This window comes from Artibeus jamaicensis, unplaced genomic scaffold (genome assembly GCF_021234435.1).
Source record: "Artibeus jamaicensis isolate MK-2021 breed Jamaican fruit bat unplaced genomic scaffold, CSHL_Jam_final contig_335, whole genome shotgun sequence".
NCBI classification, from domain to species: Eukaryota; Metazoa; Chordata; class Mammalia; order Chiroptera; family Phyllostomidae; genus Artibeus; species Artibeus jamaicensis.
This window is the reverse complement of record NW_026521800.1, coordinates 8,036,445-8,167,925: the sequence shown is the minus strand read 5'-3', so window position 1 is coordinate 8,167,925 and position 131,481 is coordinate 8,036,445. Positions and strand designations below refer to the sequence as shown.

The 131,481-nt window shown below is 42.1% G+C and overlaps 3 protein-coding genes and 4 pseudogenes across 7 annotated transcripts; 3 read left to right on the top strand and 4 right to left on the bottom strand.

Annotated features, from left to right (window-relative positions):
- The first annotated feature begins 11,438 nt into the window (after positions 1-11,438).
- LOC128627220 (60S ribosomal protein L22-like) lies at positions 11,439-11,942 on the top strand (annotated as a pseudogene).
- Positions 11,943-26,788: 14,846 nt separating this feature from the next.
- LOC119035701 (ribosyldihydronicotinamide dehydrogenase [quinone]-like) lies at positions 26,789-31,022 on the top strand. The gene is made up of 3 exons (XM_053664109.1): positions 26,789-26,949; positions 27,735-27,836; positions 29,682-31,022. The coding sequence occupies exons 1-3, from the start codon at positions 26,881-26,883 to the stop codon at positions 29,856-29,858; spliced, it is 348 nt and encodes a 115-aa protein (XP_053520084.1). The 5' UTR covers positions 26,789-26,880; the 3' UTR covers positions 29,859-31,022.
- A 3,419-nt stretch (positions 31,023-34,441) lies between these two features.
- LOC128627219 (HIV Tat-specific factor 1-like) lies at positions 34,442-38,712 on the bottom strand (annotated as a pseudogene).
- A 3,956-nt stretch (positions 38,713-42,668) lies between these two features.
- Positions 42,669-80,466, bottom strand: LOC119042329 (serpin B6-like). 3 transcript variants are annotated; one of them, XM_053664081.1, is made up of 7 exons: positions 80,224-80,466; positions 60,841-61,015; positions 57,859-58,008; positions 47,202-47,319; positions 46,038-46,180; positions 43,426-43,581; positions 42,669-43,206 (listed from the first exon to the last, which is right to left on the bottom strand). In XM_053664081.1, exons 2-7 carry the CDS (start codon positions 61,003-61,005, stop codon positions 42,805-42,807), a joined length of 1,134 nt encoding a protein of 377 aa, XP_053520056.1. In that variant the 5' UTR covers positions 61,006-61,015; positions 80,224-80,466; the 3' UTR covers positions 42,669-42,804. The 3 variants fall into 3 exon arrangements, with proteins under 3 accessions (XP_053520056.1, XP_053520055.1, XP_053520054.1); XM_053664080.1 differs by lacking the exon at positions 80,224-80,466 and adding an exon at positions 80,052-80,200; XM_053664079.1 differs by lacking the exon at positions 80,224-80,466 and adding an exon at positions 70,424-70,543.
- Positions 80,439-111,980, top strand: NQO2 (N-ribosyldihydronicotinamide:quinone reductase 2). Of its 3 annotated transcripts, none has more exons than XM_053664084.1 (7): positions 80,439-80,529; positions 87,943-88,081; positions 89,622-89,786; positions 106,317-106,447; positions 108,465-108,578; positions 109,347-109,448; positions 111,294-111,980. In XM_053664084.1, the coding sequence occupies exons 2-7, from the start codon at positions 88,075-88,077 to the stop codon at positions 111,468-111,470; spliced, it is 696 nt and encodes a 231-aa protein (XP_053520059.1). In that variant the 5' UTR covers positions 80,439-80,529; positions 87,943-88,074; the 3' UTR covers positions 111,471-111,980. The 3 variants fall into 3 exon arrangements, with proteins under 3 accessions (XP_053520059.1, XP_053520060.1, XP_053520058.1); XM_053664083.1 differs by lacking the exons at positions 80,439-80,529; positions 87,943-88,081 and adding exons at positions 91,145-91,209; positions 105,369-105,457 and having other exon boundaries at positions 89,707-89,786; XM_053664085.1 differs by lacking the exon at positions 108,465-108,578.
- Positions 87,399-87,777, bottom strand: LOC119043159 (60S ribosomal protein L22-like; annotated as a pseudogene).
- Positions 111,981-118,797: 6,817 nt separating the features above from the next.
- On the bottom strand, positions 118,798-120,457 carry LOC128627218 (HIV Tat-specific factor 1-like; annotated as a pseudogene).
- Positions 120,458-131,481: the final 11,024 nt, after the last annotated feature.

The window sequence follows — 131,481 nt, the reverse complement described above, 5'->3', positions numbered from 1 at the left end:
TGCATTGTGCCAGGTCCTGCTTCATTCCAAGGTGGGAAGGAGGAGGGAGTGGAGAGGAGGGTGTGGCCAGGGGCGGGCTCAAGAGGGTGGGCAGAGGCTCACGTTTGAGCAGACAGTAGGCATGGAGAGGCCAGAGGCCTGGGAGGAGCGTCAACATGGAGGACACAGTGAATAGGGAGGGTGGAGCTCGGGAGAAGAGCCCAGCAGGCGCTGGAAATGGGCGTTCTGGGCCAGCCTGGTGGGCAACCAAAGTCCATCCCAACCCTGGGACTCTCAACTGGGCAGTCCGCCTGCCGCCTTGCCTCTGGGAGTCTACAGCAGACCCCTGGTGCGCACGTCCGCAGCTTCCCTTTCATCCGAGTTCTGGCTCTTCTTTCCTGCGCATCCACCTGCGTGCAGAAGGGCGAGTACATCTGTTATAGGAAAACGAAGCAAGCAGACACCGAGGGATTCTGGACTATGAGGTTTATTATTTAACATGCACGGGCCCAGAGGAGTCAATCTCCAAATTCTGAGCCCCGAACAAAGGATTCTTGAGGAATATATAGATTAGGGGTCTTCCTGTCTACGTGACAAATGTGGGATACAGAAGCATAATGTGAATATTGTTTTTTCAGCAGGGGTGCTAGTCCCAGCCCTACTGACTATCCGGCTATCAGCATTCCCAGCAGGGGTGCTAGGTGAGTCAAAGTCTCCTAGGACCTCTCCCTTCATTTCCAGTCCTCACTATCCGGCCACCTGCCCTCCCAGACCACCCCATCATTCTCCCTAGGGCCCCTGGGGCCTGGGCAAATAAAGGTTAAACAGAGGTTTTTCAAAGTTTCCAATATCATTCCCCCCTTTTATGCTAAATAGCACTAGTTGCTTGTTTAAGCATAATAAATTTTGTAGGAATAAACAAGTCCCCCCTTTTCTTAGATTCAGAGTATTAATAAGGTTTCTTTCCTCATTATTTTTCTCCTCCTGTGATCTACTATCAGGGAGGGGTTCTGAGGCCTATATTGCAACCAATCACTCATAGGCATAGGCAGGTCATAGGCATACGCCCTATGAAAACAGAAGAACACGCAGGTTAATTCACATAATAATCCTTAAACCAGTGTCTGTGCCTGTGAGACTGTCTTTTGGGAAGACATTCTATTGCATGGTATTTCTTACAATGACATTTAACAGTAACAATTTGACAAGTCCTTTGCACCTGTAAATTGTACATCTTTGGTGACATCACAAACCTGGTTTTAACTTTCAAATGAAAGCAAACTTTCAAGACAGTTAGCTGCGCCATTCTGATGTCTAATACTGAGCATTGTGATTTTCCTTGAACTACAATTTTTCTCCTCAAGATCACCCTCACTGTCATTACAGGGACTCTTTTGGGTCTCTCTTTTGATTTTTGATTGTTTGTTTGCATAAACACACTAAGAGCAGCCTGGATCACTTATGATCCTAAAGTCTGTCTTTGCTGGAACTCACTCAGGGAACCCTTAGATTGACTTTTCAGTCCGCCCCTCAGGGCACAGAAGCAGAACCACACACCTGCCATCAGGCTTCGCCTGTACCAATTGTTTCACTCAAATCCTTGAGCCTCTATTGGGCCTTCAGGTTCTTTTTTTAACCATCTTTCAGGAAAGCAACCTCCATTCCTTCCCTGGAAAGACTGGTACGAACCGCACAACCAACCAAAGTACCAGGCTTTTCTTGTGGGCTTTTGCTAGTTTCACAGGTCAATCCCAGTTCCTCTGAGCTTTCTGGTAATGACCAGAACCTATATATGCCTCCTTCAGGCGTGACGTTCCAGTCAAAGTCCTGGTTAACAAAACTACTATTAATGACTGGTCTTATTGGTTTTATGCAAAGAAACCTTACAGTGTCATTATTACTTCAGAATACCAAATTCTGGAGGGGTCAGGTAGGGAGAAAAATACAAAGCGTGATGTGATGGAAAATCCTTTTCCTTCTGATATCTACTAAGATTGCATCTACATGCCTTATACCTTCTTTACTAACTCTATATAATTCTTTTCCAAGACTTTTGCAAACTTCTATAATCTTTTACATACCCTTTCTATCTGCTAGCTTTCCACAGACTTTTAGCAACATCTAAATACTTTTACAGTCTTTTATGTACTTCTTTATTTACAAATCTTATACTTTCTATTGCTCATTTTCTTACAGAGTATGAAGTTTCAAACTTTTCCGGAATCCACAATTTCCTTTCTCAGAGTAGATACAGAGCAAAACCCGAAACACAAAGTTCTGAAACAATACACAGGTAGAGGCATTCTCTTGCACCAATGTGTCCGCTGGTGCCTGGCAGAGACGTGCTCCTTCAGGCCCGGTCTCATGGCAGAGACATGCTGCTTTGCCTCGGGCTGAAATACTTATCAGGCCCAAATGACCCTTCCTGGGCAGCAAAGATTAAACAGTAGATAACGTCTCAAAGAGGTCTGTGGGAGTGTCTGTCAGAAAGAGAGTCACAGAAAACCTGGGAGACACACCCATTCCCCCTCGGACCCTTATCATATCAATGAAAGCACTCCTAGCAGAGCAGATTTCACAGGTTTATCAGCAAGTCTTTGTGACGCCAGATTTTTCCTAACTCTAGTAAGGCACGGGAGCTGCACCTCTCCCCAGCAGGCATTCAGGCCTAAGGTGATGGAAGTCAGAAAGGGCTTCTCCCAGAATACATGGGGACTCAGGGCTTTGTCAAAGCTGGGGGGGTGTCCCACCCGCCACTGACTTCAGACCAAGCTCTGGGGGCAGGGAGAGGAACCCGAGGCAGCGCCTGCCACCAGGGAGTCACCTGCTGCCGGCATTCTAGAGGTTGTCTCTCACCCTTAGCCCCTAGAGGAAGAGGTACAATCCCTGAAATCAGGCAGAGCGGTCAGCAATATCTCTCTATTCTTGTTTATAAAATTAAATCAAAATAGGCCTGTGAAATCTGCTATTTGTTATTCTCGAATGCAATTACAAGGAACAACTTCTATATACATCATAGAGTACAAACAGGAATTAAAATAAGGCATTCCCGGGTTGTTATAAGTCAAACTCTTAAATTCAGTCAGTTGAAAAATGATATAAACACATGGGATAGACAAAAGTAACAGGTCTGGTTACATTTCAATTTTGGAAAGAATTAGCACAGACTTTACAAAGTTACTTTCAGCATGAAGAATCTGAAAAAACTCCTGCTTGGTTGCAGCATTAATTTAGTCTCTTTAAAAAGTCTCTCTTAGGTGACCACTCCAGGGGTGTTGGTTGGAATTCCACACAGCTTGGAGAAATCTGGATCAGGAGAATTTAATGTGTGGAGGTCTGTCACCCGTTGGGGAAGACCTTTTCTGTGACATGGCTTCACTCTCATCGCCTGCAGTTCTAAAGGTCATTCTGAAAAGCAAACAGCACACCCTCCTCTCCAAGCTAAGAGTTAAAATGGCCAATAAAATCAAACTTGGGGGAAAGGCTCAAGACTCTTTTAAAAGTATGATGAGCCCATCTCACAATTGCCAGACCAGTCGGATTACAAGGTCTTCACTGGCAAACATCCCAGAACTCAAAATTCCTCACACCGCAAGCTGAGGCACCAGAAAACCAGCTTCAATGCCACCAGCCCCACCCACTGGCTAAACCCCACCCGTTGCTAGGAAACAGCCAGCGGTGGGGGGTGGGGGGCCTTGGGCCCTGGTCAGCCTTCCAAATCTCACTGGCAGTAGCCTGCCGTGGGGCTGCGGCGGGCACACTGAAGTCGCGCCAGAACCCCGCGTGGCAGCGGGTCACCACCGGGGACACACATTTGCCAGAGCGCACCTGGGCTCGAGGCAGCACAGGAGGGGGCCACAGTGCAGCACTCCCAAAGAAGACGGAGGCCTCGCGCCAGCGGGGAAACCTCCCGCTCCAGGCCCGACAGTGCGAACAGCCCCTTGCGTACTGGGTACTGTCTGTCCTGCCCCCAGCTGCCGGGCCCCTGGCTCCCACCCTCTGACCCTGTCTCAGGGGCTGGGGAGGCGGTCGAGCGGGGAGGAGAGGCCAGGCACTCTGGTAATCCCGATTGTCCTGAGGGGATAGCCCCCTCCTCCCAGCCCGCCTGGCCACCTGGGTGCTGAAAGGGGGAAAGAGGTGGGGGGAGGGGGTCGCGCGCAGCCCCTGTTCCCGGCGCATGCGCTCCTCCAATCAAAGAAATTCTTTTCTGAGTTTCGGGTTTACTTATACAGCTGTGAGGGCTCAGAGCGCTGGATATGTGCTTACCCTCTGAGCCCCAAGATTGGGTGTACACACACAAAGGACAGGGGTACATTCACTCATACTTTCACTCTCAAGCACTCCGATTTTAAACAATCCCTCCCCGAGTGAGGGTCAAGTGGTCGGACCCAGCATGGATCTGACCCAAATTTCTGATTTGAGGTGATCAGCCTCTCTCCAGTCTCGGGTCAAGACTCCGGGGCAGTTACCGATTTTGGCGCCTCTGGTCTCGGGTCAAGCCGTAGTCCAAATTCCTCGCTTTCTGCCTGGAGTTTGGACTGGAGGCCGCCGCTCCAACTGGTTGGGGCCTGAGAAATCTCGGGGCATGTGCACCCCCGCTTCCCCAGTTGGACCTCCGGCCGCCTCCCGGCTTATCCAGTCGGTGGCAAGCGGACTGAATTTGTGTGAGGCCACGCTTCCTGGCCCATGCACCAAATGTTATATGAAAATGAAGCAACCAGACACCGAGGGATTCTGGAGTACGAGGTTTATTATTTAACATGCATGGGTCCAGAGGAGTCAGTCTCCAAATTCTGAGCCCCAAACAAAGGATTCTTGGGGAATATATAGATTAGGGGTCTTCCTGTCTACGTGACAAACGTGGGATACAGAAGCAGAATGTGACAATTGTTCTATCAGCGGGGGTGCTAGTTCCAGTCCTGCCTATTCAGCCACCTGCCCTCCCAGACGGCCCCATCATTCTCTCTGGGGCACCTGGGGCCTGGGAAAATAAAGGTTAAACAGAGGGTTTTCAAAGTTTCCCATATCACATCCACTTGCAGGGCACCCGCGGGCTTGGGAAATAGAGGTCCCAGAACGCCCCTGTCTCTCCGCGGGGACTGCAGGGCGGGAGAGGTTTCTGCAGATTTCACTTCCCAGCCAGAGTGGAAACACGTAGTTTCCGCTACCGTGGCCCATCGACCATTTCAAAATCAGCATTTTACTTCACTCTTCCTAAACCCTCCCGCATGTTAGGCCTGGTTGTAAGTGTTTAACAGACTGTCATTTAATCTGCTCTCAACCCTGTTGCAAAAGAGTTAGGTAATAGGGCATCATCCCAAAATCAGTTTGTAAAGGGGGTACCAAATTTGCCAGCTCCCCACATCAGCCTTTGTCACCTATTTTGTGGCAGTCTGTAACAGAACCTTCCAAAGTCAGCGCCTTTAGCCTTAACTTCCCTGAAAATATCAGCCAAAAATACATGAAGAAAAGGGAGTGTATTAAATAACACATTCTTCCAGCAGTGATTTTTATACTCGGGGGTGGGAAAAGGAAATAACCAAAGTGCCCAGGAATAGAGGAATGGTCACAAATGGGCACACAGACACTGGAATATCTACAGAGTGAAATGTTATCCATTCAGAGTGACAGGCACAGAGCCCATCCACATGTAACAGAGGCAAGGAGAAAACACAAAAGAGCATCTGCATGCTGAGTAAAAAGAAATAACCTACATCAGTAATATCAGCCCATTTCATATATATGTAATTATTAGTTTTTAATAACTTCGTGGTTCTTTTTTCCTATTGACCTGGGCAAGTGCATAATTCCTAACAAAGAAGAAAAGATTACTGTGGAGTGGGGCACTAAGGAAGGTAACTGAATAGGAATCGAAGAGCACCTGACAGCAAGTCAAAAGCCTGGCTTGAATACTTTATTTTGAGATAAGCAGCTTACTTATTAAGCCTTGGTTTCTTGCTCTATACAAGTGGGAGAGTTGTATAAGATGGGGAGTCACCAACTCAAGTGCCTCAAGGGCACAGGTATGTGATGTAAATATGTAACCTGGGACAAGCAAAAGGGTAGAGAATGGAGAGGCCTGGGGATACAGAAGAATACATGTCCTGCTCATCCTAGGAGTCTCAGGATAAGGTGTTATGCGAGTCTGAAGTGACCATAAAACCTTTCCTTTTTAAAATATATTTTATTGATTATACTATTACAGTTGTCCCATTTTCTCCCCTTTATTCCCCTCTGGCCTCTCCTCATACCATCATTCCCCCATCTTAGTTCATGTCCGTGGGTCATACATACAAGTTCTTTGTCTTCTCCATTTCCTATACTATTCTTAACCTCCCCCTGTCTATTTGGTACCTACCATTTTTGCTTCTTATTCCCAGTACATTTCCCCCCCTTCAACCCCCTCCACCTCCCTGCTGATACCCCTCCCAATGATCTCCATTTCTGTTAATCTGTTCCTTTTCTAGATGTTTGATTAGTTCACTTTTGGTTTATTGGGGTTTTTTTTAGGTTCAGTTGTTGATAGTTTTGAATTTGTTGTTATTTTACTGTTCATAGTTTTTGATCTTCTTTCTCTTAGATAAGTCCCTTTAACATTTCATGAAATAAGGGCTTGGTGATGTTGAACTTTTTAAATTTTTCCTTTCCTGGGCAGCACTTTATCTGCCTTTCCATTCTAAATGGTAGCTCTGCTGGATAGAGTAATCTTGGATGTTGGTCCTTGCCTTTTTTCACTTGGAATACTTCTTTCCAGTCCCTTCTTGCCTGCAAGGTCTCTTTTGAGGAATCAGCTGACAGTTGTATGGGAACTCCTTGGTAGGTAACACTCTGCTTTTCTCTTGCTTCTTTTAAGATTCCTTCCTTATCTTCAATCTTGGGTAATGTAATAATGATGTGCTTTGGTGTATGCTTCCTTGGGTCCAAATTTTTTGGAACTCTCTGAGCTTCCTGGACTTACTGAAAGTCTATTTTCTTTCCCGATGAAGGAAGTTCTTCATTACTTTTTCAAATAAGTTTTCAATTTCTTGCTGTTTCTCTTCTACTTTTGACACCCCTATGGTTTGGATGTTGGAACGTATAAAGTTGTCCTGCAGGTTCCTAAGCCTCTTCTCATTTTTTAAAATTCTTGTTTCTTCATTCTTTTCTGGTGGAATGTTTCTTTCTTCCTTCTGCCTCAAACTATTGATTTGAGTCCTAGTTTCCTTTCCTTCACTTTTGGTTCCCTGTACATTTTCCTTTATTTCACTCCACATAGCTTTCATTTTTTCTGCTATTGTGTGGCCATACTCAACCATTTCTGTGAGCATCCTGTTTACTACTGTTGGGATCTGTGCATCTGATAGGTTTGTTATGTCTTCATCGCTTAGTTCTCTTTTTTCTAGAGCTTTGATCTGTTCTTTCATTTGGGCCATTTTTTTGTGTGTGTTGGTGCACCTGTTATATAATAAGTTGTGGATCCTTAGGTATTAGCCTCGGTGGAGCAACCCTTTTTGCTTTACTGTGGCACTGTATGTGGGGCAGGAGTTGGGAAGGAACAATGCTGCTTGCTCAGCTCTCTGTCAACTTTCAGTCACTTCCTCTGCTACCCACAAGCAAATTGGGTCTTTCTGGTTCTGATTCCCAGGTGGGTGGGTTGTGTACATCCTAGGACCCTGTGGGTCTCTCTAATCAACTCTCCTGTGAGGTAGCGAGTTTCTCCCGCTTCCACAACCCCCACAAGTTTTCTCAGTCAGTGGTTTTGGGGCTTTATTTCCCTGCACTGGAACCCTGCATTGTGCAGTCTGTCTTGCTCCCAGTTTTTCCTGCTGGGTTATCTACACCAGCACAAATGTGGGACTGCCCACTCTACCAGCTTCTACTCTGCAAGGTCCTCCAGCTGCTGCCTTGCCACCCCTCCTCCCTGTCTGAATGAATATTTCTTCTTTAACTCCTTGGTTGTCAGACTTCGTACAGTTAAGAGTTTCTGGTAGTTCTGGTATGTTTTGTTTTAAAATTCCTTTTGTCCTTCTTTTGGTTGTGGGAGGAGGCAAAGTATATCTTCCTATACCTCCATCTTGGCTGGAAGTCTGATAACCTTTTAAAAAGCAATCAGTACATATCACATTCCTATTTAAGATGCTCCATTGGCTGTCTTGTTATGCTTCAAATAACATCCTCATCCCTGTACAGCAAACCACCCACCTCTCACTGCATTGTCCACCATAACTCCTTTTTGAACCATGAACCGAACAGGGTTTAGAATACTCCATGTTACTTCCTCCCTTATGCCTTTTACTTGCTATGCACCCAGATTTCTGCATGGCTTGGTCCATATCATTATTCATTCATGCTCAGAGATATCTTGCCTGGGCCTCTCATTTGCAAAATATCAAGTACACTCCCACCATTTTATCTGCTAAAGTACTTTATTTTCTTATCACTGTCACTATTAGCATTATTATTAGTACTTATCACTATCTAGAATTCTGTTGTTGCTTTGTCTGCTTGTTTTATCTGCCTCTCCAACCCCACAACCCGAGAGTAAACTTGCATCTTGCCTCTTTGGTTCACCACAGTAGCCTCAGCACCTAGTGCAGTACCTGACCAGAGGGTGGGTGAATCCTCAAGGCAGGGATCCAGCTGAATGAATGTATAGATCAGTTAGGAATTGTGTCCCACTCACTGCTAGTAATAGTCAACTGCAGCAGCTTAAACACAATTTAGAATTCGATCTCATGTAAAGCAGTCTGGAGGCTGGCAACCCAGAACCATCTCACAGCTCTAAGAAAGTATCAGGAATCCAGGTGCCTTTCAGGTTTCTGGTCTACCATCCTTAATCCATAGCCTCTACACTCAGGGTAACAAGGTGACTCATGGAGCCCTCACTATCATTCCACAGTTCAACTCAAAAGAAGGCCAATGGCAAGGGAACAGAATGGCACCTCCCTCTTTTCACTCCCCCCCAACAGAGTCAGATCCTTTAAGGATATGTTCACATCAATGGCCACACTTAAGTGCAAGAGGGGATGGGAAATATAGTCTAGTTGGGCACATTGATACATGAATAAATTCAGGGATTGTTAAAGAACAAGAAGGGATGTTGAGTAGCCAAAGAAGCAGGCTCCTAACTGTTTATTAGTCAACTTAAGGGACTGGGGAAAGACTTGAAATCACCTTTGAGACAGGAGGGCACTGTAGTTCCTCTCTTCTGACTGATCAGAACTGTTTGCTCTGTCTTCACTTCAAGTGCCCTGCCTTCCTCCAACACAGCTTCAGCCACAATTATTTAAGTCTCTCTTTACTACTGTCTCTAGGACAGGGAGCACATTCTCCTGTACCTTACCTTCACTTCCTGGCAATATTCTGCATATCCTAGCTTTTTATCTCCTGGCCAGTACCCCAAACCCTGGAAGGTGCTGATTCAGACTCTGCTCCAGATTCCAGTGTGGCAATGTATAAGCTCAATTCCTGTCTGTGTTTTGTCATTATTGTTGTTTTCCTGTAAAGATGCACTCATATTGAAATCGTCTTTTAGGCACAGAGATAAAAAATGGTGACAGTGCCGCCCTGCGTTCGCAGTTCATCCACAGCCACTTTCTTCAAGGATCCACTGAGAGACCTAGGTTCTTGGTGCACATAGATGATGAGCACTTTTTTCCCTAAGTCCAGAGAATAACTGATTTCTCTTAAAGAGCAGTTCCTCTTTGTCAAAATTGAATACGGACTAAGATAAAAATGAAATATGTAGGAGTATTACAGCAACTGAAGTAAGAAATACCAACATTTTAGTGAGTTTTTAATCCAGTCATATCATAGCTCATTGTCACTTCAGTTTACTGATATACACATATACAATGGGTCAAATTACGATTCCTCAAAATCATACAATGAAGTCTTTGAAAAGCCCAATCAATCTATTTTAGTTTTCCTTTATTAGAAGTTACAGCCCTACTCCTGAACATCAAAATAGAAAAGTACTGTAACTAATCTTTTGTGCTAACCCTGCGTTGGCAGGCACCAGCTCCTGACACAGTTCTGCTTCCCTTCCTTCAGCCCCATCGAAATTTCACACTTTAATAAGATATCAAAATTGGGCTCCTAGTTCTACTGCAGGGAAGGCAGGTGGAATAATGAGAGGAAATCTAAAAAGAGTCCAGTCTTCTAGGTGCTGATGTATCATTATTACCAACAGCTTCTGAAGTAGTATTTCCCTTGTTCATGTGAGATTATGTACTGATTTTGGGGGGGGAGGCAGCTCTGGTGACTTGTTTAAATTTTCCCAGGTAATGGCTAAGGCCAAAATGTTTAAACATTTGATTTGAAATTTTCAGTTTAGGTCCTTAAGGAAAAAATACAAAGGTTAGTCCAAAGCACACAAATTTGGGGCATTCAACTGAGGATGAAGGTGGAATTCCATGAGTTAGACTAATAATTAATATTTTTTATTTTAACTTCTCATACTCATGTTTAAATGAATGGATTCTGCTTGGGGGCTTTATAGGAAAATGGAGACAATGCAACATCTATGTCCATAATTCTCAATTAGAGGCAGTGTTGCCTCCCAGAAGATATTTCACCATATTTGGAGACTCGTTCAGTTTTCACCACTCAGGGTGGGGGGAGCTACTGGCTTCTGGTAGATAGAGCCCCACAGATGCTGCTAAACAACCGACAATGCATGAAGCACAGGCTTATCTGGCCCAAAATGTCATTAGTGCTGAGGTGGAGAATGTATAATATCACATTTAGAGTGGATTTTTATCTTCTGAAATGAAAGAACTTCCATGTTATATTGTTGAAAGAAAAAAAGATGTCACAGAATGGGGTGCTTGTCATGAGCAGGGACACAGGTGAAGATGGGGAGTCATACTGAATTTCTAACCATGGTTACTCCCAGGCCTCACTCACTCAACTATTTATTGAGCATCTACTATTCTCAGGGATCACTCCAGAGACTGGACAACATGGTCCTTACTTTTGAGGAAATTATATTGGTAGGATTTAAATACACAAGAAAACAAGAAAATACAAAATAAGGTAATTCAAGTTAGTGATCCACATTATAAAAGAGTGTTTGTTATACACTTCAGTATTGTATGGCTTTTCAAAACCATATAAGCAATTTTTAATTAAAATTTTAATTTAAAAAAGTTTAACTCTCCCATAGCTAATAGTCACCTGCCATATTCTAGGATGATGAATTTTTTTCTGTGACAGGCAGAAGGTAGTTTTGCTATTGATCCTGGGCACAGAATGATTCCATGTACCCGGCCCCAGGCTTTCGGATGCAGTTGCTTTCCTCAGTGACCTCAACAATCTAGAAGAGAAAAACAAACACTTGAGGGAGGTGGGGAGACAAGGTGGTGAGGCTGATGTAGGTTCTAAGGCTCACCATCATTTTGTGGAGGACATGCAAACATAGCAGGAAAAAGGATTTTCAAGAGAGGCAAGGAACCACCCCTTCTGCCTCCACCACCACTATGGTTCCTGTGAAAAAGCTTGTGGCAAAGGGGGGCAAAAATAAGGAGTCGGTTCTGAAGTTTATCCTCTACTGCACCCACCCAGTAGAAAATAGGGCCATGGATGCTGCCAATCTTGAAGAGTTTCTTCAAAAGAGAATCAACATGATTGGTAAAGATGGTAATCTTAGTGGAGGGCTATAACCACTGAAAAAAAAAGAGTAAGATCACTGTAACTTCTGAGGTGCCTTCTCTCAAAATGTATTGGAAATATCTCACCAAAAATATTTGAAGAATAATCTCCATGATTGTTTGCATGTGGCTGCTAATAGCAAAGAAAGTCACAAGTTGAGTTACTTCCACATTAACGAGGAGGAAGATGAAGATTTAAATACGTTTATATGGCACGTTTTCTATGATTACTTCAATAAAACTTGGGAATCAAAAAAAAAAAAAGAGGGAACTCTGGAGATTCAGTCCTCAAAGGACAGGTCATATGGGATGCCAAAACCAATATTTTTTTGAGAGGACTCAGAACCTTCTGAGAAGGCAGCCATAGAGGAAAGGTCCTGGGAACTGAGACATCTCATAGGAAGCAGCATTGTGCCTCTCAGTCCTTCCTCCCTCTCCCAAATGTTCCTTCCACATAATCAGTGAGGCTGAATAAAGGGCAGGAGTATTGGTAAGAAATGTGACAGCTACTATGACTACCATGTGTACAAAGTACAAGATGTCTGAGAAGAGCAAGACAGACAGTATATACGCATGGAGGCTGGCACATAATAAGGCTCTGAAAAAAATATTAGCTGTCCCTTGACTGCCTCACAGACATGAGGGAGGCCTAAATCTTCACTAACTGGCTTCTTTCTGGGAAAACAGGGTCCTCCAACACACCTTCTTTCTCTGCCAGAAGACAACCAGCTTATATACCTTGTGACTCAAGGCCAGTGTGTGGATGCTGCCTAAATGACAATTTTCTTGCTTTCTATTTTTTTAAAGATTACATTTATTTGTTTTTAGAGAGGGGACAGCAAGGAGAAAGATGGGGAAACATCAGTGCATCTTGCCTCTTGCACACCCTCCACTGGGGCCCTGGCCCAAAACCCAAGCATGTGCCCTAGACTGGGAATCGGACTGGCAACCCTGTGGTTTGCAGGCCAGAGCTCAATGCACTGAGCCACACTAGTCAAGGCAATTTCTCTTTTTTTTAACTAAAATAAGTTTTGGATAAAAAATCAGTAATTGTTGACATAATGTACAATTCTGAAGTCAAGAATTCCATGGTGCAAGTTTGTTTCCCATCCTTTGGACACTCAGTTTCACTGCCTTTCAGGTAATGTCCTTTCATATAGAGTCTGTGCTTATACAGCAATTGCAGGTATATTCTCCATTTTCTCTACACTTTGAAAATAATGGTAGTATACTATACATGTTATTTTGCATATTGCTTTCTTTTCTTTTACTTGTGCAAACTATTCCATTATATGAGGGAGCAAGGCCCTACTTTAGGGCCTGTCTCAAGTACTCCCTACTGAAGGGCAGTTTAGACTGTTTTTCCTCTTTGTTTGTTATAACCAGTGCTGCACTGAGTAATCATGTCTATATGTGTTTTCCCACATATGCTAGTGTATCTAGAAGTGAAATAGCTGGCATGAGGGAATGTGCAGTTTTAATTTTCATAGGTAATATTGAATCGCTTTCCATAAAGATTGTACCAGTTGACACTCCTACCACCAATGTTCGCAACTGCTCATTTACTCACTGTCACCACCAACAGTATTACCAATTTTTTTATAATTGCCAACCTTATAAGTGAAAAAAATGGTCTCCTGGTATAGTTCTAATTTGTATTTTTTTCACTATAAGTGAGCTTTATTATTGTGAAGAAAATTTCCTCTGCTTTTCTAGGTTCTTCTGGGTGGTCTAATGATCAAATAGACATAAGACACATCAATAAAAAAAGAAAATAACCAGCCCTGGCCAGATAGCTCAGGTGGGTAGAGCATCATCCTGATACACCAAGGTTGTGGGCTTGATCCCCAGTCAGGACACATACAAGAAGCAATCAGTGAGTGCATAAATAAGTGGAACAACAAATCTCTGTTTCTCTCACTTTCTCTTTCCCTCCCTCTCTCTCTCTCAAAATGTGAATACATTTTTTAAAAAGAGAAAATAACCAAATTTAATCATATATGTATTGGAACCCAATGTACATGAGACAGTCAGAGACCCCACATACATGAGAGGTTCAGAGACAGAAAGGGAAAATGAGGTATATATGACATTCTAGGCTAAAAATGAGGTAAAGTAAGTGGGGCTTCACGGGAGAGGAAAGTCATGCAGAGGAAGATAAACAGAGCAGATGTTCAGTAGTTAGAAGTTAACCCTACCATGTAGGTGGATCATCAGAAGTTATTTTGGCCAATAACATTTATTATTGGCAAGGTCTCTAACTCAAAGTCTTTACAGAAGAGGAAAAGTTTCTTATGAGCCAGCAGGGTTTAAGCTACCTTCAGCTCAAAATAATTCACGTGCCAGTGACACACTCCTTCCAGAGGCCTGTTCTGAAGCCCTTCAATCTCGCCTCTGAAACTTCCTGAGAAGTTTCACATTTCAGAAGTTGGGTTGACAGATTGTTCCAGATCTGATGACACCAGTCTCAGTCTTGAGGAAAGTTTAGTTTATTTAAACAGTTACATCTGATTTCAGGAGTTGGTGATGCAGGTGGTCCCCAAAGTTAGGCTTATGGTCTCAGCAATCGGGAATTTATTAAGAGACATCTCTGTAGAAACCAAAGAAAAACAATGGTTAATGACTGGAGCCGACTGTAATCCCAGTTTCTAAGTTCTGAAAGCAGCCAGTTGAGAAGATCCCTAGATATCTGGTTCAAAGTATTTTCCGATGGAGCGAAGTCAGGCAATGACAGTCTGACAGGTTCTCCTGCTTTTCAGTTTGAATACGTCTGGTGATCTCTCTGCAGCAGGCACAAAGATGGTCCACATATGAGCCGCTGTGGTAATTTCTCTGAAGTTTATGTCAGGTTGTCCCATTTTTACCTTGCTTGGCTTTATGAGAAGGGCAGTTTTAGTTCTCAGTGATTCTAAATCAAAGGACAGGAGAAAAATCGAATCAGTAGTTTGGAGAGTTATACCCAGATATGCAAGGAAGCTAGAAGACTTCTAGATTCAGTAGCTTATTGGTAGAAACAGAACCTCAAAAGACAATGAGTAACACTGAACTCTCACGTCCACAAAGGTGTGTTACTGAAACATAATATTTTTCTAAAGTCACCACCATTTTTACCAAAAATACTCAAATTAAGACGAATTTGTTTGCAAAATAGGTCTGGTTTCCATAAACTTGACTTGTTATTTACATAGGTACAACATTAATGTAATTTAAAAGATATACAGCTCTTTTAAATCTGTTTTGCTGGAATTTTTCATAAGGAATCTTCAGATTGAACTTTTAAAGCCCTCTTAAGGTTTTGAAAGCAAAGTGAAGGACTTGTCATTGTACTTTGCCAGCAATTCCTATATGTTTGGGTGAGTTCCTTTCTTCTTGAGGCCCCCAAAATATAGTGAGGTTCCTGCATCTTCCAGGAAGTGACCTTCCTTACTCACCAGGAACGGTTTCCCGGGAACCTGTAAACAAGGTGACAGGCCAGTATTTCTAAGGATTTTATTGTGTTCTCTAAGTGAGTCTTAATTCCTTAAAGCTCTGGTCATTTCTGCATCTTTGCATGTCTTCTCATATATGCATTCTAGTCAAAGCCTTGGTAATATAACCAGTTTATAATTGCATATTATTACAAGGAAAGATTCTTATTGAACTTGTCCAAGTGACAGTATTGCCATGAAAATAAGAATTCTCACTAGAGTGTCTGAATTCTGGAAAACTCAAGTAGTGAGAAAAAGATAAATGCTTCAACTCTGCTAACAAAGTTGTTAACACATTGTCCTAAGTCACAGGTAACTTAAGAGAAAAATATTTTATTAAATTCATTTAAATATGAAAGGACCAGCAATATTTCAAACAAAATGTCATAAAAGTTATAATTACCCTCACTTGTTCATTCAGTCATTTTTAATTAAGACTTACTCTGCTTGAATTCTGTTTCCCATTCATTCTGTCAATCTTGCCTGACGAATGAGGGTGATGAAATCAGTGATAATTCCAAGAAGTTTGCAAGGCTTTCTATGGAGGCTCATAGGACTTGCTCAGTGAAGTGGGTGCCTTGATCACTGGAGACTATGGAACGTGTACCACATAGGAAACACAAATGAACAGTTTCTGTGCCACTGTGAGGACATCAGCCTTGCAGCAGGGGAAGGCCTCAACTGATATGGAAAACATACATACAACAACAAGTGCATATTGATAAGCAAAACTAAACAGCAGTTGAATAAATGTACTATGGGGGAGGAAGGAATGCAAAAAACACAAAAGGGTTTGCCAAGGAGCAAGAAGAACCAAGGGGCCGTCTGGGATTTCCCATAGCCCCAACTATTTATTTAATTCATAGCCATTGTGAATCCATCTTAATTTCTCTGAGTCAGGAGCAGCCTCATGCCATGTTGCAAGGATATCAAGATGGCCAGAGTCTGGCAATGACAAGCCACTTTTGCAGAAGCAGAATAGACTTCATCTACATGTGCCCCAGTCTTTACAGATCTGCTGTGGCCATCACATGAAAGTTGGCTATGGCTTTTCAAATACAGAAGGGTAGTTCTTAACCATTGAGTAGATTCAGTTTTCTTAAGTCACGAAAGACCTCATTAAGACAACGTAAAGCACAATGTTATTTTGATAAAACACAGAATCTTTGCTTCCTCAGCAGAAAAGTTTTCACAGTATCTTTACAGGAGCAAACCAAGAGTCTAGGAAAACGAATCTTTTTAGCATATAAGAGAATATTAAGTTTTATTGTACTATTGATGTAAAGCTCATTTTTAAAACTCTTAATGAATTTATTCAATCTTATTTAGCTCAATCATATATGAAATTCCTTTCTCAAGATTTCTATTTCATAAATCTTCTACAACTTTCTGCACTTTTTTGGTTCATTTCTTTTTCTCTTACTCATTCTGAAACAACTAGAATAAAGTTACTTTCATTTTCATTAATAAAAACACATCTCTTGCCTTTTTTTAAAGCCAAAATGCATCCTGCTTTTCTTATATACACAGTTGCTTTTCATATTAGTTTTTAGTAGTTTTGATTACATATTGGAATTTTTCCCTCTTTTTCCTCAATTCCTCCTCTACCCTACCCTCCTTCCCCTTGGCTGTCTGTCATGCTTCTTTTTATCTATGAGTCTGTCTCTGTTTTACTTGTTAGTTCAGTTTGTTCATTTGATTCCACATATGAGTGACATCATGTGGGATTTGTCTTTCTTTGACTGGTTAATTTCATGTAGCATAATGTTCTCCAGGTCCATCCATCCTGGAATTCACAGCCACTATAAAGAAACCTTAATTTCTAGTGATAAGTAAGAAGCAAGCAATTGTGAATTGTACATTATTCCTTAGATTGATAAATTTACAAATATATTTTGTAATTTCTAGAAATATGTGATTATATTTATAGTATAGTCTTTCAGTATGGCACAAGATCAAAGTGTATTTTTTCATTTCTCTTTAATAACAAACCAAAGGTAGATAAATCTATGTTCAATAATTAATATTATATTCTTTTTTCTTATTTGGAAATGATGTGGATATTTACTGAAATTAAGTAGGCTCATCATTTAACTTAACTTGACCCTAAGTTTGAAGTTCTCAAAAGATAGGACACTGCCCTGACTGGTGAGACTCAATGGATTGAGTGCCCACTTGTGAACCAAAGGGTCATTGATTCAATTCCCAGTCAGGGTACATGTCTGGGTTGCAGGCCAGGTCCCTTGCTGGGGATGCACAAGAGGCAACCAACACTGATGTTTCACTCCCTATCTTTTTCCCTTCCTTTCCCTCACTCTAAATATAAATGAAATCTTTAAAAAACAGGTTTATAAAACCATTTTTAAGTACACATAAAATACAATTTTTACTGAAGAGTTTACCTAAAATAACCCTTTCTTCTGCTTATATTTACTTAATTTACTTGTTCTTAACAATTATGTTTAGGTTACTTATGAAAATTTCCTCATACTGAGTTATTTTTCTTGCTGACAGATTTTGCAGGAAAGATGACATGAACTTATTTGACTAAAAAAGACAGGTAGAACAAAAGTATTATATGCCAATAATTGTAGTTACATGACTATTTAAGCAAACCAAACTCAAACCAGCTTTAATATCAAATATTTTCCCCTAGATCACATGATCCTGAAAAGCATTTGGGTTAGTTCCTACAATATTTTTTAAATTTTCATTGTAAGAGCTTGTTTATTTAATCCAATTAGTAGATCTCTGTTCCCAATTAGTAATACCTCAGAGGCAGAAAATGCTTCACAACACTTGTGAATGTACAGATAGACACAGAGACCTTCTAGCCTTTGTTTTTAGATTTCTACCAGTAGAAGGGTATGATAATATATTATAAAATCCACTGCTTATAAAGCTTATCAGCTCATATGGGTGAAGCTTTTTTGAGTTAGTATTTGTGGGGAAGCCAATTAAGGTTTGTGTTTATAGTCAGGGCAGGAGTTTGTGCTTTCAAAAACCCCCCCTCTTTTCCTTTTTGTTTCTTCTCTTTAGTCTTAGCAATTGAGTATTATAAAGATAGATGGACTTGGAGCTGCTTCTAAAGCTGCATATCTTGTTTTGCAAAGGTTTGTAAGACAAGGATAGTAGCTCTCAATTCCCCCCAGAGTTGGTTTGTACCCTAAGTGACATCATAGGTTGATCTACCTACCCACCCAACTACATCATCCCTAATTTGTTTACTTCTGATCGTATTTTTTAAAGTGTATTGTCAAGTTTCAGCTGGGACAACGAGTAAATATTTCTGACAGCATTAAATAATTTCATGGACTCAAAAGGATACAGAAGTTATTAGCTTCCAGAATCCTCTCTGACAGACAAAAGAAAGAACTGACAGCCAACATGTCCCAGGCAGGAAGAAAGCCAAGCCACACCAGCAGTACCTATCTGTTCCTTAGAGAAAAGGATCAATAACAAATTGATCTGTTTTGGGGAAAGTCGGGACAATGCAAAATTTTATTTTCCTCTCTTACTGGGCTCAGGAGATAATCCATTTACAATATTTTTGATGATCCTCCCTGGGTTCATGAAATTCTTGGCTTCCAGTCAAGATGGCAGCATAGGTAAACATGCTACTTGCCTGCTTGCACAGCCACATCTAAATTGCCACATCTAAACTACAGAACATCATCATTTAGTACTGCCTAAAATCGAGCTGAATGGAAGTCCCACAACTATGGAATTAAAGAAGAAACCACACCAAGACTTCTGGAGGAGCAGAGATGTGGAATGGGCTGGTTCCACATACACATGTAGTGAATAAGTATTGGGAAAAATATCTTGGCTGTTCAGGTCAAGGATTGAGGAGGAGCAAGGGTCCCATATCCACACCAGGCACCCAAGCCCAAGGTTCTAGTGCCAGGAAGATAAGTCCTCATAACTGGCTATAGAATTCAGCAGGGATTGAGGCTGAGGAAGACACGAGAGAGTCTTCCTTCTGAAGTCCCAGGAAGTTCCTCTTAAAGGACCCATTCATGGATTTACTTGGACTCACTCCTTCTGGGCTCCATTGTGGGGTGGTGGCAGCAGCTTGAAAGGGACCAAGGACATACAGGGAAGAAATGAATTGTAAGACATCCAGGCAAGAGCTGTGGGGGCAGCTTTTTCCTAGACAGAAGTGCTGTCAGAAGGTCATTGTTCCTTTGCTGAGCCCTCACCTGCAGAGCCTGCAAGTGGGTGACATATCTGAGACTTCTTAAACCTATTACTGTTTTCCTTGCTCTGGTGGTTTCCCGAGACCCCACTCCAGACAACTTTTGGGCCCACCCAAGTTATTTCTAGTAACTCTCCCATATGAATTGCTTGTCTCAGTTCACACTTCAGATTTCCCTAAATTTTCTCAAACAACCAGCATCTGGCTTCAGCAAGCTCTGTACTTCTTTTTAAGTGACCAAAGGCTGGAACTAGCAGCAGCCAGCCTTACAATATTTTTTACCTTGCCTGGGTACCTCCAAGCTTGGCCTTGCCTGGGTACCTCTAAGCCCAACACAAGTGGCAGGCATCTGCAGGTTGCTTTATAGCTCATGCTGGGTAACAACAGGCAGTACACAGATGGGGGCTGACCTTGGCCTGCACCTCCTAGGGTGCCCCAGAGGTGGTGCACCCAGTGGACAGTTTCAGACCACATCAAATACTGCCCAACCACCTCCAGAAGTGACACACTCAAAGGGCAGACTCACCAGGCACCAGAGCCCTGCTGAAGTAAATCCTGCTCTGTGGGGTGGGACCTAGCACAGCTGATCTTCCACACTGGTCCAAGGTCAGTGGTCATAGCCAGTCCTTGCAGCTTATTAGCCTGAATAGATCCCTCCCATTGATGTGCCAAGAGAAATCAAGATTCAACTATAGCAGGAGATGTACACAGCCCACACAGGAGGTGAACCTCAAGTTACCCAACTTGGGTGACAGAGAAGACTGTGCCACTGATCCCTACAGGGCATCTACTATATTAGGCCTCTTTACCAAGCCTGTGAGACATAGAAGCTTTAACTAATACACAGAAACAAACACAGGGAGGCTACCAGAATGAGGAGACAAAGAAACATGGCCCAAATGGAAGAAGAGAATGAAACTCCAGACAAAGATTGAAACGAAATGGAGACAAGCAATCCACTAGTTGCAGAGTTCAAAACACTGGTTAGGAGGATGCTCAGTGAACTTAGTGAGAATCTCAACAGCATAAAAAAGAACCATTCAGAAATGAAGGGTACACTAATTGAAATGAAGAATAATTTACAGGGAATCAACAGTAGAGTGCATGAAGCTGAGAATCAACTCAGCAAAAAGAGAAAAGAATTTAAAAGAGTGAAGATAGTGTAAGGAGTCTCTGGCACAATGTCAAGTGTTCCAACATTTGTGTCATGGGGGTGCTGGAAGGAAAAAAGATCCAGAACTTGGAAACCTACTTGAAAAAATAATGAGAGAAAATGTGCCTAGCTTGGTGAAGGTAAAAGACATGTAAGCCAGGAAGTGCAGAAAATTTCAAGCAAGAAGAACTCAAAGAAGCCCTATCCAAGATACATAATCAAAATGCCAAAGGTTAAAGACAGAGAGAGAATCTTAAAAAGCAGCAAGAGAAAAGCAGTTAGTTACCTAGACGGAATCTCCCATAAGACTTTTAGTTGATTTCTTAAAAGAAATTTTGCAGGCCAGAAGGGATTGGCAAGAGCATTCAAAGTCATGAAAAGCAAGGACCAATTGGACAACAAAGATTGCTCTATCTAGCAAAGCTGTCATTTAGAATCGAAGGGCAGATGAAAAGCTTCCCAGACAAGAAAATGCTAAAGGACTTCATCACCACCAAACCAGAATTATATGACATATTAAAGAGTCTTCTTTAGAAAGAAAATAAAAATTATGAACAATATAATGGCAATAAATACATATCTATCAACAATTGACTCTGAAAAACAAACTAAATGAACATGAGGAATGGAACCAGAATCACAGATATGAAGAAGTTTTGACAATTGCAAGGAGGCACAGTGTATCTACCTCCATCTTGGCCAGAAGTCTACAGCATGATGTTTTAAAGGCATTTTAAAAATACTCTCTTTAGAAGCACCACGGAGGAAGGAACATGCTTTGACCACTCCACATTTGGGCCACAGTGCACTGGCTGGGGTCCTGGTTAGTCACTAGGACCCCCTTTCCTTGAGGCCAAAAGCTGCAGTAGTGGAGAAGGGGGGTCAGAGAACCAGCACTAAACTTTCACTTGGACGGCACCCTATGCCAGCGCGCCATTGCCCTGGTGATGTGACGTTTCTTCTCGGGGTAGTGTTCTCGTGGGACAGACGTGTGGCCGCCACTTTGTTGGCGTCCAGTCACTAGTGGTCTGACCAATAGACAGGAGTGTAGTGTAACTCCTACCACTTAGGGTGGGTCCTGCGACCTCCTTTACCCGCATCCGCATTTTGGCCATCAACACCCAACACACCAACGGTAATAAACGCTTTTAAATGTTACTCTAAACCTTGTACGTAGCTGCGAAGACTTGGAATTGCACAAACGTGCTCGCTATAGCCCCTTTTATTGAATTTTTCCCTCCTGAGTGAATTTGACTGCATATTTAAATGCAAGGCACCAAAATGCCCATTGTTGAAATATATTACTAAGGGATCTGTTTATTAATAAATTAAGGTAAAGTCCCTGTATTCCACTGGGGAAAAATATTCTCTTTGAAAAGTTAAATACTTATAGCTTATTTATATCAATATTTTATATTATATTTTTAAATATGTAACATTTTAGTACATTATTAAACATTTTTAATATTGTTTTACATGAATTACTTTATTGTAGCCCTTGCTCATTTTCCTGTTAGATCCTTTTTTTCTATCTTTTTTATTTAATTATTTTTCAAGTACAGTTTTCTATTTCTCCCATCCCAGCCGACCCTGCCCCGTGCTCCCCACCTCCCTCCTATTTCCACCCCCCTTAGTTATTGTCCATGTGTCCTTAATACTTGTTCCTCTAAATCCCTCCCCTTTTTTCCCCTTAAATTCCCTCCCCTCTCCCTTCTGGTCACTGTCCCCCTATTAGATCATTTTTTATTGATTTCAGAGTTCTTTATATATTAAAATGAGCCTTTAGTGTGAGATATAAATTGTAAATACTTTCTACTGATTTCTTTAGTTTTGACTTTGGTTATGGTATTTTTTTAATTCAGGGTTTTATTTATTTTTATTTAGTTGGCTTTTGATCATACATGAACTTCTGACATCTGATTTTGTGACATTTATATAATGCTTTTATTTTTGAAAATTTTATAGTTTTTTGCTTCTACTATTTAAATTTAAATACTTCATCCAAAATTTATTTTGTGGCATGATATGCAATATAGGTCCAATTTTCTTTCCAACTACCTACCCAGTTCTCGCATCACTGTTCATTGCATGATCCTGCTGTTTGCTCCTTACTTAAAATGCCACCTTCATTGTGATCTAAATTTCCACTTATATTTCACTCTATTGTACAGTTTTTTCCATGTATATTCATCGCTCAGTAACTGAGCTAACCAGGGCCTGTCCATGTGGTGCCTTGATGTGTGTCCCAACAAATAGTGATGAGGGAAATAGGTTTCTGTTTACAGGATTCCAAACTTGTGGGGGTGGAGCTGAGAGCACTCCTGCTCAGACACCTGTTCTACCACAAGACCCAGCACTTCTCTTGCTCCCCACCAGGCTATAATCCAAAAGCGTGCCCCAAAGTCCCCATATCCTTAGCTGTTCTTAAGCCAGCTGCACAAATGGGTCTCCATTCCTCTGCAAGATACACTCATGGATTCAGAATCGCCAACTTCTCACAGCGTCTCTCTCCCTTTCTGAATCTTTTGTAAATATATGTGGGGATCTCTGATTCTCTCATGTTGTGGAGATTCCATGTGTATGTGTGTATGAAATTTGGTTGTTTCCTATTGCTATTCTATCTCATGTCTGTTTGATTATAAAACCACCCCCAATGTCTGCTATAGGTTCACATACTGTGGGTGGCCAATCCCTACCTAGTACCCTCCCTGTGAGAACACATCCTCTTGCCTATAGCAGTTAGCCTCTTAGGGTTTTTGTCAATACTGAACCTCATGTATAGCTTTTAGCATGTGTTTCTTGAATGAAAATGAAATAAAGGTAGGTCAAAAAAGGAAGCAAAGAGCACTGAAATGTTTTGAAATTTTGAATGTATCAAAGACCTGTAGGTCCAATTCCCCTTTGGTTCTTCTCCAAGTGACCTGGAGTTTGCCTTCTCCTCCCCAGACCCCATACTCTACTCCACAGGTGTGCAGTGGTTCACACCTGTGCCTCCCTCCTCTCACCTTTGCTGCCACTTTAGGGCCCTGTGGCATTGAATTATTCCCTGCCTCTTAAATTTTAGTTTCCTCTTTGGCAGATTGGAAATTACAGCCATCTCATCAGTTGTTGTGAAGATAGAGAAGGTAGTGTGTAGAGGACAGTACCTGATATGGAAGAGCTCAAAAAAATGGTAACCTATTAATACTGATTAATGCCTCTCGATGAATCATTTACCTGACAAGAACCAATGAAATGTGTACATCAAGGCAACTTATCTTTCACTGTAGTTTCTGTAGGGTACTACTGTAAATTCTGGTCCAAAAAGCGTCTTCCCACCCACTGCTACCACCTGACTTCATCCCTTGCCCCAGGCTTGCTCTTGAATCACTGCTACTAGAATAAGCTCTTCTAAACCCAAATCAGAGAATCTATATTCTCTCTCTTAAACCATATGGCTCCCCATGTACCGGAAAAGTTTAATGTGCTTAGCAAAACTCACAGGAGCATAAGGCTCACCTCTGAAGTCCCCTTTCCACTCCAGCTCTTTAGATGTGCTCCTGGAGGCCCTTTTTGGGCTGGCCTGGTAGTTGGACACACTGCCCAGAAAGTCCTTCCCTTCCCTCTAGTGTTCCAGGCTGCCTGGTGAACTCCCACTCTATTTTCAAACCCCAGTTCACAAAGCTCATCCCCAGGGATGTGTTTGCTAAGTTACTGAAACAGAGCTGGTCATTGCCTTTCTAAGCCACCACGGTATTTAAAACACACTCCAGAGTTAGACCAAATGCATTAGACTGAGCTAGCTGAGCAATCCTGTCTTGTATGTTAATCATTTTTTAGTTACATATCTACTACTGGACTTGAGTCGCTTGAAGGTGAGGACAGTAGCTTTTTTTCTTTTTATTTCCATAGCCTGACCACCTGGTTGGATCTCAGGGAATGTCTGGTGACCTGCTTTGGGGAGTACAGGGTAAATGCCTCTAGTGGGATTGGCCTGGATGGGCCATGGACACTCCCCTGACACTGAAAATCTTTGGCCTTTTCCACTACAGGTGCTCTTCCTAATCTTGAGTTCTTCAGTTACAGGCTGGAAGCATATGAAGCCTACAAGAAGAGGTCTCTTACCAGTGACATGCTTGATGTGCAGAGAAAGGTTCACGAAGCTGATCTAGTAATATTTCATGTTTGTTGCCCTCTAATCATTACAAATGAATTAGATTCATTCTATATACAAACCCTTTCCAAATATTTAATGTCATACTCCTAGAGGTGGCAGTGGTGTTTTTAGCACATTTGCACACTCATTCATCTCTACTTGGATAAGAAGGTGCATGTACACAATATCAGTTATTCAAACTCCTGACCCCCAAGTACAAGGGAAATATTTAGCTATAGTTCAGTGGTTCAAGAAATGCCTGAATCATGCATTTCATGTTTCCTCATTCCCCTCTGACCCCCACCCCCAGATAGGCAGGGGCTGCATGAAAAGCAGCTTTGTCTATACCAAGTATAGCTTCTGCCTTAAATATCCTGATCATTGAAGAGGATCATCTTTAGTTTCCTTCCTCTCACTGGTTACCTCACCCGCCCACAATCCCTGTGTTCATTCACAAATTATTCCAGGGTCATGTGATTCACTATAGAAAGAACTGGCCCAGGACACTGCTGCTAGGGACTGTAACTCATCATGGCCACTCTATGCCACAGGCTTGCAGTCATGGATGTGTACCTTAGCCTGGCAGCAAAATAAACACATGCTTTTTGGGAGTCATTGGGTTGATGGAAATCAAAGTCAAACTGGAAAAAAAGGGGATGCAGAATTTATTCTAATGGCCCTGGTCACTTGGCTGTCCTGGAACCAAGACCAGACTGTGGCAGGGGAGAGTGGGAACAGAGGCTTGGACAGATTTGCTCTTTCTTTCCCCGAGTCTCGTTTCCTTCTCTCTGCCTGCTGGCTCTATCCTCTCGCTTCACACCAAGGACTGGAGTCTCTAGATCCAGAATCTCTCAGATGGAACTGACTGGTCCATATGGTCTGTTTCCAACCCTGACTGACTGCTGGAAGTGTCCAGGAAAACAAGATCACCCTTTTCCAGCACCAGGACAATGGAGTATCTCAGAGCTGGGCTCAGAACCACAGACAGCTCTCTAGCTCTTTTTCCGGTGTCCCTGGGATCAGCTGGCCACTCATGTAACTGGGTAGCTAAAGCAAGCCAAGCCCTGTTCTTTTTTTTAAATATTTTATTTATTTATCTTTAGAGGGGAGGGGAAGGAGAGAGGGAGAGAAACATCAATGTATGGTTGCCTTTTGTGCGTCCCCTGCTGGGAACTGGCCTGCAGGGAACTGGTCTGCAACCCAGGCATGTGCCCTGACTGGGAATCGAACCGCGATTGTCTGGTTCGCAGGCCTGTGCTCAATCCACTGATCTACACCAGCCAGGGCTCCAAGGCCTGTTCTTTTAATAATGTTTTTTTTTTAATCCGACCCCATGTCATATGTCATCTCCCACTCACCTCCCTTCTTTCTGACACTTTGCCCAGAAGGTGTATGATGCTAGCTTATTTCTTTCATTCAGCACCACTGCCACTGTCAGCACAGCTCACTCCTCACTGAATCAGTCTGCTCTGGGTCCTCATCACAATGCTGTGAGCTAGGAACTAGGAGTAGCTCTATTTGCAAACTAGGAAAGTGGGGCACAGAGTGCTTATATAACTTGCCAGTATCACAAAGCAGTAGGTTGTGAAGCTTGGATTTCAATGCCAAGTTCTGAGTTGGATTTATAGTGAAAGCACATGAAACGCAGGCTTCCTTTCCCCTGTAGTAACAGACTGTTGTCTGTGTCCAACTCTTTTCCTTGATGACAGTGCAGGATATGGTGTTAGGGCTTCCAAGGGAACTGAGAGAACTTCAGGGAGATCTTACTGCTGGTGTGTGGAAGCTGAGGGGAAGGGTTTAGTTTGTGTCAAAATTTGAAGCCTCCCAGAACCTAACTCGGTCTGACTCCCAGATGCCAGTTGTTCATCCCCAGGCACACACAGGGGCAGACTCTTTCTCTACACCCTTCCTCTCATTCTCTCCTTTGCATAGGTCACAGAGACTGCTGCCACAGAGCCAGTGTCTAGCAGAGGTTCCCAGTGCCTTTCTGTCTGCTCAGGAACCAGCATTCAGGGGCTGTCAGTGAGGAATGCACTGTCCCCTGTGATGACCTTGTCAACTCCTCCCCGCCCCACTCCACCAAAACACATCCACACTGCATGCCTCCCAGTGAAAGGGGAGAAATATCCTCAATGGTGATGCCCTGTGTGGGTTACACTTCACTGCTCAGTCACCCTGGAAGAGGACAGCAGGGTTCCTTTTGAGTCACCAGAGACTAAACTGTGAAACCTGAGACAACCACAGCATCTGTTTGTCCTTGGTGTTGTCCCTAGTTCCCGCTGTACTGGTTCAGTGTGCCGGCCATCCTGAAGGGCTGGATGGACAGGGTGCTGTGCCAGGGGTTTGCCTTTGACCTCCCAGGATTCTATGATTCCGGTTTTCTCAAGGTATGTTCTCTGGGATACGGATCACTACGGACCAAGGAAGGGATGGGATGCATCTCACCACGTTATACTTCTAGTTTGCTTTTTCAAAAACAAGTACTGATTGAGCACCTGCTATGTGCAAAGAAAGCCCTGTGTGCTGCCCTTGGGTGAAAAACACAATTGTTCCTGAAGTCTTGGAGATTTGTCTTTCAAGTAAGGGAAACAGGTGCACCCACACCTCTCTGGTGCATGACTAATGGCCTGGGCTGGTGTCAGGAGGGTGGACTGGCCCATAGGCTGGTCAGCCCTGGCTCTGAGAGGGCTGTCTGCTCTGCCCCTGGACTGAGTCTAGCCCTGGCCTCACCCAGTTCACATCTCAGAGCTTCACATGGAACCTGGTAGATACCCAATACATGGAGGCTGTGAATTTCTTACTAAAATACATGACTTTTAAAATGCTAAAGGGTTCGGAAAATAGTGCATGCAAGGAAAACACTGAGTCACAGATCCAGCTTGGACTAGATGTAATGCTACCATTTACTACGTGGGGCCATGCATGGGCACCGCCTGCCACCTCATTGTCCTCCCCGCTGCCCAGGGTGTGCCTGGGCCTCACCCACTTCTCACCCCACGGCACCGAACCCTGCTCTCTGCTGGAAGTAGGGGCAGGGCAGAGCTGGGTAGTGACCCAGTGTATTCCCTGTGACTGCTCCTGGTCATTGTAATGCTTGTGCTAAAGTCATGGTAGCATTTCTTTGTCTCCTCCTCTGGAGCTCACATAAGTGCATTTGCTTTCTCCACTGCAGGATAAATTGGCCCTCCTCTTGATAACCCTGGGAGGCACAGCTGCAATCTGCAGAAAAACTGGAGTCAGTGGAGATTTTAAATACTTCCTGTGGCCCCTCCAGGTAGCCACTGTACCTCACCCCGTCTCTCCTTCCCTCCAAGCTTTCCCTGGTTCAAAATGAGATGCACCTGAAGCCTGAAACCTAGACCATTTTGACTCCACCTGGATACAGGAAATTATAACATTCTACTTTTTAATTTTTTACTTAGTGGCAATGCAAAGGCTGGCCAATAGGGACAAACATGTATTATAATGATATGCTTCAATATAGTTTGAGGGGAATCTAAGCCAAACCTGGTTAGCTGAATCAACTCCACAGTAAGCAGGATTGTCCCACGTGGCCCTGTGGGGGCACTGAGGGCCACAGAGCTGTAGTGTCCTGCAGAGGCCATGCTCAAGCCCTGGCTAGAGGTGCCAGAGGAGCCCGGCATTCTGGACAGCCTCACCTGCTGTACAGGTGAGGCTCACAGAGCCAGGGGCTGTGCCTCCTCCCCACAGTGCCCCCACTCCAGGTTCCCAGCACTCGGGGCTCAGAGACCACTGTCCCAGGTGAATCCCAGCTGCCTACATGGGCACTGCTGGGCGCTGACCAAGAGGCAGCCACAGATGGCTGTCTGCAAAGGGGCAAGCAGTGGGCAAGACTTGTGGGAGAAGAAAGAGAGCTCTGCTCAGGCCACCAGATGGCAGTAAAGAATTCCACAGAGACCCAAAAACCTAAATGGGAACTGTCCTTCCAAGTTATGCAGGGAAGTAATGGTGACATTTTTACGTTTGTAAGCTCCCTTTCACTTTTTGTTTTAAGACTATTTTTAAAAAGAGAGAAGAGAGGGAGAGAAACATGAGTGTGTGGTTGCTTCTCACATACCCTCTACTGGGGATCTGGCCCTCACCCAGGCATGTGCCCAGACTGGGAATGGAACTGGCAACCTGTTGGTTTGCAGGCTGGTGCTCAGTCCACTGAGCTACACCAGCCAGGGCTGTGATCTTACTTTTAAAGTGTGACAGTGATGTGTGGGCCTCTTGACCGCCCACCACCCTGATGGGGCAGGCCTGGACAGGGCTGTGGGTTTTCAGGGAAGGAATGCAAAGAGAAGTGAGTGATATTTTGAGAGGAGGAGGAGGGGAGGGAAGTGGTCGTGTTTGAAAAAGATGACACAGTGATTTCATTTAGTGATGCTGTCCTTAAAGAAATGATCATTTACAAGCCTGAACCTTTTTCTCCATAGTCCATCTGGTCTTATATGCCATTAGCCCAGCTTAAATTTTTCTTCTTGTTTAGAAATTTTTATATTTTTTCAGTTTACAAAGGTATATAGTATAGAAAAAAGTGAGGCTATAAAATATAAAAGTCGAAAGTCCTCTTAATTTCACCTTAAATATAATCACTTCTAATAATATGGATTTCCTTATGGCTCATATATATTTTTACTTATATGATTTGTATTATTGATTCATTATTATTATTTTTACTTAAATGGTATATCATAATTGTTGCTTCAAACTCCTTATTGTTTTCATTTACCATATATCTTAACCTTCCAGGTGGCACATTATAGCTAGAAGAATCTCATTCTAGAATAATCCATCCTATGATTATATCATAATTTGCCTAATCAATCAAAATCATGACATTTAGTGCCTGAATCAGTAGCAAAGATTACATATTAATCTCAATTTTCATAACAGAATTTGGAACTTTCAGTTGCCTTGAGTTCGCCTCCCTGATACAGGCCAGCGTCCTAAGGTTATGGGACATTTAAATTATTTTTACTCACCCACTAGCATTAAAGTTGCTCAGTTGTTTTTTTGAAGTTTTGTTTCATACCATCTCTCTTAGATTATTTAACTGAATGATATGTAAAGGTTATAGCTTCTAATTAATTCCTTTCTTTCTCTGTGTCTATAGCATGGTGCATTGCACTTCTGTGGATTTAAAGTCCTTGCTCCTCAGATCAGTTTTGCTCCTGAGTTTGCATCAGAAGAAGAAAGAAAGGGGATGATGGCGTCTTGGGCCCAGAGGCTGAAAACCATCTGGAGGGAAGATCCCATCCCCTGCACGCCCTCTTGGTACTTTGGGCAGTAACGCTGTCTGTCATGTACACATCACTTGAGCAACACACTAGTAGGTGCGAGCACGTGCAAAGAGAAGATGATGCTGTAATAACATGAAATGACAACAAACTTAGCTGCATCTAATTGCTGATGTGCATGAATGAGTGTCTTCATGGTTTTATATGGCCAGACCCAAAAATCCAGTAATCAGCTGGTTGAATTGAATTCTAGTCTAATATCATTATTCACCCAGGCTTTCTTTTCTTTTCTTCTCTAACATCTTTCTGTCCCCCTATATTCAATCTTCATGGATAATGTTGTTTTCAGATATTTCTCTTGATATCAGGCTGCATCTGACAGTTTTGTGTTGTACTTCATAACTTCAGAGCTTCTATTTTTTTATAGGAAAGATTAATCTTCTCTTAGCTAGCATTATAGTGCTGTGGACTTATTTTTACATCTTTCTTTTAACTTGCATTATGACTATGGAGTTTTAAATGAACAGCCATTTAAAATATATTTAAAATCATTGAGTGCTGATTACAATGAAAAACAGTAGTCCAGTGGCAGCCTACAATATCATGATGCATGTGTTCATGTAACATTTCTAATAATTAGCCCACGGTGTTGGTGCAGGTAGGTGGATGTATCCCCCTAAAAACAAGTTGAAGTTACTAAATCTTCTCTTCCTCCTCCTCCTCCTCATAATCACTACTGAGGACAAAGCCACCACTTGTGGACAGGGGCCCTTCACCCACTGCAGGTTCCTTCACACCAGACACGGCATCTACTTCTCACTGGACTCTTCTCTTCAAACACCACCTTGTTGGAATCCTCATCTTCCACCACTTTTCACCTGCATCATCTCCCTCCTCCTAGGCATCATCAGCCCCTCCCCCTCTGCGTGTTCTTCCTCCTCTTTTCCATCTGGTGCATCATTGAATACTTTTCCACATTCGTCTTCTTCCTTTGCCTCTGAATTTTCACACTCTCAGAACTTTCCTCGTCACTCACTCAGACCCATCATCATCAAATTCTAATTTATCAGGGTCATTTCTCCTAACATTTTTTCAACACCACTATCTTCTAGTAATTTTTGGAACCATTTCAAACTGTTTTTCAACACAGTTTTCAGATTCTCTTCGCAAGACATCTTCTTCAGACCCTTTTTGGGGCCATTCTCTCTTCGGGTTCCTTTTCAGGGTCACCTTCAGGCCTCTCACAGAGCCTTTCTTGCCATCATCTCTTTTGAGCCTCTTCTTTTTAGGGCCTTCTTCCAGACCATTCTCTACTTGCTTTAGGAACTTCCTTAGTCACACTGTCTGTTAGGGCCATGTTCTTTAGCACCTTTTTTCAAAATCTCCCCCATCTTCTATCTTTTCAAATATCTTGTCATGTATAGTTTATTTTGAAAAGATTTAATCCAGTATTTATTCCACACTCATGATCATTTTCTAAAGTCAGAATATATCACAAAAGCAATCTGTCAAGTAACTTTCCAATCTTAAATAACACAGCATAGGATTACTTTTAATATGTCTCTGTTCTAGATTAATTTTTAAAAGTAATCTTCATTATCAATAAAAATGAGTGAATTTTTAGAAAAGAACACTACATCAAACTTCCATAAGTATTTTTTATTTATAAAAATGCTCTGGAACCTTGAGACATGCATCTAATCCCTGACTCTGCCCCTCTGCCCCGCCCTCTCAGTTCCCCGTGAGCACAGCATTGCTGCAAGAATGCTCAATGAGACATTCACCTTTCCCTTTCTTTTTTTTTTAACTATTTACTTTTTTTTATTGATTATGCTGTTACAGTTGTTCTATTCCCCCTTTATTCCCCTCCACCCTACCCCCCATCCCCACCATCACCCCCCCTTTAGTTTATGACCATGTGTCTCAAGTCGTTTAGATTCTATATTTCCCATACTATTCTTGCCCCCCCATCTATTTTCTATCTACTGTCTATGCTACTTATTTTCTGTACCTTCTCCCCCCTTCTCCTCCTCCCACTCCCCTGTTGCTAACCCTCCTTGAGATCTTCATCTCTGTGTTTCCACTCCTGATCTAGCTGTCCTTTAGTTTGCTTTCGTTTTAGGTGTGGTTGTTAATAGCTGTGAGTTTGTTGTCCTTTCACTGTTCATGTTTCTTTAACTTCTTTTTCTTAGATAAGTCCCTTTAACATTTCATATAATAAGGGCTTGGTGATGATGAACTCCTTGAATTTGATCTTATCTGAGAAGCACCTTATCTGTCCTTCCATTTTAAATGAAAGTTTTGCTGGATAGAGCAATCTTGGTTGTAGGTCTTTAGATTTCATGACTTGGAATACCTCTTTCCAGCCCCTTCTTGCCTGTAAGGTCTCTTTTGAGAAATCCGCTGACAGTCTGATGGGGACTCCTTTGTAGGTGACTGTCCGCTTAGCTCTTGCTGCTTCTAGGATTCTCTCCTTCATTTTAATCTTGGCTAATGTAATGATGATGTGCCTTGGTGTGTTCCTTCTTGGGTCCAACTTCTTTGGTACTCTCTGAGCTTCCTGGATTTCCTGGAAGTCTATTTCCTTTGCCAGATTGGGGAAATTCTCCCTTTATTATTTGTTCAAATAAGTTTTCCACTGGTGGCTGTGCCTTTCCCCCTTCTGGTACCCCTATAATTCGGATGTTGGAGCGTTTAAAGATGTCCTGGAGGTTCCTAAGACTCTCCTCATTTCTTTGAATTCTTGCTTCTTGACTCTTTTCTGTTTGGCCATTATTTGCTTTCTTCTGGTCCACTCCATTGATTTGAGTCCCAGTTTCCTTTTCATTGCTATTGGTGTCCTGTGCAATTCCATTCATTTCAATTAGTTTCACCTTCATATATTTGTCTAATTTGTCCGTATAATCAACCAGTTCTCTGAGGATCCTGATCACCAATTTTTTAAACTGTGTGTCTGTGAGTTTTGCTATTTCTTCATCGCTTAGATTTATTTCTGGGGCTCTGAGATCCTCCTGCGCCATTCTTGGTCTGTTCGGGCCCTTTAAGTGTGAGAAGCGGCGCCTTGGATTCCCAGGTCGCTGGGTTGTGACGCTGTATGTGGGGGCGTGGCCAGAGCGGGAAATGGCGACCCCCTCTGCCGCTTCTCACAGCTGGGTGGAGGAGCAGTGCCTTAGGTGGTTCACCTGGGCCTGGCCACTCAGAGTCGCTGGGTTATGACGCTGTATGTGGAGGTGGGGTCAGAGCAGGGAAATGGTGGCGCCCTCCACTGCCGCTTGCAGTGGGGACCTGCCGGCCTGGTCCAACCGCCCACTTCCTCGCCTGTCCACCCTCGCACAAATGTGCGACCTCAGTCAACATGCAGCCCCGGCCCGGCTGTCTCCCCCGAGGTCGCTCGCCTGGTTGCTCGCTGGGTCGCTCCCTAGGTCTGACCCTGCGTCTGGATTCCCCGGGCCTGAGTGTGTCTGGCCGAGTCCTCCTGTGCAACCCTGCTCCACCAGCCGCTGGTTTCGCCCCTTACCGGTCAGGCTGAAGAATTTGTTGTTAACGGACTTCTGAAAAGTTCAATTTTCCGTGTTCTGACTGTGTTTTCTGTTGCTAATATTTAATTTTCTCTAATCTTGGTTGTGGGAGAAGGCACGGCACATCCACCTATGCCTCCATCTTGGCGGAAGTCTCACCTTTCCCTTTCATACAGTACTTTAACATCTGAGAAATTCCAGAAAAACATTATATCGTGTATTTTTTCTTTTTTTCCATTTTAAAATCTTTTATTTTTCAATTACAGTTGACATGCATTATTATATTATTTTTGAGTGTACTGTCATGTATTTTTTTCAAATTAAAACTGAATTTTAGGCATTCTAACAGTGTCCCTTTGAGGTAAAATGCTAAAAGGCCTTTTGATCAACTCACAGCCTAATTTCAATCTCTGCATCAGAAACTAACTTTTAATAAAGTTGAATGTTAAAACTGGAGAATATGTAGTATAACACATTAATGAGCCTTCCAGGATAGTACAAGTGGACATGTATGTAATCTTAAAACTAATTGCTTCCTTCATGTATATTGAAAGCACATAACTCTCCTGTAATAGACACTCAATATCCATTCTCAAAGTCTTTGTCATTCTATTAAGAAAAGCACAGCCATGCTAACTTTGGTACATAAACCACAAACACACGTAAAATACAAAAACAGAACTAGTGCCTTATACAAATTTAACCAACATGGACACCATGCCAAAGTCATTAAAATACTTTTAGGACATGTACAAACTGTACATCTCCAAAACAATAAAATACAAGAGCTATCTGCATCATGTATCAAACTCAACAACTGGGTAGAAACATTAAGGCAATAAATGGAATTACAAAGGCACTTCCCTATACAATAGAAAGTGAAAATGCAGTTTGGAGACTGTGTACTACTGCAACAGTCTCAACTCTGAAGGGGTAAGAAAAGCAGATTTAATCAAATATTTATAGAATTCAACATGATCTACTTCCACATAACATTTTGTGAGTATGCTACTTTCCTTGTCTTTTTGGCTCCTTTGACAATCGTATTTGTCAGACTGGTCCTTTCTGCCATCTCTGTTGTGGGAATGGTCTTTGCTACTGACTAGTGTATAGTTTCTTTACACCATGTTAGTTGTGGCTTCTTGAACATTCATCCTCAATGTGCTAGGGTGCTCTGGAAACGTCCTAGTGCAGAAGACCCTGATCTTTAAAGCAGATGTGCAGTTTGAACACAGCACCTGCCTCTTTTGGGCTTGGGGCACTCAAGAAAGTTTCCCATTCTTTCAGCCTTTCTTTCCTTTCTCCTGGGGTATCCTCAGCCTGGTCATCTGTGCCCACCTCATGTTTGGACAGGGATTTGACAGCCATCCCACCAGCTTCAACTGAGTGTTTGAGTACAGTGATCAGCTTCCTCAAGGACACAGAGGTTACACCATCTGGGTGTCTGTCAAAGGGAAGGGGCTTTCTAATTGGCCCAAACAATTTTTAAAATTTATTTTTATTATATTTTTCCATTACCATTTCCCCCTTATACCCTCTTCCACCTCCACCCCACCCCCCAATCACCATACTGTTGTCCATGCTCTTGAATCCTTTCTCTTTTTTCCTTGGTCCCTCCACCCCATAATGCCCCAGCCCCAAGCTGTCAGCCTGCTCTCTATCTATGCACCTGTCTTTATTTTGCTTGTTCAGTTTGTTCACTAGATTCCACATGTAAATGAAAGCATATGGTATTTGTCTCTCTGGCTGGCTTATTTCACTTAGCATAATGTTCTCCAGGTCCATCCATGCTGTCACAAAGGATAAAAATTTTTTTTTTATGACCAAGTAGTGTTCCATTGTGTAAATGTATCATTGTTGTTTTATCCACTCATCTACTGATGGACACTTGGGCTGCTTCCAAATCTCAGCTCTTGTAATTGGCCTAAACTTTGAACATTCTCCTTACAAGTTTTCTCTGACCTCATTCAGCACCAATGGACCATCCTCAAAAGCCATAGGATGAGATATCTTTTTTGATGACAACTCTCTCATGGTGAGTTCAGGATGGTCCAGCAGTCCAGCTGCTTTCATTGCAGGGGAAGCTGCCTCCTGTGGTGCTTGCCCCTCTTCTTTTCTAAGCCTCATATTCCCCTTCAGTTGAAAGTTGATCCCCTCAACATGCACTTTCTAGCTTCTAATTTTACCTTCATTCAAAACTATTAATACAGGACTTCTGCCAAGATGGAGGTGTAGGTGGAAACACCTTGCATCCTCACACAACCAAATCTACAAACAACAAAGTTTTAACAATAATAAATGCAACCAAACCACACAGAAAATCGACAATACAGAGTCCAAAAACAATGAAATGGTCAGCTAAACTGGTAAGAGGGGCGAAGCCAGCAGTGGAGCAGGTTGGCCAAAAAGATCCCCAACCAGGGTGGTGCGCAGGCTGCCAAAGGCACGAATCCCAGGTGTGGGCTAGCTACGGGCAGACATAGGGAAGAGGCGTGGCTGTCTGTCTGCAGTCAGTCGAGCATTTGTGTGCAGATAAACCAGTGAAGAGGCGAGCATTGAGCCTGCATGGTGCAGGGTGGCGGGCTCACACATTTCTGCTCAGATAAACAGGTGGGGGTGAGCAGTGGGACAGACTGGGTGAGCCAAGAGGACCGCCATTGCTCCCTCTCTGACCCCTGCCCCACATGCAGTATAACAAACCAGTGACCTGGGTGGCCCCGCCCTGGTAAACAACTAAGGCTCCGCTCCTCATACCTAACAGGCACAAACAGATAAAAACATGGCTCAAGAACAACTCAGAGCCCCAGAGCCGATAAATCTAAGTGATGAAGAAATACCCAAACTTTCAGATGCACTGTTCAAAACACTGGTGATCAGGATCCTCACAGAACTGGTTGATTTTAGTCACAAATTAGAGGAACATATGAAGGCTAAACTAATTGAAATGAATGGTAATGCACAGGAAACCAATAGTAATGGAAAGGAAACTGAGACTGAAATCAAGGGGGTGGACAAGAAAGAAGAAAAAAATGACCAAACAGAAAAGGATGAAGAAACAAGAATTCAAAAAAATGAGGAGAGGCTTAGGAACCTCCAGGACATCTTTAAACGTTCTAATATTTGGATTATAGGGGTACCAGAAGGGGAAGAGGAACACTCACGAGTGGAAACTTTATTTCAACAAATAATAAAAGAGAACTTCCCCGTTCTGGCAAAGGAAATAGACTTCCAGGAAATCCAGGAAGCTCAGAGAATCCCAAAGAAGTTGGACCCAAGAAGGAACACACCAAGGCACATCATCAATATATTAGCCAAGAATAAAATGAAGTAGAGAATCCTAGAAGCAGCAAGAGATAAGGGGACAGTCACCTACAAAGGAGTTCCCATCAGACTGTCAGCAGATTTCTCAAAAGAGACTTTACAGGCAAGAAGGGGCTGGAAAGAGGTATTCCAAGTCATGAAATCCAAAGCCCTACAACCAAGATTGCTCTATCCAGCAAAGTTTTCATTTAGAATGGAAGGACAGATAAAGTGCTTCTCAGATAAGACCAAATTCAAGGAGTTCCTCATCACCAAGCCCTTATTATATGAAAAGTTAAAGGGACTTATCTAAGAAAAAGAAGATAAACAAGATGAACAGTGAAAGGACAGCAAACTCACAGTTATCAACAACCACACCTAAAACAAAAGCAAATTAAGAGGACAGCTAGATCAGGAGTGAACAACAGAAATGAAGGTCACGTGAAGGATTAGCAATGGGACTGGGAGGAGAAGGGGGGAGAAGGTACAGAAAATAAGTAGCATAGACAGTAGATAGAAAATAGATAGGGGGAGGGTAAGAATAGTAGGGGAAATACAGAATCTAAAGAACTTGAGACACGTGTTCATGAACTGAAGGGAGGGAATGGTGGGGGAGGGGTGTGCAGGGGGGAGGGAAATGGAGGGGGGGAAATAGAACAAATGTAATGGCATAATCAATTTTAAAAATATATTAATACAAAATCCAGATTCCCTATTAAAGTAACTCCAAAGTCCATCCCCTTTGAGCTTGCCTTGGTTATTTTTGTAAAGCTGGACCTTAAATTCAGTTTAAGGATCTCTCATCATCATGCCCAGTTTAAAGAGAAAGTATATAAATGCCTCCACTATAATATCTGGAGGCAAATCAGTCACATGTACATTTATGTTCCTGTCTTCAACATGAAGCCTTTCTTTTTTTCTACCCTGTTTTTGAGATCAGTGACTTTGGGGTGTTTTTTTATTCCTTTGTAGAGGTTTTTCAGGATTTCTAGCCCCATGTTGTATGTTTTCAGCAGAGTCAGACATGCCATCATTGAGAAACCATAATTAGCCTGACATTTAATGAAATCTTCAGTCATCATGGGCAAACCAAGCCTCCTTTGCCAGAGATGTCAGTCAGCTGCTGCCAGAAATATTGGTTTCTCTGCTTGGATTCTCTTGGGTGTCATCATCCTCAGTATCTCCATACAATTTGTGACTGATCATCAAACTCCTGGTTCCATCTGCATAGTTGCCATGTTTCCTACCTTGCCCTGGAGCATTCTAGGCAAACAAGGAGGCACCAGCTCACCAGCTCACTCTGGCCTTGCTCTTGCCATAAGGGTCCAAAGCCAGCCATCTTTTTTGTATTGTCACTTTGTCTGCTTTTTTTGGGGGCAGTATTTCTTAAATGTGCTCTGGGCTGCTGTGGCCCAATTAGATTCTGTCTCTGGATTCCCTCATAGTTTCCCTCCCTGGAGAATTCTACTAAACTATCTTCCAAGCACTTGAGACTCATCAACAGTTGGGTCCACCCTTCCCTCCCCACACCTCCATCAGCATCCCTCAGTCCAGGGGTGTCAAACTCATTTTCATCAGGGGCCACATCAGCCTCATGGTTGCTTTCAATGGGCCAAATGGAATTTCAACTCCTTAACAGTTAAGGAGTAGTTATATTTGTACAGTCCTATAATTTTTTCTCCCTTTGAAGGCAACCACAAGGCTGCTGTGGCCCCTGGTGAAAATGAGTTTGACACTTCTGTCTTAGTCACCAAATGGCAGGAATGTTCACTGGATCCTCAGGCCCAAAACCTGGGACTGACCACAACTCACATCCAACCTAGCTTCTCATCTCATTCAGTCTACTTCCTACCTATGTTTAATTTGCCCACCATTTCATCTAAAATTCTACTATTCTAGTCCAAAGTACCATCTCTTTTTTTCCTTGCATTATTGCAACAACCTTCTAAATAAAATTTTCCTCATGCCCTTTTGCCCCTTACAACCCATTTTCTACAAAATACTTAGAGTAATCTTTAGGTGTGCATGTGCACACACACACACACCTCACGGCACTCTTGAGGCTTATTAACTCTTCAAAGGCTCTCATGCTCTTAGGACATGTCTAGAATCCTTGAGCGGATCTGTGAGGTGCAGCATGTGGCCCTACCTCCTATCCAGGCTCTGGATGCTCTGTGCCTACATCCCAGCCATACCTGACTTCTTCCCACCCCTGCCAAGGACCCACACCCATCCTGGTGCAGGGCCCCTACTGGGCTGTGCGCTCTGGCAGGAGTGTTTGCCCCACTTCACTACCCTTTACATGCCACCTTCTCTGTCACTCAATGAAGGAAGCCCTCCGCAGGCCCTTGGGTGGAATTGGATGCCCTTTTCTGTGCCGTGCATTCCTCCTGGCTCTTAAAACATCTCTGTGGCATTTTATTCACACAAGAAACACACAGGGACATGCTTCTTGTGTATGTTTCAAGCACTAGGATCATCTGGGTAGAGTCTGGCTCCCTCACTAGACTGTTGCCTCCATGAAAGCAGGGACAGACCAGTCTTTTACAGTTGTCCTTTTTGGGGTAGTGTTCCCTTAATATTTGTTGGAGAGGTAAGGTCTGCACCCTTCCAACCTGGCCTGTATCTCAGCGAGACTCAGCAAGGCTGCAGTATACTTGTGCATGAGTATGTATCCCCATGGACACCTGATGGAAAGGAGGCATGGACATCTGACTGACTAGACCTTACTTCCCACTCCCTGGTTTCTCCTCTGCTTCTGTGCCTGCAGAATCCACGCCCCAAATCTTGATGAAGTTTGTGGTTTGGGAAGGACAGGCAGGAGGGACCGGCAGTACTGGAGAAATTCCCTAGACAGCCCTCTTCTCTCCACTGATGACTAGGGATGCCTTCAGGCAGCATGATCTCACTGTGTTCTCCCTTGTACCCAGTGGGCTGCAGCCACAGCGTGTGTAGCAGGCAGGAAGGGTGGAGTAGCAGAGTTTAGAGTCTCCTGTTCTGGTCCTTGTGGAGTTTAAAGTAGAGTGTCCCAATTAAGATGAACCCAAAGAGATTCATCCCAAGACATATCATATTTAAAATGGCAAAGTTTAGAGACAAAGAGAAAATCTTAAATACATCAAGAAACAGTTAAGTGCAAGGGACTTTCATAAGAATATCAGCTGATTCTCCACAGGAACACTACAGGCCAGAGGGATTGGCATGAACATTTAAAGTATTGAAAAAACAGATACCAGCAACGAAGACTATTCTATAAAGCAAGAGTATAATTTAAAATAGAAAATGAAATAAAGTGCTTCCCAGATCCCCCCAAAAAAGACAAAAGGAGATGATTACGACCAAACAAGGATTGCAATAGATGTTAAAATGCTGCCTTAAGGAGAAATAGGGAATTACGGTCAAGATGGAAGTGTAGGTAGATATGCTTTGCTTCCTTGTACAACCCAAAGAAATACAAAAAATTAAAAAACATTAAACAACCAGAGTTGTCAGAAAATTGAAGTGTATGGAAGCTAGAGAACCAAGGAGTTAGAAAAGAAACATTCATGGAGACAGGTAGGAGTGGCGGGGATGGGCAGCTGAGGTGGAGAAGACATGCAGCAAAGTGGCACCTGGAAGACTGGATGAGGTGGCCGCTGGGGGACAGAGCACTCCCACATTCGTGTACAGATAAGCCGAGAGGAACAGCTAGAGAGCAAGACAGACCACACAACCCAGGTTTGCAGTGTGAGACAGTAAAGCCTCAAAACCCCTGGCTACAAAAACGTGTGGAGATTGTGGCAGTGGGAGAAACTCCCAGCCTCACAGGACAGTTCACTGTAGAGACCCACAGGGTCCTACAACGTACACAAACCCACCCACCCAGGAATCAGCACCAGAAAGGCCCAACTTGCTTGTAGGTAGTGGAGGAAGTGACTGAAAGTGGGGCAAGAGCCAAGCAAGTGGCATTGTTCCCTCTCTGACCCCTCCCCCACATACAGCACCATAACACAGAAAAGTGGGTTGCCCATACATAAATATCAGTTGATTTCTCAAAAAAAACTTTGCAGGCCACAAGGGATTGGCAAGAAATATTCAAAGTGATGAAAATCAAGGCCCTACAACCAAGATTGCTTTACCCAGCAAAGTCATCATTAGAATGGAAAGAGAAATGAAGAGCTTCCTGGTCAAGAAAACAAACACTAAAGGACTTCATCACCACTGTACCAATATTATATAAAATGTTAAAGTGTCTTGTTTAGGAAGATTAAAAATATGAATAATAATGTGGCAATAAATACATACCTATCAACAACTGAATCCAAAATACAAAATGAAGAGGAACAGAAACAGACTCATAGAGACAGAGAACATTTTTGACAGTTACCAGACGGGCGGTGAGGGTGAAGGGATGGGCGAAAAGATTAGAGGATTAAATACAAAATAGTTGTTACAGAATAGGTATGGGGATATAAAGTAGAGCATAGACAATATGCTCAGTAATAGTCTAACAATGTATGGTGTGAGAGATTTATCAGGACAATCACTTATGAGTTATATAGTGTCTAATCACTAAAGCGCAACCTGAGACTAATATGATAATGTACATCAGTTATAATTAAAACTGAGAAATGCAGCCCTGGCTGGTGTAGCTCAGTGGGCTGAGTGCTGGCCTTTGAAGCAAAGGATCACCAGTCTGATTCCCAGTCAGGGCACATGCCTGGGTTGCAGGGCAGTTCCCCAGTAGGGGGTGCAAAAGAGAAATGTTTCTCTCCCTCCCTTCCCCTCTAAACATAAACAAATCAAATCTCTAAAAAGAAGATTTTTAAAAAGAGCCCCTTAGAGCACAATACATGTTTATTTTGTGTACATTATGACACTTTTCACAGCAAAGTTCTTACCTGTATTATATAGGTCTATAACAGAGCCACTGGCATTCATTTTCATAGCTCACTCCTGATGTGCCTGAAGGTTCTCATCCAAGAAAAGGGAAGACACCCCTGGACCTGAAAGGTTAGGGACTATTGGACAACACATGGCAAATCCACTCAGTGCTGCGCAGGAGGTGGTGACAAAACCCGCCACCCCTCCTAACCCTTTCCTCTTCTCGTCACACTCATAATATCAGTGTTTCCGCAGGCCCAGTCACTCCCCACAGCTAAGTTGCTCACTTGACTACACCTGGGAAAGGGCACCAGTGACAGAATGAAAACATCCATCACACCAGTTCATTTAGATGGCATCCGGGCTCTGGATGACTGCAAATAGGACAGTGAGTGGGCAGTCCTTCTGCTGTCCCCAAGAACACAGCACAGCTCTGCCTCTTAAACTTCACACTTCATTTGGGTCCCGTATCACTGAGCACAGTGATCACATTTCTAGAAAGTAACCCAAGTGGCTGCAGAAACCTAAGCCACCTCTTTTATTCTACTACTTGCAGTAAAATAGAAAATCATCTGGAGTGTACCATGAAGTTGTCTTAAATTACATTACTGTGAACAAACCTATCTCTGGCCCCTGTTAGCAATTTAACTTTTCAGGGGGAGGGGTGGTTGTGCATTTGTAGAGGTATGTGACAACAGATCACAAAAGCAAGCTACAATAAAAGCAGAAACACATGTGGGAAATGGGACTGATTGGGAACCTAAGGTAACTGCTCTCCCTGCTCCTGTGCTGGCTTCTGGAGAGCTCACCACAAGTTTTGCAATAGAGCTCCCTGCTGAGGGTCTCTGAGACCTGCTTCCCACCGTTCCTCATAGTCTCTGTTCCACACTAGTATCTCACTAATAGTGCCAATGTGTAGAGAAGAGAGAGAATGACCACCAATCCCCTTGAGCTGGAGAAAAGCTGCACAGCCCCCTGAGTACAGCACTCTGCCCACAAGTGAAGTCCCGAGGCCTTGCACAGGTGTGGGGATGGGGGGACCCCTCTCACAGCAGGGGGAGAGTACTTGCTAAGCAGCCAGTGCTGCTCTGCCAGTGTGACCACAGACATTCCTGAATGGTCATTTCAGATCCTGGAATGCACTGAAACGTGAATACACAGATACACAGAATTCTAAACATGGAAGTTCAAAATCAGGCCCTTTATTTTTTTATTGTTATCCAAGGTCACTTTGGGTTCAGGCACATTGTAAAGTGTGAGAGGAAAAGTGGGTCAGTAGGAGACAGAAGTAGAGATACAGGCAGTGCCAACCATTTCCTTAAGGGGAGGAGAATCGGCCACAGAACAGAATGCTGTTGGTTTTGCTGTGCTGAATAAAGAAAAGGAAGGGGTGGTCAGCACAGAAACTGGGGGTGAATCTCGATGATCCAAGCCCCATGATGGCAGTGGCAGCTGCAGCCTCGGTGCCTTCCTCATTGACCTCCACAAAGGACTTGTGCACAACCTTGGACAGAAACAGGTCTCTCCCAGGTGACATTCCAGAAAAGTCTGCTGTGGCTGGCTCAAAGGCATCAGTCATGCCCAGAGAGCGAAGTACATCCTCCATGTCGTAATTCTCCTCCAGTTTAAATCTAGGCAGGGACACATCCACCTTTTCTTCATCCATCATATCTGGCCTGGTCCATTGCATGAATTTCTCATAAGTAAGGTTTTTTTCCACCTGGAAGGGGAGGGTTGAACATTTTATGATCTACAACAGTGCTGCCCAAGAGAACCTATGCTATGAAGTGAGTGCTCTATGCTGTGCAGTACGAGAGGGCAGTAACGGGAAGTTACACTACTTTAGAAATATCACTGGGAAATGTGGAGAAATGCTAAGCAGAAGTGGAAGTGTAATCTCCTTGCCATGACAGCACCATTGTTCCTTAGCACTCATTACCGTTTCCAGATTGACGTTTTCATCCGGAAGCAGGATGATCATATTCAGCTCTTTGCCCACATAAGGCAGCACCAGAATTTTGGTGGATATTTCTCCTATGTAAGTCATATTAAAGGTAGCTCTCTTAAACATCATTTGCACAGGCTTCTCCTCATTCTATTAAAAAAATGAAAAAGATAAACAGTAAGTTGAAATAAGACCCAGTTTACATACTGAATGAACCAGCAAAGCTGGCTACTCCAGGCCCCTAGAAATACTCTCTTGGTTTCCACAACCCATCGGCCCCCACCTTGCTGGTGTGAATTCACTCCCTCAACCTCTGGTCACTCTGGTAACCAGGGTTCACTCCTTACACTGCTTCTGCCTTGGTGACATCATTCGTTCTTGTGACTTTAAGTAGCATTCCCAAACTTATGCTTCTAGCTGGGACCTGTCCCCTGTACTCAATATTCACATATTATACAGCCTACTTGACACCTGCATTTGGACATAAAAGAAAACTCCAACGCCACATGTCACACTGGCCTCCTCATATCACTTCCAAGTCTGCTCCATCCACAATTTCCCCATCTCAGTGGATGCCTATGCCACTCATTTTATTGTCAAAATCCCTGGCATATTTCTTTTTTATAAAATCAGTTTCTGCTTTATTTTTTAAATTTTATTTGATTTTATTGATTATGCCATTACAGTTGTTCTATTTCCCCCCTTCATTCCCCTCCACCCTGCAATCCCCGCCCCCACCATCCCCCCTCTAGTTTATGACCACGTGTCTCAAGTTCTTTAGATTCTGTATTTCCCATACTATTCTTGCCCCCCATCAATTTTCTATCTACTATCTATGCTACTTATTTTCTGCACCTTCTCCCCCCTTCTCCTCCTCCCACTCCCTTGTTGCTAACCCTCCAAGAGATCTTCATTTCTTTGGTTCTGCTCCTGATCTAGCTGTCCTTTTAGTTCACTTTTGTTTTAGGTGTGGTTGTTAATAACTGTGAGTTTGCTGTCCTTTCACTGCTCATGTTTTTTTATCTCCTTTTTCTTAGATAAGTCCCTTTAACATTTCATATAATAAGGGCTTGGTGATGAGGAACTCCTTGAATTTGGTCTTATCTGAGAAGCACTTTATCTGTCCTTCCATTCTAAATGAAAACTGCTGGATAGAGCAATCTTGGTTGTAGGTCTTTGGATTTCATGACTTGGAATACCTCTTTCCAGCCCCTTCTTGCCTGTAAAGTCTCTTTTGAGAAATCTGCTGACAGTCTGATGGGAACTCCTTTGTAGGTGACTGTCCCCTTATCTCTTGCTGCTTCTAGGATTCTCTCCTTCATTTTAATCTTGGCTAATGTAATGATGATGTGCCTTGGTGTGTTTCTTCTAGGGTCCAACTTCTTTGGGACTCTCTGAGCTTCCTGGATTTCCTGGAAGTCTATTGCCTTTGACAGATTGAGGAAGTTCTCCTTTATTATTTGTTCAAATAATTTTTTCACTGGTGGCTGTTCCTCTTCCCCTTCTGGTACCCCTATAATTTGAATGCTGGAGCATTTAAAGATGTCCTGGAGGTTCCTAAGACTCTCCTCATTTTTTTGAATTCTTGTTTCTTCATTCTTTTCTGTTTGGTCATTGTTTTTATTTTTTCTGGTCCACTCCCTTGATTTGAGTCCCAGTTTCATTTCCGTCACTATTGGTTGCAACGGGCGGACCCAGTGAGCAACAGATGGACCCAGCGAGGGCGTAGGTTGGTAGGCTGACCGCAGTCACACATTCATGCGCAGATAGACTCTCGAAGGAGTGAGCAGTGAGACAAATGGAGCAGGCACCAGCAGCGGGAAGTAGCAGAGGGGACCAGTATTGCCCCGCTCTGACCCTGCCCCCACATAGAGCATCACAAACCAGCAACCTGGGCATCCCCGCTCTGGTTTACACCTAAGGCCCGGCTCCTCATACTTAACGGCTGCAAACAGACCAAAAATGGCTCAAGAAGATCTCAAAGCCCCAGAGCCCATAACTCTAAGCGACCAGGAAATAGGCAAACTTTCAGATGCAGAGTTCAAACACTGGTGATAAGGATGCTCACAGAACTGGTTGATTTTGATCACAAATTAGAGGAACATATGACAGCTAAACTAATTGAAAATCCCTGGCATATTTCTGAGTCCTGTCACTCACAATTCACATCAGAATCATTCACAAATCATCCTGGCTCTCATTTAAAATATCACAACAATCTGACTTGCTCTTTCTACCTCCACTGCTATCAGCCTAGGCCTGGTCACTGGGATGACCTCCTAAAAGATGCCTAAGTGTCCTTCCCCCTTGTGATTTGCTCACCCAGTGGTCAGAGGGATCTGTTAAATCCCATATTAAATCAGACCACATCACTTGTAGATTAAAAACCTTTCCAAGGCTGGTGTTTAGCAACAGGTAATTGTGACAAGAGCTCGGTCCCCTATGTCTTCTGTTCCCATCTCCCTTCATCTGCTAGGGGGCTAGGAGCCCCCTGATTGTGATGCAGGCAAACCAGGCTCACAAGCTCGTCACCAAATACTGAGAGCACACACCCTTGAACACAAGGACTGTTTCTAAGAATCTCTGTTGTTTTGCAAAATTTTCACCTTGCTGATTTTAAATGATCTTTCCTCAGTGTCTTCTTTGTTAAACTTAGTATCCCAGTTTCCTTTGAAGTAGATGGCATTCACGAGAACCAGACGAGTACCTGAATTAAGTGAATTTGGAGACAGCAACTCTGTAATTTTACCTGAAAAGAAGAATTACAGAACCAGTTAGCTCAGAGTGTTCTGAGGTACGCTTCAGGAATAATATTCAGATTGGGCCATCTCCTTGCAAAAACAAGTACTCAGATAAAGGAGTTCATGGTTCCCCAAATATCACTTTGTAAAGGGATACTTTAAAAATACCACCACATTAATAAAACATGGTAAATTAACAAAGTAATATATGCAGGATGAATTCCTCACAAGTGAGATAGGCATGCCTAGTGCCTAAAGAAAGGTCCAAGTTTGTAGCAAGTGTAAAGAACAGTTTAAAGGAAGAATCATCATGAGGGGAGGGTGCAGTGAGCATTCTGCATAGGATGCTGCAGGGCATGAGCCATGCTGTACAGGAAGACAGCCTGAGACCTGTATCCAAGTGCATCTTTGTACTATTTGTGAAAAGAAGAATTAGATTAACATTAGCAACAACAAAAAAATCAAAGTGTGGATTGTTCTGGAAGAGGTGTACTGGATATTTTGAGACATCACATTTATTTTGGTAAGAGCAGGAAAGTGCTAGAAAAAATAACCATACGTTGTCAATGAAGTTTAAAAGTTTACAGTTTTTATAATTTTTTAAATTTATGGATGATAAAGAGAGAGAAGAAGGGGAGAGTGAGGGGGAGGAGGAGGAGAATGGGGAGGGAGGGGAGGGAGGGGAGGGGAGGGGAGGGGAGGGGAGGGGAGGGGAGGGGAGGGGAGGGGAGGGGAGGGGAGGGGAGGGGAGGGGAGGGGACAGGAGAGAAGTTTTGTTTGGGAGATAGACAGACACTGATTTGTTCTTCCATTTACACAATCATTGGTTGATTCTTGTATGTGCCCTGACTGAGATCAAACCCAAAACTTTGGCATCTCAGGATGATATTCACCAACTAATCTACCCATCCAGGGCAGTTTACAGTTATTTTGAGAAAAATCATTCACTTACATTTAATGTTCTTATGAAGAAACTGACAGTAAAATTGATTTAAATACTATTAAAATAGAATAACAGTACATTTTTACCTTCTGTCTTCTTTGCTACCCAGGAGTTTATGTGTGTCCTGGCCTCCTCTGCAGCCTTGAGGAAGTCGAGCTCTTCCATCTCTGCTTGGTAGAATTTGTGGCAGGAATCTTTGAAAGACTGGGGGAGACAGCAACACAACAGCGCGGTCACAAAAACAACCAATATCACCTGCTTAAGCCTTTTTTAAAAAGATTTTATTGATTTGTTTTCGGAGAGGAGAAGGAAGGGAGAAAGAAAGGGAGAAAAACAGCAATGTGTGGTTGCCTCTCCCATGCCCCCTACTGGGCACCTGGCCCACAACCCATGCACATGCCCTGACTGGAAATTGAACCCGTGACACTTTGGATTGCAGTTTGGCACTCAATCCACTGAGCCACACCAGCCAGAGCTTAAGTCCTCATGGTGACAAATAGAACATCGATAATTTTATGATTTACCTGTAATATGAGGAATAAATAAATATGAGGAATACAAATATTGGGGAATAAATAAATAAAATGAAACATAAATAAATAAGGAATTAACCTGAAATGCAGTTTATCAATTTTCAGCTGCATCTGATCTTAGTTTATAAACTAAGTAGAATAGGGATCTGAATGTCAAATACACATCATAAAATGCTGGATCCTTAAGGGGGTAGCTGTGTATCAATGAGGTAAACACAAAGACACTACAAGGAGCAACTACAGATTGTCACTCCCAACAAACCACTGCATTTGGGAAGTGACAGCCTACCCACAGCAAGAGCCACAGATCCCTCTACATTTCAAAACCAGGACCTATTGTCTGTTGTTTTTTTTTCTACTGGTTCATATAACATAGAGGAATGTGTAATTCCTCACCACCACTTCCACCACAACTTTCTGTGAGGACAGAAGTGTTCTAAATCTAAGCCACATGTGACAACTGGGAACTTGAAATATGGCTACTCCTGCTAAGTAACTAAACATTTAACTTTGTTTTACTTTAATTAACTATACTGAAATTTAAACAGCCACATGTGTCCAGGGGCTACCATTTTGGGTAGATCTTTCTAGATAGTGTGAGAAACTCCTCCCAAAAGTTTAAACTATATTTTGTTAATATAATCTATGAAATGACGATATTAATGAACACCTACATTATGCCATGTAAAGGCAGACAATCTGACGGAAATCAAATGGAATGAAACAAAGAATTTGATGACAGGGCAATGTGGAATGGTTTTCTAATCTTCCTTTTGAACAGTTGGCAGCTAAGTACTTAATTCCACTTTTCAGGATTGTTTTTCTGTTACAGAATTTCACGTTTCTCTTCCAGTGTAGAAGAAAAGCAACGTAGTACAATAGCTATGAACACAAGTGCTGTGACTCAATAGCTGTGTGGCCTGAAAAAGGTTGCTTCGATTCTCGAGTTTCCCCGTCCTCCCCTGTCAGTCAATGATGATACAGCAGTCCCTGCATCTCAGAGGGTTGGGTAGTGTTGAGGACCAGGTGAGTTATCATTAGTACTGTTTTACGTAACATCTGAATTCACAGCATGTTGGACCCACTGTACTAAATGATCTAGTTATATCATTGATTTAATATTCACATAACTCATGCTTTGCCAATTCTTCTGCTGTTTTGTTGTTGTCGTTATTTTCCACTTTTCAATTATAGTTGACATTCACTGTTACATTAGTTTAGGTACCCAACATAGTGTTTAGGCATTTATACAACTTACAAATTAATAAGTCCCTTATTAATTTGTAAGTTGTATAAATGTCTAAACACTAAGTTTAAGTCCCTTAAACTTTGGGCCAAAACTGTGGCTGTGCATTATACATGGCAAAATACAGTATTTGTCTTTGTCTGACTTATTTCACTTAGTATTATATCCTTTAAGGTCCGTTCACATTGTCACAAATGGCAAGGTTTGACTTTTGATGGCTGGGTAATGTTCTATAGTATACATGTATTACTTCTTCTTTACCCATTCATCTACTGACGGACACTGAGGTTGCTTCTGTACCTTGGATATTGTAAATAATGCTGCAATGAACATAAAGGTGCATGTATCCTTTCAAATTAAAGTTCTAAATTTCCTCAGATAAATACATACAAGTAAAATTTGGGGGTCATATGGCAGTTCTATTTTTAATTTTTTGAGTAACCTCCATATTCTTTTCCACAGTGGCTGCACCAATTTACAATCCCACCAATAGTGCACAAAGGATCCCTTTTTTCCACATTCTCTCTGACACTGGTTGTTTGTGGATTTATTGATGATAGCCATTCTGACAAGTGTGAGGTAATATCTCACAGTGGTGTTAATTTGCATTTGGCTTATGAGTGGTGATGCTGACACCTTTTCATATGTCCATTGGGCATCTGTATGTCCTCTGGAGATATGTCTGTTCAGGCCCTCTGCCCATTTTAATTAGATTCTTTTTGGGTTTCCTTTGTTTTGGTGTTAAGTTGTATGAGGTCCTTATATAGTATCGATATTAAACCCAAATCAGATGTATCACTGGCAAATATGTTTTCCCATTCAGCAAGTTGTCTTTTCATTTTGTGAACTGTTTCCTGCACTGTGCAGAAACTTTTTACTTTTATGTATTCCCATTTGTTTGTTTGTTTTTTCTTTTGCTTCCCCTGCTGTAGAAGACATGTCCAAAAAATATTGTTAAGAGTGATTTGGAAAAGTTCCTTGCCTATATTTTCTTCTAGGATTGTTCAGGCTTCAGGTCTTAAATATAAGTCATTAACCAATTTGAGTTTTTTCTTACATGTCTTATATGAAACTGATCTAGTTTCACTTTTTGCATGTATCCCAACATCATTTATTGAAGAGACTGTCTTTACACCATTGAATATTCTTTTCTCCTTTGTCACCAAGTAATTGGCCATATTGGTGAGTTTATTTCTGAGCTATTTTGTTCCTTTGATCTATGTGTTTGCTTTTATACCAGTATCATGTTGTTTTGATAACTACAGCCTTGTAGCATGGTCTGATATCAGGTAGTGAGCATGACTCCCCAGCTTTGTTCTTCAAGACTGCTTTGCCTATTCAGAATTTATTACGGACTCATAAAAATTGTAGAATTGTTAAAACCACAATGAGATACCATCTCACACCATTGAAAATGGCCATGATAAACAAAGCAACAAACAACAAGTGTTGGAAAGGTTGTAGAGAAAAGGGAAACCTAGTGCACTGTTCGTGGGATTGCAGACTTGCAAAACCACGATGAAAAACACTATGGAATTTCCTCAGAAAACTGAAAATGGAACTGCCTTTTGATCCAGCATTCCACTGCAAGGATTTTATCCTAAGAACCCTGAAACACCAATTGAAAGGAACCTATGCACCCCAATGTCCATAGCAACACCATTTACAATAGTGAAGTTCCACAACCAACCTAAGTGCCCAGCAGTAAATGAATGAATCCAAAAACTATGGTACATTTGCACAATGAAATGAAATTCTATGCAGCAGAAAGAGCTCTTACCCTTTGCAACAGCATGAATGGACCTGGAGAACATTATGCTGAGTGAAATAAGCCAGGGACTGAAAGACAAATACCATATGATCTCACCTTTAACAGGGACCTAGTCAACAAAATGAACAAGCAAGCAAAATAGAACCAAAGACTGAAATTGAGAACATGCTGACAGTGACCAGAGATGAGGGGATAAATAGAGGAAAAGGGTGAAGGGTTTGCAGGAACAATTATAAAGGACACATGGACAGTCACGAGGGTCGAGAGTGTGGAAACAAGAGAGGGAGGTGGGGAGGGCTGGGTAGGTGGAGAGGGGTGGCGGGGAAAGGCAGAAAACTGTACCTGAACAACAATTTTAAAAACATTTTTAAAATTTTAGGATTGTTTGATCTAGTTCTGCAAAAAAATGTCCCTGGTATTTTCATCAGGATGGCACTGAGTCTATACATTGCTTTGGGTATTGTGGACATCTTAACAATATTAATTTCTTCCAATCCATGGGAATACCATATCTTTAGATTTATTTGTGCCTTTTTCAATTTCTTTTATCAATGTTTTATAGTTATCAGATAAAAGTCTTTCACCTTCTTGGTTATAATTATTCCATGGTAATTTGCTCCTTTTGATGCTTTTGTACATTAAGAAACCATTGTTTCCTAATTTCTCTTTCCAGTCATTATTAGTGTATAAAGATGCAACAGATTTCTGTACATTAATTGTATATCCTGCAACTTTATTGAATTCTTTGTTAGTTCTAACAGTATTTTGGTGGCATCCAGGGTTTTCTACATATAGTATCATATTACCTGCAAATAGTGACAATTTTACTTCTTGCTTTCCTATTTGGATGTCTCTTATTTCTTTTTCTTGCCCAACTGCTCTGACTAGGTGTGGGGGCGACTTTCCTTGCAAGTCCCCCAAGTTGCCATGGATGAGAATGAATATGACCAAGACATGATGTGATCTGCTTAGGGAGGAGAAGTGAGCAGTGGCCTGTTTCTCAGGGGAAAAAGGCCATGAGCCCCCTCCTCCAGGGCTTTTATTGGGCTGTAATACACAGGAATATAGGGCGGCAAGGATCAAATAGTAGATAACATTTCAAAGAAATATGAGGGCTTGCTATGAGTCGGTCTGTCAGAAACAGAGTTTTAGGGTTTCCTGCTTGAACCCTTAACATATGAATGAAAGCACTCTTAGCAGAGCAGATTTCACAGGTTTATCAGGAAGTCTTGTGATGCCAGATTTTTCCCCAGGACACACTATAGCAAGGCAAGGAGCTGCACCTCTCCCAACAGGTATTCAGGCTTAAGGGGATTAGAGCCAGGAAGTGCTTCTCCCAGAGAACATGGGGACTCAGGCTTTGTCAAAGCCAGGGGACAAGAGTCCATTGCTCTTTGTTGCAGCCTCCCCACCACCACCACCCACAGCCCGGAGTCCTTCCATGAAGGCCTCCCAAGTGATTGAGTCCGGCTTAGGTTGCCCCCTGCCATGAGTGGTCTTACCCGTCAGTGACTTCCAACGAAGCTTTGGGGGCAAGGACAGGAAACTGAGGTAGCTTTCTGCTACCAGAGACAGTCTTTGTCTCCTATGGTTTGCACTCCAGAGGTCGTCCCTCACCCTTAGCCACAAGGGGTAGAGATACAATTCCTAGAACCAGGCAGAGTGGTCCACAACAACTAGAACTTTAGGTCACTGTGTTTTCATGTTCATTATGTCGAGATATACACACTTTGATTTCTTCCTTGATATTGACGATTAACCAATTGTTAGTAACATGTTATTTGTCCTCCACCTGTTTTTGTGATTTGCAGTTTAATTTTTATACTTGATTTCTGAATTCATACCATTATGACCAGAGAAGATGTCTGACATGATTTCAATTCTCTTAATTTAATGAGATTTTTTGTGTGTATAGTATATATTCTATCCTAAAAAATGTTCTATGAGCACTTGAAAAGAATGTTCTTTTGCTTTTAGCTGAAATGCTCTAAAATATCTATTAAGCTCACCTGGTCTAATGTGTCATTTATGGGTCTTGTTTCCTCATTGATTTTCTGTCTGGCTGAACTATCCCTTGATGTCAATGAGGTGTTAGAGTCCCCTACTATGACTGTATTACTATCTATCTCTCCCTTTAAGTCTGTGAATATTTGACTTACATATTCAGGTGCTCCTGTTACAGAAAACAATGTCAGCCGCTTTCAGGTGTGCGGAGTGGAACTTTATTTTCATGCACGCGGACCCAAGGGAGTCAGTCCCCAAATTCTGGGCCCCAATCAGTGGGGAACAATTGTCTATATAGGGTGAGAGGCGGTCTGCCACTCAGACCGTTGCTTCTGGCGCAAAAGCAAGAAAGCAGAACTGCTGACAAGAGTTAGTACTAATTTCTTTGTTCTTACTCCTCAGTTACTTAGTTACTTGCTTTCCCTGATCCTGTTGACTCAGCTGCCAGCCCCCTCCTGGGCAGGCCATTAGCCATTACATTCATACTATTGGTTTAGGGGCTAGCTCCCCTCCTGGGCAGGCCACTACACTCCTATTTTGGGTGCATAAATGTTTAAAACAGTTATAACCCCTTGTTGGATTGATCCCTTTATCACTATGAAATGCCCATCTTTGTTTCTTTTTACCAATTTTGTTTCAAAGTCTATTTTGTCTGGTACAAGTATTGATGCCCTATCTTTTACTTTCATGTTATATTTGATCATTTTTCAATTTTTTCCAATCCATTTACTTTTAGTCCATATGTATCTGTCGATCTGAGCCAGATCTCTTATATGCAACCTATGTACAGATGTTTTTCTTTAGCCATTAAGCAACACTATGTCTCTTAATTGGTGTGTTTGGTCCATTTACATTTAAAGTAATGATTCATAGGTATGTAGTTATTGCCATTTTATTGTTTTCTGATTGTTTTTATAGTTCTCTGTTCTTTTCTTTTGTCTTGATCTCTTCAACACTGATGACTTTCTACAGTGTGTTTGTATTCCTTTCTCTTTATTGCTTGTATATCTGTTGTAGAGTTTTGGTTTCTGGTTATGATGTGCTTAGTACCTACCACACTATGTTGTTAGCAGTCTATTTTAAGTGGATAATTGCTTATATTCTCATACATTCTAAAATCACTACATTTTTTACTCAATCCCTCTATATTAATGTTTTTGTCATTATTTTTAATTCTTTTGGTTGTGTGTTTGTGTGTACTACTTAATTTGTTGTTTTAATCACACCTGATCCTGGGGTCCTCCCTTTGTGAGGATTAACCTCCCTATTGAAAGGATTAACTTTCAATAATCCTTATTGAAAGGTCTGTTTTCTTGATAAATAAGGCTTATAAAAAGATGATAATCAATTAGAAAATCTCTAAGACAGATAAAAGTAAGTAAAGTGAGTTGTAAACATAAAATATCACACTGTGGTGTGGCTAGAGCATTTTGGACAGCAATTTCACAATATTCTCTAGTATTCACTTAAAACCTTCACTCCCTTACTTTCTTTTACAAGTCCATGTTGAAATACCACACACATGACTCAGGCTGGGTACAAACTAAAGCACATCAATGGAAGAATGATTACAGTACACCCATACTTAAAATGAGGATATAACATACCTCAACAAAATGAAGGTCATATATGACAAACCCACAGCCAAAATCATACTCAATGGGCAAAATCGAAAATTGTTTCCCTTAAAACCAGGAACAAGACAGAGATGTCTGCTCTCAACAATCTTATTCTTCATAATACTGGAAGTCTTATCCACAGCAATCAGACAAGAAGAAAAAATAAATGGCATCCAAATTGGAAAGGAGGAAGTACAACTGTCATTATTTACAGATAACATGATATTATATATAGAAAATCCTAAAAACTCCACAAAAAAAGCTACTACATCTAATCAATGAATTTGACAAAGGAGCAAGATACAAAATTATTCATTTTGGTGGCATTTGAATACAAATGGTGGTATTTCTATACACCAATAACAAACTATAAGAAAGAGAAACTAAGAAAATAATTCAATATATTATTGCAACAACAAAAAAAGAAACCTAGGAATATATTTATCCAAGGAGGTAAAAGACCTGTATTTGGAAAACTATAGGACATTGAAAAAAGAAATTAAGGAAGATACAAATAAGCGGAAGCATATACCATGTTCGTGGATTAGAAGAATTAACATCACTAAAATATCCATACTATCTAAAGATTCCATACTAGCTACAGAATCATCACAATCCCTATTAAAATATCAATAGCATACTTCAGAGATCTAGAAGAAAATTCCAAAAATGTATTTGGAACCAAAAAAGACCCCAAAGAGCCTCAACAATCTTGACAAAAAAGAACAAACTTGGAGGTAACACAATACCTGATATGAAACTATACAAGAACATGGTAATCAAAACAGCCCGGCACTGGCATAACAACAGGCATATAGATCAATGGAACAGCACAGAAACCCCAAAAATCAACCATGGCTGTGTCGTCAATTAATATCTGACACAGGAGGCAAGAGCATAAAATGGACTAAAAATAGTCTCTTCAACAAATGGTGTTGAGAAAATTGCACAGGTACGTGAAAAAATGAAACTGGACTACCAACTTACACTATACACAGGAATAAATTCAAAATAAATAAATGACTTAAATATAAGTCAAGAAACCATATGAAGCCTAGAAGAAAACATAAGCAGTAAAAACTCAGACAATTCTCATATCAATATTTTGCCAATATGTCTTTAGGGTAAGAGAAGCAAAGGAAAAAATAAACAAATGCAACTATTTAATACTTCAAACAAAAAAGCTTCTGCACATCAAAAGAAACCAACAACAAAATAAAAAGGGAATCCATTGTAGGGGAGAATATATTTACCAATGATACATTTGAAAAGGGGTTAATTTCCAAAATATATGAGGAACTTAACACAGGTAAACACCAGGAAGACAAATAATACAATCTAAAAATGGACAAAGGACCTGAGTAGACACTTCTCCAAAGAGGACATAAAGATGACCAATAAACATATGAAAACAATCATCAGTGTCATTAATCATCAGAAAGATGCAAATTAAAACCACAATGACATATCATCTCACACCTGCCAGAATGGCTACCAACAATAAGTCAACACACAAGTGCGGGCAAGGATGTGGAGAAAAGGGAACCCTAGTGCACTGCTGGGGGGAGTGCAAACTGGCACAGCCACTGTGGAGAACAGTATGGAGTTGTCCACAGCAGCTGTGAAAAAATGGAAGAACGGAACAGCCTTTTCACCCAGAGGTCCTACTTCTGGGAATATATCTTAAGAATCCTGAAATACCAGTTCAAAAGAATATGTGTATCCTTAATGCATAGCAGCATTATTTACAATAGCCAAGATCTGGAAACAGCTCAAGTGCCCATCAGTAGATGAGTAGATTAAAAGGTGTGGTATATTTATACAATGGAATACTATGCAGACATAAAAAGAAAGGATACTTATCTTTTTTACAGGATGAAGAATGGATGACCTGGAGACCATTATGCTAAGTGAAATAAGCCAGTCAGAGAAAGACAAATACTGTATGATCTCACTTATATGTGGAATGTAATTAACTACATAAACTGATGAATAAAATAGAACCAGAGACATGGAATCGTGAACAGGATGACAGCTGTCAGCAGGAAGGACTGACTGGATGAAAGAAGGTGAAGGGATTAGCCAAAGAGCGTGTATGCATTGCCCAAATACAGACCACAGTGTGGTGATGGCCACAGAGAAGGGGTTTTAGAGGTTGGGTGGATATGGGCAAAGTGGGGAAAAATGGGGACATCTGAATTAGTGTCAACAACAAAACTAAAGTAGAAAAATAAAAAGACTACCAGACAACCAAAAAGAGAAAACAAACATAAATTGAAACACACAAAAAAACCCAAAAAGTCTGAGACCCTAGTTGGGTGACTCAGTTGGTAGGAGCACTTTTCAATACACCAAAAGGTTGCCAGTTCAATTCCCATTGCAGCACAGTCTTTGGTTGCTGGTTCGATCCCCAGTCAGGGTACATAAGGGAGGCAACCACTGGATGATTCTTTCTCACATTGATGTTTATCTTCCTCTTTCCTTCTCATTCTGTCTCTCTCTCTTTCCTCCCCCCCCATCTAAAAACAGCGAAAGTATCTTCCTATGAGAAAAACAAAGCTAAGAAAAAATAACAACAACAAAAAAGAATAGCAAATAATAGTTAAAGTGTAAATTAAATCCACATATACTAAGATGCAAAGAATTTAAGTCATAGTGTGAGTTGGAAAGAAACAAATTACAAAAGAATATATATGGTATAATGGCATTATATAGGAAAAGTCCCACAAAACAAATTCCTGTATGTATGGGGGATACACACTTCAAATCTATGAAAGCTCTTATATGAGGGAGGGGAGCAATCAGGTATGGAAAAGAAGATTTGAGGGACCTTGCTTTGTCTGCTTTTTTGTGTTTTTAAATAAGAAGTCTATATTCACATATCACATGAGTGTTTTTTTTGAAAAATGGAAAGCATTTTGAAAAAAGAAATATACTTAGACAAATAAGGACTTACAAAAATTCTGAGTTGGAATAAACAAAGTATTCACATGTGCAAAAAGTTTAACATCTCCAACTGCACAAAAAACTGCCAATAAGAAAAAAATAATAACTAGAAATACCATTTTAATCTTTTGTTTGTTTTGGCCAACTCATCTTGAATTATACTGTGCTGTGTGTTACTTTTTATAAAATAGCCCTAGCTGGTGTAGGTCAATGGATTGAGCATGGGACGGGGAACCAGACAACCTCGGTTTGATTCCCAGTCAGGGCACAGGCCTGGGTTGCAGGCCAGTTGCCAGCAGGGGACCTATGAGAGGCAACCATACATTGATATTCTCTCCCTCTCTCCTTCCCTTCCACTCTAAATTTAAATAAATAAAAACTTTAAAATAATAATAATAATAATAATTCACTTAAGCTGCATTAGTATTTAGACGGTATTTGTGATAAGGATCATTTTACACAGGAAATAAGTGAGAGTTGAAGGAAGGAAGTGTGTGAGTCCTGAGCTCATGTAAATCTGTGCAAATTTGTAGCCCACCAGGTTTCTGCTGTACCACATGAACCCCTCTCCCCACCGCATTGTGATCTTTCATTTCCTGGTGAAAAATGGCAAGTATAACTTACTGAGTTGAAAGCATAAGACTCTTCTCCAAAGAGCCTGTTGGCAGTTCGAAGCAAGTACTGTGTGCCCGTCCTGTTAACTTCAGTGAGAAGTGATTGGAAACCCTGGTGGACATCTTCACCTCCGCATCCACTTTTACTTAGAGAAAGTGCCTAAAGTAAAAAACAGAATAAAAGTGTTCAACTTCAGTATGCTTGGACTTCAGGAAACTGGATACGACACTAAACTCTGTCTAAGAACTGTACAGATCCCCACTACAGCTTAAAAGAAGATTCATTCAATTAAAGACAGAAACTAACTTGAAAGCCACTCAGTGCCGATAATACTTCCTGCATGGACTCAGAGCCCTGTCTGTACTGGCAGGACAAGAAAATGCCCCTTGCAAACCCAGGTTCTGGGTGCTCAGTACTTGTAGTCTGTCTAAAAATAAGTCTGTCTAAAAATAAGGCTTTTCATTCTAGTAAAGACAGGCCACTCCTGACACCAAAAGGTGCAGCCTCTCCCTGGTCCTGGGTCCAGACTGGTCCTGGGATTGCTCTAACCACACAATGCAGGAGAAGTGACTCTGGGCCTTGACAGGCCTGGCAGCTTCACAGTGGTTCTCCTGTACCCCAGCCACCATGCTGTAAGGAAGTTCGAGCTGTCCTGAGGAAGTCATGTAGAAAGGCCTGGAGAGCAGCACCACAGGGGGAGAGCTACTTGTAGAATGGTGGCCTCAGCCATCAGCCAGCCTCGAGGCCCCACACACGTGATAGAGGCCTTTCTTGGACCATGAGTGATCCCAGCTGGCACCCTGGGGTCAGGCCACAAAATCTGAAAAATAATCCACCATTGTCAATTTGTTTCACAGCCACAGAAGATCCATGAAGCAATCTAGACATGGAGTTGTGCCATAACAGAAACCTAAAGTGAGTCTAGCACTTGCTTCAAACCTGGGCAGCTGACAGAGGCTGAATGGAAGGGGTCAGGAGACGGTGAGTAGAGGCGAGGAGGACAGTGAAGACACTCCTGCCAAAGGCTGGAGAAAAGAAGATCATGCATGTACTGGCAGAAGAACGGGACAAACTGTCACCTGCAATGGAGGGAAAGGTTGGACGTTTTGCCAATGAATCACGAATCTGGTTAAGGAGATGTTCACAAAGATGTGGGTTTTTTCAGCTCCCCTGGATTAAAGTATGGGAAGGTAAGCATGAGCAAAGGAAAAAAAATTGTTTCATTTTCAAGCAGAATTTAAAAGAAATATTTCCATGTAGGACTTGCTGGGTAGAAAATAAGAATGTTTCTAATGTTTCTTGTTCCCACACTTTCCAGCAGGGAGATGATTCTAAAAATGAGAAGTGATCTCAAGGCAACAGTCAACTCCAAGGCACGGACCCCAAGGGCAAGATGAAGATCCCCTTTGTGAAAACCTTAGAACAATTAAGGAAATGCCTCACACACCCTCTTGCTAGGCAAACAGGCCTTCTGAGCATCTTAAGCACACTGTCCCCCAGCACAGAGTTGTGCCTCAAACAGGTATTAGACCTGTACTTTTGTTGGATGAAGCAGATTGAAGTTATACGGAAATCCCACAACTGTTTAGAATACCTGCTGACACCTTTTCTTACACTTCCAGCCTCCAGAACTGGCAGAAAATAAATTTCTGGGGCTTTTTCTATCTATTTTTTTAAAATATTTTATTTATTTATTTACTGTTAGAGAAAGAGAGGGAGAGAAACACCAATGTGTAGTGGTTGCCTCTTGTGCACCCCATACTGGGGACCTGGCCCCCAAACCTGGCATGTGCCCTGACTGGGAATTGAACTGGCAATTCCCTGGTTCACAGGCTGGTGTTCAATCCAGTGAGCAACACCAGCCAGGGCAAATTTCTCTTCTATTGACCACTTAGTGTGTAGTACTTTGTTATGGCAGCTCTAGCAGTCTGAGACACCTCCCTTTACAATAGGTGAAGGGAATGTCCATTGCATATTGTCACCACTGCATACTGGGAGGTGAGAGGGCAATAATTTTTCTGTAGTTCACAAAGCTCTGCACCCAGGAACCAAACTGCATAGCCCAATAGTCCCCTTCCACCTAAATTTCAAGCCTGAGTATGGCCCCATGATGATATTAGACTCTGTGGTCTTGGGAGGGTTAAGTGTATCTTACCTATGCAAGGGCTGTGAGTCATTAGGAGCCAGAAGGCAGACTGCAGATCTCAGGGAGGGGCCCCAAGGAGCTGTGTCCCTGGTGTTCACACCCCTCTGGGGCTGGCTCTGGCCTTGTGACTGGCTTCAGTGAGCAGGGCATGAGAAAGTGTGACAGAACACAGGCTTCAATAAGTACTTACACATTTAAGCTTCTCCTCTTGTAAGCTAGACACTGTCCTATGAAGAAGCCCAAGCACCCAACCAAAGAGACACCATGTGGTGGGAGGCCTGGGGGCCGAGGCAGCCCACAGAGGAGGCCACCGGGATGGAAGAGGCCCGAGGCCCCACGCCAGTGACTCAGCAGAGCCAAGTGGAACAGAAGCACCACCCAACCCATCCAGAGGAAATCTTCATCTCAAGTGCTAAGTTTTGGGGTGGTAGTTGCCCAACAACAAATAACTGAAACACCACTGAAAGGTTTTACAGTTAAAGAAGAAAATTAAAATAAGTGTTAACAATTGAAAAGCATTTGCCAATACCCAAAGACTACCAGAGGATTCAACCTGGACCTTGTGACTTTGTACCTACTCACAAATTCCTAGACAAACCATTACCAGGGGGTGGTAAAACCACTTGTTGTCCTGACTAGAGGGTGCCTCTCCATCCCTAACAGATCAGGGGTGCTCACCCCAAGGCACTAGCACAGGGCTAACATGTCCTTCCCTGGCAACATTTTACCCACACCCTCAAAACTCTACCAGAGAGTAAGTCCTTTGGGATTTGAAAGGTGGAAGAACCGTTCACTGACAAATTACTAGTGTTTACTGTTGTCCAGAGATGGCGTCAGACACATACCTGGACCATCTGGGCAGCGGTGTTTCCTTTTGCCCCCAGGAGCACCATGGCCAGGGCAGAGGAGATGCTCATGGGAGAGAAAAACACATTTTTTGAGTTGTCTTCACCCAGCTTCCTCAACAGGTTTAAGGCAAAAGTACCGTTTGCTTCTGAAAGAGCATCCATGATGGTAAGTCTGAAACAATGGACTTAAAATCAGTATCACAGAAACATAGGTTTACACATTGAGTGCAACTCACTCTGTTCATAGTTATCACTGACACTTTGGGTCTATCAGCAAATACGTGCACATCCAAAACTCTATTTCTTTGGGGCAAACCTCAAAATTATTTTTGGGTGTTTCTAATATTAAGGAATAAGAAAATTAAAGTTCAGTTTATAATATTATCCTGGTTTGTGGGAGGAAGGGGGAGGACTTGTACCTGCACACTTGTCTGTGAGTCCAGAGAAAATGGAGTAAGACACACACTCGGCCACTCGCCCCAGTTACCTTCCCGGGGGAGAGATCAGTAAAGGACTTATGCACTTTTCGTTCTGTTTCTCTGTTGTTTGATGTGTTATATGGGCTTACAAGCATTACTTTATAATTTAAATATCATTCCTGTGATAAATCCAATCACCAAGTAACATAAGATTCTTGAATGTTTTTATAATGTAGAAGAGAAGACTCCAGTTTAGGGTACCCTGAAGTCTTAAGATAAAAGAGATGTAAGCCACTGTAAAAGAAATGACATTAGCTACAGATTAAGGGGGCAAGAGAAGCTAAAGCAGGGCCAGCTCTGGGGTAGGCACAGAGTCAGCAAGGAAGTGTCTGCACCTGTACATTAGCTGTGGACTGGCAAGTTCAAGTGTAAAGAGCAAGTCAAGGCTCCTGAGGTCCAGATAGCAGAGGCTCCTGGGATTTGATGGCTCCTGGCTATTATCTCTTTTGGATAATTTTGGAAATAGCCACTTAGAAATTAATCCTAAATCCCAACACAGGATACACAGCAGAAGGAGCAGTCTTTTGTCAGAGCTGGTCCACAGCTACTAACAGGCTAGCTGTTCTGTCTCTCTCACCCAGTGACTGCTGTCATTTTCATTTACAATGTCTCAAAATTTCTCTTGTCACAAGCTAAGGAACCAGACATGCTGAACTCAGGGCCAATGCCTTATCTTTAAACTGCTGCCCTGAATGTTGTTACTCAAGAGACAGCCTCAAGGGTGTATCCAGGAGGAACAGTAGAGAGGAAAGACAGCAAAGGGCCTGCCAGTCAGGAGTTGCAGATACAGCAGAGCAGGCCCCAGAGGAGTGGTCTCTCAGGGAACAGCATGTGTCAGAACATTTACCAAACTAGTATTTCCCAGTTAAGAGAATGGGGAAATGACTCATCTGAGCAGTGAGTGGCAACCCACAGAACAACAAAAGGAGAAAGCAAGAGCAGCAGTTTTGGGGCATGAAGGAGGTATGTAACTGAAAGACCTGTGAAGACTGCAGAGCTAAGCCATTCTTCCCCAGCAGGCCTTTACATTTGTAACTCTGACCACCGATTAACATAACAATCCCCCAACTATAAAGAGGACCAAGCTCTTCCAGGCACCTGGAAGCTACCTGCCTTTTGGGGTATTAACTTGGAGGTGGTTATTAAGAAACAAAAGACTCAAAAGGAACCTTTTACCCTCCCCCTTTTCTACCTAAGAGATGCAGAGGGGAAACTGCATCTTCAAGAAGGAAACCAAGCATGTTCACTTCAGCCCAATTTGGATTAAGAACGACATATTAGGAAGGCACCAAACAGGGGCCTGGTAGCCAGATCACCCCATGTCCCCTTGAGGCAAAATCTGCCTGCCAGGTGTGTGTGGCTGCTCCTCAATGACCTGCTAGTGGCCCCTTCCCACTTCTGAAATCTAAGAACCCATTCCCCTACCCCTTCTACTTTGTCCAAAATGAAAATATATACCAAATTTTGCCTCATTGTCTTCGGAATTTTCATGCTTCTGTAAATTCCCCATGTACTCGTATTAAAATTTGATTTTCTCCTGTTAATCTGTCTCTGTTGATTTGATTATTAGCCCAGCTAGCAGGATTTAGAAGCTGGATTAAAAAGTATAATTTTTTCACCCCTCATAGCTGAATAAGGTGTCCCCATTAAAATCCATAGAACCTGTAATTCTTCATTTCTATAACAAAAGAGAATGCAGATGTGATCAAATTAAGCACTTTGAGGGGAGATTGTCTCTGAGGTAGGGAAGATCATTCAAGTGGTCCCGAAATGTAATCACATGAATCCTTACAAGAGGGAGGCAGAGGGACATTTCACTGAAGAACAAAGCACTGTGAGGACTGAAGCAAGATGCCACCCTGCTGACTTGGAAACTCAAGGGAGGGGAGACAACCAGCAAGTGCAAGGAAGGCAGCTCTACAAGCTATAAAGTCAAGGAGATAGATTCTCCTCTTCAGCTTCCAGCTTCCCATCTATAATGCACACTCACATTTTTGCCCAAACCTTCAGAAAAAGAATCTTTCATTTTTATTTTTTCCTCTCAATTTTTAAATTTATATTTAGAAAGAAATCAGTGATCGTATTCTAGGGTATTATATACATACAGATATTGTTGTTATGTTCTAGAGTTATACCTTTAATGCACAAGCATAAATAAAAGAATTAAAAACATTTATATAAGTACGGAATTAGTATTACCCATGCAAAATGCACATCTTCATTTTTCTCTCAAAAAATGTGGGCAAAAGCTCTGGCTGGTATGGCTCAATGGATTGAGTGCAGGCCTGCCAACCAAAGGGTCACTGGTTTGGTCCCCAGTCAGAGCACATGCCTGGGCTGCTGGGCCTGCAGGCAGAGAGTGTGTGCGAGGCAGCCACACACTGAGGTTTCTCTCCCTCTCTCCCTCCCTTCCCTCTCTCTAAAAATATGTAAATAGAATCTTTAAAAATTAAAAATGCAAAAGTTTGGGCAAAATATCTGTGCATTACACAACAAAATACAGGTAATTTTTCATGAAAATACAATGGATCGTATCCTTTATTAAAATGCTTCTGTGCAGAACTGATGCTGTGATGATACACAAATAACTTGAGGACTTTGCAGAGCCCTGGAAAAAAGCAATATAAATAAAAGTAGGCATTATACAAAACTGATGCAGAATTACATGTATTTTTGGTTATCTGGATTTCATATCAGGAAAAGCTGCCTGCTTACCAGTTTTCAGAAAAGCAGCTGGTAAAACCGTCCCCATCAGTACTTAGCTACAAAGGGGGAGCAAAGGGACTTAGACATGGAGCTCAGTAAAATAGGGAGCATGAGCCTGTTTGCCTCACCAGGAAGCTTCAGCTTTTCCCACTCCAGGGTACTACAGAACTGCTCCTCCAAGGGCATTAACACCCTTCCCTTCCCGCCTCTGGTATGGGATTGGAGGGGAATGCAGGGGAAAGTGCTGGGCCACAGAGGCCTGTCAGTCTAACTAGGGGGTGTAAACCCATCCAAAGCCCAAGAAAACTTAGGAACTTGATTAGTCTTTTGGAAAAGACACCTGGTCCATCCCAAACCCAAGCTAATAGAATCTCAGGGGAACAAAAATCAATCTCTCTTCCCCCACCCCCACCCAGGTAGTGCACTGGCACTAGCCGGCTCTCTCCATAACCACGTGGCCTTAACAGCCACATGGCCCATGGCACTGGGACTCCAATGCAGGCTCCCAGAAGGGGCCTAAATACTGCAGCACAGCAATGGACTACAGCTGGAAACACTTGCTAAACTGGCCAGATGTTGGACTGGACAGGACTTTGATATGGAGTCCAAAAACTCTGCACAGTGACCTTCATCCTTGCCCTACGGAAGAAAAGATTGGACCTTTTCCATGGCAAGACAGATGGAGATGGGGACATTGGAAAGTCAGGAAGGGAACCCGCTTACTTTTACATCATCAGTAGAGCTCACCATGGAGCCCCACCCTCCCATGAAGGTCTCAGGAAATTCTTTTCCTCCAGGCACTGCAAGAACTTAGTTTTCACCAATAACAAAATGGGGACATTTCTGAATTACTAATTAGAAAGAAGATATTTCAAAGCAAGACACACAATCTTGAGCATTCCTAGTACAATCAAATGTCAAGATTCAGACAAGTGTCTGTGGACCCATTCCACCACACTGGTCATCTCTTGCCTGGGACAGGGACACCTCTGGCTTTGGCCCTAACATGGCTTAGCCCACAGAGAGGTGGCTGGATCATGTGGCGCCCAGTCACTCAGCCTCTTTTAGGTGAACTGAGAATGCACAGAGTTTTAGGACCTTGGGCCTATTAGCTTTGTTCCAAGTTCAACTGGCCAAAGAAAGATCCCCCTCATTACCCCACACAAGACTGTTACCATCCACACATATTATCCCATTAAATGTTGAAGGAATAGTCATTCAAATGCAAATGCCAACCAAAGAAAGACCATTAGTAAAGCACTGTGTCTCTGGTAATGTTCCTAATGAATCTGTTTTAGACTCTGACCTTTCTGTCACTGAAATCAAAAAAGCACAACCTGCCTTCCCTCTCCTCCAGGGTCAGCACTGGCCTGACCAGCCCTCAGAGCTCTACTGCTGCTGAGGGGAAATCAGTGCATTTTTGTTTCTTTTTGTCATGGAAATTTGAAATGGAAAGATCAATAGTTTCTCAACATAAAGCAGGTTCAGACTCCTGAAAAATACTGAACTGAAAGTAAATCAGGGACATTCAGAGGAAAAGAGAGGAGTCAGGAAGGAGGCAGGGTGTACATTCCTTGCTCTGAAGCCCTGCCTGAATGACATGCTTGACTTCTGTTCCCTGTATGAGGAAGGGGGTGTTCCAGATAATCTGTTTCCCCTTCTGTCTTTAATATGCAACAGTTATTAACATTAGTGCAGAAGAGGAGCAAAACCAGCTCAATCTCCACAGCTCATAAAAGTCTGTAACAGCATTACGTTTGAGGGGAGTCAAAGTTTTGCTGCCCTTAAGATCCCTTTCAGGGCTATTGATTTTTACCTGTTAAGAAACAAAACTCGGAAAAATTTTTGACCCCTCCCTCCTTTCCTGCCCAAGACATTCAGACAGAGAAACTGGCTTCTGGAGGGAGATCTGAGGATGTCAACTTAGCCTGATTTGTATTGAGTACAGTAAACAGGAAGGCTTCAGGCAGGGGCAGATGGCTAGATACCCACCTCATCCCCCTGTTTCTGATTTGCCTGGCAAAATTCTCCTGCCATGTGTGTTCCACTCTTCCTCATCTACCTGTGAACCACCCCCTCTCGCTTCTCATCTCTAAGACCCCTATGCCCCATTTTCTCCTTTCGCCAAACATATCTTACACACCCAAGGTTGCCTCCCCATCTTTGGAATTTTCAAACTGATGTGAGTTCCCCATGCACATGTATTAAAACTTTTATTTTCTCCTGTTAATTTGTTAATGTAAGTATTAGCTAGAAGAACTTAGAAGGTGGGAAGCATTAATTATTTTTAGCTCCCACACACTTCTCCATTGAAGATGATTGCTCATAGCCTTTAACATGGTAAAATTATATTTAAGTTCTATGAAAATTGCTAAATAAATAAGAAACAATAAGTCAACAATGCCCTGGAGGTTTATCCAAGATACTCAGGATAATTGTTTAGCAGAAAATACGTTCACCATAAAAAAATGGGTATTCCTCTTATGATGAAGGTCCTTAAAAAAACACTTCCCATACTTCCTTCACATGACAGAGATCACCTCCTTCAGCAGCCACCATCATCACTGATAAAATATTAGGGGAAGTTCTCTTGTTTCCCAAACAGATACATGATACAGACATCTGTTATCTGATACTTGTATAACTTTGTTCTAATAGTTCTGGCCAAGACAAAAAGAACTCATGAAACATAATTAGAAGGAAATTTATCAGCAATAAAACAAAATAAGCATAATTAGCAAACTATGTAATGGCCTATTCAAAAGGCAGCTAAAACCAATTAAATACTTTTTATTTTTAAGTTTTTAATTTTTTTTATTTTTTTTTAAAAGATTTTTACTTACTCATTTTTTAGAGAGAGAGAGGAAGGAGGCAGAGAGGGAAAGTAACAGGGACAGGTGGTCTCTTGCACGCCCAGACTCCGGGTATGGCCTGCAACCCACACATGAGCCCTGACTGGGAATCAAATCAGTGACCTTTCGGTTCTCAGGTGGAAGCTCAATCCACAGAGCCACACCAGCTAGTCCATGGAATACTCTTAAATTTGATAAGACAATGCAGCAAAATGGGCTTCAAAAAGTTTATTAAGAAAACCAACTAGCGCCAAGATGGAGGCATAGGTGAAGATGCTATGCTTTCTCACACAACCAAGTTTAGAGACAACAAAATATTAGCAACAGAAAACAGCCAGAACACAAAAAATTGAACTTTTCGGAAGTCTGATAACAACAAATTCTTCAGCCTGACCGGTAAGAGGGGCGAAGCCAGCAGGTGGCTGAGCGGAGTTGCACAAGAAAACTCGGTCAGACGAACTCAGGCTTGCAGATCCCAGGCGTGGGGTTGCAAAGGGCGGACCCAGTGAGCAACCCAGTGAGCGACCTAGTGAGCGACCTCGGACCCAGTGAGGGTGCTGGGCGGCGGATTGAATGTGGTGGCGCATTCCTGCGCAGACAGACCAGTGAGGGAGTGGATAGTGAGACAGGACTGAGCAGGCCCCAGCGGCAGGAGGTAGCAGACAAGGCCGCCATTTCCCGGCTCTGACCCTGCCCCCACGTACAGCGCCACAACCTAGCGACCTGAGTGGCCCTGCCCTGGTGAACACCTAAGGCTCTGCTCCTCACCCAGTGGTAGGAAGCACCAGAGGGGGATGCCATTGCCCTGCTCTGAACCCACCCCCACATACCTCGCCACAACCCAGCGAACCCACCCTGGTTGCCCCGCTCCACACCTAAGGCTCCGCTCCTCATATTTAACGGGCACGAACAGACCAAAAATGGCTCAGGAAGATCTCAAAGCCCCAGAGCCCATAACTCTAAGCAACAAAGACATAGCAAAACTTTCAGATGCACAGTTCAAAATGCTGGTGATCAGGATGCTCACAGAACTGGCTGATTTCAGTCACAAATTAGAGGAACATATGAAGGCTAAACTAATTGAAATGAAGGGAATTACACAGGAAACCAATAGTGATGGAAAGGAAACTGGGACTCAAATCAAAGGAGTGAACCAGAAGGAAGGAAAAAATGACCAAACAGGAAAATATGAAGAAACAAGAATTCAAAAAAATGAAGAGAGACTTAGGAACCTCCAGGACATCTTTAATCGCTCCAACATCCGAATTATAGGGGTACCAAAAGGGGAACAGAAACAGCCACTGTGGAAAACTTATTTGAACAAATAATAAAGGAGAATTTCCCCAATCTGGCAAAGGCAATAAACTTCCAGGAAATCCAGGAAACTCAGAGAACCCCAAAGAAGTTGGACCCAAGAAGAAACACACCAAGGCACATCATTGTTACATTAGCCAAGATTAAAATGAAGGAGAGAATCCTAGAAGCAGCAAGAGATAAGGGGACAGTCACCTACAAAGGAGTTCCCATCAGACTGTCAGTAGATTTCTCAAAAGAGACCTTACAGGCAAGAAGGGGCTGGAAGGAAGTATTCCAAGTCATGAAATCCAAAGACCTACATCCAAGATTACTCTATCTAGCAAAACTTTCATTTAGAATGGAAGGACAGATAAAGTGCTTCTCAGATAAGATCAAATTCAAGGAGTTCAGCATCACCAAGCCCTTATATGAAATGTTAAAGGGACTTATCTAAGAAAAAGAAGATAAAAAATATGAACAGTGAAAGGACAGCAAACTCACAGTTATTAACAACCACACCTCAAACAAAAGCAACTAAAAGGACAGCTAGATCAGGAGGGGAGCCACAGAAATGGAGATCTCAAGGAGGGTTAGCAACAGGGGAGTGGGAGGAGGAGAGCTAGGAGAAGGTACAGAGAATAAGTAGTATAGATGGTAGGAAGAAAATAGGGGGAGGGCAAGAATAGTATGAAAAGTATGGGAAATACAGAATCTAAAGAACTTGAGACATGTGGTCATAAACTAAAGAGAGGGAATGGTGGGAGTGGGGGGTGCAGGGTGGAGGGGAATGAAGTGGGGAATAGAAAACTGTAATGACATAATCAATAAAATAAAGATTTGAAAAAAATTCTTGCTGCACACCCCATTGAATATCACTGGTAAAATAGACAAGACCAGTGATTCCATTCATTCTAATTGCACTCTACTGTTACTGGCTGTAGTTAACTCTAACATACTAGATTTAATAAAATTACTTGGATTGGAATTGGCCTCATATAATTTTAAACACCTAGTCTACTGGCCCTGAGTAGAACAACAATTGTACCCTTTTTGTGTTGGAATGAAATGAAAGATGTAATTACTCCTTAGTCATGACACACTGAAACACACCCCATATTAGCAGTAACAGCAGTCATTCACTCTTGTCATCACTGTGCACATTACTTAGCCCCAACAATACAACAACACTGCAGTACTTGAATCCAAAGATCACCTTTGACATCCTCATTTCGCCCTATCAGTTTTAAACCACACAGGGGAGGAAGCAAGCAGGCTTGACTCATATCCCTGTGGTGGGTTACAACTGCCCAGGAAGTCCCAGCACTGACCCAGATTAACCTTAGCATCTGAGTATTCCTGGCGACATTTGAATTTAATTTGTTAGACCTCTCGTTTCCAAAGCCGAGCTTGGGGTGGAAAGGGATGAGGGGAGAGAAAGTGGCTCTCGCACCAATTACTTCTAGGACCACAAACCCCAAGTATAACTATAAGTTTCCCCAGATCCTGTTAGCCCTGCAGACGCGAAATCAAGTAATATTTTGCCTACAGTAAGTTTAATAAAAGGGGGAGAAGTAACATGATCTGGGACAGTCCTCATTTTTATCTACGCAGGCCTGAGTGACCTCAACAGTGCAGAAATGGCCACCCTCAGGAGCACAGGCCACACCCAATGTGCAAGGCAAAGGCCAAGCACCCTGAAGCCAGGAGCTCCCTCCTTCGAACTGGAGCCCCCCACCCCCACCCCGCTTCTCTATGCCCCTCCCGCCCCCCGCCCCCCCCCCCCACTCCTCATCATTCCCCTATCCCTACCAGTTCCCAGCGACAGGCCCTTGACGCACGCGCCCCTGGCCACCTGGCCACTGGGTGGGCAGGGTCACTGTAGTCGAAGGAGAGGCAGGGTAATTTGTGTTTCGGGGATGGGCAGGTGTCACCCGTGACCCAGAGGCCCCAAGCAGCAGCCAGGGAGGCTCGGTTCGCCCCCATGTCCCTGGCGGCCTCCACAGCTGGCCAGAGGCTGAGTCTAACGTTCCCTACGATGCTCTGCGTCCAGGGGCCTGCAGCCACCAAACAATTCACTGAGCAGCGTCACTTTAAGCTGCTACACTGGGCTCCTAAAGTGAACCCGAGCTGGAAGCCCCCGAGCCTCCCCCACCTCCAACCCTGGGTGCAAGGACCGCCCCGCGAGGCCCAGCTTCCCCTCCCTGACTCTCGCGCTTGCATTGTCTCCCAGTGGGTCCCACAACAGACCTGTAAAAGTGTCTGCAAAGGTGTCAGAATTTCTGCAAAGCAGCGGCAGCGAGCAAAGCAGCGGCAGCGAGCAAAGCAGCAGCTGGAGGAACAGGAGCCGCTGAGGGCCTCTAATAACTGGCTCTGGGAAGGCGGGAGGAGTGCTGAAAGTGAGTCAGAGACCCACCCAAACCAGAGTCCAGGACCGCCCACTGCCATCTCTGCCCTTGCTCTCAACCTGGGAGCTGGGCAGATCCGCAGGCTCTGGACATGCTCCAGCTGCCAGAGGGACCGCGCCCACTTTCAGGGCGTATACTTCCCTAATCCCCAGCAATCATCATACTGGTGTCCATGTCCATGAGGCCTTTTTGCTCAGTCCCTCCACCCACTAACCTCCCCACCTAACCAGCTGTCATCTGCTCTCCATCTATGAGTCTGTCTTTGTTCTTTTTGTTACTTCGGTTTGTTCATTAGATTCCACCTATGAGTGAACTCATTCGGTATTTGTCTTTTTCTCACTGGCCTATTTCACTTAGCACAATGTTCTCTAGTTCCATCCATACCATTGTAAAGAGTAAAATTTTCTTTTGTTTTTAATTTTATGACCAAGTACAATTCTATTGTCTAAATGTCCCATAGTTTTTTTTTATCCATTCATTTATTGGTGAGCACTTGGGCTGCTTCTATATCTTGGCAATTATAAATAACAGTGTAATGAACATAGGGGTGTTTATGTTCTTTCAAATTCGTCTCTTGGGTTCCTTCTGATATATTCCCAGAAGTGTGATGCTGGGTGAAAATGCATACCATTTTTAATTTTTTGAGGTATCTCCATACTGCTTTCCACAGTGGCAACACCAGTCTCCATTCCCACCACCAGTGCAAAAGGGTTCCCCTTTCTCCACATCCTCGCCAGCACTTATTGTTTGTTAACTTATTGATGGTAGCCATTCTGACAGGTGTGAGATGGTATCTCATCCTGGTTTTCCTTTGCACCACTCTGATGATTAGTGACCTTGAACATCTTTTAATATGTCTATTGGTCATCTGTATGTCCTCTTTGGAGAACTGTCTATTCAGGTTTTGTACCATTGTTTTAAAGTTTTCTTCATAGCCCTGGCCTATATGGCTCAGTTGGTTGGGTATCCTGGCAAAACAAAAGGTGGTGGCTTCAATCCCAGGCAGGGCACATGCTTGGGTTGCCAGTCCTGGTTGGGCCACATACGAAAGGCAAATTAGTTGTCATTCATGTGTCAATTTAGTTGCTTTCTTTACACACTTTGACCAGGGATTAGAACATCAACCCAGGTATGTGCCCTGACCAGGAATCAAACTCAAAATCTTTTGGTGTATGGTACAATGCAACAACAAACTGAGCCACACCAACCAAGGCTCTCCTCTTTCTCCCTCCCTTCCCCTCACTCTGTGAATTAATAATGAAAATATTTTTAACATAAATATAAAGATTTATTTATATGGGATTTGCACTTTTATGTTTAGTTTATTCCTACTTATTTTCTTTCTATCGATATTATAGATAGAAACTTTTTTCCATTATACTTTTGTTTGTATATAAAAAATTAACCATTTTGGGGCATTACTTTTTAGGTTGGTGCCTTGCTGAATTTTTTGTTTCAGGTTTTTGTTCCTTGATTCTTTTGAGTACTGCAGCAATGTTATATCATTGCACATTGAAATAGCTGAACTTCTTCCTCCAATTTTCACACCTTTGTTTTCTCTTGTTTGATTGCATTGGCTAACACCTCTAAGAGAGTAAATTACTTAACCAGTTGTGTGATGTTACCACTTATAAAATAAGAAAAGTGAGCACAAGAATCCAGCATGGCTTCAAAAAAAGAACAAACCATTCTTAACCTCATTTGCTTTTTCTAAATAAAAATAGGTTTACTTGGCAGCAAAGCATAGACAAGATTCTGCAGACCAGTATTTTTTAACATCCTGCTTGGATTTAAATTAAGTTGAGCTGGTGCCAAATTACATAGGCCAGTAATTCTAGACTCAGCATTCTCCAAAATAGAGTTATCTTAGCATGAGGTTGTTGAATGCACGTTCTTCACATTTTCATAACTCATAGTAATATCCTAAAAGGTTTATAATTAAAAATATAATCAAAACTGAAAGAAGCAGATATTTTAAAATAATTATTATGAGTACACAATTAAAAAACTAACTACTCTGATCACAATTCACGTGGCAGAGCCCTGGGCTTCAGTTGTCTATAACCAAACACAAAACACCAGTTTGATGTGGCATCACTGGACATGCTTCTGGGACTGTTCTCTTCTTTCAGCCACTGATTTACAGAGGGGAGGAAGTTGCCAAAAATCTTTTTTTTAATTGAACTTAATGTGGTGACATTGATAATAAAATTATATAGGTTTCACTAAGCAATTCTGCAACATATCATCTGTATATTGTTTTGTGTGTTTACCACCTCAAGTCAAGTCTCCATCACCATTTATCCCCCCATTGCACTCTTATACCTCCCTCCACCCCCTATTTGCCTCTGGAAACCCACATACTGTTCTCTGTGTCCTTGAGTCTTTTTTTTCTTTACTTACTTCCTTTACCCTTTCCAACACCCTCCTCTCTGACAGCCGTCTGTCTGTTTTCTGTATCCATGAGTCTGTCTCCACTTTGTTAGTTTATTTTCTTCACTACATTCCACATATAAGTGAAAACATATGTTGCTTGTCTTTCTCTGACTGGCTTACTTCTCTTAGCATCATACCCTCCAGGTGCATCAATGCTGTCCCAAAAGGTAAGGCCTCCTTTCTTTTTATGGCTGAGTAGTATTCCATTGTATAATTTTATCATAGCTTTTATATGTAGTCACCTACTGATGGGCACTTGGGCTGCTTGCAAATTATGGCTACAGTAAGTAACTCCACAATGAACATAAGGATGCACATGTGCTTCAAGATTTTGGTTTCTTTTTATTTTTTATTTTTAAATAGATTTTATTGACTATGCTATTACAGTTGTCCGATTTTTCCCCATTCACTCCCCTCCACCCTGCACACCCCCTCCCACTAACATTTCCCCCCTTTAGTTCATGTCCATGGGTCATACTTATAAGTTCCTTGGCTTGTACATTTCCTATACTATTCTTAACCTCCCCCTATTTTCTACCTACCATTTATGCTACTTCTTCTCTGTACCTTTTCTCCCTCTCTCCCCCTCCCACTCCTCTTTTGATAAACCTCCATGTGATCTCCATTTCTATGGTTCTGTTCCTGTTCTAATTCTTTGCTTAGTTTCATTTTGTTTTTGCTTTAGGTGTGATTGTTAATAATTGTGAGATTGGTTGTCATTTTATTGTTCATATTTTTTATCTTCTTTTTCTTAAATAAACCACTTTAACATTTCATATAATAAGAGCTTGGTGATGATGAACTCCTATAACTTGACCTTAGCTGAGAAGCATTTTATCTTCTCTCCATTCTAAATGAAAGCTTTGCTGGATAGAGCAACCTTGGATTTAGGTCCTTGCCTTTCATGACTTGGAATACTTCTTTCCAGCCCCTTCTTGCCTGGAAGGTCTGAGAAATCAGCTGACAGTCTTATGGGAACTCCTTGGTAGGTAGCACTCTGCTTTTCTCTTGCTGCTTTTAAGATTCTGTACTTACTTTTAAGTTACATTACATTTTTTAAGTTATATTACTTATTTTTAAATTACATTACTTGGGTAATGTAATTGTAATGTGCCTTGGTGTGTTCCTCCTTGGACCCAACTTCTTTGGGACCCTCTGAGCTTCCTGGACTTCCTGGAAGGCTATTTCCTTTGCCAGATGAGGAAGTTTCTCCTTCATTATTTTTTCAAATAAGTTTTCAATTTCTTACTCTTCCTTATCTACTTCTGGCACCCCTATGATTCGGATGTTGAAATGTTTAAAGTTGTCGTGGAGGTTCCTAAGCCTCACCTCATTTTTTTGAAGTGTTGTTTCTTTATTCTTTTCTAGTTGAATGTTTCCTTCTTCCTTCTGGTCCACACCATTGATTAGAGTTCCAGTTTCCTTCCCATCACTATTAGTTCCCTGTACATTTTTCTTTATTTCATAAAGAAAAGTGAGGGTAGCCCTCACTTTTTCATCTAATTTGTGACTGTATTCAACCAGTTCTGTGAGCAACCTGATTACCAATGTTTTGATCTGTGCACGTGATAGGCTGGCTAACTCTTTGTCACTTCGTTGTATTTTTTCTGGAGCTTTCATCTGTTCTTTCATTTGGGCCACATTTTTTTTTTTGTTTTGGTGCACCTGTTACATAATAAAAGGTGGATCCTTAGGTATTGGCCAGGGTGGGGCAACCCTCTTTGCTGTGTTGTGGCACTATATTTTAGGGGGGGTGGTTGGAGAGGGAACAATGCTGCTTGCTCAGCTCTCTGCCAGATTTCAGTCATTTCCCCCGATAGCCGAAAGAAAATTGGGCCTTTCTGATGCTGATTCCTGGGTGGGTTGGCTTGTTTAAGTTCTAGTACCCTATGGATCTCTCCAACGACCTGTCCTGTGAGGCTGTAAGTTTCTCCCACTGCCACCTCAACACCCACAGGTATATTCAATCGCTGATTTGAGACTTTATTTCCCTCCACTGGGACCCTGGGTTTTGAGGTCTATGTCACTCCCCAATTCTTCCAGTTTACCAGCCCATGAATGTGACACCTCCCGGTCAACCAGCTGCTGCCTTGTTGGTGTGCCAATTGCTGCCTTGCTGGCTAATTGCACCCTTGCCCATTTGGTCCTCCATCAAGTGGCCAGAGTAGGGCCATTGAGAGTTACTTTGCAGATCTACAGAACTTGCCCAGTGTTTTAGTAGTGTTAAAAGCAGAGCCTGCCTTGCTCAGAGCCTGGGATATGGATGTGACTCTACCCTGTGATGCAGCAGGAAGGCAATCCCCTGGTTGCTTCAGTTGCTACACCTGCGTGGGTGGCTTGGAGGCCAAGCCTGCTGGGACTAACAATGGCTGCCAAGAAAAGGCAGAAGGGACCAGACTACCAGCAGGTGTAACCCAGTCTCAGAGGAGTCATAAATGGGGTACAGACACAGATCTGTGCCGGGATTTAAAAGTGCAAGTGTAGCAGCCATACTGAAGCTCTGGACCATATGGGAAGGAGAGTAGGAGAGCCATGAGAGGCTGTCTGGTACTGTCTTCACCATGTGGTTTGGGGTCAGAGAGGGCTCTTCATCATGAGGTGTAGAAAGGAGCAGAAAAGCAGGAGGTAGCAGCTCTTGGAAGTCTTGACCATGAGGTATTGTGGCAGAGGTCTCCTACTGGCCAACCATGAGGATGCAATTTTGGATTGACAGCAAGAGCCTAGCCAGCTGAGCAGGGACCACTGAAGGAAACCTGAATACACACAGAACTCTGCCCAGCTAAGCTACAGACTTGTATTTCTTTTCCTGAGAGGTAGTACCTCTCACTGGCCTGGTTTGGCAAGGGGAGGCAGGACTGTGTATTGGTAGGTATTTTTTTGTTTCTAAAGTGAGCAAGACTTAATGGTAGAATTCCCCCATTACTGTAGACCTGTACAACTTTGAATGAATACCATATGTTTAGGACTATAAGATGCACCTAGGTTTTAGAGTAGGAAATAGGAAAAATGTTTTTTTAAAAAATGTGGTAAAATATTTCATAATCTGTGACCTTGCTCCGCTGCTGGCGCCCCTCTGCCCCCCCACAGTGAGCCAGGTAAGCTACATTTGGACTATAAGAGGCACCCCCCTTTCCTCCCAAATTTGGGGAGAAAAGTAAGTCTTCTACTCCAAAAATACAGTTATTCCTTTCCTTTTCATAAGACTCTGGTATTGGGAGTCATGCTTCTTATTGGCACCAGGCAATAGAACCCAGAGCAATAGAAACCAGTGGTCCTTTTATATTTACTACTCCTAAGGTCTGTGGAAATAAACAGTCTATATACATTTGCACTGAGGGAGAATATGTAACATGAGCAAAACTTTCGCCATTTAACACCTCTTTATTTAAAAAGCCTGACACATACACACACACACATCTTCAGGATGATTGCAATTCATTCTGCAAGTCATTCCTTGCACTGGCTCTCGTTTCCCACAGTAGTTTGCACACCCCATGGCACCAGGGGACCTAAGGACCAGGGTCTGTTTTTGTTCAGGATTAAGTATTCCATCTCCAAAATAGTTATTGACACAGAGTAGGTGCTTAGTAAATGCTTTTAGAATGAATGAAGGAAGGAAACTTATTGATCTCAAGCTTTTAGAGTCATTCTTTTTCTTTTCTTATTTTTTTAAAATAGGCCTGGCTGGTGTGGCTCAGGGGATCAAGGGCCAGCCTGCAAACCAAAGGGTCTCCAGGTCCATTCCCTGTCAGGGCACATGCCTGGGTTGTGGGCCAGGTCCCCTTTGGGGGTGTGAGAGAGGCAACAGATAAATGTATCTCTCACATATCAATGTTTCTCTCCCCCTCTTTCTCCCTCCCTTCCCCTTTCTCTAAAAATAAATAAATAAGATCTTAATATATATATTATGTTTATAAAAGACATATATTATATATATTATGTTTAAGATCTTCTGTCAGTCTTTGAGATAGTGTTTATTCTGGTTTGGGTTCCACGCTCTCAATTCACTTGTTATCTACTCTTATGAGTTCACAGTAACACAGAACATTTAAAGACTTTTGTCTGGCTGGAACACAAACACAATAGATTTCTTCCATTGATACCTGATGTGAGATATTATGAGAGCGGTGAACTGTTTCATAAAAATGATAAAATGCCACAATTATTATAATTTTCCATCTGTGGTATTAAGGCATGTAACCATTCTTGAATCCTATTATGTGATACAGGACCAAGATTAGATTCAGAAACATGATTTTCCTGTGAGAAGATTTAATTGTCTCCAAGACAGTTTCTAATACTTGCTATTCCACAGCTCCCTGGTCATGTCCTGGGATCCACACCACCCAGAAGACCAGCTATTGTTTTCTTAGACGTCCTCATAGAACAAAAGACCTGAGTACACCCCTCCCACTAGACAGCAAGGTTACTTGCCATCCTTGTAAGAAAGTTCACCTTGAAAGGTAAACTTCTTCTATTCCAGAGAAGCCGACTGTTGTGGACTGCTCTGCCTGGTTTCAGGGATTGTAAACCCTCTCCCATGTCTAAGGCTATAAAGCGTCCTCCAGCATGTGAGCCACAGGAGACAAGGCTCGTCTCTGGTGGCAAATGCTGCCTCAGTTTCCTATCCTTGCCTCCAAAGTATGGTCGGAAGTCCATGACAGATAAGTCTCCTCACAGCAGGGATCAACCTAAGCCAGACTCGACCACTTGGGAGGCCAGCATGGAAGGACTTGAGGGGCTGCAACAAAGAGTGAGCAATGGACAATTATCCCCAGGCTATGTGACATAGCCCAAGTCCACAGGTCCTCTGGAAGAAGCACTTCCTGGCTCTAATCCCCTTAAGCCTAAATACCTGCTGGGGAGGGGTGCAGCTCCTATGTTTGCCAGAGGGGATCCCAGTGGGGGAAAAATCTGGAATCACAAAGAATTTCTGTGAAATCTGCTTGGCTAAGACTGCTTTCATTCATATGTTAAGAGTTCGAGCAGGAAACTGTAATGTTTCTGCAAAACTCTCTTCTGACTCAGACCAAGCCCTCAGATTTCTTTGAAATTTATCTACTGTTTGATCCTTGTGGCCCTGTATTCCAGTGTATTTCAACCTAATAAAAGCCCCTCAAAGGAGGCGCTCAAGGCCTTTTTCCCCTGAGAAACTGGCCACTGCTCATGGCCCTTCCCTTTTGAGGGATTAGCCACCTCTCCTACACAAGCAGATCATGCCATGTCTTGTTTACTTTCATCCCTGGGGGATGGGGGGATGGGGGAGACATGCGGGAAAATTTGCCCCAGCAGCCGACCTGCACCTACTTTTCTTAGTATGAAGTATTAACTCTCTGTGACATAAGATTATTTGAGGGCCTCTAAGTGCATCTCACCAGAAAGGGCCAAAACAAAACCAAATTTAATTTTTCTAGACATCCTAGCATGTTTGGAAATGCCTCAAGCACCTTTGCTCTGATAAAGGTCGTTCTAAAATATAGACTGCATCCAGGATGTCCTAGGCTGACAAAACAAGTGGCCCTGTTCCCTGCTAGCATGTGGGCCTCTGAGGGAGAGGTCACAGTCTCATTCCTGAATACAAGGAAAGCATCAACGGCAAACAAACCCACCCAAACACTGATCTACAAACAACAGCACCACATTCTCATTATGAACATGGGGGAAACCAACCTTACTTCAGCTCTATTACTTGGATAAGGCTATCCTAGGACACCAGAAATCAAGGCATAGAGTTTGAGGACAATCAGTGGAGATGTCACAGTGGTAGACTGTCAAATGAGATGGCACACACCAGAAAGTGCTAGAAAAAGAAAATGAGACCATTAGCCCAAACTGCTCATTAGCAAACCCCTCTGCCCTCCTCCCCCACATACAGACACATCCACAGGCTCTTGTTCCATACCTTTCCACATTCTGAGGAATATCCTGGCCCTGAAAGATATCCTGGGCCTCGAACAATACTTTTTTTAACTAAATGTTTTATTTTGAGGAAATTATATGCAGCTGTAGGGAATAACACCTAGACTTCTCACATGGGCTTTATCCAGTTTCCCCCAAAGAAAACGTACGCCCAAACTACAGCATAGTATCACAAGCAGGATATCGACACCACAGATACAGAACATTTCCATCATGACAGTCCCCTACTGTTGCCCTCTCATAGCCACATCCAACCTCTCCCTAACCCCTGGCAACCACTAATCTGTTTTCCATTTTCATAATCAGGCATTTCACAAATGCTACGTAAATGTATAGGGCCATGTACACGTACAGTTACACAGCATATGGACCCTTTTGGGATTTGCTTTTTCCCCTCCATAATTCTCTGGGGATTTGCATAGGACAATAGCTGTACCGATAGATTATTCTGTTTTGTTGCTAAGTGTTACACCATGGACTGTCTTGTTTAAAATTTATTTTAAAATTATAGTTGACATACAATATTATATTAGTTTCAGGTGTACTTTATATGCCTTACAAAGAGATCACCATGATAAGTCTAGTACTTATCTTGCACCACACATTGTTATTACAATATTACTGACTATATGCTGTACTTTACATCCCTATAACTGTTTTTATAACTGGGAATTTGTACTTCTTAATATAGCCCAACATAAAAAAACATTTTACATTGAAAAATGGGTGGACGACCTGAACGGATATTTCTCCAAAGTCATGCAGATGACGAACAGACACATGAAAAGATACTCAACATCACTAATCCTTAGGGACATGCAATCAAAACCACAGTGACATATCACCTTACACCTGATACAATGATTACTTTTAAAAAGTCAACAAACAAGTGTTGGCGAAAAAGTGGAGAAGGGGAACCCCCTTGCACTGCTGGGACTCTAAATTGGTGGAAGAGCTATGGAAAACAGTATGGAGTTTCCTGAAAAACTTGAAAGTAGAAGTATCATATGATCCAGCAATTCCACTTCAGGAATTTATCCTAGAATACTATTTCAAAAAGATATACACACCCCTATGTGCAATGCAGCAGCATTCCCAATAGCCAAGATACAGACCTTCATTTTTTATCCTGGAGACCTGCCCAGGCAGGAGGGCTCCTCCTAGTGCAAGCCTGGAGATCCCACTGCACTCAGCTTGGTCCTGCTTCAACCCAAGGCAGGAAGGAGGAGGAAGTAAACAAGAAGGCGGGGTCAGGGGCGGGCCTCAAGAGGGTGGGCAGAGGGTCACCTTGGAGTACACGGTAGGCGGGGAGGGGCCAGAGGCCTGGGAAGAGCTTCAACTTGGTGAAGGCAGCGAATAGGTGGAGGACGGGAGAGGAGCCCAGGAGACGCTGGAAACACGCGGTGTGGGCCAGCCTGGTGGGCAACAAAAGTCCATTCCAACCCTGGGACCCCCAACTGGGCAGTCCGCCTGCTGCCTTGGGTCTGCGAGTCCACGGCAGGCCCCTGGTGCGGACGTCCACAGCTTGTTTTTCAGAGGCACGGGTCCGAGTTCTGGCTCTTCTTTCCTGGGCGTCCACCTACGTGCAGAAGGGTGAGTACATCCCCTTGCAGGGCACCCGCGGGCTTGGGAAATAGAGGTCCCAGAACGCCCCTCTCTCTCCGTGGCGACTGCAGGGCGGGAGAGGTTTCTGCAGATTTCACTTCCCAGCCAGAATGGAAACACGTAGTTTCCGCTACCGTGGCCCATCGACCATTTCGAAATTAGCATTTTACATCACTCTTCCTAAACCCTCCCGCATGTTAGGCCTGGTTGTAAGTGTTTAACAGACTGTCATTTAATCTGCTCTCAACCCTGTTGCAAAAGAGTTAGGTAATAGGGCATCATCCCAAAATCAGTTTATAAAGGGGGTACCAAATTATGCCAGCTCCCCACATCAGCCTTTGTCACCTATATTGTGGCAGTTTGTAACAGAACCTTCCAAAGTCAGCGCCTTTAGCCTTAACTTCCCTGAAAATATCAGCCAAAAATACATGAAGAAAAGGGGGTGTATTAAATAATACATGCTTCCAGCAGTGCTTTTTATAGTCGGGGGTGGGAAAAGGAAATAAGCAAAGTGCCCAGGAATAGAGGAATGGTCACAAATGGGCACACAGACACTGGAATATCTACAGAGTGAAATGTTATCCATTCAGAGTGACAGGCACAGAGCCCATCCACATGTAACAGAGGCAAGGAGAAAACACAAAAGAGCATCTGCATGCTGAGTAAAAAGAAATAACCTACATCAATAATATCAGCCCATTTCATATATATGTAATTATTATTTTTTAATAACTTCGTGGGTTTTTTTTCCTATTGACCTGGGCAAGTGCGTAATTCCTAACAAAGAAGAAAAGATTACTGTGGAGTGGGGCACTAAGGAAGGTAACTGAATAGGAATCGAAGAGCACCTGACAGCAAGTCAAAAGCCTGGCTTGAATACTTTATTTTGAGATAAGCAGCTTACTTATTAAGCCTTGGTTTCTTGCTCTATACAAGTGGAAGAGTTGTATAAGATGGGGAGTCACCAACCCAAGTGCCTCAAGGGCACAGGTGTGTGATGTAAATATGTAACCTGGGACAAGCAAAAGGGTAGAGAATGGAGAGGCCTGGGGATGCAGAAGAATACGTGTCCTGCTCATCCTAGGAGTCTCAGGATAAGGTGTTATGCGAGTCTGAAGTGACCATAAAACCTTTTCTTTTTAAAATATATTTTATTGATTATACTATTACAGTTGTCCCATTTTCTCCCCTTTATTCCCCTCTGGCCTCTCCTCATACCATCATTCCCCCATCTTAGTTCATGTCCATGGGTCATACATACAAGTTCTTTGTCTTCTCCATTTCCTATACTATTCTTAACCTCCCCCTGTCTATTTGGTACCACCATTTATGCTTCTTATTTCCTGTACCTTTTCCCCCCATGTACCCCCTCCACCTTCCTCCTGATAACCCTGCAGGTGATCTCCATTTCTGAGAATCTGTTCCTGTTCTAGTTCTTTGCTTAGTGCATTTTTTGTTTTGTTTGTTTGTGTTTTTAGGTTCAGTTGTTGATAGTTTTGAGTTTGTTGTTATTTTACTGTTCATAGTTTTTGATCTTCTTTCTCTTAGATAAGTCCCTTTTACATTTCATATAATAAGGGCTTGGTGATGTTGAACTTTTTTAATTTTTCCTTATCTGGGAAGCACTTTATCTGCCTTTCCATTCTAAATGGTAGCTCTGCTGGATAGAGTAATCTTGGTTGTAGGTCCTTGCCTTTTTTCACTTGGAATACTTCTTTCCACTCACTTCTTGCCTGCAAGGTCTCTTTTGAGAAATCAGCTGACAGTTTTCTGGGAACTCCTTGGTAGGTAGCACTCTGCTTTTCCTTGCATCTTTTAAGATTCTTTCCTTATCTTCAGTCTTGGGTAATATAATTAAGATGTGCCTTCATGTGTGCTTCCTTGGGTCCAAATGTTTTGGAACTCTCTGAACTTCCTGTACTTCCTGAAAGTCTGTTTCCTTTGCCAGATGAGGGAAATTCTCCTTCATTATTTTTTCAAATAAGTTTTCAATTTCTTGCTCTTTCTCTTCTTCTTCTGACACACCTACAGTTTGGATATGGTAATGTTTAAAGTTGTCCAGCAGGTTCCTAAGCCTCTCCTCATTTGTTAAAATTCTTGTTTCTTCATTCTTTTCTGGTGGAATGTTTCTTTCTTCCTTCTACTCCAAACCATTGATTTCAGTCCTAGGTTCCTTTCCTTCACTTTTGGTTTTCTATACATTTTCCTTTATATCACTCCACATAGCTTTCATTTTTTCTCCTGTTTTGTGGCCATACTCAACCATTTATGTGGCCATTTTGTTTACCATTGTTTTGATCTGTGCATTTGATAGGTTGGCTATGTCTTCATCACTTAGTTGTATATTTTCTGGAGCTTTGATCTGTTCTTTCATTTGGGCCATTTTTTTTTGTCTTGGTGCACCTGTTACATAATAAGGGCTGGATCCTTAGGTATTGGCTGGGGTGACGCAACCCTCTTTGCTGTGTTGTGGCACTGTATGTGGGGGAGGGGTTGGAGAGGGAACAATGCTGCTTGCTCAGCTCTCTGCCAACTTTCAGTCACTTCCTCTGCTACCCACAAGCAAATTGGGCCTTTCTGGTGCTGATTCCCAGGTGGGTGGGTTTGTGTACATTCTAGGATCCTATGGGTCTCTCCAATCAACTCTCCTGTGAGGTAGAGTGTTTCTCCTGTTTCTACAAACCCCCACAGGGTTTCTCAGTCAGAGGTTTTGTGACTTTATTTCCCTGCGCTGGTACCCTGCATTGTGCAGTCTGTCTTGCTCCCCAGTTTTTCCTCTTGGGTTATCCATACCAGCCCAAATGTGGGACCACCCACTCCACCAACATCTGCTCTGCCAGGTCCTCCAGCTGCTGCCTTGCCATGAGTCCTTTCCAACCCAGCTGCCCATCTCCACTCCTCCTACCTGTGTGGATAAATATTTCTTCTTTAACTCCTTGGTTGTCAGACTTCCATACCATTAGAGTTTCTGACACTTCTGGTGATGTTTTGTTTTAAAATTTGCTTTTGTTTTTCTTTTGATTGTGGGAGGAGGCAAAGTGTATCTTCCAACACCTCCATCTTGGCTGGAAGTCTGATAACCTTTTAAAAAGGAATCATTACATATGAAATTCCCATTTAAGATGCTCCATTGGATGTCTTGTTATGCTTAGAACAACATCCTCATCCCTGTACTGCAACCCACCCTCCTCTCACTGCATTGTCCACCATAACTCTTTTTTGAACCATGAACCAAACAGGATTTAGAATGCTCCATGTTAGTTCTTACCCTATGCCTTTTACTTGCTGTGCAAGTAAAATATTCCCAGATTTCTGCATGGCTTGGTCCATATCATCATTCATTCATGCTCAGAGATATCTTCCTGGGCCCCTCTATTGCAAAATATCAAGTACACTCTTTCTATTCTATCTGCTAAAGTACCTTATTTTCTTATCTCTGTCACTATTAGCATTATTATTAGTACTTATCACTATCTAGAATTCTGTTGTTGCTTTGTCTGCTTGTTTTATATAACTCCCCAACCCCACAAACCCAGAGTAAAATTGCATCTTGCCTCTTTGGTTCACCACAGTAGCCTCAGCACCTAGTGCAGTACCTGACCAGAGGGTGGGTGAATCCTCAAGGCAGGGATCCAGCTGAATGAATGTATAGATCAGTTAGGAATTGTGTCCCGCTCACTGCTAGTAATAGTCAACTCCAACAGCTTAAACACAATTTAGAGTTCAATCTCATGTAAAGCAGTCTGGAGACTGGCAACCCAGAACCATCTCACAGCTCTAAGAAAACATCAGGAATCCAGGTGCCTTTCAGGTTTCTGCTCTACCATCCTTAATCCATAGCCTCTACCCTCAGGGTAACGAGGTGACACGTGGAGCCCTCACTATCATTCCACAGTCCAACTGAGAAGAAGGCCCATGGCAAGGGGACAGAATGGTACCTCTCTCTCCTCACCGCCCCCCCAACCGATTCAGATCCTTTAAGGATACGGCCACTTCGGAGGCCACACTTAAATGCCAGAGGGGCTGGGGAATATAGTCTAGTTTGGCACATTGATATGTGAATAAATACAGAGATTGTTAAAGGACAAGAAGGGATGTTGGGTAGCCAAAGAAGTAGGCTCCTAACTGTTTAATAGTCAATTTAAGAGACTGGGGAAAGACTTGAAATCACCTTTGAGACAGGAGGGCATTGAAGTTCCTCTGTTCTGACTGATCAGAACTATTTGCTCTGTCTTCACTTCAAGTGTCCTGACTTCCTCCAACACAGCTTCAGCCACAATTATTTAAGTCTCTCTTTACTTCTGTCTCCAGGACAGGGAGCACATTCTCCTGTACCTTACCTTTACTCCCTGGCAATATTCTGCATATCCTAGCTTTTTATCTCCTGGCCACTACCCAGCACCCTGGAAGGTGCTGATTCAGGCTCTGCTCCAGACCCTAGTGTGGCAATGGATCAGCCCAATTCCTGTCTCTGTTTTGTCAGCATTATTGTTATTCTGTAAAGATGCAGTCATGTTGAAATTGTCATATAGGCAGCATCTCCACAATGGCCTTGAGTCACAGGCTCTGAGCTGGCTGTTTTCTGGCAAAGGAAGCAGGTGTGTTGGATGAACCTGTCTTCCCGGAATGGAGCCAGTTAGTGAAGATTCAGGCTTCCTTCATGTCTGTGAGGCAGTCAAGGGACAGCTAATATTTTTTTCAGAGCCTTATTATGTGCCAGCCTCATGCATATGTACTGTCTGTCTTGCTCTTCTCAAACATCTTGTACTTTGTAGACCATGGTAGTCATAGTAGCTGTCACATTTCTTACCAATACCCCTGCCCTTTATTCGGCCTCATTGATTATGTGGAAGGATCATTTAGGAGAGGGAGGAAGGACTGAGAGGCACAATGCTGCTTCCTATGAGATGTCTCAGTTCCCAGGACCTTTCCTCCATGGCTGCCTTCTCAGAAGGTTCTGAGTCCTCTCAAAAAAAAAAAAAAATGGAGTTCCGGCCAAGATGGAGGCATAGGTGGAAACAGTGTCCCTCCTTGCACAACCAAGATTAAAGACAACAAGGTTTTAGTAACAAAACCCAACCAAAACACAGAAAACTGAACTATACGGAAGTCCAACAACCCCGAACTCTTCAGCCAGATGGGTAAGAGGGTTGGAGCCAGCGACTGGCAGAGCTGGGTTGTGCAGGAAAACCCGGCCAGAGCAAGCCAGGCATCTGGGCAGGGGTTGGCAGATCCCAAGTGCACAGTTGCAACGCGCAGACCAAGTGACAGCACAAGGCAGCAGGCTAACTGCAGTCACACATTCACACATATATAAACTAGGCAAAGGAGTGAGCAGTGAGACAGACAACACAGGCCCCAGTGGCAGGAAGCAGCAGAGGGGACCGCTATTGCCCTTCTTTTACCCCGCCCCCACATACAGCATTACAACCCAGTGACTGAGTTGCCCTGCCCTGGTGAACATCTAGGGTTCTGCCCATCATACATAACAGGCGTGAACAGACCAAAACATTATGGCTCAAGAAGAACTCAAAGCTCCAGAGCCAATAACTCTAAGCGACCAAGAAATAGCCAACCTATCAGATGCACAGTTCAAAACACTGGTGATCAGGATGCTCACAGAACTGGTTGATTTTTGACACAAATTAGAGGATCAAACAAAGGCTAAACTAATTGAAATGAAGTGAAATGCACAGAAAACCAATATTGCTGTGAAGGAAACTTGGACTCAAATCAATGGAGTGAACCAGAAGGAAGAAAAAAATTACCAAAACAAAAAGGATGAAGAAACAAGAATGCGAAAAAATGAGAAGAGGCTTAGGAACCTCCATGGCAACTTTAAACGTTCCAACATCTGAATTATAGGGGTACCAGAAGGGGAAGAGCAAAAGCAACAAATGGAAAACTTATTCAAACAAATAATAAAGGAGAATTTCCCCAATCTGGCAAAGGAAATAGACTTCCAGGAAATCCAGGAAGCTCAGGGAGCCCCAAAGAAATTGGACCCAAGAAGGAACACACCAAGGCACATCATAATTACATTACCCAAGATTAGAAATAAGGAGAGAATCCTAGAAGCAGCAAGAAATAAAGAGACAGTTACCTACAAAGGAGTTCCCATAAGACTGTCAGTGGATTTCTCAAAAGAGATCTTGCACACAAGAAGGGGCTGGAAAGAAGTACTCCAAGTCATGAAAGGCAAGGGCCTACATCCAAGATTGCTCTATCCAGCAAAGCTTTCATTTAAAATGGAAGGACAGATAAAGTGCTTCTCAGATAAGATCAAATTCAAGGAGTTCATCATCACCAAGCCCTTATTGTATGAAATGTTAAAGGGACTTACCTAAGAAAAAGAAGATAAAAAAGATGAACAGTGAAAAGACAGCAAACTCACAGTTTTTAACAACCACACCTAAAACAATAGCAAACTAAGAGGATAGCTAGATCAGGAGCAGAACCATAGAAATGAAGATCACATGGAGGGTTAGCAACAGGGGAGTGGGAGAAGGAGAAGGGGGGAGAAGGTACAGAAAATAAGTAGCATAGACAGTAGATAGAAAATAGATAGGGGGAGAGCAAGAATAGTATGGGAAATATAGAATCTAAAGAACTTGAGACATGTGGTCATATAAACTAAAGGGGGGAATTGTGGGAGAGGGGGTGTGCAGGGTGGAGGGGAAATGGGACAACTGTAATGGCATAATCAATAAAATATATTTTAAAAATTGGTTTTGGCATCCCATATGACCTGTCCTTTGAGGCCTGAATCTCCAGAATTCCTTCCGTCTTTTTTTTGTTGTTGTTGATTCCCAAGTTCTATTGAAGTACTCATAGAAAACGTGCCATATAAATGAATTTCAATCTTCATCTTCCTCCTTTTCATCCTGGGTAATGTGGAAGTAACATAACTTGTGACTTTCTTTGCTATTAGCAACTACATGCAAACAATCATGGGGATTATTCCTCAGATATTTTTTGGTGAGATATTTTCAATACATTTTGGGAGAAGGCACCTCAGAAGTTACAGTGATCTACTCTTTCTTTTTTCAGTGGTTGTAGCCCTCCTCTATGATTTCCATCTTTACCAATCACATTGATTCTTTCTTGAAGAAACTCTTCAAGATTGGCAGCATCCATGATCCTATTTTCTACTGGGTGGGTGCAGTGGAGGATAAACTTCAGAACCACCTCTTTATTTTTGCCCCCCTTTGCCACAGACTTTTTCACAGGAACCATGGTGGTTGTTGAGGCAGAAGGGGTGGTTCCTTGCCTCTCTTGAAAATCCTTTTCTCTGATATGTTTGCATGTCCTCCACAAAGTGATGGTGAGCCTTAGAATGAGTACATCAGCCTCACCACCTTGTCTCCCCACCTCCCTCAAGTGTTTGTTTTTCTCTTCTAGATTGTTGAGGTCACTGAGGAGAGCAACTGCATCTGAAAGCCTGGGGCCAGGTACATGGAATCATTCTGTGCCCAGGATCAATAGCAAAACTACCTTCTGCCTGTCACAGAAAAAAATTCATCATCCTAGAATATGGCAGGTGACTATTAGCTATGGGAGAGTTAAACTTTTTTAAATTAAATTTTTAATTGAAAGTTGAATATGTGGTTTTAAAAAGCCATACAATACTGAAGTGTATAACACTCTTTTATAATGTGGATCACTAACTTGAATTACCTTATTTTGTATTTTCTTGTCTATTTAAATTCTACCAAATATAAGTTCCTCAGAAGTAAGGGCCATGTTGTCCAGTCTCTGGAGTGATCCCTGAGAATGGTAGATGCTCAATAAATAGTTGAATGAGTGAGGCCTGGGAGTAACCATGGTTAGAAATTCAGTATGACTCCCCATTTCACTTGAGTCCCTGCTCATGACAAGCACCCCATTCTGTGACATCTTTTTTTCTCTCAACAATATAACATGGAAATCCTTTCATTTCAGAAGATAAAAATCCACTCTAAATGTGATATTATACATTAGGATTTCTCCACCTCAGCACTAATGACATTTTGGGCCAGATAAGCCTGTGCTTCATGCATTGTCGGTTGTTTAGCAGCATCTGTGGGGCTCTACCTACCAAAAGCCAGTAGCTCCCCCCACCCCAAGTGGTGAAAACTGAACGAGTCTCCAAATATGGTGAAATATCTTCTGGGAGGCAACACTGCCTCTAATTGAGAATTATGGACATAGATGTTGCATTGTCTCCATTTTCCTATAAAGCCCCCAAGTAGAGTCCATTCATTTAAACATGACTATGAGAAGTTAAAATAAAAAATATTAATCATTAGTCTAACTCATGGAATTCCACCTTCATCCTCAGTTGAATGCCCTTAATTTGTGTGCTTTAGACTAACCTTTGTATTTTTTCCTTAAGGACCTAAACTGAAAATTTCAAATCAAAAGTTTAAACATTTTGACCTTAGCTATTACATGGGAAAATTTACACAAGTCACCAGAGCTGCCTCCCCCCAAAAAAATCAGTACATAATTCACATGAACAAGGGAAATACTACTTCAGAAGCTGTTGGTAATAATGACACACGAGCACCTAGAAGACTGGACTCTTTTTAGACTTCTTCTCATTATACAACCAAAAGCAGGGCTCCTCATGGGCCTGCCTTCCCTGTAGTACGACTAGGAGCCCAATTTTGATATCTTATTAAGGTGTGAAATTTCGATGGGGCTGAAGGAAGGGAAGCAGAACTGTGTCAGGAGCTGGTGCCTGCCAACGCAGGGTTAGCACAAAAGATTAGTTACAGTACTTTTTTATTTTGATGTTCAGGACTACGGCTGTAACTTCTCATAAAGGAGAAGTAAAATACATTGATTGGGCTTTTTAAAAACTTCTTTGCATGATTTTTGAGGAATTGTAATTTGACCCATTATATATCCGTATATCAGTAAACTCAAGTAACAGTCACCTATGATATTACTGGATTAAAAACTCACTAAAAAGGTTGATATTTCTTAGCTTCAGTTGCTTTAATACTCCTACATATTTCATTTTTATCTTAGTCCTTACTCAGTTTTGACAAAGAGGAATCGCTCTTTAAGAGAAATAATTTCTTCTCTGCATTTAGGTAAAAAAGTGCTCATTGTCTATGCGCACCAAGAACCTAGGTCTTTCAATGGATCCTTGAAGAAAGTGGCTGTGGACGAACTGCGTACACAGGGCTGCACTGTCACCGTTTCTGATCTCTATGCCATGGACTTTGAACCGAGAGCCACAAGGAAAGATGTCACTGGTAAGTCATGGGTCACAAGCTCTGTGCTTTTTAAAACTTCCTTCTTTGCGTGTGTACATTTTATATGGAAGTATAACTGATATAACATTAGTTTCTGGTTTACAGTGTAATGATTCAATATATGTATATATTGCAAAATGATGACCACAATAAGTCCAGTTGACACTCATCATCTCATAGTTATAAATTTTTTTTCCCTCATGATGAGAACTTTTAAGATTCACTCTCCTAGCTACTTTAAAATATACAGTACAGGCTTATTAATGTAGTCAACATGCTGTATATAACATTTTTGTGACTTAATCATTTTGTCACTGGAAATTTGTATCTTTTGACCCTGACACCTGTACTGCCTGCTCCCCAACCCCTGCCTCAGCCAACCACCAATCTGTTCTCTATACCTACAAATTCACTTACTTTTGTTTGATTTGGGGGCTTTTGTTTGTTCTTTTCTTGTTTTTTAAGTTCCATGTATAAGTGAGATGATACAATATTTATCGTTTTTAGTCTGACGTATTTCACTTAGCATAATACCCTCTAGGTCTATTCATGTTGTTGCAAATGGCAAGGGTTTTTTATTGCTTTTTTTATGCCTGAGTAACAATATTTCATTGTATATATACCACATTTTCTTTATCTATGCCTTAGCTGTTGTAAATAATGCTGTAGCAAATATGGGAATGCCTATATATTTTTAATTGGTATTTCTGTTTTTCTGAGATAAATACTCAGAAGTGAAATATTTGGGACACAATGTAGTTTTAGTTTTAATTTTATGAGGAACCTACATACAATTTTCCATAGTGTCTGCACCAGTCTGCATTCCCACCAATAGTGTACAAAGGTTCCCTTTTCTCCACAACCTCACCAACACTTGCTATTTCTTGTCTTTTTTTATAGTAGCCATTCTAACAGGTGTTAAGTGATATCTCATTGTGGTTTTGATTTGCATTTCCCTAATAGCTAGTGAAGTTGAGGGCCTTTTCATGCATCTGTTCGTTATTTGTATGTCTTCTTTGTAAAAAAGTCTATTCAAGTCCTCTGTCCATTTTTAAGTCAGATTATTTCTTTTCTTGCCTTCTGTTTTTTAAAATTATATTATTTGTTTTTAGAGAGGGCATGGGAAGGAGAAAGAGGGGAAACATCAATGTGTCTTGTCTCTTGTACACCCTCCACTGGGGCCCTGGCCCAAAACCAAGCATGTGCCCTAGACTGGGAATCGGACTGGCAACGCTGTGGTTTGCAGGCCAGAGCTCAATGCACTGAGCCACACTAGTCAAGGCATTTTCTCTTTTTTTAACTGAAATAAGTTTTGGATTAAAAAACAGTAATTGTTGCATATAACGTACAATTCTCAGGTCAAGAATTCCATGGTGCAAGTTTGTTTCCCATCCCTTGGACACTCAGTTTCGCTGCCTTTGAGGTAATGTCCCTTCATATAGAGTCTGTGCTTATACAGCAATTACAGGTATATTCTCCATTTTCTCTACACTTTGAAAATAATGGTAGTATACTATACATGTTATTTTGCATATTGCTTTCTTTTCTTTTACTTGTGCAAACTATTCCATTATATGAGGGAGCAAGGCCCTACTTTAGGGCCTGTCTCAAGTACTCCCTACTGAAGGGCACTTTAGACTGTTTTTCCTCTTTGTTTGTTATAACCAGTGCTGCACTGAATCATCATGTCTATATGTGTTTTCCCACATATGCTAGTGTATCTAGAAGTGAAATAGCTGGCATGAGGGAATGTGCATTTTTAATTTTCATAGGTAATATCGAATCGCTTTCCATAAAGATTGGACCAGCAATGTTTGCAACTGCTCATTTATCACTGTCACCACCAACAGTATTACCAACTTTTGATAATTGCCAATCTTACAAGTGAAAAGATGGTCTCCTGGTATAGTTCTAATTTGCACTTTTCTCATTATAAGTGAGCTTTACTATTGTGGGGGAGGAAGAAATTTTTTTTCTGCTTTTCTAGGTTCTTCTGGGTGGTCTATTTTTTAAAAATTTTTAAAACATTTTTTTATTGATTATGCCGTTACATTTGTTCTATTCTCCCCCTCCGTTCCCCTCTACCCTGCACATCTCTCCCCCACCATTCCTCCCCTTTAGTTCATGAACGTGTGCCTCAAGTTATTTAGATTCTGTATTTATCTACTGTCTATGCTATTTATTTTCCGTACCTTCTCCCTCCTTCTCCTTCTCCCACTCCCCTGTTGCTAATCCTCCATGTGATCTTCATCTCTATGGTTCACTCCTGATCTAGCTGTCCTCTTAATTTGCTTTTGTTTTAGGTGTGGTTGTTGATAACTGTGAGTTTGCTGTCCTTTCACTGTTCATCTTTTTTAACTTCTTTTTCTTAGGTAAGTCCCTTTAACATTTCAAATAATAAGGGCTTGGTGATGATGAAGTCCTTGAATTTGGTCTTATCTGAGAAGGATTTTATCTGTCCTTCCATTTTAAATGAAAACTTTGCTAGATAGATCAATCTTGGTTGTAGGTCTTTGGATTTCATGACTTGGAATACTTCTTTCCAGCCCCTTCTTGTCTGTAAGGTCTCTTTTGAGAAATCTGCTGATAGTCTGATGGGGACTCCTTTGTAGGTGACTGCCCCCTTATATCTTGCTGCTTCTAGGATTCTCTCCCTCATTTTAATCTTGGCTAATGTAACGATGATGTGCCTTGGTGTGTTCCTTCTTGGGTCCAACTTCTTTGGGACTCCCTGAGCTTCCTGGATTTCCTGGAAGTCTATTTCCTTTGCCAGAACGGAGAAGTTCTCTTTTATTATTTGTTGAAATAAGGTTTCCACTCGTGACTTTTCCTCTTCCCCTTCTGGTACCCCTGTAATTTGAATGTTGGAGTGTTTAAAGATGTCCTCGAGGTTCCTAAGCCTCTCCTCATTTTTTTGAATTCTTGTTTCTTCATTCTTTTCTGTTTGGTCATTTTTTCCTTTCTTCTCGTCTACTCCCTTGATTTGAGTCCCAGTCTCCTTTCCATTACTATTGGTTTCCTGTGCATTACCATTCATTTCAATTAGTTTAGCTTTCATATGTTTCTCTAATTTGTGTCTAAAATCAACCAGTGCTGTGAGGATCTTGATAACCAGTGTTTTGAACTCTGCATCTGAAAGTTTGGGTATTTCTTCATCACTTAGATTTATCAGCTCTGGGGCTCTGGGTTATTCTTGAGCCAATTTTGGTCTGTCCGCGCCTGTTGTGTATGAGGAGCAGAGCCTTAGTTGTTTACCAGCACAGTGGGGCCACCCAGGTCGCTGGTTTGTGACACTGTATGTGGGGGCGGGGTCAGAGAGGGAGCAATGGCAGTCCTCTCTGCTCGCTCAGTCTGTCCCACCACTCACCCAGGCCTGTTTACCCGAGCGGAAATGTGGGAGCCTGCCTCCCTGTGCCGTGCGGTCTCAATGCTCGCCTCTTCACAGGTTTATCTGCACACAAATGCTCGAATGACCGCAGACAGACAGCCACACCTCTTCCCTGTGTCTGCCCATAGCTAGCCCGCATTTGGGATCTGTGCCTTCGGCTGCTTGCACACTACCCGGGCAGGGATCTTTTTGGCCAACCCACTCCGCTGCTGTCTTCACCCCTCTTACCAGTTTAGCTGAGCATTTCGTTGTTTTCGGACTCCGTATTGTCGATTTTCTGTGAGGTTCGGTTGAGTTTATTGTTGTTAAAATTTTGTTGTTTTTAGATTTGGTTGTGCGCGGACACAAGGTGTTTCCATCTACGCCTCCATCTTGGCAGAAGTCTTTCTGGCTGGTCTAATGATCAAATAGACATAAGACACATCAATAAAAAAAGAAAATAACCAGCCCTGGCCAGATAGCTCAGGTGGGTAGAGCATCATCCTGATACCCCAAGGTTGTGGGCTTGATCCCCAGTCAGGACACATACAAGAAGCAATCAGTGAGTGCATAAATAAGTGGAACAACAAATCTCTGTTTCTCTCACTTTGTTTCCCTTGTCTCTCTCTCTCTCTCTCTAAATATCAATACATTTTTTAAAAACACAAAATAACCAAATTTAATCATATATGTATTAGAACCCAATGTACATGAGACAGTCAGAGACCCCACATACATGAGAGGTTCAGAGACAGAAAAGGAAAATGAGGTATATATGACATTCTAGGCTAAGAATGAGGTAAAGTAAGTGGGGCTTCACAGGGGAGGAAAGTCATTCAGAGGAAGATAAACAGAGCAGATGTTCAGTAGTTAGAAGTTAACCCTACCATGTAGGTGGATCATCAGAAGTTATTTTGGCCAATAACATTTATTATTGGCAAGGTCTCTAACTCAAAGTCTTTACAGAAGAGGAAAAGTTTCTTATGAGCCAGCAGGGTCTAAGCTGCCTTCAGCTCAAAATAATTCACGTGCCAGTGACACACTCCTTCCAGAGGCCTGTTCTGAAGCCCTTCAATCTCGCCTCTGAAACTTCCTGAGAAGTTTCACATTTCAGAAGTTGGGTTGACAGATTGTTCCAGATCTGATGACACCAGTCTCAGTCTTGAGGAAAGTTTAGTTTATTTAAACAGTTACATCTGATTTCAGGAGTTGGTGATGCAGGTGGTCCCCAAAGTTAGGCCTATGGTCTCAGCAATCGGGAATTTATTAAGAGACATCTCTGTAGAAACCAAAGAAAAACAATGGTTAATGACTGGAGCCGACTGTAATCCCAGTTTCTAAGTTCTGAAAGCAGCCAGTTGAGAAGATCCCTAGATATCTGGTTCAAAGTATTTTCCGATGGAGCGAAGTCAGGCAATGACAGTCTGACAGGTTCTCCTGCTTTTCAGTTTGAATACGTCTGGTGATCTCTCTGCAGCAGGCACAAAGATGGTCCACATATGAGCCGCTGTGGTAATTTCTCTGAAGTTTATGTCAGGTTGTTCCATTTTTACCTTGCTTGGCTTTATGAGAAGGGTAGTTTTAGTTCTCAGTGATTCTAAATCAAAGGACAGGAGAAAAATTGAATTATTAGTTTGGAGAGTTATACCCAGATATGCAAGGAAGCAAGAAGATTTCTAGATTCAGTAGCTTATGAGTAGAAACAAAACCTCAAAAGACAATGAATAACACTGAACTCTGATATCCACAAAGGTATATTACTGAAACATAATTTTTTTTCTAAAGTCACCATCATTTTTACCAAAAATATTCAAATTAGACTCATTCGTTTGCAATATAAGTCTGGTTTTAATACACTTGACCTGTTATTTTCATAGGTACAACATTAATGTAATTTAAAAGATATAAAGCTCTTTTAAATCTGTTTTGCTGGAATTTTTCATAAGGAATCTTCAGATTGAACTTTTAAAGCCCTCTTAAGGCTTTGAAAGCAAAGTTAAGGACTTGCCATCGTACTTTGCCAGCAATTCCTGTATGTTTGGGTGAATTCCTTTCTTCTTGAGGTCCCCAAAATATAGTGAGATTCCTGCATCTTCCAGGAAGTGACCTTCCTTACTCACCTGGAAATGTCTCCAGGGAACTTGTAAACAAGGTGCCAGGCCAGTATTTCTAAGGGTTTCATTGTGTTCTGTAAGTGAGTCTTAATTCCTTAAAGCTCTGGCCATTTCTGAGTCTGTGCATGTCTTCTCATATAAGACATTTCAGTCAAATCCTTCGTAATATAACCAGTTTATAATTGCTTATTATTGCAAGGAAAGATTCTTATTGAACTTGTCCAAGTGACAGTATTGCCATGAAAATAAGAATTCTCACTAGAGTGTCTGAATTCTGGAAAATTCAAGTAGTGAGAGAAGGATAATGCTTCAATTCTCCTAACAAAGTTGTTAACACATTGTTCTAAGCCACAGGTAATGTAAGAGAAAAATTATTTTATTAAATCTATTAAAAATATGAAAGGACCAGCAATATTTCAAACAAAATGTCACAAAAGTTGTAATCACTCTCACTAGTTCATTCAGTCCTTTGTAATTAAAACTTACTCTGCTTGAATTCTCTTTCCCATTCATTCTGTCAACCTTGCCTGATGATTGAGGGTGATGGAATCCGTGATAATTCCAAGAAGTTTGCAAGGCTTTCTGTCGAGGCTCATAGGACTTGCTCAGTGAAGTGGGTGCCTTGATCACTGGAGACTATGGAACGTGTACCACATAGGAAACACAAATGAACAGTTTCTGTGCCACTGTGAGGACATCAGCCTTGCAGCAGGGGAAGGCTTCAATTGATATGGATAACATACATACAACAACAAGAGCATATTGATAAGCAAAACTAAATGGCAGTTGAATAAATGTACTATGGTGGAGGAAGGAATGCAAAAGACACAAAAGGGTTTGCCAAGGAGCAGGAAGAACCAAGGGGCCATCTGGGATTTCCCATAGCCCCAACTATTTATTTAATCCATAGCCATTGTGAACCCATCTTAATTTCTCTGAGTCAGGAGCAGCCTCTTGCCATGTTACAAGGATATCAAGATGGCCAAAGTCTGGCAATGACAAGCCACTTTTGCAAAAGCAGAATAGACTTCATCTACATGTGCCCCAGTCTTTACAGATCTGCTGTGGCCATCACATGAAAGTCAGCTATGGCTTTTCAAATACAGAAGGGTAGTTCTTACCATTGAGTAGATTCAGTTTTCTTAAGTCATGAAAGACCTCATTAAGACAACGTAAAGCACAATGTTATTTTGATAAAACAGGGAATCTAGACTTCCAGCCAAGATGAAGGCGTAGGCGGAAACACTATGCCTCCCCCACAAGTAAGTTTAAAGACAACAAAGTTTTAGTAACAAAAACGCAGGGAAAACACAGAAAATTGAACTGGACGGAAGTCCAACAACAATGAACCATTCAACCAGACCGGTAAAAGGGGCGGAGTCAGTGGTGGAGCAGGGTGGGGCAGGAAAGATCTATCAGACCAATCCAGGAGCACAAGCAGTGGTTGGTGTATCCCAGGTGTGGGGTGGCAACTGGGTGCAAGGTGGCTGGCTGACCACAGTCACACATTCTCAGGCAGATAAACCAAGCGAAGGAACGAACAGTGAGACAAACCGCTCAGGCTAGGGCCCCAGTGACAGGAATTAGAGCCTGAAAGCACCAATTGAAAGACTTTAGGGGTCAAGGTGCCAGGAGAGGCTCCCAGGCTAACAGAGAGTTTGTGGGAGAGACCCACAGGGTCCTGGAAGGTACACAATTCCACACACCTGGGAACCCAGCACCAGAAGGGCCCATTTTGCTTCTGGGAAGTGGCAGAGGGGACAGAAATCTGAGAGAGCAGAACAAACACTATTGCCCCTATCTGACCCCACCCCCACATACAGTATCACAGCCCAGCGACCTGGGTTGTCCCACCCTGGTGAACACCTTGGGCTTTTCCCCTCATATGTAACAGGTGGGAACAGACCAAAATATTCTGGCTCAAAAACAGCTCAAAGCCCCCCGAGCCTCTAAGCGACCAAGAGATAGCCAGACTTTCAGATGTACAGTTCCAAACACTGGTTACCAGGATGCTCACAGAATTGGTTGATTTTAATCACAAATTAGAGGAACATATGAAGGCTAAACTAATAGAAATGAAGGGATACACACAGGAAACCAATAGTGATGGAAAGGAAAATGGGACTCAAGGGAGTGGACCAGAAGGAAGAAAGAAAAGACCAAACAGAAAAGAATGAAGAAACAAGAATTCAAAAAAAAATGAAGAGAGGCTTAGGAACCTCCAGGAAAATTTAAACGTTCCAACATCCGAATTATAGGGGTACCAGAAGGGGAAGAGGAAGAGCAACAAGTAGAAAACTTATTTGAACAAATAATAAAGAACTTTCCCAATCTGGCAAGGGCAGTAGACTTCCAGGAAGTCCAGGAAGCTTAGAGAGTCCCAAAAAGGTGGACTCAGATAGGAATACTACAAGGCATATCATAATTATATTAGCCAAAATAAAAAGGAGAGAATTTTAGAAGCAGCAAGAGATAAGGAGACAGTCACCTACAAAGGAGTTCCTATCAGACTGTCGCTGATTTCTCAAACGACACCTTACAGGCAAGAAGGGGCTGGAAAGAAGTATTCCAAGTCATGAAATCCAAAGACCTATATCCAAGATTGCTCTATCCAGCAAAGCTTTCATTTAGAATGGAAACACAGATAAAGCGCTTCTCAGATAAGGTTAAGTTCAAGGAGTTCATCATCATCAAGCCCTTATTATATGAAATGTTAAAGGGACTTATCTAAGAAAAAGAAGATAAAAGTATGAACAGTGAAAGGACAGCAAACTCACAGTTATTAACAACCACACCTAAAACAAAAGCAAACTAAAAGGACAACTAGATCAAGAGCAGAACCATAGAAATAAAGACCACATGGAGGGTTAGCAACAGGGGAGTGGGAGGAGGAGAAAGGGGGGAGAAGGTTCAGAGAATAAGTAGCATACACAGTAGGTAGAAAATAGGGGGAGGGCAAGAATAGTATGGGAAATGTAGAATCTAAAGAACTTGAGACACATGGACATAAACTAACGGGGGGAATGGTGGGGGAGGGTGTGTGCAGGGTAGAGGGGAATGAACGGTGGGAATAGGACAACTGTAATGGCATAATCAATAAAATATATTTAAAAAATAAATAAATAAAACAGAATCTTTGCTTTCTCAGCAGAAAAGTTTTCACAGTATCTTCAGGAGCAAACCAAGGGTCCACGATAATGTATCTTTCTAGCATATAGAACAATATTAAGTTTTAGTGTACTGTTGATATAAAGTTCACTTTTTAAAACCCTTAATGAATTTATTCAATCTTATTTACCTAAATCATATATAAAATTCCTTTCTCAAGATTTCTTTTTCATAAACCTACAACTTTCTGCGTCCATTTTAGTTCATCTCTTGCTCTCTTACCCATTCTGAAACAACCAGAATAAAGTTACTTTCATTTTTCTTAATTAAAACACATCTCTTACCTTTTCTAAAGCCAAAATGCTTCCTGATTTTCTTGTATACACAGTTGCTTTTCATATTAGTTTTTAGTAGTTTTGATTACATATTGGAATTTTCCTCCCTTTTTGCTCAGTTCCTCTACTCCCATCCTCCTTCCACTTAGGTGTCATCCTGCTTTCAATCTATGAGTCTGTCTCTGTTTTGCTTGTTAGTTCAGTTTGTTCATTCAGTTCCACATATGAGTGAAATCATACAGGATTTGTCCTTCTCTGACTGCCTTATTTCACGTTTTCCAGGTCCATCGTTTCTGGAATTCAAAACTACTATAAAGAAACCTTAATTTTCAGTGATAAGTAAGAAGTAAGCAATTGTGGATTATACCAGTATTGCTTAGATTGATAAATTTACAAATATATTTTGTAATTTCTAGAAATATTTGATTCTAATCATAGTATAGTCTTTCAGTATGGCACAAGACATGTTTACTAACAGATCAAAGTTTATTTTTTCATTTCTCTTTAATAACAAACCAAAGGTAGATAAATCTATGTTCACTAATTAATATTTTATTATTTTTTCTTATTTCGAAATGATGTGGATGTATACTGAATTTAACTAGGCTCATCATTTAGCTTAACTTGACTCTAAGTTTCAAGTTATCAAATGATTTAGGACACCGTCCTGACTGGTGAGACTCAGTGGCTTGAGGACCCACCTGTGAACCAAAGGGTCATTGATTCAATTTCTAGTCAGGGCACATGCCTGGGTTACAACAGGTCAGGTCCCCAGTTGGAGGCAATTGAGAGGCAACCACACATTGATGTTTCTCTCCCACTCTTTCTCCTTCCTTTCCCCTCTCTGTAAAAAATAAAAAATAAAAGATATTTAAAAAAAAGATTTAGGAAACCATTCTTAAGTACACATAAAATATAATTATTACTAAAGAGTTTGCCTAAAATAACCCTTTCTTCTGCTTATATTTATCTACTTCTTAACAATTATGTTTACGTTACTTATGATAATTTCCTTATACTGTTATTTTTCTTGCTGACAGATTTTGCAAGGAAGATAATATGAACTTATTTGACTAAAAAAGCCGGGTAGAACAAAACTATTATATGCCAATAATTTTAGTTACACGCCTATTTAAGCAGACCAAACTCAAACCAGCTTTAATATCAAATAATTTTTTCCAGATGACATGATCCTGAAAAGCACTTGGGTTACTTCCTACTATATTTTTGAAACTTTTCATTGTAAGAGCTTGTTTATTTAATCCAATTAGTAGATCTCTGTTTCAAATTCGTAATACCTTGGACACAGAAAATACTACACAACACTCGTGAACATACAGGTAGGCATAGACCTTCCAGCCTTTCTTTTTAGATTTTTGCCATGATAAGGATATGAGAATATATTGTAAAATCCACTGCTTATAAATTTTATCAGCTCATATGGATGAAGCTTTTTTGAGTTAGTATTTGTGGGGAAGCCAATTAAGATTTGTGTTTATAGTCCGGGCAGGAGTTTGTGCTTTCAAAAAAACCCCTCTTTTCCTGTTTTTTCTTGTTTTTAGTTTTAGGAATTGAGTATTATAAAGATAGATGGACTTGGAGCTGCTTCTAAAGCTGCATATCTTGTTTTGCAAAGGTTTGTAAGACAAGGATAGTAGCTCTCAATTCCCCCCCAGAGTTGGTTTGTAACCTAACTGACATCATAGGTTGATCTGCCTACCCACCCAACTACATCCCTAATTTGTTTCTTTACTTCTGATCATATTTTTTAATTTATTTTATTGATTATGCCATTACAGTTATTCTATTCCCCCCCTTCATTCCCCTCCACCCTACATCCCCATCCCCATTACCCCTCCTTTAATTTATGACCATGTGTCTCAAGTTCTTTAGATTCTATATTTCCCATACTATTCTTGCCCCCCCCATCTATTTTCTATCTACTGTCTATGCTACTTATTCTCTGTACCTTCTCCCCCCTTCTCCTCCTCCCACTCCCCTGTTGCTAACCCTCCTTGAGATCTTTATTTCTATGTTTCCGCTCCTGATCTAGCTGTCTTTTTAGTTTGCTTTTGTTTTAGGTGTGGTTGTTAATAACTGTGAGTTTGCTGTCCTTTGACTGTTCATGTTTTTTTAACTTCTTTTTCTTAGGTAAGTCCCTTTAACATTTCATGTAATAAGGGCTTGGTGATGATGAACTCCTTGAATTTGATCTTATCTGAGAAGCACTTTATCTGTCTTTCCATTCTAAATTAAAGTTTTGCTGGATAGAGCAATCTTGGTTGTAGGTCTTTAGGTTTCATGACTTGGAATACCTCTTTCCAGCCCCTTCTTGCCTCTAAGGTCTCTTTTGAGAAATCCGCGGACAGTCTGATGGGGACTCCTTTGTAGGTGACTGTCCCCTTAGCTCTTGCTGCTTCTAGGATTCTCTCCTTCATTTTAATTTTGGGTAATGTAACGATGATGTGCCTTGGTGTGTTTCTTCTTGGGTCCAACTTCTTTGGGACTCTCTGAGCTTCCTGGATTTCCTGGAAGTCTATTTCCTTTGCCAGATTGGGGAAATTCTCCTTTATTATTTGTTCAAATAAGTTTTCCAATGGTGGCTGTTCCTTTCCCCCTTCTGGTACCCCTATAATTCGGATGTTGGAGCGTTTAAAGATGTCCTGGAGGTTCCTAAGACTCTCCTCATTTTTTTGAATTCTTGCTTCTTGACTCTTTTCTGTTTGGCCATTATTTGCTTTCTTCTGGTCCACTCCATTGATTTGAGTCCCAGTTTCCTTTTCATTGCTATTGGTGTCCTGTGCAATTCCCTTCATTTCAATTAGTTTCGCTTTCATATGTTTGTCTAATTTGTGGCTATAATCAACCAGTTCTGTGAGGATCTTGATCACCAGTGTTTTAAACTGTGTGTCTGAGAGTTTTGCTATTTCTTCATCGCTTAGATTTATAGGCTCTGGGGCTTTGAGAGCTTCTTGAGTCATTTTTGGTCTGTTCGGGCCCTTTAAGTGTGAGGAGCAGAGCCTTGACTCCCTCATCAGGGTCGGGCCACTCAGAGTCGCTGGGTTATGACGCTGTATGTGGAGGTGGGGTCAGAGCGGGGAAATGGCAGCGCCCTCCGGTGCCGCCTGCCATGGGACCCGCTGGGTCCCGGTCCAATCGCCCACTCCCTCGCTTGTCTACCCGCGCACAAATGCGCCACCACAGTCAACCGGCAGCCCTGCTCCCTTTCTGTTCCCCGTGGTCGCTGTGTCTCTCACTAGGTCCAACCCAGCGCCTGGATTCCACGTGCCTGAGTCTGTCTGACCAAGTTTTCCTGTGTAACCCCCCTCTACCAGCTGCTGGTTTCGCCCCTTGCCGGTCAGGCTGAAGAATTTGTTGTTAACAGACTTCCGAAAAGTTCAATTTTCTGTATTTTGGCTGTGTTTTCTGTTGCTAATATTTAGTTGTCTCTAAACTTGGTTGTGTGAGAAGGCATGGCGTCTCCACCTATGCCTCCATCTTGGCGGAAGTCCTCTGATCATATTTTTTAAAGTGTGTTTTCAAGTTTCAGCTGGGACAATGAGTAAATATTTCTTACAGCATTAAATAATTTCATGGACTCAAAAGGATACAGAAGTTATTAGCTTCCAGAATCCTCTCTGACAGACAAAAGAAAGAACTGACAGCCAACATGTCCCAGGCAGGCAGAAAGCCAAGCCACGCCAGCAGTACCTATCTGTTCCTTAGAGAAAAGGATCAATAACAAATTGATCTGTTTTGGGGAAAGTCGGGACAATGCAAAATTTTATTTTCCTCTCTTACTGGGCTCAGGAGATAATCCATTTACAATATTTTTGACGATCCTCCCTGGGTTCATGAAATTCTTGGCTTCCAGTCAAGATGGCAGCATAGGTAAACATGCTACTTGCCTGCTTGCACAGCCACATCTAAATTGCAACTAAACTATAGAACACCATCATTTAGTACTGCCTAAAATCGAGCTGAATGGAAATCCCACAACTATGGAATTAAAGAAGAAACCACACCAAGACTTCTGGAGGAGCAGAGATGTGGAATGGGCTGGTTCCACATACACATGTAGTGAATAAGTATTGGGAAAAATATCTTGGCTGTTCAGGTCAAGGAGCGAGGAGGAGCGAGGGTCCCATATCCACACCAGGCACCCAAGCCCAAGATTCTAGTGCCAGGAAGATAAGTCCTCATAACTGGCTATAGAATTCAGCAGGGATTGAGGCTGAGGAAGACATGAGAGAGTCTTCCTTCTAAAGTCCCAGGAAGTTCCTCTTAAAGGGCCCATTCATGGATTTACTTGGACATACAGGGAAGAAATGAATGGTCAGGCATCCAGGCAAGAGCTGTGGGGGCAGCTTTCTCCTTTGCTGAGCCCTCACCTGCAGAGCCTGCAAGTGGGTGCCATATCTGAGACTCCTTCAACCTATTACTGTTTGCCTTGCTCTGGTAGTTTCCTGAGACCCCACCACAGACAACTTTTGGGCCCACCCAAGCTATTTCTAGTAACTCTCCCATATGAATTGCTTGTCTTGGTTCACACTAGATTTTCCTAAATTTTCTCAAACAACCAGCATCTGGCTTCAGCAAGCCCTGCACTTCTTTTTAAGTGGCCCAAGACTGGAACTAGCTGCATCTAGCCTTAGTTCACAGCTTGGCCTTGCCTGGGTACCTCTAAGCCCAACACAAGTGGCAGGCATCTGCAGGTTGCTTTGTAGTTCATGCTGGGTAACAACAGGCAGTACACAGATGAGGGCTGACCTTGGCCTGCACCTCCCAGGGTGCCCCAGAGGTGGTGCACCCAGTGGACAGTTTCAGACCATATCAAATACTGCCCAGCCACCTCCAGAAGTGACACACTCAAAGGGCAGACTCGCCAGGCACCAGAGCCCTGCTGAAGTAAATCCTGCTCTGTGGGGTGGGACCTAGCACAGCTGATCTTCCACACTGGTCCAAGGTCAGTGGTCAGTGGTCATAGCCAGTCCTTGCAGCTGATTAGCCTGAGTAGATCCCTCCCATTGATGTGCCAAGAGAAATCAAGATTCAACTATAGCAGGAGGATGTACACAGCTCACACAGGAGGTGAACCTCATGTTACCCAACTTTGGTGACAGAGACGACTGTGCCACTGATCCCTACAGGGCATCTACTATATTAGGCCTCTTTACCAAGCCTGTGAGACATAGAAGCTTTAACTAATACACAGAAACAAACACAGGGAGGCTACCAGAATGAGAAGACAAAGAAACATGGCCCAAATGGAAGAAGAGAATGAAACTCCAGACAAAGATTGAAACGAAATGGAGACAAGCAATCCACTAGTTGCAGAGTTCAAAACACTGGTTAGGAGGATGCTCAGTGAACTTAGTGAGAATCTCAACAGCAAAAAAAAGAACCAGTCAGAAGTGAAGGGTACACTAATTGAAATGAAGAATAATTTACAGGAAATCAACAGTAGAGTGAATGAAGCTGAGAATCAAATCAGCAAAAAGAAAAAAGAATCCAAAAGAATGAGGATAGTGTAAGGAGTCTCTGAGACAACTTCAAGTGTTCCAAAATTTGTGTCACGGGCATGCTGGAAGGAAAAAAGATCCAGAAATCGGAAACCTACTTGAAAAAATAATGAGAGAAAATGTCCCTAGCTTGGTGAAGGTAAAAGACATGTAAGTCCAGGAAGTGCAGAGAATTCCAAACAAGAAGAACCCAAAGGGGCCCATTCCCAAGACACAGGGAAATACATAATTTCCCTGTATATTCATGGCTTAGTAACTGAGCTAACCAGGGCCTGTCCATGTGGTGCCTTGATGTGTGACCCAACAAATAGCGTTGAGGGAAATAGGTTTCTGTTTACAGGATTCCAACCTTGTAGGGGTGGAGCTGAGAGCACTCCTGCTCGGAAGCCTGTTCTCCCACAAGACCCAGCACTTCTCTTGCTCCCCACCAGGCTATAATCCAAAAGCGTGCCCCAAAGTCCCCATATCCTTAGCTGTTCTTAAGCCAGCTGCACAAATGGGTCTCCATTCCTCTGGAAGATACACTCATGGATTCAGAATCGCCATCTTCCCACAGCAGCTCCCTCCCTTTCTGAACCTTTTGTAAGTATATGTGGGGATCTCTGATTCTCTCATGTTGTGGAGATTCCATGTGTATGTGTGTATTAAATTTGGTTGTTTCCTCTTGCTATTCTATCTCATGTCTGTTTGGTTATAAAACCACCCCCAACGTCTGCTATAGGTCCACATACTGTGCGTGGCCAATCCCTACCTAGTACCCTCCCTGTGAGAACACATCCTGTTGCCTATAGCAGTTAGCCTCTTAGGGTTTTTGTCAATACTGAACCTTATGGATAGCTTTTAGCATGTGTTTCTGGAATGAAAATGAAATAAAGGTATGTCAAAAAAGGAAGCAAAGAGCACTGAAATGTTTTGAAGTTTTGAATTTATCAAAGACCTGTAGGTCCAATTCCCCCTTTGGTTCTTCTCCAAGTGACCTGGAGTTTGCCTTCTCCTCCCCAGACCCCATACTCCACTCCACAGGTGTGCAGTGGTTCACACCTGTGCCTCCCTCCTCTCACCTTTGCTGCCACTTTAGGGGCCTGTGGCATTGAATTAGTCCCTAGCCTGTTAAATTTTAGTTTCCTCTTTGGTAGATTGGGAATTACACCTACCTCATCATCTGTGAAGATAGAGAAGGTAGTGTGTAGAGGACAGTACCTGATATGGAGGAGCTCAAAAAATGGTAACCTATTAATACTGATTAATGCCTCCCAATGAATCATTTAGTTGACAAGAGCCAATGAAATGTGTAGGTCAAGGCAACTTATCTTTCACTGTAGTTTCTGTAGGATAATAACTGTAAATTCTGGTCCGAAAAGCATCCTCCCACTCACTGCTACCACCTGACTTCACCCCTTGCCCCAGGCTTGCTCTTGAATCACTGCTACTAGAATAAGCTCTTCTAAACCCAAATCAGAGAATCTATATTTTCTCTCTTAAACCATATGGCTCCCCATGTACAGGAAAAGTTTAATCTGCCTAGCAAGGCTTACAGGAGCATAAGGCCCACCTCTGCACCCCCTTTCCACCCCAGCTCCTTAGATGTGCTCCTGAAGGCCCTTTTGGGGCTGGCCTGGTTGTCAGACACACTGCCCAGAAAGTCCTTCCCTTCCCTCTAGTGTTCCAGGCTGCCTGGTGAACTCCCACTCTATCTTCAAACCCCAGTTCACAAAGCTCATCCTCAGGGATGTGTTTGCTAAGCCATCGAAATAGAGCTGGTCGTTGCCTTTCTAAGTCACCACGGTATTTAAAACACACTCCAGAGTTAGACCCAATGCATTAGACTGAGCTAGCTGAGCAATCCTGTCTTGTATGTTAATCATTTTTAGTTATATATCTACTTCTATTGGACTTGAGTCGCTTGAAGGTGAGGGCAGTAGCTTCCTTTCTTTTTATTTCCGTAGCCTGACCACCTGGTTGGATCTCATGGAATGTCTGGCGACCTGCTTTGGGGAGTACAGGGTAAATGCCTCTAGTGGGATTGGCCTGGATGGGCCGTGGGCACTCCTCTGACACTGAAAACCTGGCCTTTTCCTTTGCAGGTGTTCTTTCTAATCCTGAGTTCTTCAGTTACGGGGTGGAAGCATATGAAGCCTACAAGAAGAGGTCTCTTACCAGTGACATACTTGATGAGCAGAGAAAGGTTCATGAAGCTGATCTAGTAATATTTCAGGTTAGATTCCCTCTAATCATTATAAATGAATTAGAGTCATTCTACATACAAACTCTTTCCAAATGTTTAATGTCATACTCCTAGAGGTGGCATTGGTGTTTTTAGCACATTTGCACACTCATTCATGTCTACTTGGATAAGAAGGTGCATGTACCCAATATCACTTATTCAAACTCCTGACCCCCAAGTACAAGGGAAGTATTTAGCTATAGTTCAGTGGTCCAAGAAATGCCTGAATCATGCATAGCATGTTTCCTCATTCCCCTCTGATCCCCACCCCCAGATAGGCAGGGGCTGCATGAAAAGCAGCTTTGTCTATACCAGGTCAAGTGCAGCCTCTGCCTTAAAAATCCTGATGGTTAAGAGGAAAATCTTTAGTTTCCTTCCTCTCACTGGTTACCTCACCCGCCCACAATCCCTGTGTTCATTCACAAATTGTTCTAGGGTCATATGATTCACTATGGAAAGAACTGGCCCAGGACACTGCTTCTAAGCAGTGTAACTCATCATGGCCACTCCATGCCACAGGCTTGCAGTCATGGATGTGTACCTTAGCCTGGCAGCAAAATAAACACATGCTTTTTGGGAGTCATTGGGTTGATGGAAATCAAAGTCAAACTTGAAAAAGAGGGAGGGGAATTTATTTTCATGGCCCTGGTCACCTGGGTGTCCTAGAACCAAGACCAGACTGTGGCAGGGCAGAGTGGGAACAGGGGCTTGGATACATCTGCTCTTTCTCTCCCGAGTCTCGTTTGCTTCTCTCTGCCTGCTGGTCTGTCCTCTCACTTCACACCAAGGACTGGAGTCTCTAGATCCAGAATCTCCCAGATGGAACTGACTGGTCCAGATGGTCTGTTTCCAACCCTGACTGACTGCTGGAAGTGGCCAGGAAAACAAGATCACCCTTTTCTGGCACCAGGACAATGGGGTATCTCAGCACTGGGCTCGGAACCACAGACAGCTCTCTAGCTCTTTTTCTGGTGTCCCTGGGATCAGCTGGCCACTCATGTAACTGGGTAGCTAAAGCAAGCCAAGGCCTGTTCTTTTAATAATATTTTTTTTAATCCCACCCCATGTCACATCTCATCTCCCACTCACCTCCACTCTTTCTGACACTTTGCCCAGAAGGTGTATGATGCTAGCTTATTTCTTTCATTCAGCACCACTGCCACTGTCAGCACAGCTCACTCCTCACTGAATCAGTCTGCTCTGGGTCCTCATCACAGTGCTGTGAGCTAGGAACTAGGAGTAGCTCTATTTGCAAACTAGGAGAGTGGGGCATAGAGTGCTTTCATAACTTGCCAGTATCACAAAGCAGTAGGTTGTGAAGCTTGGAGTTCAATGCCAAGTCCTGAGTTAGATTTATAGTGAAAGCACATGAAACGCAGGCTGTTCCTTTCCCCTTTAGTAACAGACTGTTGTCTGTGTCCATCTCTTTTCCTTGATGACAGTGCGGGATATGGTGTTAGGGCTTCCAAGGGAACTGAGAGAACTTCAGGGAGATCTTACTGCTGGTGTGTGGAAGCTGAGGGGAAGGGTTTAGTTTGTGTCAAAATTTGAAGCCTCCCAGAACCTAACTCAGTCTGACTCCCAGATGCCAGCTGTTCATCCCCAAGCGCACACAGGGGCAGACTCTTTCTCTACACCCTTCCTCTCATTCTCTCCTTTGCATCGGTCACAGAGACTGCTGCCACAGAGCAAGTGTCTAGCAGAGGTTCCCAGTGCCTTTCTGTCTGCTCAGGAACCAGCATTCAGGGGCTGTCAGTGAGGAATGCACAGTCCCCTGTGACAACCTCGTCAACTGCTCCCCGCCCCACTCCACCAAAACACATCCACACTGCATGCCTCCCAGTGAAAGGGGAGAAATATCCTCAATGGTGATGCCCTGTGTGGGTTACACTTCACTGCTCAGTCACCCTGGAAGAGGACAGCAGGGTTCCTTTTGAGTCACCAGAGAGACCAAACCTTGAAACCTGAGACAACCACAGCATCTGTTTGTCCTTGGTGTTGTCCCTAGTTCCCGCTGTACTGGTTCAGTGTGCCGGCCATCCTGAAGGGCTGGATGGACAGGGTGCTGTGCCAGGGGTTTGCCTTTGACCTCCCAGGATTCTATGATTCCGGTTTTCTCAAGGTATGTTCTCTGGGATACGGATCACTATAGACCAAGGGAGGGATGGGATGCATCTCACCACGTTATACTTCTAGTTTGCTTTTTCAAAAACAAGCACTGATTGAGCACCAGCTATGCGCAAAGAAAGCCCTGTGTGCTACCCATGGGTGAAAAGCACAATTGTTCCTGAAGTCTTGGAGATTTGTCTGTCAAGTAAGGGACACAGGTGCACGCACACCTCTCTGGTGCATGGCTAAGGACCTGGGCTGGTGTCAGGAGGGTGGACTGCCCTGGCTCTGAGAGGGCTGTCTGCTCTGCCCCTGGACTGAGTCTAGCCCTGGCCTCACCCAGTTCACATCTCAGAGTTTCACATGGAACCTGGTAGATACCCAATACATGGTAGCTGTGAATTTCTTACTAAAATACATGACTTTTAAAATTCCAAAAGCTTCGGAAAATAGTGCATGCAAGGAAAACACTGAGTCACAGATCCAGCTTGGACTAGATGTAATGCTACCATTTACTAAGTGGGGCCATGCACGGGCACCGCCTGCCACCTCATTGTCCTCCCCGCTGCCCAGGTTGTGCCTGGGCCTCACCCACTTCTCACCCCACAGCACCGAACCCTGCTCTCTGCTGGAAGTAGGGGCAGGGCAGAGCTGGGTAGTGACCCAGTGTATTCCCTGTGACTGCTCCTGGTCATTGTAATGCTTGTGCTAAAGTCATGGTAGCATTTCTTTGTCTCCTCCTCTGGAGCTCACATAAGTGCATTTGCTTTCTCCACTGCAGGATAAATTGGCCCTACTCTCGATAACCACGGGAGGCACAGCTGCGATGTACGGGAAAACTGGAGTCAGTGGAGATTTTAAATACTTCCTGTGGCCCCTCCAGGTAGCCACTGTACCTCACCCCGTCTCTCCTTCCCTCGAAGCTTTCCCCGGTTCAAAATGAGATGCACCTGAAGCCTGAAACCTAGACCATTTTGACTCTACCTGGATACAGGAAATTATAACATTCTACTTTTTAATTTTTTACTTAGTGGCAATGCAGAGGTTGGCCAATAGGTTCAAACATGTATTATAATGATATGCTTCAATATAGTTTGGGGGGAAGCTAAGCCAGACCTGGTTAGCTGAATCAACTCCACAGTAAGCAGGATTGTCCCACGTGGCCCTGTGGGGGCACTGAGGGCTGCAGAGCTGTAGTGTCCTGCAGAGGCCATGCTCAAGCCCTGGCTAGAGGTGCCAGAGGAGCCCGGCATTCTGGACAGCCTCACCTGCTGTACAGGTGAGGCTCACAGAGCCAGGGGCTGTGCCTCCTCCTCATAGTGCCCCCACTCCAGGTTCCCAGCACTCGGGGCTCAGAGACCACTGTCCCAGGTGAATGCCAGCTGCCTACATGGGCACTGCTGGGCGCTGACCAAGAGGCAGCCAAGGATGGCTGTCTGCAAAGGGGCAAGCAGTGGGCAAGACTTGTGGGAGAAGAAAGAGAGCTCTGCTCAGGCCACCAGATGGCAGTAAAGAATTCCACAGAGACCCAAAAACCTAAATGGGAACTGTCCTTCCAAGTTATGCAGGGAGGGAATGGTGACATTTTTACGTTTGTGAGCTCCCTTTCACTTTTTGTTTTAAGTCTATTTTTAAAAAGAGAGAAGAGAGGGAGAGAAACATGAGTGTGTGGTTGCCTCTCACATACCCTCTACTGGGGATCTGGCCCTCACCCAGGCATGTGCCCAGACTGGGAATGGAACTGGCAACCTGTTGGGTTTGCAGGCTGGTGCTCAGTCCACTGAGCTACACCAGCCAGGGCTGTGATCTTACTTTTAAAGTGTGACAGTGATGTGTGGGCCTCTTGACCGCCCACCACCCTGATGGGGCAGGCCTGGACAGGGCTGTGGGTTTGCAGGGAAGGAATGCAAAGAGAAGTGAGTGATATTTTGAGAGGAGGAGGAGGGGAGGGAAGTGGTCGTGTTTGAAAAAGATGACACAGTGATTTCATTTAGTGATGCTGTCCTTAAAGAAATGATCGTTTACAAGCCTGAACCTTTTTCTCCATAGTCCATCTGGTCTTATATGCCATTAGCCCAGCTTAAATTTTTCTTCTTGTTTAGAAATTTTTATATTTTTTCAGTTTACAAAGGTATATAGTATAGAAAAAAGTGAGGCTATAAAATATAAAAGTCGAAAGTCCTCTTAATTTCACCTTAAAAATAATCATTTCTAATAATATGGATTTCCTTATGGCTCATATATATTTTTACTTATATGATTTGTATTATTGATTCATTATTATTATTTTTACTTAAATGGTATATCATAATTGTTGCTTCAAACTCCTTATTGTTTTCATTTACCATATATCTTAACCTTCCAGGTGGCACATTATAGCTAGAAGAATCTCATTCTAGAATAATCCATCCTATGATTATATCATAATTTGCCTAATCAATCAAAATCATGACATTTAGTGCCTGAATCAGTAGCAAAGATTACATATTAATCTCAATTTTCATAACAGAATTTGGAACTTTCAGTTGCCTTGAGTTCGCCTCCCTGATACAGGCCAGCGTCCTAAGGTTATGGGACATTTAAATTATTTTTACTCACCCACCAGCATTAAAGTTGCTCAGTTTTTTTTTGAAGTTTTGTTTCATACCGTCTCCCTTAGATTATTTAACGGAAACATATGTAAAGGTTATAGCTTCTAATTAATTCCTTTCTTTCTCTGTGTCTATAGCATGGTGCATTGCACTTCTGTGGATTTAAAGTCCTTGCTCCTCAGATCAGTTTTGCTCCTGAGTTTGCATCAGAAGAAGAAAGAAAGGGGATGATGGCGTCTTGGGCCCAGAGGCTGAAAACCATCTGGAGGGAAGATCCCATCCCCTGCACGCCCTCTTGGTACTTTGGGCAGTAACGCTGTCTGTCATGTACACATCACTTGAGCAACACACTAGTAGGTGGGAGCACGTGCAAAGAGAAGATGATGCTGTAATAACATGAAATGACAACAAACTTAGCTGCATCTGATTGCTGATGTGCATGAATGGGTGTCTTCATGGTTTTATATGGCCAGACCCAAAAATCCAGTAATCAGCTGGTTGAATTGAATTCTAGTCTAATATCATTATTCACCCAGGCTTTCTTTTCTTTTCTTCTCTAACATCTTTCTGTCCCCCTATATTCAATCTTCATGGATAATGTTGTTTTAAGATATTTCTCTTGATATTAGGCTGCATCTGACAATTTTGTGTTGTACTTCATAACTTGAGAGCTTCTATTTTTTTACAGGAAAGATTAATCTTCTCTTAGCTAGCATTATAGTGCTGTGGACTTATTTTTACATCTTTCTTTTAACTTGCATTATGATGATGGAGTTTTAAATGAACAGCCATTTAAAATATATTTAAAATCATTGAGTGCTGATTACAATGAAAAACAGTAGTCCAGTGGCATCCTACAATATCATGATGCATGTGTTCATGTAACATTTCTAATAATTAGCCCACGGTGTTGGTGCAGGTAGGTGGATGTATCCCCCTAAAAACAAGTTGAAGTTACTAAATCTTCTCTTCCTCCTCCTCCTCCTCATGATCACTACTGAGGACAAAGCCACCACTTGTGGACAGGGGCCCTTCACCCACTGCAGGTTCCTTCACACCAGACATGGCATCTACTTCTCACTGGACTCTTCTCTTCAAACACCACCTTGTTGGAATCCTCATCTTCCACCACTTTTCACCTGCATCATCTCCCTCCTCCTAGGCACCATCAGCCCTTCCCCCTCTGCGTGTTCTTCCTCCTCTTTTCCATCTGGTGCATCATTGAATACTTTTCCACATTCGTCTTCTTCCTTTGCCTCTGAATTTTCACACTCTCAGAACTTTCCTCGTCACTCACTCAGACCCATCATCATCAAATTCTAATTTATCCTGACATTTCTCCTAACATTTTTTCAACACCACTATCTTCTAGTAATTTTTGGAACCATTTCAAACTGTTTTTCAACGCAGTTTTCAGATTCTCTTCGCAAGACATCTTCTTCAGACCCTTTTTGGGGCCATTCTCTCTTCGGGTTCCTTTTCAGGGTCACCTTCAGGCCTCTCACAGAGCCTTTCTTGCCATCATCTCTTTTGAGCCTCTTCTTTTTAGGGCCTTCTTCCAGACCATTCTCTACTGACTTTAGGAACTTCCTTAGTCACACTGTCTGTTAGGGCCACGTTCTTTAGCACCTTTTTTCAAAATCTCCCCCATCTTCTATCTTTTCAAATATCTTGTCATGTATAGTTTATTTTGAAAAGATTTAATCCAGTATTTATTCCACACTCATGATCATTTTCTAAAGTCAGAATATATCACAAAAGCAATCTGTCAAGTAACTTTCCAATCTTAAATAATACAGCATAGCATTACTTTTAATATGTCTCTGTTCTAGATTAATTTTTTAAAGTAATCTTCATTATCAATAAAAATGAGTGAATCTTTAGAAAAGAACACTACATCAAACTTCCATAACTTAAGTATTTTTTATTTATAAAAATGCTCTGGAACCTTGAGACATGCATCTAATCCCTGACTCTGCCCCTCTGCCCCGCCCTCTCAGTTCCCCGTGAGCACAGCATTGCTGCAAGAATGCTCAATGAGACATTCACCTTTCCCTTTCATACAGTACTTTAACATCTGAGAAATTCCAGAAAAAACATTATATCGTGTATTTTTCTTTTTTCCATTTTAAAATCTTTTATTTTTCAGTTACAGTTGACATGCATTATTATATTATTTTTGAGTGTACTGTCATGTATTTTTTTCAAATTAAAACTGAATTTTAGGCATTCTAACAGTGTCCCTTTGAGGTAAAACACTAAAAGGCCTTTTGATCAACTCACAGCCTAATTTCAATCTCTGCATCAGAAACTAACTTTTAATGAAGTTGAATGTTAAAACTGGAGAATAGACTTCCGCCAAGATGGAGGTTTAAGGTGGATGTGCCTGCCTCCTCACACAACCAAGTTTAGGGACAACTAAATATTAGCATCAGAAAACACAACCAGAACACGGAAAACTGAACTTTTCGGAAGTCCGCTAACAACAAATTCTTCGGCCCGACCGGTAAGGGGCGAAACTGGCGTCGGGTGAGGAGTTACAAGGGAGTCGACCCGGGCGCGGAATCCAGACGCGCGAATCCAGTCGCAAGGGTTCCAAACCCAGGATTGGACCTAGTGAGCAACCGAGCGGCCCACCGGGTGAGCGACTACGGAGGAGTCAGTGGGGAGGCGGTGGCAGCGAGTTGACTGAGGTTGCATGGTTGCACGCTGGTGAGGGAGTGAGCGCTTGGACTGGGGGCGGCGCCATTGCCATTTCCCCGCTCTGACCACGCCCCCACATACAGGTCACAACCCAGCGACCTGGGAATCCAAGGCGCCGCTCCTCCCACTTAAAGGGCCAGAACAGACCAAAAATGTCGCAGGAAGACCTCAAAGCCCCACAGATAAATCTAAGTGACGAAGAAATAGCAAATCTCTCAGACGCACAGTTTAAAACACTGGTCATCAGCTTCCTCACAGATCTGGTGGACTATAGCCACAAATTAGAGAAACATATGAAGGCTAAATTAAGGGAAATGAATGGAATTCCACAGGAAAACCATAGAGATGAAAAAAAAAACTGGGACTCAAATCAAAGGAGTGAACCAGAAGGAAGAAGAAAAAAATCATCAAACAGAATGGAATGAAGAAATAAGAATTCAGAAAAATGAGGAGAAGCTTAGGAACCTCCAGGACATCTATAAACGCTCCAATATCCGAATTATAGGGGTACCAGAAGGGGGAAAGACACAACCACCAGTGGAAAAACTATTTGAACAAATAATAAAAGAAAATTTCCCCAATCTGGCAAAGGAAATAGACTTCCAAGAAATCCAAGAAGCTCAGAGAGTACCAAAAATTTGGACTCAAGAAGAAACACACCAAGGCATATCATAATTACATTAGCCAAAATTAAAATGAAGGAAAGAATCCTGGAAGCAGCAAGAGGTAAGGGGACAATCACCTACAAAGGAGTCCCCATCAGGCTGTCAGCAGATTTCTCAAAAGAGACCTTACAGGCAAGAAGGGGCTGGAAAGAAATATTCCAAGTCATGAAATCTAAAGACCTACAACCAAGATTGCTCTACCCAGCAAAACTTTCATTCAGAACGGAAGGACAGATACGGTGCTTCTCAGATAAGACCAAATTCAAGGAGTTCATCATCACCAAGCCCTTATTATATGAAATGTTAAAGGGACTTATCTAAGAAAAAGAAGTTAAAGAAACATGAACAGTGAAAGGACAACAAACTCACAGTTATTAACAACCACACCTAAAACGAAAGCAAACTAAAAGGACAGCTAGATCAGGAGTGGAAACATAGAAATGAAGATCTCAAGGAGGGTTAGCAACAGGGGAGTGGGAGGAGGAGACGGGGGGGAGAAGGTACAGAAAACAAGTAGCATAGACAGTAGATAGAAATTAGATGGGGGGGGCAAGAATAGTATGGGAAATATAGAACCTAAAGGACTTGAGACACATGGGCATAAACTAAAGGGGGGTAATGGTGGGGTTGGGGGGGCAGGGTGGAGGGGAATGAAGGGGGGAATAGAACAACTATAACAGCATAATTAATTCAAAAAAAATTTATTTAAAAAAAAACTGGAGAATATGTAGTATAACACATTAATGAGCCTTCCAAGATAGTACAAGTGGACATGTATTTATTCTTAAAACTAATTGCTTCCTTCATGTATATTGAAAGCATATAACTTTTCTGTAATAAACACTCGAGATCCATTCTCAAAGTCTTTGTCATTCTATTAAGAAAAGCACAGCCGTGCTAACTTTGGTACATAAACCACAAACACACCTAAAATACAAAAACAGAACTAGTGCCTTATACAAATTTAACCAACACAGGCACCATGCCAAAGTCATTAAAATACTTTTAGGACATGTACAAACTATACATCTCCAAAACAATAAAATACAAGAGCTATCTGCATCATGTATCAAACTCAACTGGGTGAAAACATCAAGGTAATAAATGGAATTAGAAAGGCACTTCTATGCACAAAATATAAAGTGAGTCTTCAGGCCAAAATGGAGGTGTAGGTGGATACACTGCCTCTTGGAACAACCAAAATAAGTACAACAACAAGTCAGAAACAAAGTAACAACCAGAACTGACAGAAAATTGAACTATATGGAAGTGCAAGAACCAAGGAGTTAAAATAGACACATTCATCCATACCGGTAGTAGGGGTGCAGTCTGGCAGTGGAGCAGAGAGGGGTCTCGGCACAGGATGCAGTGACACTGGGAGGGCAAGGCACCCCGAGCGTGCATGGTGGCATCGGGCTGACCCTGGGCACCCAGGCAGCGACTAACAGACCAGGTGTGTGGTGGCAACGGGGAGACCCAGTGAGGCTATGATCGAGAAGCAGGGCACCGTGGGCAAGGTGGCTGGCTGACTGGGCAGCAGTCCCACATTTGCACACAGATAACTGGGGAGCAAGACAGATCACGCAATCCAGAGTCCTAGTGCCGGGACATAAAGCCTGAAAACACTTGTGGGGGTTGAGGCACAGGCAGAGACTCCCACCCTCACAGGAAAGTTTATTGGAGAAACCCACAAGGTCCTAGAATGAACACAAGCCCACCCACATGGGAAGCAGCACCACAAGTGCTCAGTTTGCTTCAGTGAAGCGGCAGAAGGGACTGAGGTGCAACAGAGAGGGGAGCAAAGCGCCATTTTTTCCCTCTCCGACCCCAGCCCTTACACAGCATCACAACCCAGTGACTTGGGTTGCCCCACCCTGGTGGATGCCTAAGGCTCCGCTCCTCATACATAACGGGTGGGAACAGACCAAAATATTATGGCTCAAGCAGAAAAACACCTCAAAGCCCCAGAGCCAATACTTCTAAGGGACAAAGAGACAGCCAACCTATCAGACGCACAGTTCAAAACACTGGTGACTAGGATGCTTACAGAATTGGTTGGTTTTAGTCACAAATTAGAGGAACAAATGAAGGCTAAACTAAGTGAAATGAAGGGAAATGCACAGGGATCCAATAGTGATGGGAAGGTAACTGGGACTCAGATCAATGGAGTGGGCCAGAAGAAAGAAAGAAACATTCAACCATACCAGAATGAAGAAAAAAGAATTCAAAAAAATGAGGAGAGGTTTAGGAACCTCCAGGACAATTTAAACATTCCAACATCTGAATTATAGGGGTACCAGAAGGGGAAGAGGAAGAGCAACAAGTGGAAAACTTATTTGAGCAACTAATAAAGGAGAACTTCCCCAATCTGGCAAAGGCAGTAGACTTCCAGGAAGTCCAGGAAGCTCAGAGAGTCCCAAAGAAGGTGGGCCCAGAGAGGAATACAACAAGGCATCTCATAATTATATTAGCCAAGATAAAATTTTAGAAGCAGCAAGAGATAAGGAGACAGTCACCTACAAAGGAATGCCCATCAGACTGTCTCTGATTTCTCAAAAGACACCTTACAGGCAAGAAGGGGCTGGAAAGAAGTATTCCAAGTCATGAAATCCAAAGTATATCCAAGATTGCTCTAGACAGCAAAGCTTTAATTTAGAATGGAAGGACAGATAAAGTGCTTCTCAGGTAAGGTCGGGTTAAAGCAGTTCATCATCACCAAGCCTTTATTTTATGAAATGTTAAAGGAACTTATCTATGAAAAAAAGATAAAAAGTATACTAAAATGTATAGTATACATTTTAGTATAGATAAGTATAGATAAGTATAGATAAAATGTATACTAAAATGAAGCAAACTCTCAATTACTAACAACCACACCTAAATAAAAACAAACTGAGGAAACAACTAGAACAGGAACAGAACCACAGAAATGGAGATCACAGGGAGTGTTAGCAACGGGAGTGGGAGGAGAAGAGGGGGAGAAATGTACAGAGAATAAGTAGCATAGATGGCAGGTGGAAAATAGGGGGAGGGCAAGAATAGTATGGGAAATATAAAAGCTAAAGAACTTAAGACACATGGACATGAACTAAAGGGGGGAATGTAGGAGGAAGAGGGTATGCAGGGTGCAGAGGAATGAAGGGGGAAAATGGGACAACTGTAAGAACAATAAAATATATTAAAAAATAAAAAGTGAAAATGCTGCTTGGAGACTGTGTAGTACTGCAACAGTCTCAACTCTGAAGTGGTAAGAAAAGCAGATTTAATCAAATATTTATAGAATTCAACATGATCTACTTCCACATAACACTTTGTTAGTATGCTACTTTTCTTGTCTTTTTGGCTCCTTTGACAATCATATTTGTCAGACTGGTCCTTTCTGCCATCTCTGTTGTGGGAATGGTCTTTGCTACTGACTAGTGTATAGTTTCTTTACACCATGTTAGTTGTGGCTTCTTGAACATTCATCCTCAATGTGCTAGGGTGCTCTGGAAACGTCCTAGTGTAGAAGACCCTGATCTTTAAAGCAGATGTGCAGTTTGAACACAGCACCTGCCTCTTTTGGGCTCGGGGCACTCAAGAAAGTTTCCCATTCTTTCAGCCATTCTTTCAGCCTTTCTTTCCTTTCTCCTGGGGTATCCTCAGCCTGGTCATCTGTGCCCATCTCATGTTTGGACAGGGATTTGACAGCCATCCCACCAGCTTCGACTGAGTGTTTGAGTACAGTGATCAGCTTCCTCAAGGACACAGAGGTTACACCATCTGGGTGTCTGTCAAAGAGAAGGGGCTTTCTAATTGGCCCAAACAATTTTTAAAATTTATTTTTATTATATTTTTTTCATTACCATTTCCCCCTTATACCCTCTTCCACCTCCACCCCACCCCCCAATCACCATACTGTTGTCCATGCTCTTGAATCCTTTCTCTTTTTTCCTTGGTCCCTCCACCCCGTAATGCCCCAGCCCCAAGCTGTCAGCCTGCTCTCTATCTATGCACCTGTCTTTATTTTGCTTGTTCAGTTTGTTCACTAGATTCCACATGTAAATGAAAGCATATGGTATTTGTCTCTCTGGCTGGCTTATTTCACTTAGCATAATGTTCTCCAGGTCCATCCATGCTGTCACAAAGGGTAAAATTTTCTTTTTTTTATGACCAAGTAGTGTTCCATTGTGTAAATGTATCGTTGTTGTTTTATCCACTCATCTACTGATGGACACTTGGGCTGCTTCCAAATCTCAGCTCTTGTAATTGGCCTAAACTTTGAACATTCTCCTTACAAGTTTTCTCTGACCTCATTCAGCACCAATGGACCATCCTCAAAAGCCATAGGATGAGATATCTTTTTTGATGACAACTCTCTCATGGTGAGTTCAGGATGGTCCAGCAGTCCAGCTGCTTTCATTGCAGGGGAAGCTGCCTCCTGTGGTGCTTGCCCCTCTTCTTTTCTAAAGCCTCATATTCCCCTTCAGTTGAAAGTTGATCACCTCAACATACACTTTCTACCTTCTAATTTTACCTTCATTCAAAACTATTAATACAAATCCAGATTCCCTATTAAAGTAACTCCGAAGTCCATCCCCTTTGAGCTTGCCTTGGTTATCTTTGTAAAGCTGGACCTTAAATTCAGTTTAAGGATCTCTCATCATCATGCCCAGTTTAGAGAGAAAGTATATAAATGCCTCCACTATAATATCTGGAGGCAAATCAGTCACATGTACATTTATGTTCCTGTCTTCAACATGAAGCCTTTCTTTTTTTCTACCCTGTTTTTGAGATCAGTGACTTTGGGGTGTTTTTTATTCCTTTGCAAAGGTTTTTCAGGATTTCTAGCCCCATGTTGTATGTTTTCAGCAGAGTCAGACATGCCATCATTGAGAAACCATAATTAGCCTGACATTTAATGAAATCTTCAGTCATCATGGGCAAACCAAGCCTCCTTTGCCAGAGATGTCAGTCAGCTGCTGCCAGAAATATTGGTTTCTCTGCTTGGATTCTCTTGGGTGTCATCATCCTCAGTATCTCCATACAATTTGTGACTGATCATCAAACTCCTCGTTCCATCTGCATAGTTGCCAAGTTTCCTACCTTGCCCTGGAGCATTCTAGGCAAACAAGGAGGCACCAGCTCACCAGCTCACTCTGGCCTTGCTCTTGCCATAAGGGTCCAAAGCCAGCCGTCTTTTTTGTATTGTCACTTTGTCTGCTTTCTTTTGGGGCAGTATTTCTTAAATGTGCTCTGGGCTGCTGTGGCCCAATTAGATTCTGTCTCTGGATTCCCTCACAGTTTCCCTCCCTGGAGAATTCTACTAAACTATCTTCCAAGCACTTGAGACTCATCAACAGTTGGGTCCACCCTTCCCTCCCCACACCTCCATCAGCATCCCTCAGTCCAGGGGTGTCAAACTCATTTTCATCAGGGGCCACATCAGCCTCATGGTTGCTTTCAATGGGCCAAATGGAATTTCAACTCCTTAACAGTTAAGGAGTAGTTATATTTGTACAGTCCTATAATTTTTTTCTCCCTTTGAAGGCAACCACAAGGCTGCTGTGGCCCCTGGTGAAAATGAGTTTGACACTTCTGTCTTAGTCACCAAATGGCAGGAATGTTCACTGGATCCTCAGGCCCAAAACCTGGGACTGACCACAACTCACATCCAACCAAGCTTCTCATCTCATTCAGTCTACTTCCTACCTATGTTTAATTTGCCCACCATTTCATCTAAAATTCTACTATTCTAGTCCAAAGTACCATCTCTTTTTTTTGCTTGCATTATTGCAACAACCTTCTAAATAAAATTTTCCTCATGCACTTTTGTCCCTTACAACCCATTTTCTACAAAATACTTAGAGTAATCTTTAGGTTACTCTAAAGATGTGCACACACACACACCTCACGGCACTCTTGAGGCTTATTAACTCTTCAAAGGCTCTCATGCTCTTAGGACATGTCTAGAATCCTTGAGCGGATCTGTGAGGTGCAGCTTGTGGCCCTACCTCCTATCCAGGCTCTGGATGCTCTGTGCCTACATCCCAGCCATACCTGACTTCTTCCCACCACTGCCAAGGACCCACACCCATCCTGGTGCAGGGCCCCTACTGGCCTGTGCGCTCTGGCAGGAGTGTTTGCCCCACTTCACTACCCTTTACATGCCACCTTCTCTGTCACTCAATGAAGGAAGCCCTCCACAGGCCCTTGTGTGGAATTGAATGCCCTTTTCTGTGCCGTGCATTCCTCCTGGCTCTTAAAACATCTCTGTGGCATTTTATTCACACAAGAAACAGACAAGGGCATCCTCTTTGTACGTGTTTCAAGCACTAGGATCATGTGGGTAGAGTCTGGCTCCCTCACTAGACTGTTGCCTCCATGAAAGCAGGGACAGACCAGTCTTTTTACAGTTGTCCTATTTTGGGTAGTGTTCCCTTAATATTTGTTGGAGAGGTAAGGTCTGCACCCTTCCAACCTGGCCTGTATCTCAGCGAGACTCAGCAAGGCTGCAGTATACTTGTGCATGAGTATGTATCCACGTGGGCACCTGGTGGAGAGGAGGCATGGAAATCTGACTGACTAGACCTTACTCACTCCTTGGTTTCTCCTCTGCTTCTGTGCCTGCAGAAACCATCCCCAAAGTCTTGATGGAGTTTATGTTTTGGGGAGGACAGCCAGGAGGCTGTACTGGAAAAATTCCTTAGACAGCCCTCTTCCTTCTCTCCACTGATGAATAGGGGTGCATTCAGGCAGCATGAACTCACTGTGTTCTCCCTTGTACCCAGTGGGCTGCAGCTACAGCGTGTGTAGCAGGCAGGAAGTGTGCAGTACCTGCCTTTAGAGCCCCCTCTTCTGGTTCTTGTGGAGCTGCTGGACCTCAGAATTTCTTGAGGCAGGAAGCAGATACCACACTACACGGTCTGTGAAGTCACAGACTGAATGTCAGTGGGATGGATTCTCTAGTCAGGCAGCAGACCCTACCCTTTCCCAAGTGGGGGTAACAGGACTGGCAAATTGAAGGGGAGACTCCTCACTGCCTTCCCAGCTTCCCAAAGTCCAATTTTCTTGAGACAATTTGGCTTCAAATGTGCCAAAGATATTTATTATGCCTTCCAAGCAAGATTGTTAGCACTTCGAGGGCTGAGACCAAAGCTTCCATAGTACCTAACAGCCCGTTACTTTGACTAATAACTTTTAAAATCTGTGCTAAAAATAAAATGAAAATACATTCAGCAATAGGAGGGCAGTGGAAATTGCTGTTAAAAGAACAAAAATGACTACAGCCATACCTGTATTTTAAGGCACTGGTTCCAATTCTCTTAGGAGCATAGGACAGTTGTTGTTCAGAAAATTCTCTCTGGTTGTGCATTTGGGTCCCAGAACCTAGTTAGTGTGAAGGCTGGTAGAAAAAGAGATAAAGAGACTCGTGATGCTCAGCGTAAAAAGGTGTCAGGAATTTTGGAGCAGTCCCGGGACGACTACGTTCAGTAGCTCTGAAACGTTGGAGAGGGAAACAGGCACAGGTCTCAGGGACGAGCATGGGAGACCCAGAAACCAGTGGCAAGAAGGAGATGCAGGACTGAGATGGCCGTGAGGTCGGTGGTGGGATGATGTATGGACTGTGGAAATGCCCAGACCACTCCAGGCATCCTGCATCTGTTGGAAGTGTGCACTGGTTATTTTATTTTGCCCTAAAAGGAAAGTGTTGCTCCAAACAAGACTAGATGATATTGTGACAGGATAGTAAGAAGCTAGGAAAAGTCCTGGGCAAGTGGAATGGGGAAATTGAGACATGAAAATTAAGTCCAAACAATTTGAACAACTTTACAGCCAGCCAGTGAATCGCAGGACCTTATCTTCCCTACCCAAGGACAACAGAAAGCAAATGCTTTATACCTGTCCTCTCTAACTAAAGAATATGCAGCTTAAATCTCTCTGGTCTGGAAAATAGTGAACAGAGACCCGGTTAATGCCATTGGTACCAGTTAAACACAAGGACATATGAAATCAGGGGAACAAATAACAAAAACCCCATAAAAACCCAGACAGGCCCAACGTAAAAGTAAAATAGTAAAGCAGGCCAAAGAATATTCCCCCCATACACTCATTTTGATACATCAGCATATTAAAAAAGCACCTACAAAGCTGATAAATAATCACCTGAAACCCTCTCCTAACATTCTTGTCCACAGGATAAAAAAAGATAAAAAGCCCTCAGGACAAAGTCTCAGTGCAGGCTCACACAAGAGCACACATGCCCATGCTCCTTCTCAGGCATGAATATTTTACTTCCTCCTAAACCCTAAGGGTCCCCATGAAACTTGCAACCAGGGGGCAGCAGGCAGTGGCACTTTACCCCAGGCTCACTCCCTGATCCTGTCTCCAAGGTCCTCTTTTTCTCTTACTTCCCAGTGAGCCAACTCTCCTGTTCCTTCTTCAGCCCTAAGCCCTTCCTTTGTTTCCCTGTCCCCAGCTTTAATAAATGTACTGTCAAGATCACCTGGACTCCTTTCGTGAAATCTTTCTTACATAAAGTCAAGAACCCACACACTACCAGCCTGCCTTAGGCAGATCCCCTCCAGGCCAGACCCTGTCTGGTAACAATGTGCGATCACTTGAACTGTACCAGCACAAGCACTTTGTTGTGACACTATAACTGGCTTAGTGCTGCCGAGAGTTCTCAGTCAATACACAAGAGCTATAAATCCAGCTGGACCTTTGGCCATACAGGAATGTATTCTAAGGAAATACATAGAAAGTAAAAGTACTTTTCCAAATTAAATGTTTATTTTTCTTAGCAATGCTAGTTATAATAGTGAATAGTAATAGCTAACATGTACTGGATGCTTAATATGTGGCAGGCACTGATATAAATTCTTTGCTTATACTAGTATCTCTAATTCTCATAAACACCTTAGGCATAAGTACTATTGTTATCCCCACCTGACAGATGAGGAAACTGAGGCAAAGTTAGGCTAAGGCATTTGCCCAAGGGTCACAACTATAGAGAGGCAGATGTGGGATTTGAACCCAGAATATCAGGTTCTTCTCTGGAAGCAACCTAAGTGCCTCTGATCAGGGCAACAACAAAGAATGCCATGGCCTTCCACTCTGTTGTTATGATGGCAGGCATTGTGAATAGTCATCTTGTCAGTCCCATATCAATTGCCATTTCTTCTAATGGCAACATCCTACTTTTTCTTTGGGAATCATGCCCTTTCGTCAAGCTGTGTGGTTTTCATAAGGGTGACACTGTGCCAAGGAGTGGCACCTGACAGACTTGAGCAATCAGTGTTTCATGCCCCAGAAGATCCAAGCCAGGCAATGAAATTAAACTCAGGAATTCACTGATCTACTGGGAAAGAGGAGACTTTTCGCTTCTGGACATGGACCTGTGACTCTGTAAGCTGGTCAGGGGCTGTGACATTGAAAATGTTGACCTGAAAGTGAAAGCGCATCTAAACTACATAGAGAGATGCTTCCCAATGAAATGTTTTGAACACCTAGACCCATTCTTGCCTGATGCTGGAGTTTTTTCTTTAGTTCTTTAGTCATATGGGGCAATATATTACCGTTTTTGCTTAAGTGGTTTTACACTAATTCAGCAATCCTAAGTAATTCAACAAGCACAGCTTGTATCTACATAGAAATATGAAATACTCCAGTGTCAACAAAACATAAATTAAATTTGAATCTGACTATAATAATATAAAAACATGCATGGAAGTATCTAACTAAAAACAAAATTTATAGTAATATATGTCAAATTATTTTTCTCACCAAATGGGTTAAGTATGTAGTGTCCAGTGAACAAAAGAGAAGTTGGAGGGTATGCCATTCTGGGGAACTGAGGGAGGCAGCAGAGGACAGTACAGAGTCCAGAGATCAATCCCAGTTCTGCCAGTAACTGACTGAGAGGCCGTAAACTATTTAATCAACCTACTTGGGCCTCAGTTTCCCTGTCTGTGAAATACGGGGAGTCTGGCCTTCCATAGTTACCCTGCCCAATGTGTAAATGCCAGGAGGCCCTCAGTCCTGTCATGTTGTGATCTTTTCCTTGAGCTCCCAGAAACAGTCTGAAATACTGCCTGGGACCCCCAGTAGTTCAGTGCTGGGGCTGATCCTAACTTTAGTTGTATAGACTAGTATGTCTGTTTTCTTTTTGCCTTTTACTATTTCTTTCAGTAGAGTGGATAGACGCAGTGAAAGGTAAGTTCATACAGTCATTTGTTTCACTAAAATGCATTGAGGAGAAAGTTTATCAGGAATCAGATCATACATCACGTGAACTCCTGCATCACTGACGGAAAGTCCATATGATTCTCCCAGCATGATTTCTGCCAGTCTGTGCATTTTTATTATTTATCCCCATTTTTACAGATGGGTAAACTGAGACAGAGTTGAACTCACTTGACCAGAGTCCCACCACTACTATTGGCAGAGCTTAGGCTGACACCAAGGTAGCCTTTTCTAGAGTATGTGCTCAGAACCACTCAGCTTCAGGCACTCTGTTGGCAGATCAGGGTAAGAGTTGGGCAGCACTGACCAGAGGCCATTTTTAAGAAATGACCTTAAAAGGCCAAATGGGTGGTTATAGTGGGAAAAGGATAAATGAGCTGGGTCCTCTGGCTCAACAAGGGTCTAACATTTTGAGAATCAATGATTCTTTTACAAACTGTGTGGTTGTGCTTGAAAACCCCACTGAGACTTTCATTTCCTGCTATGTGGCAGACAGTATTTCTGAAAAGCCCTCCTGCAGCACAACTTGTAGAGGCCAGATAAATCACAACAAACCCACTTTTAAGTGCACTGCTGACATCATAAAAAACTAAGGGAAATGTTCAAATTTATTCCCAACCCTTTCTGTCCCCATGTCTCCAGCCACCAACCTTGCACCACAATAACCAACTCCTAACTACTTGCTGACAGCAGAATAGTAAGAAAATGTGAAAATTTAGGATGCCCCCAAGTAAATGCTGGCATCACTTCTCTAGCAAAAATGAGTGAGAGACTAGACCTTGGGTTTGTGCAATGTAGGCAGCTGAACTGAGACCTTGTATAAGGCGGCATCATTGTAATAAAGTGGGTAGAAAATTACATGTGTCCTTAAAGGAGACAGGAAGCTAACCTGTTGATCTCCATCTCAGTTCTGGGTAAAAAATATCCCCTGTATCGTAAGATCTTGGAATGACATTTTCTCTACCCTCACCTACAGAGGAAGAAAAAATCTAAAGAAATCTAGTGGTCCCAAATGATGACAACCCTTAGTACAGAAAGAAAATATAAATTCTCTCTTGGGAAAAACATTATCTCAGGGATGTCAGAATTCCCCTTAATTAAGATCAGCCTAATAACAGCCCCAACACTACCAAACACTTGAGGAATAACAGCATGACTGAGAACAAGCAGAAATATAAAAAACAGATAAACTTCAAATATTGGTATTCTGAGATACGCAGCACAAAATAACAATATTTAAAGAAATTAAAATGGAATAAAACACATTGCAACATACAAGAGAGATTCAAAAGAGATCAGATAGATTTGAAGATTAACTCAGTGAACAGGTTAAATGGTATATTAGACACAGATGAGGAGAGAATTAGTGAATTGAAAGACAGATCTGAAAAATAAGAAATAAAATTAAAAGGATAGAAGATAAAATAAAAGGCATAGAGATTGGAGTAAAAAGTGCTATTATACATATTTAATTGGAATTTTAGAATGAGAAAATGAGAGAATGATTGCCATATTTCAAAAAATACAATAGCTGAGAATTTTTCAGAATTTATGAAAGATATTAGTGCTCAGATTTAATAAGTACCATGTATCTCAAGTAGGATAAATACAAAAACATAGCATAGTGAAACTGCTTGACATAAAGAAAAATGGGAAGAATGAGAGCTCATGCACAAAGTAACAACAATTTAACTGACAACTGATTTCTTAATAGCAACAATGAAAACCAGAAAACAATAGAATAGTACCATCAACATGTTGCAAAAAGATAACTATAAATGTTGACCTCTCTCTCTTTTTTTTAAATCTTCACCTGAGGACATTTTCATTGCTTTTAGAGAGACAGGAAGGGAGAATTTAGAGAGAAGGGAAGGGAGAGAGAAAGAGAGGGAGAGAAACATTAATTTGAGAGAGAAACATCAAATGGTTGCCTTTTTTGTATGCACCCTGACCAGGGACTTAACTTGCAACCTAGGGAAATGCCTTGACTGGAAATTAAACCCTCAACCTTTTAGCTTGTGAGAAAACATCCAACTAACTGAGGCACACCTGCCAGGGCTTGACCTCTCTTTCAATTAATACCATAAAATACAGACATTTCATAAAATAAAAAAATACAGTTTGCTATGAACAGACATTGTTAAAGGCATTTCTAAAGTTGTATTTCTTTTAGAAGGGCAATGATTCCAGAAGAAAGAAGATCTGAAATACAATAGAAAATAGTAAACATGGGTGAATCTGAGCAATTACTGTATAAAACGATAACAGTACAGTCTGATTCATGGGGTTAAAAAACAGTAGAACTAAAATGTTGGATAAAAATTTAGTAGACTCTGGCCCACAGAGTCTGACTGTTGTGACTGAATATGAAAACAATGCACAGGCTACAGCAATTCCATGGAGAAAAAGGGGACAGCACAGCCATCCTCTCAAGGGAGGTGCACCCCTACCCTTGCCTGGACAGGCTTCTATTGTTTTTCTCAGGTCTTACATCAAAGAAGGATTTGTTATCTATTACACAGAATATTATTGTCTACATTTTAGGTACAATCAAGAAAATGAAAATAACAAATGCAGGAGGGAAAGGTGGCAAGCTGATTAGCTGTCCCTAGGAAAATTCACACAGGCTTTGGAAATTACCTTGAAGGTAGTCAATAAACATCTACTGTTTCAGACCAGGGTGAGGGAGTTTTAGCAAGAGCAAGCAATAACAGTCTGTATGCATTTTCTAGGCCTGATTCCCACGGGAAAACAGTTTAAGGGTCTGGCTCCTGCCCTCTACCTCACTTCTGTAAGTTCCCCATACAGAGCTGAGTCACATTTGCCAGAGCTAAAACAAACTGGTTCCCTACAAAAAAAATTACATATAAAGTAGAGCATATAATCTAAATTAAAACACCCAGTTTTTACTTTTCAAAAAAGAGCATAAAGTTAATAATCAACTTTAACTTTTATAATGAAATATGTATATTCAAGTTTCTAGGGTAAGCATTAAAATAATGGAAATTGAGGGTTAAATTAGTAGAATGGAGTGAGAAAATGCAATCATCCAAAATAAAATAAGACTGGATAGAAAAAATAAATAGTAAAAGCAGTATAAATTGAAGGCATAAAATATGATGATGAAAACATCCTTATATATTTGTATCACAAAAAACGTTAATAGATAAAAATAAAAGGCAGAGTCAAACTGGATAAAAATTTTAAATGAACAATCTGCTGTTTACAAGAGATATATCTAAAACAAAAATACAAAAAGTTTAAGGGTAAAAAAAATTACCCTGACTGGTGTGGCTCAGTGTGTTGGGTGTCATCCCTCAAACAGGGTACCTTCCTGGGTTGCAGGCCAGGTCCCCAGTTGGGGGCATGTGAGAGGCAACTGATCACACATTGATGTTTCTCTCCCTCTCTTTATCTCTCCCTACTCCTCTTTCTAAACATAAATAAATAAAACCTGAAAAAATAGAGTAAAAGGATGGAAAAAGTTAAACCATGCAAAAACAACCCAAAGAAGGTAGGATAGCTGTATTAATATGAAAAATAGACAACAGGACACAACCTGTTATTAAGGATAAAAAAGGTTTCTGTGTAATGATAAAAGTTCTAATTCATACAAAATTATAGGAATTCCAAACTTGTTCATATTTAACAAACACCATGGACTATTAAGACAAACATTAAATTATAAAAAGAAAAGGAAAAATCAACTGCCAGAGTGGGAAATTTTGGCATACATCTCCTAGTAAATGGTAGTTCAAGCAGGCAAAATTAAAAGAATAAAGATTTAAACAAAATTGGTTTGATGCTTATATAAAAATCACAGTATCCAGAACTAGGATAGTTCATATTTTTCTCAAACATTCATGGAAAAATCATAAAAATTCAGACCTCAACAAATTCCAAAGGATTTGTGATGTGTCTGTGACCAAAATAAGGTTCTAGCACAAATAAATGCCCCTTTTGTTACAAAATCTTTTATTACAAAATCATAAACATGCAATCGTGTAACATAACAATGTCACACTCAAGCACCACATGACATTTCAGGTGAAATGCTCAAATTACTGTCCATCTCATGTGAGACACTCCCTCTAACCACATTCAAGCAGATGTAACTTCGACTGGACCCTGCATAATTAAATCAGAAATAATAAAATAGAAATAACTTATAAAACAACATCATTTGAAATTTGACAACCCTCTTTTCAACAACTCATGGATTAAAGTTGAAATTATAATGTAAAAATTAAAAAGTATTTAGAACGAAATAATAATTAAAGTCTTGCATTATCAAAATTTGTGGGTTGCAGCACAAATAGTATTTTTAAGGATATTTATATCATTGAATGCTCCTTCAGCTAAATTTCAAATATAGGAGATAATAGAAAACATGCACACACACACATGTGCACACAAGTGCAATAAATTTCTCAGAAGAGGATGCACTGGTTAATTAACATTAAGAAAAGATGTCAACTTAATTTTTAAAGAGAAATGCACATTAAATGTACAATGCTATACCACCAGACTATCAGAAATCTAAAAGTTTAAACATTAGCAAGTGTTAGTGAGAAGGAGGTCAAAAGAAAAATGTATACATGGCCTGGTGGGTGTATTAGTGCAACTTTAGAAAATTTAACGTGTAAAATTGAGCATTTACACATTTTACTACCCAGTTTAAAAAACTAGGACACACCAAAGACACCATTGGCACACATCAAAGAGTATACATTTCATAATCATAAGGTTAATTAAGTAGAAAAAAACAAGTCACAGAATACTATTTAGACTAAGCATAAAAATGCCAAATAAAAATTATTTTGGAATATACAGGGTCTGGCAGAAAGTAACACCTGCTTGAGTGTGGTTGGTAGGGTAATAATATGATTGTAATAATTTATGTTTTAATTTGAACATTTCACCTAAAGACATTATGACATCTTGACATAAGACATAGCATCATATGGTGTGCTTGAGTGTGATACTGTTATGTTACAGAATTACATGCTTATGATTTTGTAATTAAAAAGGGGTGTTATTTGTATTGGATCCTGTATATTGAAGTGGTAGAATTAGAATGGAGTGTTCAAAATAGTAATATAGTCCTTGCTGGTGTGGCCTTGTGGATTGAGCACCAGCCTGTGAACCAAAGGTTCACTTGTTCAATTCCCAGTCAGGGAACATGCCTGGGTTGCAGGCCAGGTCCTCAGCAGGAGACACTCTTCTCCAGGTTCATCCATACTGTCACAAAACGTAAAGTTTTCTTCTTTTTCATGGCTGAGTAGTATTCCATTGGGTAAATGTCCCATACATTTGTTTTATCCACTCATCTACTGATAGACACTTCCATATCTTGGTGATTGTACATAACACTGCAATGAACATTGCAGTGCTTATGTTCTTTTGAATTGGTGTTTTTGGTTCCTACAGATATATTCCCAGAAGTACAATCACTGGATCAAAAGGCACATCCATTTATAATTTTTTGAGGTATGTCCATACCGTTTTCCACAGTGGCTGCACCAGTCTGCATTCCCACCAACACTGCAAAAAAGTGTTCCCCCTTCTCCACATTCTCACCAGTTCTTGTTGTTTGTTAATTTACTGATGATAGCCATTCTGAAAGGTGTGAGATGGTATCTCATTGTGGTCTTAATTTGCATTTTTCTGATCAGTAGTAACATTGAAAATCTTTTCATCTGTCTATTGGCCATCTGTATGTCCTCTTTGGAGAAGTGTCTATTCAAGTCCTTTGCATATTTTTTAATTGGGTTGTTTGTTTTCTTTTGGTGTTGTTTTATAAATTCTGTATTAATTTTGGACATTCACTCCCTATCAGATGTATTGACAAATATGTTCTCCCATTCTGTGGGCTTTGTTTTTATTTTGTTGAGGTTTTCCCTTGCTGTACAGAAATGTTTTATTTTGATGTAGCCCCACTTGTTTATTTTTTTCTTTTCCCCCTTGCTTGAGGCAGTATATCAGATAAAATATTGCTACAAGTAGTGTCTGAGATTTTGCTGCCTATGTTTTCTTCTAGGATTTTTATGGTTTTGGGTCTAGACTTAAAGACTTAAAGACATTTAAGTCTTTAATTCATTTTTAATTTATCCTGTGTGTGGTATAAAAAGGTGGGCTAGTTGCATTTTTCTGCATGTATCTTCAATTTTCCCAGCAGCATTTTTTGAATAGACTATCTTCAGCCCATTGTATATGCTTGCTTCCCATGTCAAATATTAACAGACTGTAAAGGTATGGGTTAATTTCTTGGCTCTCTATTCTGTTCCATTGATCTATGTGTCTGTTTTTATGCCAGTGCCATGTTGTTTTGATTACTATGGACTTACAGTATAGTTTGATATTAGGTAGCATGATTCTTCCAAATTTGTTCTTCTTTTTCAGGGTCACTGTTGCTATGCAGGGCCTTTTGTGGTTCCATACAATTTTTGAAATATTTGTTCTAGTTCTGTGAAATATGTCATTGGAATCTTGATGGGAATAGCATTAAATCTATAAATTGCTTTGGGTAGAATGGATATTTTAATGATTTTAATTCTTCCTATCCATGAACGCAATATGTGCTTCCACTTATTTGAATCTTCCTCAGTTTCTTTCTTTAGTGTCTTACAATTTTCTGAGTACAGGTCTTTTACATCCTTGGTTATGTTTATTCCTAGGTATTTTATTCTTTTTGAAGCAATAGTAAATAGGATTGTTTTCTTTTTTTAATTCT

Coding starts and splice junctions, on each gene's coding strand:
- NQO2 (XM_053664083.1), top strand. CDS start 89,742: ATGCCATGGACTTTGAACCGAGAGCCACAAGGAAAGATGTCACTG. Junction 105,458..106,316: donor ATGGAGGAGCTCAAAAAATG/GTAACCTATTAA, acceptor TTTCCTTTGCAG/GTGTTCTTTCTAATCCTGAG. Junction 106,448..108,464: donor CTGATCTAGTAATATTTCAG/GTTAGATTCCCT, acceptor TGTTGTCCCTAG/TTCCCGCTGTACTGGTTCAG.
- LOC119042329 (XM_053664081.1), bottom strand. CDS start 61,005: ATGGATGCTCTTTCAGAAGCAAACGGTACTTTTGCCTTAAACCTGTTG. Junction 58,009..60,840: donor CCGCTGCCCAGATGGTCCAG/GTATGTGTCTGA, acceptor TTTTTACTTTAG/GCACTTTCTCTAAGTAAAAG. Junction 43,207..43,425: donor AAAACGTCAATCTGGAAACG/GTAATGAGTGCT, acceptor CTCCCCTTCCAG/GTGGAAAAAAACCTTACTTA.
- LOC119035701 (XM_053664109.1), top strand. CDS start 26,881: ATGGACAGGGTGCTGTGCCAGGGGTTTGCCTTTGACCTCCCAGGATTC. Junction 26,950..27,734: donor ATGATTCCGGTTTTCTCAAG/GTATGTTCTCTG, acceptor TCTCCACTGCAG/GATAAATTGGCCCTCCTCTT. Junction 27,837..29,681: donor ACTTCCTGTGGCCCCTCCAG/GTAGCCACTGTA, acceptor CTGTGTCTATAG/CATGGTGCATTGCACTTCTG.